At 52.7% G+C, this 137,673-nt stretch overlaps 3 protein-coding genes across 5 annotated transcripts; all 3 read right to left on the bottom strand.

Annotated features, from left to right (window-relative positions):
• Positions 1 to 19,132: 19,132 nt before the first annotated feature.
• On the bottom strand, positions 19,133 to 64,903 carry ASAH2 (N-acylsphingosine amidohydrolase 2). The gene is made up of 20 exons (XM_078865648.1): positions 64,795 to 64,903; positions 62,955 to 63,034; positions 61,528 to 61,674; positions 60,169 to 60,345; positions 59,751 to 59,878; positions 57,055 to 57,132; positions 45,596 to 45,716; positions 44,715 to 44,840; positions 43,432 to 43,518; positions 41,476 to 41,580; positions 40,921 to 41,002; positions 37,960 to 38,075; positions 37,530 to 37,624; positions 37,259 to 37,298; positions 36,499 to 36,597; positions 34,974 to 35,069; positions 32,002 to 32,154; positions 31,498 to 31,557; positions 28,382 to 28,470; positions 19,133 to 19,486 (listed from the first exon to the last, which is right to left on the bottom strand). The coding sequence occupies exons 1-20, from the start codon at positions 64,901 to 64,903 to the stop codon at positions 19,303 to 19,305; spliced, it is 2,172 nt and encodes a 723-aa protein (XP_078721774.1). The 3' UTR covers positions 19,133 to 19,302.
• An 8,264-nt stretch (positions 64,904 to 73,167) lies between these two features.
• On the bottom strand, positions 73,168 to 81,141 carry LOC144937979 (heme-binding protein 2-like). Its single transcript, XM_078865649.1, has 6 exons — positions 80,981 to 81,141; positions 80,780 to 80,855; positions 78,293 to 78,413; positions 74,973 to 75,112; positions 74,137 to 74,300; positions 73,168 to 73,813 (listed from the first exon to the last, which is right to left on the bottom strand). The coding sequence occupies exons 1-6, from the start codon at positions 81,031 to 81,033 to the stop codon at positions 73,741 to 73,743; spliced, it is 627 nt and encodes a 208-aa protein (XP_078721775.1). The 5' UTR covers positions 81,034 to 81,141; the 3' UTR covers positions 73,168 to 73,740.
• A 17,112-nt stretch (positions 81,142 to 98,253) lies between these two features.
• Positions 98,254 to 126,576, bottom strand: LOC144937976 (disabled homolog 2-interacting protein-like). 3 transcript variants are annotated; one of them, XM_078865643.1, is made up of 11 exons: positions 126,455 to 126,576; positions 122,311 to 122,414; positions 119,281 to 119,353; positions 117,178 to 117,735; positions 116,239 to 116,377; positions 113,760 to 113,904; positions 110,243 to 110,479; positions 108,874 to 109,072; positions 103,544 to 104,254; positions 101,383 to 101,798; positions 98,254 to 100,579 (listed from the first exon to the last, which is right to left on the bottom strand). In XM_078865643.1, the coding sequence occupies exons 1-11, from the start codon at positions 126,515 to 126,517 to the stop codon at positions 100,486 to 100,488; spliced, it is 2,739 nt and encodes a 912-aa protein (XP_078721769.1). In that variant the 5' UTR covers positions 126,518 to 126,576; the 3' UTR covers positions 98,254 to 100,485. The 3 variants fall into 3 exon arrangements, with proteins under 3 accessions (XP_078721769.1, XP_078721770.1, XP_078721771.1); XM_078865644.1 differs by lacking the exon at positions 126,455 to 126,576 and adding an exon at positions 123,794 to 123,953 and having other exon boundaries at positions 98,255 to 100,579; XM_078865645.1 differs by lacking the exons at positions 122,311 to 122,414; positions 126,455 to 126,576 and adding an exon at positions 119,659 to 119,796 and having other exon boundaries at positions 98,255 to 100,579.
• Between the last annotated feature and the right edge of the window lie 11,097 nt (positions 126,577 to 137,673).

Here is a 137,673-nt window from a genome sequence, read left to right as displayed (position 1 = left end):
GTCCGCCGATTCGAGGCTGCCTTCCACGCTCTCGAGTGGACAGACGAAGAGGCCCTACGAGCGCTGCCATCTGTTCTGGGCAAAGAAGCACTCTCCTCTTACACCTCCCTTCCCTCGCACAGCAAGTCCACGCTACAGGCGGCCTACGAGGCTTTGGGGGAGATCTATTGCCCGGCGGAAGGAGCCTTTAAACGGTTCCAGGATCGCCAGCGAGGGGCTAAAGAATCCCCTTTAGCCTACAGGGGGGCGCTGCTCGTGTTGGCGAGGAGAGCTTTCCCTCGCCTGGCTGAAGAAGCGCTCGAGGACCTCGTGGTCGAGCACCTCATCGCCTACGCTTGCCGCGCCGGCGTTGTAATGCCCGTAGTGACGCCGGAAGAACGCACCTCGCTGTGGGCTGCCCGGACCATCCAAGCCCACGAGCAGGTCATGGGCCGGGCGCCACCCGTGGGCCCGGTGGCTGGCGCGGCGGGGGGGAACAGCCGAGCCGTTGCCGCGGCGCTACTTGGTCCAGCGACACTAACCGCCGAACCTGCACCGTCACCACAGGCTGCCGGTGGGGCATCTGGGGACGGACCGCCGACGTCTGAGACGGAGCCATCGCTGCGGGAGGTGTACGCGGCGATCCGGGGACTGGCGGAGCAGAGGGACCAGCCGCCGCGTCGCTGGCAGCCGCCTCTACAACATCGCGCCGAGCCCCCCCGACGCAACGCCCCGTAGGTCTGCCACCGTTGTGGTCGCGAGGGGCATGTGGCGAGGGGGTGCCGCACGGAGCCGGAGGCCGCCAACGTCACCTGGAACCTGCCGGGGCCGAACGCCGACAGGAGCCAGGCGAGTGACGCCGTCCCACCCGGCCTCTCGGGCGGGCCGGGTAATTACAATTCCGACGCCGCGAACTCACCGGGAGTCTCCTCGGGGTGGGCGCCGGTGGTGTCGTTTCCCGGTCCCCGCTGTTCTGGTCGGGGGAAGGGGATAGCGCCGGGGCCTGTGGTCGCATCGCGACCCGGAGTGGCGTCGCGAACGGACGTGACGTTGCGTCCGGAAGTGACGTCGCGGTCGGAAGTGGTGTCGCGGATCGCGCCGGGAATTGCGCCGGGGCCGTGGACCGCGCCTGGAATCGCGCCGGGGCCAGGGACCGCGTCGGGGATCGCGCCGAGGCCGGGGACCGCGCCGGGAGTCGCGCCGACGCCGGGAGGGACGTCGCGGACGGAGGTGACGTCGCGGGCGGAGGTGACGTCGCGGGCGGAAGTGACGTCGCGGCCGGCAGCGACGTCGATGCCGGGCGTGACGTCGCGCGCGGGCGGGGTTTCGCGGGCGGGCGTGACGTCGCGGGCGGGCGTGGTTTCGCGGGCGGGCGTGGGTTCGCGGGCGGGCGTGACGTCGCGGGTGGGCGTGGTTTCGCGGGCGGGCGTGGGTTCGCGGGCGGGCGTGACGTCACCGGCGGGCGTGACGTCGCCGGCGGGCGTGACGTCACCAGTTACCTGCAACGCCGGCGAGTTGCCAGGGGCAACGGCCCGGGGGCGGAGGCAGCCCACACGATTGACATTGCGCCCTGGAGCAATTCCACGACCCGCCTCACCACCGCTTTGCGACAGAGCGAGACGGAACCAGGGGGACCACGCCCCCGTGACAAAGGAAAGGGAGGGGCTCACGGGAAGGCCCACCCCCCAGTCCCCACCGCCCCCTACAATGGGGGGGCCCCCCCACACCACAAGGGGGGCCCATCCTACGTCACCTAGGGGGGGCAATTTGCACTACATAGAGAGCCCAGCCCGCAACCCAGGGGTAAGCCCACACTATGTAACAAGGGCGCGTTCACCCTGCTGTGACGCACTCCAAAGGGAGGAACCCCATCTTCAGTCCATCCACACCCATCCCCCATCATTTCACCATGCACCACAGGATAACGAGACGCCGCCTGGTCAGTGGCCGGACTCAGCCACACAATGGAGGAAGCTGGCAAGGCGGGTGGTAGCGGCCACGTCAGGAACCTCGGTCCTGGTCGGTGAAATCGCGGGAGTGTCGGCACGTATCTTGGTCGATACGGGAGCATCAGCCACGATCATCTCGAGCACCATGCATGAGATGCTGCCGGATAAAATCCGACCTTTAGTCCCCGTCAAGACAACGTTCATTGCAGCAAATGGAGGCAGCATGGGCTTCCTGGGCCAGGTTGAAGCCCCGATACAGATTGGGCAGCTTTCGGTAGCAGGACCCATCCTTGTCTCCGCAACGTTGCCCGTACCCTGCCTGTTGGGGACGGACTTTCTGAGGCGGATGCCAATGAAAATCGATCTGGCCAATGGGCGGGTGGAAGTCCAGGGAACGCATCTCCATTTCCTAAAGGCGGAGGGGGCCAGCCGGGGTGTACCCTACGTGCAGGCTCTGGTCAGTAAGTCTGTCTCCATTCCCCCGGCAGCCCAGATGCTGGTTCCGCTGCAATATCGGTCCCCCCTCGTGACAGCCCGACCAGACTCACCCATCCTGGTGTCTCCGGCGTCAGCGGCCATGGATCGTCATGCGCTGGTGGGGGCCGAAACTATTGTACAGAGGAACCAGCATCTGTTCATTCAGGTGCTGAACACCTCCGATAGAACAGCGACGGTGCAGGAGGGAACAGTTCTGGCCCACGTTAGTCCCTTGTCACTAGGAGCCCCAGGGACAGAGCCCGAGCTTGTAGGCAGCATCAGCCAGTCCGAGGACAGAGGGGCCAAATCGTGGATGGACCAGCTGGCGGGGCCTGAGCCAGGATTGCCGCCCGACCAGAAACAGCAGCTGCACTCGTTATTGCAGGAGTTCTCGGACGTGTTCAGCCGGGGACCGTTCGACCTAGGGCGCACAAATCTGTCACAGCACCACATCAACACGGGAGATGCCGCACCCCTGCGCCAAAACACATATAGAATGAGCCCAATGGAAAAAGGGCACATTCAACAAGCGGTGCAGGAGATGCTGCGGGCCGACATAATTTCTCCATCCTCGAGTCCCTGGGGGGCACCGGTGGTCCTAGTCAAGAAGTCAGATGGGTCACTGAGATTCTGTGTGGACTTCCGACGCCTCAATGCCGTCACGCTGGCCGACGCATATCCCCTACCACGTATCGACGACTCATTGGATGCACTGGCGGGAGCAAAATTTTTCAGTACGCTGGATTTGTTGTCCGGGTTCTGGCAGGTCCCACTAGACGCGGACTCCCGGCCTAAAACAGCATTCCGGACACCACAGGGCCTGTTCGAGTTCAACTGCCTGCCTATGGGCCTCCAGACGGCGCCGGCAACGTTCCAACGCATAATGGAGTTGGCCTTGGCAGGCCTCCAATGGGAAACGTGCCTCATCTACCTGGACGACGTCATTGTTTTCAGCCGATCATTCGAGGAACACATTGACCGATTGCGTCAGGTGTTCCTGCGGTTCCGGAACGCGAACTTGAAGCTCAAGCCGTCGAAGTGCCACCTTATGCAGTCGTCGGTACGCTACTTGGGCCACGTCGTCAGTGAGTCGGGAGTGGCTACAGACCCGGAAAAGACGGCCTGCGTGAGGGCCTGGGCTGTTCCCACAACGGTTCCGGAGGTACGCCGGTTTGTGGGTTTCGTTTCTTACTACCGCCGGTTTGTGCCCAACTTCGCAACCATTGCCAAGCCCTTGCACGTGTTGACGGCGAAGAACCAGAGGTTTTATTGGGGCCCTCTGGAGGAAGAGGCATTCCAGCAGCTGCGCTCACGTCTGACAGATGCACCACCATTGGCCTTTCCGGATTTTGGCCTCCCCTTTATCCTGGACACGGACGCCAGCGATGTGGGCATCGGCAGTGTTTTGTCGCAAGTCCAGCAGGGTCGGGAGGTGGTTATCGCCTATGGTAGTCGCGTGCTTTCATCAGCGGAGCAGCGCTACTGCGTCACACGTAGGGAACTCCTGGCAGTCGTTCACTTTGTGCAGCAATTCCGACCCTACCTGTATGGTCGCAAATTTACGGTCCGCACTGACCACGCGGCCTTGCAGTATTCGCTCCGCATCGACCAGCCTTCGGGCCAGCTGGCCAGATGGATAGAACGCCTGCAGGAGTACAGGTACCAAGTAGTGCACCGCAAAGGGACCAGACATGCCAACGCAGACGCATTGTCCCGACTGGTGCCCCAGGGCCCTTGTGCATGCACCACAGGCGGGGCACGCTGCAAGGAGGCGAGGCCGGAGGGGACGGTCATCGCTCCTGTACGCACGGCGGAGGGCGCACAGGGTGAGGTCCAGCTGACCGACCACGACCTGGGGCTGACCTTGGACGATTGGAGACGGCTACAGCTGGAGGAAGCCCCACTGCGAACACTACGCGCCTCAGCAGAGGCAGGGGGGGAGGAGTTCATCGTATGGGAGGATCTCCTCATGCGATGGGACCCGACAGGGCGCCGGCGATGCCTGGTAGTTCCGGAGTCGCTGCGTCAACAATTGGTTATGGACGTACACGGCCGCCAGCTGCTGCACCTGGCAGGGCGGAAGACACTGCACACATTACAGGGTCGGTACTTTTGGCCAGGTATGACCGCTGACGTGCATCGATGGGTCGCTACCTGCGTCGAATGTGCGCGGCGAAAGCCGCCACCCCGGGTAAGCCGGGCGCCCCTACAGCCCATCACGGTGACCAGGGTCAACGAATTGGTTGCGTTGGACATCTTGGGACCGCTGCCGGTCACGCCACGGGGAAATAAATACCTGTTGGTCGGAGTCGAGTACTGCACGAGGTGGCCGATGGCGTGGGCCCTCCCGGACCAAACGGCACAGACCATCGCCGATGCCTTCGTGGGAGGCTATGTCCTTGATAAGGGGGCACCGGAGCGGTTGCTCACGGATCAGGGCAGGAATTTCTCCTCACAGCTATTGAAGGACGTCTGCTCTATCCTGGGCACTAAAAAGGTCCGAACATCTCCATATCATCCCCAGACCGATGGGATGGTAGAGCGGCTTAACCGCACCATAGCGGCCATGCTGTCCCAAGTGGTGGACGAAAACCATTCCGACTGGGACCTCCACATTCCATCGGTCTTAGCGGCGTACAGGGTGGCCCCACACGCGGCGACGGGGTTCTCGCCGTTTTTCCTGATGTACGGACGGGATCCCGTTCCGCCTATTGAGGTGCAGCTGACGGACATTCCGGCAAGAGCCGACGCATGGCCGAAGGCACTAAAGACCTCCCTCATTTATTTGAGAGAGGCCCGCCAAGCAGCGGAGGCCGCATCGGCCGCGAGCCAAGAGAGTAATGTACGGATACGGGAGAGGACAGTGACAGCCAAGCCCTTTAAAGTCGGGGACCAGGCATGGCTACACTGTCCTCAGGTGCCGGTTGGCCTCTCACCAAAGCTGCACCGACCCTGGAAAGGGCCGGTCGAGGTCATCAAAGCACTCCGACCGCAGTGCGTCCAGGTCCAACTGGGTAAGCGACGATGGTTTGTACACCCCACCCGCCTTAAGCCATACATCTCTCCACCGTCATCTTCACCAACATCACCACCAACATCACTGCCAACATCATCATCATCCCTACCCAGGCCAAGGTCGCCGACCACCACGCGCCGACCGGCAGGGGGTTCGGTGCCCTGTGTTCCCTTGTCACCTACAGCACCCCATGTGAGGCCTGACGGAGCGGCGGCACGAGCGGGGGCCGGAGAGACAGCGGCGCCAGGCAAGGCGACACCGGCACCACCGAACCAGGGACCGCGACGAGAGGGCCTTCGAAGGAGGGGGCCGCCACGGTCATCTGCTGCCTGTGGATGTCCGGGCTGTTACGGGATGCTGGCTGGAGACCTGGGCAGGCCGCGCAATTGATTTGTTGTGTTATATTGCATTGTATGGTTGTGGGGGGGGGTAAGGGCTGTCGTCACTGTCAGTGGTGGGAGGCATGGGGAGACTTAAATGGTCCATGGGGGAGGCAGAACCGAGGACGGTTATTTTTTCTCCGGGGGGGGGGGGTGATGTAGGGGTGTCAGGGGAAGGATTCCCACCAATAGATGGGTTAGGGGGAGGGGTGATCGAGGTGATATAAGGAGAGAACGGGCGGGAAAGGGGGGCCTTTGGCGGGAACGGGATTGGGACGGCTGGCGACAGGTGTGAATGGAAGGAAAGGAATAAAGGACGAGACCCCTGCAATCTCGTGTCGGCTCCTCTCTACACACCCATCTCAGGCCTATATAAAACCTTGTCTCAGCAGATTTCTCTCCCTCTCACCTGAAGACGATCGCTTGTGTTGCGATCGAAACGTCGTGATGTATTATTTCTTATTCACGTGACTTGACAGAAAGACCCAAGAGAATGAATTCCTGCAGTCACGAAAGCTTCAGATCGAGATGTAATATTGGGACTATAATACATCACTGTCGTCTGCGCTCGTTCAACAAAGGAGCAGTAGCGAAACGACGCGAACTTTCTCCCGGGAGCCCTCGCGTCCGTTGGCCAGCAGATCTCGACGTTCCCACCGTCCCCACATTGCTGCCGCCGTGCGCAAGACTCGGATTGCGTCAAGGGCTGTGCCAGGAGCCCCCTGCAGACGACGAGACTCCAGCGGCTGGCCACAGGCAAGCCACCACAACAACTCCCCTCTTCTCGCCACCGCCTCGGTGTGGTTTTCTCGGCGTTCTCTCTCCCGTCGCGCTCTGTGCTGTCTCCCACAAATCGCAGTCCTCCTGCCACCTACGGCTGCGATTTCAAGTGGAACATTTCCAACCAAAAGTGGAAAATGTGATTCTCATGTTGTTGTGTTCACGTTTCGTCAAACGCGTGGGTTTACTTATGCTAGGAATGGGTCGCCCCCTCCCCCGTCCCCCATATATAATTATGTGTACGTGAATATTACGCTTTAATTCAATTATTGTGTGGTTTCCAGTCGGAATCGAAGCTCCTACGGCTGGTCCCAGCTCATTCAGAGTAGAGATAAGTCAGCAGACATGAACATGCCTCCGAATTCACATCGTCGTCTCTCTGTACAAGGAGTGCGAGTGTGGCTTGCTCCTCCCTCCTGCCACACGGCGCATTGCACTGCCGATGAGTCGGCACTCAACGGGCCGTGTGGCCGTGTGGCAGGAGGGAGGTGCAAGCCACACTCGCGTGTTTACATCCGAGAAAAGTGCGTCACCACAAAGCGAACTCTGCTGACATAATGCATTCCCAGTTGGCCGTGGGATTAATGGGATCTGTCATAAAATACCTGAATTTTGTCTTCTAGCGTGCAGAGACAAACATGAGAAGGACGCCAATTATCTACCGATTTATTTAGTGAACTTAAATTCTCAACATTGACGCGCATGTGTATTCGATGCTAACACTCATCGTGGAAGCTGTGATTATATTTAATATACTGGCTTGGCCATTGCGCCACGGCGTGACATCACCTATCAACAGCCGCCAGGCCGCCTGCGACACTGTCGGATTACGCACGTGGTGTGTGTGAGAGTGTGAGAGTGAGTGAGGAGCGAAGTTGTACGGCGTGAATCAGTTGCACATTGCCAGCTCTGGACACGTGGATATGCAACGTGGATACAAACGAAAAACATGGAACAAGAGTCGAAATGCGTGCAAGGAAGCGTGGCGAGTTGGCTGCTTGGAATGACTCGTGGTGTGTGTGGCTCAGCGTGCAGGACGGCTGCTGCATGGGGCTGGCGGGCAGCAGATCTGGGCGTCTCGCGAGAGAAGTGAAAGGCATCGATGGGATGTTTGTAAATCCCATGTCCTTCCAGGGTGTTGACTGTGTGGAAACGGGTGTTCCCAGACGGGCTGGGCGACGGTTATAAATAATATTAACTCTAATTCTCAACTTAACACCTACGTTTCCCTATCCGATATTAGTGTAATAAAGGTCGTGGAAGCGACTTCTGGAATCCGGTCTTTATTTGTCTTTAGTTAACAACACTCCCATCTTACTCCTTCACGCTGCTGACAGACAGCGTGAGAGGGAGAGAGAGACACGCACGGCCATGTGGCAGCCTGGACCCCGCTCCAGCGTGGCCTCACCCTCCGTTCGTTCCAGATCTGATCACGTGTTGTTCGTCTCCACCCCTTTTAATACCCGGGTCACGTGGTACCTTCCACCATTCCTGGTTAACCTCTATGGAATCTTCTAGACTCCATCGTACGCTCCCGGGACCACGCCCCTGACTCGTCCCCCCATGGGCTGTGGCTAAAGCCAGCAGGACCAATCCTCTACTTACAGATGTCACCTTCCCATTACGTCAGGGCCACGCCAATAGACTTCCCCCCATTGGCTATGGGCCAGGACCGGCAGAGCCAATCATCGTAACGAGGTGTGCTCCATCAGCAACCCGGATATATTCTCACATTACATCACCCCCCACCCCCCCCCCGGTGTAAAAAGTCAGCCGTCTCGGCTGGGAAAAGAGTGACAGCCCGAATCCCTTTGAATAACATCTTAGGGCATCCATGATGCATTAACAAGGTAGGGGGAGTAGGCGCCAACGCGCCGAGGAATTAAAACATTAAAACAACCGACATACATTAGGGCACCCCTGTAGCGCAGTAATACCAGGGTGACAGACCGCAAGGAAAACAGCATTAGCGAAATGGGAGAGACTTTGACCGCGTACGCGACGCCGGACCTTCTCCTCCCCTCGCGCGTGGTTGCCTCGCCGACTGTTCAGCAGGAGGTGGTTGCAGTGGAGAAGAAGAATAATTTTTGGTTTCCGTTGTGTCTGGGACAGGCCCCGTTGGAGGTGGAATGTCCGGGGTCTCGTCGTCCTTCAAAACCTGTGCGTCTTCGGGGAGTAGAACACAGCCCCGCTGGGGATCAATCGGCTCAATCGGCGAGGCAAGTGGCACATTCGGCACGCCAGACCCCAGCAGGTCAACAAGTGGGGATGAAGGTCCAGCACACGGGTCAACATAGGGCTTGAGCCGCGACGAATGGACATACCAACGACGTTGGCCTTACTGGATGTGAACACTCTGGGGATTCCGAATGTCCACCAGCCTCACTGGCCCCTGCCAAGGATTGTGCAGTTTATGGGACGTACCCACTGGCACCTGAGGGCAATGGAGCCATGCCATATCGCCCACCAACCAAGGCCAAATGAGATTTCGGTTTCACGATCAGTTCCCGCAGTGGAGCCAAAGAGGCATCAGCCTCTTGCTCACGTAGCCACACCGAGTGCGGCAAATGCAGCGTATTGTCGGCGCCAACGGGTACATCCTGGCCTTCATCGTTTGACACTGCCCCCATGACCGGACAGGGCGGGGTAGGCAGCGCCGCGCAGCGGTGCGTACCCGTCAGACAGGCGCAGGGAGGAGTTGCGGGCAACCTAGAGAGAGCGTCCGCATTGCCATGGCGAGTACCCTTGCGGTACGTGATGCCACCATTCGCTCGACCCCGTTATTCCGCTGCGACAAAACGGCGCCTATGCCGATATCACTAGCATCCGTGTCTAGGATGAACGGCTGGGAAAAGTCTGGGTAGTCGAGCGTCGGTGCGGTGGCCAAATTATCCCAAAGAGATTGAAAAGAGCGCTCCTCTTCCGGGCCCCATTTAAACCTCTGATTTTTCCCCATCAGAACATGCAGCGGCTTAGCCAGCGTCACGAAGTTCTTAACAAAATGGCGATAGTAGGATGCGAACCCTATAAACCGCCGTATGTCACCCACCGAAGTGGGCGTGGGCCACTCTCGGACACACGCCGTTTTCTAAGGGTCCGTGGACACACCATCAGAGCTGACGATGTGTCCCAAGTAGCGGACGGACCGTTGCAAAAGGTGGCACTTCTTTGGTTAAAATTTTAGGTCAGCCGAGCGCATCCTCTGAAAGACAGTCTCCAGTCGTTGGAGGTGTTCTTCGAACGTGCGGCTAAATACGATATCGTCCAAATATATGAGGAACGTTTCCCACTGCAGCCCCGCTAGCACCAGTTCCATCAGGCGTTGGAACGTCGCCGGTGCTGCATTCAAGCCCATAGGTAGGCAGTTAAACTCAAAGAGGCCTTGTGGCGTGCGGAACGCCGTTTTTGGTTTGGACGCGTCATCGAGGGGAAGCTGCCAAAACCCAGACGACAGGTCGAGGTTAGAGAAGAAATTTGCCCCTGACAAAGCGTCCAACGAGTCATCCATCCGTGGCAAGGGGTATGCGTCCGCCACGGATATATTATTCAATCGGCGGAAGTCCACACAAAACCTCGTTCCACCATCCTTTTTCTTAACCAGCACCACCGGCGCGCCCCAAGGACTGTTGGACGGCGAAATTATATCGGCCGCCAACATGTCGTCTACCGCGCCACGCACGTGTTCCCTTTCTGCAGGGCTCATGCGATGCGGGTGCATACAAATCGGTCCCGCCGCACCGGTGTCGATATGGTGCGACAAGAGCGAGGTATGGCCCAGATACAAATAGTTTTTACTGAAAACGTCAGCGTACTCCGATAATAATGAATGCAAGGCGCTCTGCTGCGTGGCCGATAAAGATGTATTTTCCCCGCACAAATCTGCGATCCATCGATTGGCTGTACGATCGAATCGTGGCCCGCCAGCGGCCATTTTTGTGGGTGGTTCACCCTCAAAGCTGGTGAAATCGGTAGTGGCGTGAGCCAATACCGATCCAGCCGGGACGACGACCCGGTCCGGGCCCCCATTTAACACTTGTATAAACGGGGCCTGACCAGGCCGAAAGATAGTTTGAGCCGCCGCTAGGGAAAAGAATTTTGCCACAGAATTCGACGGGGACAACAGCACACCCGTCGCACCGTCCGCAGCTTCCAATCACTTTCGGTAACGCAGCGGAATAAGCATTTGCGAGCCTGATGGTACTTCTACCATGGCAGCAACAATCGCGTTAACAGCGTTACCTGGGGGCGAACGGTCCAGCAGGTACAGCAGCACCGACATTCTACGGCCCCCTGGCATTTCCAAGCAACCTTGGTCGACGAGTATTTTCACTGGCATGTGGCGCAGGAAATCGGTGCCCAATAGGCATGGGACGGCCAGTGAACGTGAGATCAAAACTGGTCCCTCCGTGGTGATATTCCCTAGAGCAATGCGCACATCTACTCGCCCCAAAATACCCATGCTACCCCCATTTGCAGCAACGTACGCGTCGTTAGCCGGTCGGATCCGTGACGTAGGAATGGACAGGAGATTAAAAATAACATCGGAAATGATGGTAGCAGACGCGCCAGTGTCCACCAAAATACGAACATCGATCCCATCAATGGTACCCCGTACCGTCGAGGACCCCGACGCGGCTGCTACCACCCTACGGGCCAATTTTTTCCATTGTGTAGCAGAGTGCGGCATCGACACAGGTGTACCACAATTCCCGTCTGGAGTGCAAACATGTGTGCGAGTGGATGGGTGATGTGACAAGACCTGCCAGGTGTCCGATATGTGCCGACTTGCCCGAGGGTGCCGTGGATCCGCGTCCGGTGGAGGAGATGGAAGCCGGCCTGACGGGATATGAGAAGGTTGAAGTCGGCAGCGGCAATCCCAGGCGAAATGGCCTCGTCAGCCACACTTAAAACACGTGGGCGCCGTCGCCCGGCGGTCGCTCGTCCCGGTCCCTGCTCGTGGTCGTCCGGCCCCATCACGCTGCTCGTGCGGCCGGCGTTTCAGGACCCAGCGAGGAACAGCAGCCATCGTCGTCGCTGGATTCATTGGAGCCGTGGACAACCCGACGTGGAGACCACCCCAACGGTGGACCATCTATTTCAGGGTCCCCCGTCCATGCCGCCATCTGATCCCAGCGTTTAAGGTTGAACTTGGCGTCCAAGCAGCGCGCCGCCCATCGAGACGTAAGCAGGTCGTGGCCGCACACCGGCAACGAGATGTTTAGTTCCTAGGCCAGCTCAATCATTCTGGAAAGGATGAGAGGATCCAGGAGATCGGCTGACGAATCGGGGTAGGCGGCCATGGCAAGCGCTAACAGCGCCCCTCGGTAAGCCAAGGGCGATTCCTCTGCTCCTCGACGACGTTGCATAAATTTTCTGGTAGCCGCCGTCGGCGGTTCATAGAACTCCGCCATTTCCGTGAAAGCGTCACGCAGCATCTTCTTCTTGCTCGCCGGGATGGATCGGAAGACCGCCAAGGAGACATCATCCAACAGCGTGGGCAGACCCCCAGCGCCTCCGTCTCCGTCCATCGCACCGACCGAAAGGCTGACTCGAACCGCCACGTGAATGCACTCCAATCGCCCCCGGTGACAAATTCCTTGATTTGAGGAGGGTGATGTCCGCGGCGAATGTCCGAAGCCTCGAGCGTCTCCAATCCCGCTCCCCGCGTATTTCGGGGCTCCATCAAGAGTCTCACACACACAGCCAGAGACTCACACACACAGCCAGAGACTCACACACACACATAGAGACTCACACACACACAGAGACTCACACACACAGCCAGAGACTCACACACACAGCCAGAGACTCACACACACACAGCCAGAGACTCACACACACACAGTCTCACACACACACACACACAGTCTCACACACACAGGGACTCAAACACACAACCAGAGACTCACACACAGCCAGAGACTCACACACACACAGTCTCACACACACAGTCAGAGACTCACACACACACAGCCAGAGACTCACACACACAGCCAGAGACTCACACACACAGTCAGAGACTCACACACACACACAGAGACCACACACACAGAGACTCAAACACAGCCAGAGACTTACACACACACACAGAGACTCACACACACAGCCAGAGACTCACACACACACAGAGACTCACACGCACACAGCCAGAGACTTACACACACACACAGAGACCACACACACAGAGACTCACACACACAGCCAGAAACTCACACACACAGTCACACACACACAGCCAGAGACTCACACACACAGCCAGAGTCACACACACACACAGAGACTCACACACACACAGCCAGAGACTCACACACACAGCCAGAGACTCACACACACACACAGAGACTCACACACACAGCCAGAGACTCACACACACAGCCAGAGACTCACACACACAGACTCACACACACACAGAGAGACTCCACACACAGAGACTCACACACACAGCCAGAGACTCACACACACACAGTCACACACACACAGCCAGAGACTCACACACACAGCCAGAGTCACACACACACACAGAGACTCACACACACACAGCCAGAGACTCACACACACAGCCAGAGACTCACACACACACAGAGACTCACACACACACAGCCAGAGACTCCCACACACAGCCATAGACTCACACACACAGAGTCTCACACACACAGCCAGAGACTCACACACACAGCCAGAGACTCACACACACAACCAGAGACTCACACACACACACAGTCACACACACACAGCCAGAGACTCACACACACAGCCAGAGTCACACACACACACACAGAGACTCACACACACGCAGCCATAGACTCACACACAGCCAGAGACTCACACACACACAGAGAGACTCACACACAGCCAGAGACTCACACACACAGCCAGAGACTCACACACACACAGAGTCTCTCACACACAGCCAGAGACTCACACACAGCCAGAGACTCACAAACAACCAGAGACTCACACACACAGCCAGAGACTCACACACACAGCGAGAGACTCACACACACACAGCCAGAGACTCACACACACAGCCAGAGACTCACACACACACAGCCAGAGACTCACACACACACCCAGAGTCTCACACACACAGCCAGAGACTCACACACACACAGAGGCTCACACACACACAGTCACACACACACAGCCAGAGACTCACACACACAGCCAGAGACTCACACACACAGCCAGAGACTCACACACACACAGCCAGACTCACACACACACAGTCTCACACACACACACACAGTCTCACACACACAGGGACTCACACACACAACCAGAGACTCACACACAGCCAGAGACTCACACACACACAGTCTCACACACACAGCCAGAGACTCACACACACACAGCCAGAGACTCACACACACAGCCAGAGACTCACACACACAGTCAGAGACTCACACACACACACAGAGACCACACACATAGAGACTCAAACACAGCCAGAGACTTACACACACACACAGAGACTCACACACACAGCCAGAGACTCACACACACAGCCAGAGTCACACACACACACACACAGAGACTCACACACACACAGCCAGAGACTCACACACACAGCCAGAGACTCACACACACACACAGAGACTCACACGCACACAGCCAGAGACTTACACACACACAGAGACCACACACACAGAGACTCACACACACAGCCAGAAACTCACACACACAGTCACACACACACAGCCAGAGACTCACACACACAGCCAGAGTCACACACACACACACAGAGACTCACACACACACAGCCAGAGACTCACACACACAGCCAGAGACTCACACACACACACAGAGACTCACACACACAGCCAGAGACTCACACACACAGCCAGAGACTCACACACACAGACTCACACACACACACAGAGACTCACACACACACAGCCAGAGACTCACACACACACACAGAGACCCCACACACAGAGACTCACACACACAGCCAGAGACTCACACACACACAGTCACACACACACAGCCAGAGACTCACACACACAGCCAGAGTCACACACACAAACACACAGAGACTCACACACACACAGCCAGAGACTCACACACACACAGCCAAAGACTCACACACACAGCCAGAGACTCACACACACAGCCAGAGACTCACACACACACACAGACTCACACACACAGCCAGAGACTCACACACACACAGCCAGATACTCACACATACAGCCAGAGACTCACACACACACACAGAGACTCACACACACACAGCCAGAGACTCACACACACACAGCCAAAGACTCACACACACAGCCAGAGACTCACACACACAGCCAGAGACTCACACACACACACAGACTCACACACACAGCCAGAGACTCACACACACACAGCCAGCGACTCACACATACAGCCAGAGACTCACACACACACACAGAGACTCACACACACACAGCCAGAGACTCACACACACAGCCAGAGACTCACACACACACAGCCAGAGACTCACACACACAGCCAGAGACTCACACACACAGCCAGAGACTCACACACACACAGAGACTCACACACACACAGTCACACACACACAGCCAGAGACTCACACACACAGCCAGAGACTCACACACACAGCCATAGACTCACACACACAGCCAGAGACTCACACACACAGCCAGAGACCGACACACACACAGCCAGAGACTCACACACAGACAGAGACTCACACACACAGCCAAAGACTCACATACACACAGAGACTCACACACACAGCCAGAGACTCACACACAGCCAGAGACTCACACACACAGCCAGAGACTCACACACACATACAGAGACTCGCACACACAGCCAGAGTCACACACACACACACAGAGACTCACACACACAGAGACTCACACACACAGCCAGAGACTCACACACACAGCCAGAGACTCACACACACAGACTCACACACACACACACAGAGACTCACACACACACACACATAGTCTCACACACACAGCCAGAGACTCACACACACAGCCAGAGACTCACACACGCAGCCAGAGACTCACACACACACAGCCAGAGACTCACACACACACACAGACTCACACACACACACAGAGACTCACACACACACAGCCAGAGACTCACACACACAGCCAGAGACTCACACACACACACACAGAGACTCACACACACAGCCAGAGACTCACACACACGCAGCCAGAGACTCACACATAACCAGAGACTCACACACACAGCCAGAGACTCACACACAGCCAGAGACTCACACACACACAGAGACTCACACACACAGCCAGAGACTCACACACACACAGAGACTCACACACACAGCCAGAGACTCACACACACACACAGACTCACACACACAGCCAGAGACTCACACACACACAGCCAGAGACTCACACATACAGCCAGAGACTCACACACACACACAGAGACTCACACACACACAGCCAGAGACTCACACACACAGCCAGAGACTCACACACACACAGCCAGAGACTCACACACACAGCCAGAGACTCACACACACAGCCAGAGACTCACACACACACAGAGACTCACACACACACAGTCACACACACACAGCCAGAGACTCACACACACAGCCAGAGACTCACACACACAGCCAGAGACTCACACACACAGCCAGAGACTCACACACACAGCCAGAGACCGACACACACACAGCCAGAGACTCACACACAGACAGAGACTCACACACACAGCCAAAGACTCACATACACACAGAGACTCACACACACAGCCAGAGACTCACACACAGCCAGAGACTCACACACACAGCCAGAGACTCACACACACATACAGAGACTCACACACACAGCCAGAGTCACACACACACACACACAGAGACTCACACACACAGAGACTCACACACACAGCCAGAGACTCACACACACAGCCAGAGACTCACACACACAGACTCACACACACACACACAGAGACTCACACACACACACATAGTCTCACACACACAGCCAGAGACTCACACACACAGCCAGAGACTCACACACGCAGCCAGAGACTCACACACACACAGCCAGAGACTCACACACACACACAGACTCACACACACACACAGAGACTCACACACACACAGCCAGAGACTCACACACACAGCCAGAGACTCACACACACACACACACAGAGACTCACACACACAGCCAGAGACTCACACACACGCAGCCAGAGACTCACACATAACCAGAGACTCACACACACAGCCAGAGACTCACACACAGCCAGAGACTCACACACACACAGAGACTCACACACACAGCCAGAGACTCACACACACACAGAGACTCACACACACAACCAGAGACTCACACACACAGCCAGAGACGCACACACACAGCCAGAGACTCACACACACAGCCAGATACTCACACACAGCCAGAGACTCACACACACAGCCAGAGACTCACACACACACAGCCAGAGACTCACACACACAGCCAGAGACTCACACACACAGCCAGAGACTCACACACACAGACTCACACACACACACAGAGACTCACACACACACAGCCAGAGACTCACACACACACACAGAGACCCCACACACAGAGACTCACACACACAGCCAGAGACTCACACACACACAGTCACACACACACAGCCAGAGACTCACACATACAGCCAGAGACTCACACACACACACACAGAGACTCACACACACACAGCCAGAGACTCACACACACAGCCAGAGACTCACACACACACAGCCAGAGACTCACACACACAGCCAGAGACTCACACACACAGCCAGAGACTCACACACACACAGTCACACACACACAGTCACACACACACAGCCAGAGACTCACACACACAGCCAGAGACTCACACACACAGCCAGAGACTCACACACACACAGCCAGAGACTCACACACACAGCCAGAGACTCACACACACTGCCTGGGGTTCACGTATCAAAGCTTTAATTCCTTTTCAAAACTGTTCAAGTGCGTTCCCAGTATCGTAATCGTAAATCCAGTGCGTACTTGGTAACGCATTATAAACGACTCAAATCAGGTAGACGGATCATTGCATTTGCGTGAGATTCATCGCGAGCCATGCTCGTTATGAAAACGGATGCAGAAAATAGGAGCGTGAAGAAGAGTCGCATCTTTCACTCTTTCGGTTGGTGGAGCATTGACGGGGCCCAGTGGTTGCAGAGGTTCACGGTTCGGGTCGAGCGGCCGCCCTGGTTATCACTGCAAGTGTTATTAAATGGAATAATAATGTGTCGTCTCCTTCAGAGTCTACGTTAAAACACCCGAAGTCACTCGCAAGAGTAGGCCATTGTGTGCCGGCGTCACGCTCCAGATTTGCCAGATTCTAAAATTACAGCACACAATAATTGCTCAATTGGTATTATCATGGGACCATTTTTGGCAGTATCTAAGTATGACAAATAATAAGAATAGGTTTTACCCTTTCTGGCCATAAAACCGGTGTTAAGATGTTCAAACACCAAATAGATACACTTTTGGGTCTGCCCCGTGACCTCTTGTCAGCGGGCGTTCGACACTTCATGTGGCCTTAACGTGCACATAGCCTGGCACAAGCGCCGTGGTGATGTCACCGCCATTTAGTGGCGAATGGCGGTTGTTGTGATACAGTACAGTAATTCCTCGGTTAACGAATCCTATGGGACCGACACTCCTTTAGAGCGAAGTCGCCCATGGAGGCGCCCCCTATTTTTGCAACAACAAACATTTTCGGAAAAAAACAACTTGAGAAATGATGCAAATCGATTCAAAAAGAGTTGTTAACGCTGTGTGTGTGTGTCCTGTAAACGCGATCGAGTGGGTTTTGTTGACTTCATTGGCAGCAAGTGGTCAGCCAGTGAGGAGCGTCTCCACAAGTCTCACTCGGCACGACCAGCGGGCTCCTGGTGTCAGTAAAACGTTGACCGTGTGGGGTTTTTACAATGATGAAGTTATTTTACTACCCCCCCCCCCCCCATTGATGTCATCCAACCGACGTCCATCTCGTGTTAGTCACCTTTGACTGGGCAAGAAGTGCAGCTTAAATCCATCTCTTTGGAAACGAAAATGCAGATCATAAGGAGGAGGGTAGAGCCGGGAGAGACGAAAGTGGAGTGGTGCGTTCATTGGGGTGAGCGCAGTCCACGTTCAAGACCACTTTAAACCAGCAGACCGCCTCAGGGCTACGATGCAGCAATGGATGCCTCTTGTATCCCGCCCCTCTCAAGTCCTGGAATGCCCCCCCCCCAACATGCCTCCCGTGTGAAATCGCCCTTAGGCAACGCAGTTTCTGAAAACGAGGTGACGTCATGGAATGCGTCTCCTGAGTTAACCGAGGTATTTTACTCCATTCCACTTCAGATTTGTTTATTGTAATCATTCAGCTGAATGTGAATATTTACAAAAATCTGGGACTTGGCTGAGTTTGAAGTTAAAGCGAATATCTCGCGCACCCCTAATTAGAACCAAATCTCTCATTAAATTAATCTATACAATGACTACTTTGTGCGGCACCCACTACACAGCTTATACGTTTGCAGAGATTATATATTTTTTTTTATTGGAATGGAGCTTGTTGTGTAAGTTCTCTGCTTCAACTCCATTTGAACGTTTTAAACAATCACAGGACAAGTTTGTCCCTGTTATCCTTGCGCGTAATTGCAACAACAAAACAACTCAAGTGACACCGACTCTTACTCGAGACAGGATTTCATTCTCGAGGCGTTCATTCAAACGACATCAAAGAGCGGCGAGGTTCCGCTGTAGGGCTGCACGCTGAAGTCGGTGCCGTTCTTCCGCTTCTTGCAGTGGCCAAAGTGGCGCACGCGGTACTTTCCGGCCTCCGCCGTGGCCGGGATGGCCCAAGACACGGTCGCGTTGCTCCGCCCGAAAACGCCCTTGTCCCAAATGAACCTGCAAAAGAGACGACACAACGCAGCACGAGCGCGACTCGCTGCGACACTGCGGGTCCGGTGTGCGGGGAAATACAGCTTGGGATGACGCCTTGACGCGGGTCGGACTTCGCGTTGGACCCGGACGGTTGTCCCGAGAATTGGTGTCTGCCTCGTTTTTTGGAGCCAGCAAACTGCTTCGTGCCGAGGTGTGGTACTTTTTGCGTTGAAACTTTTATCACGGGATAATGCACGGTGCTCATGACAGGCCCAGGCTGACTGAATGATGTGTCTGGGTTCGGTCGTCAATGAGAAAGGTGGCCTCCCAAAGGACAGCCTCTCTCTTTCGACGTTTCTGATCGCGTGAAATGAACACGTACGCAACATAAAGCAACATAGAGCATCGTCATTAGCCATGGTCATTAGGCATGGTCAATCCACTTCTGAATGAAGCCCCCCCCCCCCCTTTCATGATCCTCCATATGAATTCAATTTCTCTTCCTTGGTTGTTGCTCCGTTATTATTATTGACTATCGCCCATCGTCCTTTCGAGCTTTGACACGTCTGGCCCAAGCCAGACTTAATCATTTGAATTCAGTCATTCGCCTGCATGTGTTCTCGACTCCCCGTGTTCCCTTCTCTGCCTCTCAAGTGTCATTCCAAGCACGCGTCAGTCCATACGACTTTGCGTGATTGTCAGGTTTTGTTCTGCAGTTTTTCGACAGGGTCGGAGGCTTCTGAACTATTCAGTTCTTGTCTATTGTCTGAAAAAAAACCCCACACCGTCACAAATGTTTGCACGAGGAACTCCAGCGCTTGCAGAGCAGAGCACCTTCCTCTGTCGGGCACCACGCTGTGTTACTGCGTTACTGTGGCACTGTGTTACTGTGGCACTGTGTTACTGTGGTACTGTGTTACTGTGGCACTGTGTTACTGTGGCACTGTGTTACTGTGGTACTGTGTTACTGTGGCACTGTGTTACTGTGGCACTGTGTTACTGTGGTACTGTGTTACTGTGGCACTGTGTTACTGTGGCACTGTGTTACTGTGGTACTGTGTTACTGTGGTACTGTGTTACTGTGGCACTGTGTTACTGTGGTACTGTGTTACTGTGGCACTGTGTTACTGTGGCACTGTGTTACTGTGGCACTGTGTTACTGTGGCACTGTGTTACTGTGGTACTGTGTTACTGTGGCACTGTGTTACTGTGTTACTGTGGCACTGTGTTACTGGTGTCGATTCACATCTGCAGAAAGAGCCTGGCATATGGCCGTGGTGTCGCAATAACAGTGGTCGTAACCTTTCGTTCGGAAACAACTTCGTCTCTCGTCCTAAGGAATCCCCCCCCAGTCTCCACTCTGATGGAAGTGAACGTGGAGAAATGAGCAGCCGTGGTTTGTACAGGGATTTCATCTCAAGCCTAAATTGATCTTTCGGCGAGATCTTGCCAACAAAACTCAACATTTTATGATATAACACTTTTGGCCAATGATGGGCGCAACGATCTTCTTATAAGAATAGATTTGACCTTTTCCTGCAATAAAACAATTGTGTTAAGATGTTAAAACACCAAACATAAACCTTTTGCAAGGAATCATGTCTGCAGTAACCACACGTACTCGCATACATTACCATGCCATCACAAGTATGTGTGGTTAAATGGGGACAGGATTCCTTGCAAAAGGTTTATGTTTTCTACTGGCAAGGGAGTCCCATTAGATCTTCTTATCACGTTGGAAACATTTAGCAAAGAGTCTTGGGTTCTTTGTGTACTCACACTGGAATGCGTTGATACGTTGAATGTAGAAACTCTTGAGCTATGCCTACTTGCAGCATTCATGAGAAGCATATTCCGAAGTGGAAAAAAAGACGACTTGTTTATCGGGGCGGTGACACAACCCAGCAGAATGGCATTGCCCGCTTATTACATAGCGTTGCAGTTCGAATCCGGCAGGCTGTCCTGGTTATTACTGCAGTGTGTTAAACCGTAAAGTGCACGACGTCTCTTTCACAGCGTACGTTTAAGTTCCCGCGACGTCTTTCGAAATGAGCAAGTCATTGTGTGCCGGCACCATGGGCCACATTTGGCCGCCCTGATTAACGCTGCGGTGTGTGGTAATTCTGGGGCGTGTATTAATTCTGGGGCGTGTATTAATTCTGGGGCCTGTATTGATTCTGGGGCCTGTATTAACCAAAAACTACTGCGCTCACAGTGGATGTTAAAATTCCCGAGACGTCATTCGCAAGAGAGAGCATAATGTGTGTTATGATCCAAATGTTTTAAATTGGAAAAGTTACTCACAAGTCACCCAATTGAGATCACGCACAGCAACACTGTCCCCAACTGCGAAACTGCTGTCGACTGAAGAACAGCAGCACCTTCCCTCGTGATGGCCCTGCGCGATCAGAGTGATCGCGCGAATGCTCCACGTACTCAATGATTGCTGTCAGACACCAGGAGGTGTAAATCGCGTCGTTAAGCCACCTTTTCTCAGAATGACGACGGCTTGCGTTCATGCAGTGTGGACAATGGCGGCTGGTTGCTCAAATTATTCTGGAACAATTATTGCCATCACCCCACTCAATGATTGAATTTACTTCACACTCTAATTTCCCGTTCCCTGACTCGTGATAACGTGCACTGCACATTTCTGCTCTGTCTAGACATACCACTTGGTTTCCATCTTACCTGCCCAGACCCTCCACGACCTTGTAGCCACTTACAAAGCTCATCTCACTCTCTCACGTTCGCTCTCCCACCTGGTCCGCTCGAGAGAACGGTGCTCTATCTCCCAATGCTCGACGGGAAAAAAAAAAACGCAATTTAACACTTGTAGGCATTCGCGACCAAAAGTATGATTCGTAATAGATTTCTGGGTCATATCGCGTTAAGGAAAGTGTGTGTCGTAAACCCTCCTCTAACAACAGCCTCACGAGATGTCTGCCAGCTATCTGACGATGCGCCACCGGTGACGCTCGCCAGCATCACCGCTGGTGCTGCTCAAGCGGTCACAAATCGGTCACGTTTCTTCACGCGATAACTTTATTAATTGGCCACGTCGGGTGGAGGAGGGTGTACGACACACATTCTACGAGCACGATCTTATCCGAAAAATCGATCATTAATCGCCGCGTGGTGAGAAGTAGCCAATTAAAATCCCATGTTTACCAGCGATCGGGAACTGCCTTGCTGCCGATCCGATGTTCAAGTCTACCCCTCTGTTTATATCTAACTGCCATAGCTCTTCCTAATTTCACCCGAGTTTCTAAAATTTCTGATCGCGTGAAATGAACACGTACGCAACATAAAGCATCGTCATTAGCCATGGTCATTAGCCATGGTCAATCCACTTCTGAATGAAGCCCCCCCCCCTTTCATGATCCTCCATATGAATTCAATTTCTCTTCCTTGGTTGTTGCTCCGTTATTATTATTGACTATCGCCCATCGTCCTTTCGAGCTGTGACACGTCTGGCCCAAGCCAGACTTAATCATTTGAATGCAGTCATTCGCCTGCATGTGTTCTCGACTCCCCGTGTTCCCTTCTCTGCCTCTCAAGTGTCATTCCAAGCACGCGTCAGTCCATACGACTTTGCGTGATTGTCAGGTTTTGTTCTGCAGTTTTTCGACAGGGTCGGAGGCTTCTGAACTATTCAGTTCTTGTCTATTGTCTGAAAAAAAAACCCCACACCGTCACAAATGTTTGCACGAGGAACTCCAGCGCTTGCAGAGCGGAGCACCTTCCTCTGTCGGGCACCACGCTGTGTTACTGCGTTACTGTGGCACTGTGTTACTGTGGCACTGTGTTACTGTGGTACTGTGTTACTGTGGCACTGTGTTACTGTGGCACTGTGTTACTGTGGTACTGTGTTACTGTGGCACTGTGTTACTGTGGCACTGTGTTACTGTGGTACTGTGTTACTGTGGCACTGTGTTACTGGTGTCGATTCACATCTGCAGAAAGAGCCTGGCATATGGCCGTGGTGTCCCAATAACAGTGGTCGTAACCTTTCGTTCGGAAACAACTTCGTCTCTCGTCCTAAGGAATCCCCCCCCAGTCTCCACTCTGATGGAAGTGAACGTGGAGAAATGAGCAGCCGTGGTTTGTACAGGGATTTCATCTCAAGCCTAAATTGATCTTTCGGCGAGATCTTGCCAACAAAAGTCAACATTTTATGATATAACACTTTTGGCCAATGATGGGCGCAACGATCTTCTTATAAGAATAGATTTGACCTTTTCCTGCAATAAAACAATTGTGTTAAGATGTTAAAACACCAAACATAAACCTTTTGCAAGGAATCATGTCTGCAGTAACCACACGTACTCGCATACATTACCATGCCATCACAAGTATGTGTGGTTAAATGGGGACAGGATTCCTTGCAAAAGGTTTATGTTTTCTACTGGCAAGGGAGTCCCATAAGATCTTCTTATCACGTTGGAAACATTTAGCAAAGAGTCTTGGGTTCTCTGTGTACTCACACTGGAATGCGTTGATACGTTGAATGTAGAAACTCTTGAGCTATGCCTACTTGCAGCATTCATGAGAAGCATATTCCGAAGTGGAAAAAAAGACGACTTGTTTATCGGGGCGGTGACACAACCCAGCAGAATGGCATTGCCCGCTTATTACATAGCGTTGCAGTTCGAATCCGGCAGGCTGTCCTGGTTATTACTGCAGTGTGTTAAACCGTAAAGTGCACGACGTCTCTTTCACAGCGTACGTTTAAGTTCCCGCGACGTCTTTCGAAATGAGCAAGTCATTGTGTGCCGGCACCATGGGCCACATTTGGCCGCCCTGATTAACGCTGCGGTGTGTGGTAATTCTGGGGCGTGTATTAATTCTGGGGCGTGTATTAATTCTGGGGCCTGTATTGATTCTGGGGCCTGTATTAACCAAAAACTACTGCGCTCACAGTGGATGTTAAAATTCCCGAGACGTCATTCGCAAGAGAGAGCATAATGTGTGTTATGATCCAAATGTTTTAAATTGGAAAAGTTACTCACAAGTCACCCAATTGAGATCACGCACAGCAACACTGTCCCCAACTGCGAAACTGCTGTCGACTGAAGAACAGCAGCACCTTCCCTCGTGATGGCCCTGCGCGATCAGAGTGATCGCGCGAATGCTCCACGTACTCAATGATTGCTGTCAGACACCAGGAGGTGTAAATCGCGTCGTTAAGCCACCTTTTCTCAGAATGACGACGGCTTGCGTTCATGCAGTGTGGACAATGGCGGCTGGTTGCTCAAATTATTCTGGAACAATTATTGCCATCACCCCACTCAATGATTGCATTTACTTCACACTCTAATTTCCCGTTCCCTGACTCGTGATAACGTGCACTGCACATTTCTGCTCTGTCTAGACCAGGGGTCTGCAACCTTTAAGACATAAAGAGCCACTTGGACCCGTTTCCGAAGGAAAAAATAAACTGGGAGCCGCAAAACCATTGCAACATTTAAAACAAATATAACACTGCATATATTGTTTCTTACCTTATTGCTATATACAGGATCGTGCAGTCAGCTGTCAATCTGAATAAAAAAAGGACTTTTTCACTTAACAATGTAAAATATATTTTTGCAAATTAATAGCTAAATTACCTGGTTAATGGGATTTTTGCTCCTGAACCTCAGTGCACAGTGTCTGCACATCAGGGCTGTAAGAGGTCACCTTCATTTTCACACAGGCTTGCAAGCTGTCATCTGTGAGGCGTGATCGATGTTTGTTTTTAATATAGTTCATGTTGGAGAAGACCTGCTCACATACATATGTGGAGCCGAAGATCGACAGGACTCCAAATGCATACTTTTTCATGTTTATATAAGTGTTGGGGATGGCATTCCATGTTTCGAATACAAGTTTGTCCTGTTTGGGAAGGTTTTCAATATCACTCCATTTATGATTCTGAGCCAGAATGGCCTTCTGACGGGCAACATCCTCAAGAGTAGCGGTCAAGCATTTGAACTTGGACACCCATATATCTTTGTCAGCTATATCGGCCAGTTCCATCTCAAGATCAGGTTGACTTACACCTGCAAATGCAGTCATATTCAATAGGGATGGATCGATCGCCAGGGGAGTGACAGGGAAGGATAATGTCGTTTTTTCCTCTCTGAACTCACAGAATCGTTTCCCAAACGAACTTTGCATTGTGGTGATTGCAGACTTGAAATATTCCAAATTTATCGTATCATGACTTTGTTTGAACTCTCTCAAAGAGGGAAAGTGAGACAGTGTACCTCTCTGTAAATCTTTGACAAACACTGTCAACTTGTGCTCGAATGCCAAAACCTCCTCCAGCATGTGCAGGGCTGTGCCTCCTTTCCCCTGAAGGGTTGTATTTAGCGTGTTTAGATGTGCTGTCATGTCTACCATAAAATGTAATTTTTCCAGCCACTCTGGCTGTTCCAGCTCAGCAAAGGTGAGCTCTTTGCTGCCCAGGAAGGTTTTTACTTCTTCCAAACATGTGACAAAGCAACGGCAACGTTATTGCCTGTCACCGGGCGGGCAGTGTGGAGCGGAGCGGCGACCTGTCAGCAGCGGCAACGCCACAGCAGGTGTCACAGTGCGCCTCCTCCCCTCGCTAGCATCCGCCCCGGAGCCGCGGTCAAGGTTCAAAAGAGCCGCATGCGGCTCCGGAGCCGCAGGTTGCCGACCCCTGGTCTAGACATACCACTTGGTTTCCATCTTACCTGCCCAGACCCTCCACGACCTTGTAGCCACTTACAAAGCTCATCTCACTCTCTCACGTTCGCTCTCCCACCTGGTCCGCTCGAGAGAACGGTGCTCTATCTCCCAATGCTCGATGGGAAAAAAAACCCCGCAATTTAACACTTGTAGGCATTCGCGACCAAAAGTATGATTCGTAATAGATTTCTGGGTCATATCGCGTTAAGGAAAGTGTGTGTCGTAAACCCTCCTCTAACAACAGCCTCACGAGATGTCTGCCAGCTATCTGACGATGCGCCACCGGTGACGCTCGCCAGCATCACCGCTGGTGCTGCTCAAGCGGTCACAAATCGGTCACGTTTCTTCACGCGATAACTTTATTAATTGGCCACGTCGGGTGGAGGAGGGTGTACGACACACATTCTACGAGCACGATCTTACCCGGAAAATCGATCATTAATCGCCGCGTGGTGAGAAGTAGCCAATTAAAATCCCATGTTTACCAGCGATCGGGAACTGCCTTGCTGCCGATCCGATGTTCAAGTCTACCCCTCTGTTTATGTCTAACTGCCATAGCTCTTCCTAATTTCACCCGAGTTTCTAAAATTTACTATTTCATGTGCTCGTAAAGCACTGCGTATTCTTGACGTTTCGTGCTCATATCGTAAACATCTTTTGTATGTCACGGTGGTGACATGCAAGGGGGCTCCATTTAGAGATGGCACTCAGTTTAAAATCCTCTACGTGACTTCCACCAATCTCAACACACTGGTTACATCTGTTAAATACTCTTGTGTAAGGTATGAAGCCATCGTTTGCACAATGTTCACTCGGCTGTTGGGAAGTGAGCGGGGGATTAGACCTCAACAATTGGGTATCTATGAAAGAATCACCCTGGTAACCTTTGCAGTATTACTGTACATATTTAATTATACTTTTGGGAGGATATGGAACAATGAAGCGCAGCTGGAGTGGTGATCAACGCACTCCTTCTGTGGTGCGTAGAGGCGGCGGCCCGCGTGGCGTGCAGGAGCTCTGCTCCTTGAGGGAGGTCTCTGCGCTCGGTGTGTTTGACCAAGATAAGGACACCGCATGCGGAAGTTGGGTTTTTCATGCACACCATTTGAATAGCAGGGCTGTGATTAATTCATTCATTGCATGGATGCATAGAGGTGCGGCCTGCGTGATAATGCGAGGCGAAGTCTCCGTCAGAGAGGAACGAGCGCGTAGCAGCTGGCAGCCGCTGGTGCAAGCCGCTACGGGGACTGCGTGAGCAGTGAATATGGTTTCAATGGAGTGGCACCCATCAGAGATTCGCTTCTAAGTGATTTAGCCAATCGATTGCTCTGTCTTAAGAGTTGGTGAATTGCAGATAAACCTACTAACTCGGTCACTTGGCCACTCACTCATTCAGTCACTCCCTCATTCAATCACTCACCCACCCACACGCTCACTCCCTCACCCACCCACTCACACACGCACGTACTCACTCACTCATCAACTCACTCACTCACCCACACACTCACTCCCTCACCCACCCACTCACACACTCACGCACTCACTCATTCAGTCACTTACTCATCAACTCACTCACCCACCCACGCACCCACCCACTCACCCACCCACTGCCTTCACATGTATATTTGTGGCAGTGCGAAGTTCGATGGTCCATGGCATGCTGTTCGTAGCGGCTGCCGCACACAGGAGAGAGTCTCTCATTCTCCACTTGTGCATTAGGAATCCGTGTAAGTGAAAAATAAACGAGTTTAAAAGCGTTGTTGGTGCATGTAGCGGAGGTGTTCGAGCTCCCTGTGGACTGAAGGAACATCGCTTCTAAACTTGCACACATCTCGACTCCGCCGGATGACAATCCATGTCACACGGCCGCCAATAAGAACAATAGCAGCAGCAGCAGCTGATACAATTGTCCTCTCTATGAGAGCAACCAGTGATAATCAGTTGTTGAGGTCATTAAAGAGCTCAACAACTGGCTGATAGATAGCAGCTACAAAGTGCTGTTGAACCGCAGCTATGCAAAAGCAATTTCACGTTCATGGATTTAAGGTGAATGGAATAACATGAAAACTGTAGTCAACCACATCTCTCCAGCACCGGCACGAGCACAGTGGTTGGAGTGGCTACGCGACACGTTGGCTTGGCCAGGGCACGTGGGGACGTCCCCCCAGTCCCCTCGCTCGTGTCCCCCTGCAGGAGAGGCGACAGATCGTGGCGTCTCACCTGGTCTCCCACGATGCGTCCGTGTGAATCACGCGCCAGGTCCCGGCTTGCGGGTCGCGCATCTCCACCGTGAGGAAGGTCCCACCTCGCTGAGCGGACGCAGGCACACAGAGAGACAGAGAGCGACACACATACACAGAGACACAGGCACACAGACACCGACACACAGACACACAGACACAACGACACAAGCAGAGAGACAAGCATACAGGCATGGGCGCACACAGAGAGAAAGAGACGTGGGCACACAGACAGACACAATACAGAGACACAGGCACACATACACATAGACGCAGGCACAAAGAAACACCATCTCGTATCATCAAACATGCTACCATGGAAACCTTGGTAGCCCCGATGACGCTATAGACATTGTACGGCGGCAATGCACAGTGAAACGCACTACACTGAAGTGGACAAATCGTATATATTTTCATATAAACTGTTATGGATACCCGAGGTCTCTCTTGCAAAGGAGACTAATCCTGATCTCTTGAGTTCCCGCTTGCTTAGACAAACAACAAGAACTCGTCTTTCTCGAACTGCAAATTCACGATGAAATGTCCACCCGAGCTGATAGGAGTGGTAACCGAGGGCTCGGAGTGTGCAATGCGTAGGAGCGGCGATGGCACACGAGCCCAGCGACGGCCCCTGTGGTGTCGCGAGGCAGGGAGGCATTGCCACCACCGCAGTGTCGCGAGCCGATAGGTGCAACGACATCTTAACGATGGGCGGCGTTCTGAAATGTTCTCACACGAGGTGTGCCAATAAGTAGTTACAATGGCTGTCTCTTACTAATTGCATCGGCATGTACACTAAGTTTCACTTTACTCTGCGGTAAGACTAATTGTTTCTGGATTATGAGATTTAGATGTTTTTCCTCCCTGTAGTTTAAAGCGAGAGTTTGGGGGTGCGTCTTACATCTGGGTGTCTATGTGTCACGATATTTCAGCCTCAAATAATTTGAGTACCCGGTGCGGTGTGCAAGCATCACCACGAGGGAGGAAAAAAGCGGCCGGGCGTGGTGCTGACCACCCAGCCCCTCGTGTGCCGTGTGGGCCTTCATAGGTGCTGCTCGCTAACAGCACTTGCCCCAACAATCTGTTAAGGCTATCGGGGGAATCTTCACTTATACGATGTATTGACAAGAGGCTCATGTTGTTGGTGCATCTTGAGTGTCTCGTGATCCGCAGGATATGGTGGCACGCTGGCTTCCCGGCATTGCCACACATGGCACCGTCTCGCTATGGCCCCGTGGCAGGAGCGCGAACCAATCGCGTGCGGTGGGCACGACCACACCAAAGTCGACTCTACGTTCCTACGATACTGCATATTACAAACACTTTAGTGCAAAAATGACCCACTTAGCATTTACTTGCAAATAGTTAACCTAACCGAGTACAGCAACATATACATCCACATACCACTGATGGAGCCCGAAGCCGCGGCTGTAGGAGTAAGATAAGAGTGCCGAAGAGGAACCTTTGGTTTACATTGCCCACGCATTTAACAGAAGAGTCGAGATTGGCAGTCGGTCACATTTCCCAATCGCATTCACAGTGCTGCGCACAGCTTGTAGAAGTGTAGAGGTTGCCTCGTCCCCTGACCACTAGGAAGTGGCCGAGGCCGGATCCACGCGGGACTTGCGGATTCCCACTTCTCACAAAATCGAGCTTGACTACGGCACATGACGGGTGCCAGCCCACTGGTGCACGACGACTTAGATTATTCCTCCAAGGTCCTCTGGGAATTAAATTCATTGAACAGGGGTTGCCGGTCCCTCTCTCCGCACCAGCGCCCAGACGTGAGCCCCATTTGCCACAGCGGTGGATGTCTATCGGCACGCGGCTGTCCTGGCCTGCACCAGTCAGAGGTCAGGAGGTCACAACCAAACTCTGCATCGACCTCTGCTGTGTGGCCGAGATTTGAGGTCACAGATTTCAGGGCTTTGAAGACGAAGTGAGAATAACGTTTCAATAAACGTAGCAATGGGAGGTTGTCAGCCTCCTATACAAGGCTACGATTTTGTCACGGAGGTCGCCAGGGTCACACAAAGCGTGAATTTGAGTGAAATCTGTGGAATCCTGGAAGCGGCTATAGGAACAGCGAGATCAGGTGGTTCCGTAAGTTCCCGTGAGGAACTCGGTACGTGACGGATGGCTCGTCCTGCGCTGGCTCCCGTGCCCTGGCGGACACGTGGTGGTTACGGGGGTGGGAGGGACGTGGCGCCGTCAACAGGCAGACCGGTGCCCACGTGGCTCTTCCATCGAAATTGATTCCAAAACAACTTACAGTGGCTTCACTTGTCCACTTGGTTTCGGCAAAATAACTTTCAAATGGTTATGTTAACCGGTTTTTAAATACAAAAATAACTTAAACTCTATCTATTAGAAGGTAAACGAATGAATTTGTCGGCGGGGCACCGTCCACCTTCCTCCGTGACTTTTCCGTAAAATCACAAAAACAAAAAATTGTCCTCCACCCGCACCGCATCTGTGAATTTTACAACAAATGACTAAGACAAAATCCTCGTCCCACGCCCCACGTGCGCACGAAGTGATTGCCCAAGCGTGTGGGCCCACGCGAGGCGTGAAGCGAGCGCTGCTGCTGCTGCTGCCCCCTGCTGGAGCCGTGGCCAGGGTGAGGAGGGAGGTGAGGAGTCCAGGCTGTCGACGCTACCTTCATGCTCGCCCCGAGGGGCATGCACATGATGATGATGAACCCCTGCAGTCGGACACGCTAGCCAATGCGAAGCCGCGTTCTCCAAGGCGACTGCAGAGTTTGGCTGTGAACCCTTCGTGTGTGGAATGAAGGGACGAGGCATGGAGGTGGACAGTGGCGCTGATTGACGGCGCTTCGTGCGCGCACCGATAAGCGCTGGACGAGTTCGCGGTGGCATCCTGGGAATGCGCAGGCAGGTGAAGCTCCTTGCCCCCAAGTTCAACTTTATCCCTCCATTGGAAGTGGCGCATACGATAATGTAATACAATATACTCTTAATTTTCTTCATTTAAAGTCCTTTTGCATTGATAATTATTGCTGGGAGTGGCTTTTACATTTTACATTCTCACCTGATTAAAATCATCCGTATTAAAATATCAACATCATGTACTTGCCATGAATTCCACAGAGTTCCTTGGATTGCCACTGACGAAAGTGATGGAATAGGCGTCTCCCTGGAGTGCACATCAGCAACAACACGCGGAACGGCAAACACGTGTCACAGTCACTCGTCACAATTTACACAAACAACCAGTTCCATTCTCTTGCGCAGTAGCTGCTGGTATATATATGGATATATAATTGTTTAGGGTAATACTGAGTTAATACTGCGGCGCGCTACAAGTTGCAATCATTATTACAGTCACGCCGGCAATAGGCGTGTATGTATGTTGAACTTCTTTCGCACCGTACGTAGCCAACCGTGCTAATCGGAGGTGCGAGGGAAGGACAAGAAACTGAACACTTAAACCAGTTTTAAAGTAATACATTTTCAATCTATGTTTAAAAGTGCAAAGCTCCAGTGGCATCCTAATAAAACAGCCGTGTCGGCACCGCAAGCGTTGCTCTGCCCCGCCAGGAGCGAGTGCGCCGTGCTGCGCACGGCGGCCGCCACGCACCTTGCTGTAGGCCGGCTGCGTGGCCGTCAGCACGTCACCAAAGCTCATCCCGTCCGGGGCCCTGTCGGCCGGAGTGTCCGCCAGGTTCGACGAGAGTTGGGACTCGTTGAAGAGCGGCGGACTGGGACCTTGTGGCAGGTCGTGCGCCGAGCCCTGCAAACGAAGGGCGAAGTCACGGGCCGCGAGTTCAACCCAATGCGGCGCTAGTAGCAATGTGGGAGTTTACTTCGTCCTGAAATGTTGTTATGATTGTCGTTGCTAAATTGTTGTCGTGTTCTTTCATTGCTTCTTCATGTAGCCCGGGTTACCCTTTGCATCTGCAGTTCACATCTTCAACACCGACACCCAGCTTCGTGTCACTGCCATTCGCCTCTTGGCCTGTCCTCCTCACTCCCCCAGAACAATACATTTTAATTTCCTCTCAACCTCGGAGAATGAAGTTCTCACCTTGCTCTTCACGCCAAAACCTCCTTTTGGTGACCGTGTCGATGGCTTGCCTGCCTGCCTTTGCCCTCCACATTGTGGGGAATTTCACGGCAAAAGTGATGGCCCACATATTCCACCTTTCCATTCTCGAGACATCCAACTCCTCCCTCTGAATGGCACTCGGCTCTCGTGCGCCCTAGTCGTAAACTTGGTGCGACAGATGACCCCGACAATTAGCGCCCTATCTCAATCCTCTCCCCCCTCTCATTGGGATCTTTGAGAAGAGCTCAATATAAAACATAAAATCTCAATCTGGCTTTGATTTAAAAAAAGACATCACAGCCCCTGTAGTCCTCGATACTCTTGACTTTGTCTTCAACAGTCTCGAATCTCGTCATCATTACGCCTCCCTATTCCCCGACTTGTCAAGAATATTTGACACCGTGGATCTAATTGCCATGTTACAAAGTCTGACATGGGTACATTCTTTGGATCGTGCAATCAAATGGATGTACAACTACTTATCTGATAATTTAAAATTTGTCTCCGTCCAATAATAATACATCATCTGAAAGGACCCGCCACTACTAAGGGAGTTCATCGGGGCTCTGTTCTTGTCCCTATCCTGTGTCCTCTGTACATCAGCAACCTACGCATCTCCAGTCTGCTGATAACACATCCCTGATGGCCTTTGGAAATTCCCTGGAGGAGTTACAACAGCATCGACAACAAAACTTTTATTATGTTCAACTTTAACTAAATGTCCTAAAACTGTTTGTCAATGTTCTTCTTGGTTCTTTCGGTAAAGTCACATAGAATGGAAATAATAAAATAATAAAAATAAAACATAATACAAGAATAATATGTTATTATATATTTTTATTTTATTTTTTTATGTTTTATTTTTGTTATTTTATTATTTCCATTCTACGTGACTTTACCGAAAGAACCAAGAAGATCAATCCCTGCAGTCACGAAAGCTTTAAATCTAAATGTTTGTCAATGCTAAAAAGACCAAAGTTACGATATTCTACGGCTGACACAAACCTGTCTCGCCACCTGTGCATATTATGGCTCTGGACTCGCACCGTATTGAGCAGGTTGATATCTTTACATATCGAGGCATTATCCCGGAATCAGAACTCTCTTTCAATACCTACATTGACCACGTGGCCAACAAGATAAAAAAAAAAATAATGGATTTAAACTAAAACTACATTTGCGTAAGGAAGCCAGGCTGTATCACATGTCTCAATGGGATTAGTTAATCTCCTGGTTAAATAAAGGTTAGGACTACGTCCTATATTCGTCAAATCACAAAATAGAGGAGGCACTATGCCTCGTTCTCACATCTGTGTCTCTACACACACGACAAAAGTGTTTCTTTTACAAATCTCATCAGCCACACGGACTTCTGGGAGCACGTAATTTCAGCAGCATTGGTTCAACGCGAGCAACCCTCTGGATCGGTTTTGACATTCAGTCTCTCATCAGCAGAGTCAGGCTTGCTTGAACCAGTGGTGTTAAAGAGCTGGGAATTGATTTGGGCTAAACCTTTGCAGCTTCGGCGGTTTCACTGCCGACGTCGGAAGTCACCAAAGTGAAGAGACAACATTTTGGTTACGTGAACATCGGTCGGATGTCGAGAGAGTGTGGCAGTGGGGGGAGCCCAGATGGTTTGTGAAGACAAAACAAATGGGGCCTCGTTTGCAGCTGACGCGCGAGACAATGTGGAGTCTCTTTGAAGGAGGAGGAGAAGGGGCTTGTGCCCAAGCCCGTGATGTTTCACTTTGCTCTTTTGAGTGCACATTCCACTCGACCACGTGCGTGCGACTTGCAGAGGGCATCAACATCAACGCCACGTGACTCCCAGATGGCCCACAGCTGAGCCGAGCTGCTTAGTGCTCGAGTGGGAGCAGCTGGGGAGTAGCAGCAGCTGCTGCGTGGTGGGGGCTGCGAGGTGGCCAGGAGATGTAGACACAGCCACGGATTCTTGAATCCGTCTATGCGGAGCTTTGAGTGCCGCCCCCTCCTGGGCGTGCTGGGTTTCCTCCGGGTTCTCCGGTTTCTTCCGACACGGAGGCAAAGTCCCACGACTGGAATTGGCCGCACATCCCAATGTCGCAGTGCCCTCCTGACACAGAGGCTTGAGACTCGGCAAGGCTTCCCAAGGTGAAAATGCATGATTATTATTATTATAATTTCAAAGTGCCTGTAACACATGAAGGCGATGATTCATAATATATTGTTGGGTGAGATCACGAAAGTAAAATGTGCTGCACACCATCCTCCACGGTTGTCCACGTGACAATTGTATTCGCTTGCTGCGTCAGGCGGGGCAGGGTGTATGGCACACATCTTACAAACACGATCTGACCCAAACATCGATTAAGAATCGTAGTCGCTCCCTGGCAGCTTCGGTGACCAAGCCACAACGAAGCGTCACAGCACCACGGGGGGGGGGGGGGTGATGGCATCACGTCCCGGAGAGGCACGAACACACGCGGCCACTCACGAGCGCGAGGCGCATGCGGCGACGTGCTCACATTGGCGATGGCGCGAGCCAGGCCGCCGTAGAGCTGCAGGTACGCTGCGAGGGTGTGCGGCCCGTAGATGGTCGAGGCGCCTTCGTACCGTTGAATCTGACGACGCAAAACACAATCGCGACGCGGTTTGCAAAAGTGCAAAGGTCACGCAATAAAGCATCTCTCGTGTGTGCGTGGCGCGCCGGCGGACCTAACAGAATGAGTCAAGTTACATTATGAGGTCGCACTCATTACACAAAGTGCTTGCCATGAGTGAACCACAATATTTTGCTGATCTCGTAAGGTAGCATAAGCCATCGTGCAAACTCGGGTCATCCTCGCAGCGGCTTTTGGTTAATTGCCAAACAAAGACGGTCACTGCATCTCTCATTTTCATCTGTGCTTCTGCGGCCGTCTGGAACGCTCTTCCTCCCGATATCAGGAAGCCACTGGAGTTGTGCACTTTTAAATCTAACTTGAAAACTCACTTCTTTAGAACTGCTTTTTGTGTTTAGTTTGTCGTCCTTCCGCCGAATCTCCGATTAGCACGGTCGGCTACGTACGGTGTGAAGGAAGTTCAACATACATACATAAAGTGTATCAAGTCTTGTCGAATTTGCGTGGTTACATAGTGAGCACTACTGTGAAACACGTTCATGCAATAAACATTCGTGATCGTGAGTTCAAAGTGCAAATTCGTTTTGTAATTTAAGGGAATGAACTTGGCTCCAGGAGACAACAGGACGTTGTCCCTCCTGGAGCGATCTCATGGGGCCTCCAATGCCCCATGAGAGGGTGCGCGGTGCGTGTCTCAACACATGCGACATTGAACTCTCGCACGGCTGTGGGAATCGCGATGTCAACTGGACAAAGACAAAGATCCCCGTATAGCCCCAACAGACTGTTGGGGCAAGTGTCTTAGGGAGCACCTATGAAGGCCGGCATGGCACATAACGGGGTGGGTGCCCAACACCGCGCCCGGCCGTCTTTGTCTCCCCAGTGGCGATGTTACGCATCGCACCAGGTACTCATTTGAGACTGAGTCAACCTAGGGCAGGCCCATGACCAGTTCAGATAATCGTCACTGGTGTTGGCCGTGAGCGGGAATCGAACTCGTGTCGCCGGGTTTGTAGTGCAGCGTAGCGCTAAACAATCATGTCAGCTTGATAATACAATGTACAACGTGCCAGTTGCAAATAAGGATTTCCCTTTATTGAGCACTTAAACCCCACAGCAACTCAAAGCCCCTTACATCTCATCTCAAACGTTGCAATGTCCTGCTGCAGTCTAGCCAAGGGGACCCCCCCCCAACGGCAGCTGTCCCTACACGGTGCAAGGTTTAAGCAGTACCGGCTTGCCAAATGGCCAGTCGCCAGTCAGTAGGGGACGGTGTTATGCACGTACGTATGTTGAACTTCTTTCGCACAGTATGTTAACAACCGTGCAAATGTATTTGTTCGTCCTCCTATTGAGAAACTTGTGAGTATCTGACGCAGTCTCGGAATTGGAGCCGTAGAGGAGGAGGATTCGAGACGGCAGCGCTGACCTGGTACTCCTCGAAGGTGGTCACATAGTGGGTGTACACGTTGCTGAGCCCCGATATCACCACGTCCGCCGACTGGAAGAATTCATTCCTCTGCAATTCCTACGGAAGAGTAATCGGGAGTCGTGATACACGCAACTCGACTGTACTGCACAAACTACACAAGGGGCATTTTGTAGCAGTCGTTTGTGTGACTCTTAAGTGGACAATCACAATCGCGGAGATCGCTACCGTTCACATTGCAAAGAGCGAATTTTGATACAACACATAAGCCTTCAAAGACAAATTAGCTGAGTTATCCCATCTTCCTTACAACAAATAACGACGCGAGATCGAGCTTAGATATCGGGTCAGGAACGTGATAACGTTCCGAATGAACTTCAGTCGCGATTGATTTGCCGCACTGCACCAACATGTGGCGAGTCAAGCCACGCGATGGGTTTACTCGGACGGGTTTGGTATTGTTTTGGTTTTTACTCCGGAGTAGAGAAGAAGCGTTACAAACAAACATGGTCCCTGTTCTCCCAGGAGCCAGGCAACTTGCAGATCGTCTCCTTTCCCCAAGCTCTCGTGGCAACAATCTCGCTCAATCCAAGACATGTTAATGACGCTCATCTACTACAACTTCAATGGCGCTGTTTGTTGCCGGCCCGGGCTTATGCCCAGCAACAGTTAAAGCAACAGTTGTCAGACACCGCGTGGCCGGCCACCCCGGCGATATCCACACGTGTGGTGGGCGTCCTGACGCCGAGGCGTTTCTCACCTTTTTCACAGCTTCTCTCAGCCTCCTCCCCGACATCGTCCTGCTCATCGTCACAACAACATCGAGAAACGCGACCGTCAATTTGACCTTGCCATCATCACCGTCGCCGTCGGCGTCGTGCCGATTCGAACGCACGGTTGCAACAGATGTTTATTTCAGAGCTCGTCGTCTGCACGTGACATTTTTTTAAGGTGAAATATTGCGAGCGGTGTCGTCGTCGTGTTTGGTTTGCGGCGAGGAGAGTGGCGGCGCTGGGTAAAGGGGCTCGTACGTGAACTCTCCAGGCACGGCCAGGACGGCAAAGTCCCCAAACGTCACCATTTGGACGTCGACGATCTCAGGATGCCACGGGAGAGGGCGAGTCATCTGCTCGACACAAGAACACATCGCTCGCTGCACCGACGCACGCTGCACGGACGCACTCGTGGTGTTTGTTACGTGGTTCTTACTTTGTATTGTTATAGATGTACACATCCCATCAGCCATACGGCCTTCTGGTAGTGGCATACTTTGAGCAGGACTCACTCCCAGAAGGCCGCGTGGCCGATAGGATGTGTAAAAAAAATGTGTTTCTTTATGCAGAAACATAGATATGTGTAGGAACAGATATGTGGAGGCATACATTGTTTGCTTCGTTCATTGGTCAAACCCCACGACCGTGGAAGCAGCGCATTCCCACGAACAGCAAAGTCGCGACTCACATCTCCGGTGTCCAAGAGGATGGGTTTGGGAGCCTGGCATTCCGTGGTCTCGTTGGATGGAGGGCCGGAGAGAAAGTCCCGAATGGCGTCCCAGAATGCGTTTCCCTCCGTGGTGCCTGCAGAGGGCAAGGGTCAGTGCGCGCCACGAGGCGGATGCCACGAATCTATCTCCCTGCCGAGCCGTTTTCACTAAACCAAGGGGTTAACAAGAAAGGAATGGGTGGCACAATTAGCATTGACCAAACTAACTCACTACCTGACAATCGTCAAAAATCGTTATTATGAGGCAATCATTGACATAAATAATTGGTCACACCAACTTGATCTCCCTGGGCTGTGGTCAGTGACCTGGTTTGCTCTTGGTAGATTCTGACGGAGCACCTGGTGATATCTTACAACACTGGAGCACACCGCAACATCGGAGCCCGGGATGATTTGTTCCGATTATAAGAGCAGCACTACTCTTGTGAGTATGGATTACCAACTGGATCATAATAATGACGACAATATTTGTTTATTTATGCTGGAAGCCACTCCGATTAGTATTTTCAGGAGGATCTTAAATTGTATGTGTTTTATATTAAGATGTGTTCACACAATGAATGAGTGAAGTGGAACACCCAGAGAAAGCCCAGAGTCTGAGGGGCTAACATTCTATTTTTTCCAGATGGAACAGATGATACAGTAAACCCTCTATCCGCGAGCGGTACTTTCTGGAAAACGCTCGCAAATGTAGAAACCTCGTTCCAATGGGAAAAACATGGGGTTACGTTCCTGGTACAGTACACGTGCACATGGGGGGAAGTGGTAAACATGATCATTTTGACGACGATTTAGGTGGTGGTGATGAAGTCAGGAGGATGACTCCTCGGGACGATTCAGGTGTTTGATAACAACGCCGCACAGCTCGTTATCAGTTTAGCAACACTTTCCCTGATTGCATTTTGCATTATTTTTAATGGACCTCACAATCGACTCGTTTCTATCAAAATGTATAAACGACTGGACTGTAAGTACGTATCAAGTAAAAGTGCACACTGGCGAGTTCAGAGCGAGATGAGTGCGAGACTTGAGGACGAAGCGGGCAGCCGAGGGGGCGTGCCCAATCTTGGCGGCAGACCGTTTCAAATGTAGTAACAAGATCCTGCACCTCCTCGGTGTGGGTGGTGTGTAGGCACTACGCACAACTCGCCAATACTGGAGTCCGGTGGGTAGCGAACAGAGAATTGGGACACATCTAGCAACTCGCGAATCCGCCTCCTCCTGGCGAGTCAGGCTACGGCTCCCTGATGCCCATGGGAAAGGAGTTTCACAGCATTTGTGCGGTGATTCACCAACCCTCGCTGGCTCCAAAGAGCTGCATGACCGGCCACATGCACAGCTACCACCGCCAGGCTCTGCAGGTAAGGTGAACTGAAAGAACTTTCAACATTTTAACACCAGCACAGGCCGTAAACACGAAGCTCGCGCATTGCTCATTCAAAAGGCAAGTGCACACGACCCCTTTTTTTTACTGCGCAACCGAGCCAGCCAGGGCTGTGCCGAGCCAGCCCAGGGCTGTGCCGAGGCAGCCCAGGGCTGTGCCGAGCCAGCCCAGGGCTGTGCCGAGCCAGCCCAGGGCTGTGCCGAGCCAGCCCAGGGCTGTGCCGAGCCAGCCCAGGGCTGTGCCGAGCCAGCCCAGGGTGTATTTCCACTGCACAGGCGGAGCCGCCCTGTGGAAGTCCCACGCAACCAACGAGTGATGATGTCTTGCATTGCACACCCAAATTCACCGACCGACGCAACACACGATGAAAGCGACGAAGCCCGCCGCTGGCCCTGAGACAGATTTGCACGTCTCATGAGGCCAGCGTATCACGCCATTTGTTCTGTATCATAGTTTGGAAGCCAGGCGAAAGCCACCCCACTATGGCGTGGCTCGAATGTGCCAATGGGAAGAGGGTAAGAGAGGTGCAGCTCACGTGTATGAGAGACACAGAGCCAGGAAGGCGCCTGGAGACAGTGGTGGAGGTGACGCAACGTGGATGTGAAGAGGTCGAAATGCCGCCGCAGTGCACACGGCGATCATCGTTGGGCAGGGAGGAGTGGAGTGGTGGGACTGTTGTTCGTGTTAACACGGTTGTTGAGCACAGGCCCAAAATGTCAAGCGGCCAGGAACAAACAGTAGTCTCAAAGTTATATATATTTTTTGAAAGTTAACACAGTTCTGGAAATGAGCAGGGTTATTTCTATAAGCTGTTGTTGGGTTCCGGCCAGAACTCCATTTTCTTGCAATTATTGGAAAGAGTCATCGAAGATATTGGTAAAATACCCTCATAGAAGGACACTCTGGAAACAGCCTCCAGAGTTGAGGCTTCCACCGGTACGACATTATACGCTTGAAGATTTGATAAATGGATGTATGTAAATTTAACTTCTTTCACACTGTGCGTAGCCAACCGTGCTAATCGGAGGTGCAGGGGAAGGACAACAAACTAAACACTAAAACAATTTTAAAGAATTGTATTTTCAATCCAGATTTAAATATGCTTTGAGGAACCCATTGTCCATGTTGTGATTAGACCGCTGTGTTACTGCTCCCCCTCTGCCGTAAGCCGACATTTCCCCTCTCTAATCCATCTGGTGCCATGGTCTCCACTCTCCTCTAATTGCCTGATGTCGTTGCATCCCTTCCCAGTCATCACACATCCCGTCTCTTTAACATTTAATGTTAGTTAATGTAATTCTCCCTATATGTATCGAATTAGTATGACATCATTGCTAAACGTAGTCTTGGAGCTGTTAAATTTGAACCGGTGTTCAATGATTTTCTGCTGTATTCTAAATGACGTGATGCGAACCAGCTCGCCCAAGAAAAATAGGTCACGTTCGTGACGTGTGTCTCACTGGGCCTGTGTTTCATCTGACTAAATAATGCAGTCTGCCGTTGCTGCTGCTGCTGCTACAGGAGGAGGCGTTTACCCTGCATGATGTTCAGTGACCCCGGGCCGTCGGTGGTGCCGGCTGCAAAGCTGTATCCCAGGGCCGGTTTGCACGTCTTAGCCTGGAGAACGAACAGCGACAACAACAAGAAGAACAACACCACTCGCAGTGCCACTCGTAGCGCTGCCTTGCAGTGCAATGCCCAGTGTAGACTGGTACGATACGTTCAATCAGATCAACAGAACACGTGGTAGTCGCAGCATTCTTATAGCACAAGGCTGTCACGAGCTCACACTGTGTTTCACGCAGGGGTGTCGTCTGCCTTCACGCGCGACAATACAGGGACATGTTGCTCTATGGGTTCACCCAGTCACGCTGGCACGCGGTCGCCTACTCTGCTGCTAATGACATCAGGGGATTTGTTTACGTCTGTCCGTGACGCAGGCAGTGCATATTTCACGGTTAACACACGTGCAGTATTCACCAGGGTGGCCTGCCAGAAGGGAACCGTGAACCTCTGCAACGAGTGGCGAGGGCGCTACCGCGGGGCCGCGTCGCCGCTCCGCGAAGCAGTCTTTTAGACGGATGTCTTACTGTGTGAGTGGAGTTGAACCGAACAACAACATCGGTCATGTTCACCCACTGCTGGGCAGAATTCACCGGACCGGTCAGCGTCCTCCCCTCTTCCGAGAACAGCTCCTGCAAAAGGGAAAAGGGCACCTCGATTTGTCATGCCCCGGCGCAAAGAAGCACAGATAGCACTGGCAAACTCAAGACCGGAACAAGTTATATCATAGTTACATCACAAGTTATATCATAGTGTTGGGCAGAGGGAATCAACCGGCATCCCATTTTAGTCAGGTTCCAAAGTTGACAATGGTGAAACTCTAATGAGTGGTGGCCCTGATTCGTATAGAGGTTTTGCTCGTCATTCCTACCTTCGATTCGTGAAATAATGGTCGCTTGTGTAGGAAATATGCTCAAATCTGTACTTACCAATTCATTGGCGCAATTCCACCGTTGGAGGCAAGGCTCAAAGTGGGTGTGGTTATGGCAGGGGTCAGGGCAGTGTGCCACGGCAGAGCCGCCAGGTAATGTGAGGAGCATTCCATCACTAGTGGAAAGTTTCCCCAACGGTCGAGTCAATGAATGTTTGTGTCTGAGGCCTCTGGAGGGAGCACGGAGTGGGTGTGTGGTGACCCACTCCGCAAGGTGCATGCAGCAACGTTGAGCAGCATATTACAACACACACTGTGGAGGATTCTCCACTTTCCTCAGCAAGTTTAGAGCGTCTCTGGGCTCCGGGAATGCTGACTTGGAATTCTTTATCTCCGACAGAGATGAAGGTGAGAATGAAGATTTTGCCAAAGATAGTAATTATTTTTTATGGCAATGCGAATCATATTGCCAACGATGATGGTGATGACCCCAATAGCTGCATGAATCTGGCCTGTGCAGTACGCAGATGTTGCAGGTTTGTTGGCGGCCTGCGTCTAACAATATAACGCATCGAAGACTTGAATACGGACGACCATGGTGGCTCCAATCCTGACCCTGACTCCTATATATTTGGAGTTTGCATGTTCTCCCTGGTGGATTATGAATTGTTCTCTGGATCCTCTAGTTTGTCCTTCCACATTTAGAAACATCTGTTCAGATTATTTGGCTGCTCCAAGAAATTCCACACATGTCACGATGATAGAAGCCACTTCTATGAGCTATTATGTGTGGCCAGGTCAATTCTTAAAAATAGCTAATAGTTTGCTGGGCTTTACCTGTTAAATAAAATAATTTAGTTTTAAAAGACTTCAGTTTTTGTATCGTGAGAGTATGTGTGAACATACATAGAGGAATACCAGACCACGCACATGTTAATTTATAGGCAAGTGTGCCACTCTTTGTCACACGTCCTTGGGCGAGCCTGATTGTGAGTGGTGCAATAACCCCGGTGAGGGCTGTGAGCAGTGGCGCTTGCTCCGTGACCCGGTTGCCGAATTCCCTTGAGTGCGAGGGAATGGGCTGGCATTCCTGGCTGGGTTGGAGTTCAAGTGCAGGCTAACCTCTTGCAGTCATGACTCAAGGGGGTGTTTCATTACAAATTATGATGATCATCATTAAAGTAGGAGTGCTATGATGGCAATATGACAATGCTGCTGAGTCGTATGGTTATTACTACTCCGTTTGTTTACCCAAGAAAGCCTAAATGAGTTCCAAGACTCTTTTTCAGGAGGGTCCTGCCAAGTTTTCACAACAGCGGTTGCTGCTGTGTGTAATCTCAATTGAGTAATTTGCAAGTAATCTCTGAACATTGGGATGTTTGACCAATATCAGTTACATTTTGCGGTTTTTTGCTTTGGAGGCAAACTGGAGAACCCAGAGGAAACCCAGACAGCACATGGGGGAGAACACAGAAACTCCCCACAGAAAGATGCTCAAGTGGGGCACGAGTGTCGCCGCTGCGCCACCACCTCCCTGCTGCCACCGTCATGGTAAGAGTGTTAAGATGACAATATGACAATGTCCATGTTGATAATGATGAAGCCGACTTACCTTGGCCTTTGAGTAAATGTTTTCCCCAATGCGTTTTGTACTTTCGAATATATCGTCTCCAGGTCCCATGCTGATGCACGTCTTTGACTGTGACAAACAAAGACGCTCGCTGCTTCAACAAATCACCCTCCGGGCACGATGCACACCTTGTTCACCACGAGAGGGCGATGGTACCCAGAATGCCCCAGTCTGCTCCGTAACCCCGAGGGATCGCCACCGCTAAGGGCTGTGTCTCATGTCCCCCTGGTCCCACAGTTTGGGAACTGCTCCTCTGGCTTCAATAACCATTCCTGACATTATTATTATTATTTAGTCTCACTGAGTCTCAAGATTCTTTTTTCCGGAGGGTCCTGCGAAGTTTTTACAGGAGGTGGTGGTGATTGCTGTGCCTCGTCCCGATTGAGTAACTTGCGGATAACTTTTAAAATGAGAAAAATGTGGAGCATTGTGCTCTCTCTTGCGAATGACGTCACGGGAATTTTAACATCCTCTGTGACGGAAATATTTCTTGTTGTTAATACACACCTCGGCGTTAATTATGGCAGCCACAGGATTTGAACCGTGAACCTCTACAACAAGCAGTGAACGCACTGTCACTGGGCCATGGCACCACCCGGAGGCCGTGGCATCCGCCACACGCATCTGTATTCAAAGCCTAGAAGACTCTGTGCTTCGTGGCTTTGTTGAATTCCAGCTTTGTGACCCACATGGTCACGCAGACGCCTGCCTCTACACCTGTCTAACTACGGTATTGCCGAAACATAATACTGGGAAAGCTAAACATTAAAACTGCAGTGTCCAGTTTCAATCGGTAAAACAGCAGGGATAGCACAAGATGCCCAGTCCACGCACAATCGGCCTCGTGTATTCAAAGACTGGGGGACGTTTGCGCAGTGCTGTGATGGACTGAACACTGGACTTGCAAAACAGAGGTCACCGGTTCGATTCCATCTCCTTGTGTGGCAGTTAACACAATGGCGGAAGTTTCTTAAATCCTCCCCGCCTCTGTTCACCCGCCAGTATCAATGGGAACACCACAATAATTTGATTGGCAGGTCTTGTGTGGTGGGGTTAAGTGTGGGTACTCCGACCTCTGCCAAGACTGGCGTGGAACAGTAGGCCAAATACCCTCGACAGCAGCTCTCTAGCGCTCCCTCTAGTGGAGGCCCTTCCACCAGCAGCGGCGTGAGCAAGCAATTGCAGGGCTGCGCCTCTACCTTTGTTAAGCATCACAGCTGTTTACTGCGACGTGGAGCAATTCTGTGGCGAGGCAAGACACGTACCCCTCCGACATCACAGTAGCTGTTTACGTTGGCACAGGAAACCCCCGTCTGGCTGCAGTGTGGGCCCTTGGTGTTGGGTGAGGAATCTCCCAAATTCGATGAAGAAAACAGCGCCACAAACGGTCCCTGCGGGCGACAGGTGGACGCCGTGGACGACGGGTTAGCGCAGTCGCTTTCACCAGGCGCACGGAGGGTCACCGAGCGGTCCGAGACTCTACTTATCGATGCGAACAGGACAAACACTTGGATGTGGTGAGGCTACCAGACGTCCCCTTTTGGCCAGGACAATGTACTAGTTTCAGAAATCACAAAATAACTCTTAACACATTCGTCAATAACGCCGCGACTTTAAAAGAAAAAATATGCAATCGGTGCTGCCTTCCAGCTATCGCCCTTCCACGTAGCACATAGAGAGGGCAGAGAGATCGAGTGGATACGAAGAGTTGGGAGACTTTACACCCATGGCGCCTCATGAGGATTGAATCTGAAACATGTTTTGCTGATGACCAGTTTTCAAATTGGCGTATGAATAATGATCTATTAAGTAGCTAGTGAGTAAGAGGAAAACCCTTCAAAAATAATCAACATTTCCTCGATGTCTCCCGGCCAGGGCTCCGCTGCCTCCCTCTCCTCTGTGGCGGCTGCCGTAGCCGCTGCTGCGTGTGGCAGGGGCTGGGGTATGGGCAGTGGGAGTGCAGTGCTTCTATAGACGAGTGGTCAGAAGGAAAAGCTCAACACAAGGCCGTAGCCATGGAGTCAACATTGGGACGGACCAAATTCGTTTTCAAATCTAATGCACACTCGTCCATTCAACAATCACCGGTGTAGTATCCGTGTACACACATGTCCGCAAGTGAATTGTTATATATGCTGGCACTCACCTCCCCAGGCAGGAAACCAGGGTTCATCTCCTGCTCGAACAGGTAGGCGGCATAGCCCATGTTGTCGCTACTGATGAGTTTATTCGTGAGGTTCATGCTCACAGCGTGGACCGCAAACCAGCTGTAGGACACACATAGGACACACACACACACACCTATTAAGGCCAGCACGGCACGCAAGGTTGGTGGCCAACACCACGCCAGGCCACCTTTGTCTCCCCAGTGCTGATGTTTGCACAACACACCAGCTACTCGTTTATGTCCGAGTCGACTGCTCTATCACTCTCCTGGTTGCCTCCGTGCTGAGGCAGATTTGCCCGTTTGGGTTTATAAACTGAAACTATGAGCTTCTTTATTTTGTAGTACCAGGTAAGGCCCACTGAGCTATGTAGTTATTTTTCAGACGCGACCTGGCCACAAGTGATAGCTCAACGAAGTGGCTTATCACGTAGAAATGTAGAGCAGCCAAAAACTATAAACGCGTGATGTTGATTCTAAATAGTTTAGGTACAGTTGACTTTGGGACTGAATAGCAGAGGTAACGTTGGAGTGATATGATGTAGTTATTGAGGTTATGACGATAGTGTTTAATGTTATATACAGTACAGTGCCACACCGTCGCTTTACCAACAACAGTGTCGCTCAGTACAAGTTGGTGTTGTTGTGGAGAATATGGGCAGCAAACTAAGTCAGCAGGTGCTACCTCCCCCTTCCCATGTTGTCTTGCCTCACGGCAGATGGGGAGCGTACGTTCACAGGAAGTTCCTGTTTTTTGATGCTAATGTTGGTCACGTGACCAGGAAGTGACGATGTTAGATTTCCACTGTACCACGCGGGCGTCAGCCATTACACAGATAAGTCAAGATGGCGGCACGCATCGCATCTCAGTGAGACCACAGCCGCACTTGTCCATTGTGGGAGCTTAAGAAGCATTATCTGTAAGTTGTTTATATTCCTATAATATTGGAAATGCTGTTGTAATGTTGGAATGACCGTTATAGCAATGTAAATGCCTTTATGGTGCCGTTAAGTTGTTGTAGTAAATACGAGGCCTAGTTAGTAACGAAGCCTGTGACGTTCCTTATTGTGGATGTTACTTATGATTTAGTAGGTCGAGTCAGACTTGTGCCTATGTTGCGATCCTGAGAGTGATGACGAAGTATCTCATCCACAGTTTAGTGTTAAGTGTAATGCTGTGCATTTGGGGTGCAGTGGGATGAATACACTATGTGCCTGTATGCAACGCACCAGCTTGTGCCTTTGTCTAGTTGTTCAGGGGTAATGTGGGGGCCTGGTCCTTCCAGGATCTATTGTTATCTGAGACAATGTTTTGATGCTGTGGTGTTCATTGTGTGGGTGTTTCCGAATTATAACAGATGCTGTATCTGTGTTTTCTCACCAGTTTTATCTGTTACAATCAATAAATGACGATCGGAGTTGGACGGTCATCCTGGCTCCGAGGGTTTATTGAACACATGGTTATCTACTCGACTAGCGGTGCAACGCAGCGCACAGCGAGGCCGAGATAGTAAAAATATATTCTTCTTAAAGCTCCCAAGAAGCTCTGCAGCCAGCTCTGCAGCCAGCCCTGCGGCCAGCTCTGCGGCCAGCCCTGCGGTCAACTCTGCGGCCAGCCCTGCGGCCAGCTCTGCGGCCAGCTCTGCAGCCAGCCCTGCAGCCAGCTCTGCAGTCAGCTTTGCAGTCAGCCCTGCAGCCAGCCCTGCAGCCAGCCCTGCAGCCAGCCCTGCAGCCAGCCCTGCAGCCAGCCCTGCAGCCAGCCCTGCAGCCAGCTCTGCAGCCAGCTCTGCAGTCAGCTCTGCAGTCAGCCCTGCAGCCAGCCCTGCAGCCAGCCCTGCAGCCAGGCCTGCAGCCAGCTCTGCAGCCAGCCCTGCAGCCAGCCCTGCAGCCAGCTCTGCAGTCAGCTCTGCAGTCAGCTCTGCAGCCAGCCCTGCAGCCAGCCCTGCAGCCAGCTCTGCAGCCAGCTCTGCAGTCAGCTCTGCAGTCAGCCCTGCAGCCAGCCCTGCAGCCAGCCCTGCAGCCAGCCCTGCAGCCAGCTCTGCAGCCAGCCCTGCAGCCAGCTCTGCAACCAGCTCTGCAGCCAGCCCTGCAGCCAGCCCTGCAGTCAGCCTGCAACAAGCAAGGAGCTCTGCAACGAGTCTACATTAAAATCGTGCTGCAAGCATCGCAGCATGGAAAGCCACAGTTCAGCAGGGAGAGATGCTGAAGAAGGTGAACCAAGCAATCCAGGATCTCCCATCCTGCCTCAAGAGGACCAAGGGAGTTCAAGGCCCCAGAGGGAGGTCAGGTTGATGCAACGGGCCTTGGAAAGCTATGAGGCTGAGAAACAGGACCTGGATGTCAGGATACAACGGGCATGGAACCGGGTTGAAGCAGATTTATCTGAAGCTTCAAATGCCTCAGACACAGTGGCCTCAATTCGGCGGGCCATCCAGCGAGTGAATGTGAGCAGCTCAAGCTACAAGCTCCTGGCAAATAGATACATCTCCCTCCTGATGAAGGTGAAAACAGATGAGGGCATTGAGGGAGTGCGCAGACAAGAGCACTTCCTTGAACTGCTCGATGATAATGTGCAGGCAGTGATACAAGATGCAATGGACCGTGTGGAGGGCTTAAGAGAGACACGATCTCAGCACTCTGTCTCATCCAGGTCCACCACAAGATCTAAAGCCTCAGCGCACTCACAGACATCATCTACTAGTATGGCAGCAGCTCAGGCACGCGCAGCAGCAGAAGCAGCAAGCGCCCGTATTGCCTACATGGCTGAAGAGGAAGCCATGCTAATTGAAAAGGCTCGCATACAAGAAGAAGCAAGCATAGCAGAGAGTACATTAGTGGCTACAGTGGCTACCACCACAACGAAGAAAATTGAGCTGGATGCTAAGTTAAGCACCCTACAACTCAAAAAAAAAGCAGCTGCTGCAAGGGCCCAGGCAGAGGTGCTCGAGGCAGCAGCCAACATGGATAAGGAAGAGAATTGGAGTGAGTTTGGCACTCAGATACCTGTCAAGGACCGTGATCAACTCACCAGGAAAAATATTTTGGACTGGTCTGAACAATGCATCAATGCTCCTCCACCAAACGATACTGAACAAAGGGTGGACGTTCAGGCATCGCCATCTCCACTCCGAATGAACATGAATGCTGTCTACAGGAATGGTGGAAATGCATATCCCGCCCTGGCAGTTAGTCGCCAACTCAGCGTCGCGCACGTGGGGTCAGACGTGGATGCACCAAGTCAGACCCACATTCCAGACAGTCACATAAGGGGATCCAACCAACGTGATCGAAATCCTTTGGGCCCACAGTCCAACGCCATTGCAAATGACGGCATGCTAGGCAATACAGCCAATAATGCCGCCTCACAAGTGCCAGTATGGACACACCCTGGATCAGCAGGACTAGGAGACTTTGCTAGGTACCTGGCTCACCGCGAACTAATCAACACAGGACTCGTTATGTTTGATGACCACTCTGAGAACTATCGAGCCTGGAGATCTACCTTCAGGAATGCAATCCGAAATGCAGACATCTCTGCAAGTGAAGAACTCGACCTGTTGGTGAAATGGTTAGGAAATGAATCTGCAGAGTACGCTAAGAGGATCCGGTCAGCAAACATTGACGACCCCGCCTCAAGCCTGCATGCGGTGTGGGAGAGGCTCGAGGAGTGCTATGGTAGCCCAGAAACCATTGAGAAGGCTCTCTTCAAGAAGTTGCAGAACTTTCCAAAAATCTCTGGTCGAGACAATAAAAGGTTACGGGAGCTTGGAGATCTTTTGATGGAGCTTGAATCAGCCCAGGCTGATCCCTACTTACCAGGTCTCATTTTCTTGAATACCTACCATGGCGTGAACCCCATCGTAGAGAAATTGCCATTTGACGTGCAGGAAAAATGGAGAACAGCGGGTTCAAGATACAAGTCAGTTGCATTCCCCCCATTCTCTTTTTTCTCAAAGTTTATCCGAAACCTGGCTAAGACTAGAAATGACCCGAGTTTCATGTTTGGCACCACGGGGATTTCCAGTCCAGATCTCCCAAAAATGGAAAGAACGATGGCGAAACGAGGAACAGCGAGAGTGCCAATTTCCGTACACAAGACTGAGGTCTCTCCTGCGACATTCGCAAACTCCGTCCAGGCAACCACCACAAAGAAAAAGATAGAGGATCCAGAGAAGCAATGCCCATTGCATGATAAACCTCACTCCCTCGAGAAATGCCGTGAGTTCAGGAGGAAGCCATTGGAAGAGCGGAAGAACATGCTGAAAAAATTTGGAGTGTGCTTCAAATGCTGTGCTTCTACTAACCACCTTGCAAGGAATTGCAAGGCAGATATCAAGTGCGAGGAATGTGGCAGCGACAAACATGCAACTGCTCTGCACACATTTTACTCGAAACCCAGTAGCACTAAGGCTTCCGATCCCGAAGCAGAGCACGGCGGGGAGCAAGGCGAGACCGCCGCACTCACTTCGTCAATCACAACCAAATGCACAGAAGTCTGTGGAGAAGGCTTCAAAGGAAGATCTTGCTCAAAGATATGCCTCGTCCGAGTCTATCCCAATGGACATCCTGAAAGGGCAGTAAGGATGTACGCCATAATGGACGACCAGAGCAACAGGTCTTTGGCAAGGTCAGAGTTCTTTGATCAGCTAAGTGTAGGTGGGAATTCCTTTCCATACACGCTCAGAACATGCTCAGGACTGATGGAGACAGCGGGAAGAAGAGCGAGCGGCCTCATGGTGGAAACCATAGATAGCACCATGAAGCTAGCCCTTCATACGGTGACAGAGTGCAACGAGATACCGGACGACAGGAGTGAGATTCCCACGCCCGAAGTTGCACGTCACCACCCACACCTGAAACCCATAGCAGAGTTCATCCCGCCATTGGATTCCGCGGCACAGATTTTACTTCTGCTCGGCAGGGACATGCTGAGAGTCCACAAGCTTCGTAACCAACGCAATGGACCTCACGATGCTCCCTACGCCCAGAGACTCGATCTAGGATGGGTCATCGTGGGTGACGTTTGTCTCGATGGGACCCACAAACCAGACCACATTAGCACATTCAGAACGAGTGTGCTCACGAATGGACGCACGTCGCTCTTCAAACCGTGCCCCAACCACTTCACGCTGAAAGAGGAACTCGGCGAGAGAAGTCAAGGCTGTACCGTGCAGACTTACGAAGAAACCACCATGACTTCGCTTGTGCATCTACCGTCTTCGTTGGAGTTTGTTCCTCCACGTTTCTCCAAGCCAGTCCTGACTGACGGGAAGAAGACTAAGGTGAAGCCGCTGCTCGTCGCTCTGCTGGTGGTCGTGGCGGTGGTCGCTGTGACCGTGGCCTCTCCGTTCCTCGACTCGGAGCTATCGTCCGAGTGGGAATTCTGGAAAGAGTTCCACGGCAAGGCCCCACAACCGGAACATACCATCTCAAGGCTCGAGCTGTGTGGAGCCATTCTTGCTACAGAGGTGGCGGAACTGATCTTAGACGAATTTGACGTCAAACTGGATGCGGTCAAGTTCTACACGGACAGTAAGGTCGTACTAGGCTACATAAACAACCAAACCAGTAGGTTCTACACCTACATCAGCAACCGGGTGGAGCGCATCAGGAGATCGACGCAGCCGGAGCAATGGAATTACGTTCCAACTGACCAGAATCCAGCAGATCTCGCAACTAGGTCCGTCCTTGCATCTCTGCTGAATCAAACCATCTGGCTGACGGGTCCAGCGTTCCTGTTACGACGTGACGTTGGCCCATGTACTACCAAGGAGACCTTTGGACTCTTAGAGCCCGAGTCCGACAAGGAGATTCGTCCTCTAGTGACAACTTTCGTAACAAATGTGCGACCAAGAAGTCCACTGAGTCCACACCATTTTGAACATTTCTCGAAATGGACGACGCTCGTGCGAGCGATAGCACATTTAACGCATATCGCAGACTGCTTCCATCGCCCGATGAGAGGCACCACTGGTAGCTGCAATGGATGGCATTACTGCACAGTGCCACGCACTGAAGACGAGCTTTCCAGAGCAAGGAAATCAATCTTCCGCTGTGTGCAACAGGCAGTTTATGCAAGTGAGATCAAGGCCATTAACAAGGGAGAAGACCTTCCTAGGGTCAGCACCCTCAGGAAGCTAAACCCCGGGATGGACAAAGACGACTTGCTCAGGATCGGTGGTCGGCTAGGGAATGCAAAATTAGATGAGAATGAACGAAACCCCCTCATAATCCCAAGCCAGAGCCACATCGCAATCTTACTCGTGCGCCACTACCACGAGAAGGTCAAGCACCAAGGTTGGCACTTCACAGAAGGAGCAATCCGATCTGCAGGGCTGTGGATCGTTGGAGCAAAGAGGTGCATCGCCAGCACAATCCACAAGTGTATCCGGTGTCGCAAGCTACGTGGAAAACAGGAAGAACAGAAAATGGCAGACCTCCCAGCCGATCGACTCAGTGTGGAACTTCCCTTCACCTCTGTAGGGATTGACGTATTCGGACCGTGGACAGTCATCTCCCGCCGCACCAGAGGAGGGCTCGCGAACAGCAAACGTTGGGCAGTGCTGTTCACCTGTATGAGTACACGAGCAGTGCACATCGAAGTCATCGAGTCCATGGACTCTTCGAGCTTTATAAATGCACTCCGGAGATTCTTCGCCATCAGAGGGCCAGCCAAGCAACTCCGTTCTGATTGTGGAACCAATTTCATAGGAGCATGTAAAGAGCTTAAGATCAATACGGAGAATGTCGAAGATGATTCTGTCAGGAAATACCTTGGTGACCAAGGCTGCACATGGATCTTCAATCCTCCCCACTCTTCGCACATGGGTGGAGCCTGGGAACGCATGATCGGGATTGCTCGACGCATTCTCGACTCCAAGCTATGTGATGTCGGGTCCACTCGGCTCTCTCACGAGGTCTTGACCACTCTCATGGCCGAGGTCTCAGCCATAATTAACTCAAGACCCCTGATCCCCGTCTCAACCGACCCGGAGTCACCATTCATCTTGACTCCTGCTACACTTCTTACCCAGAAGACAGATGTGCTCACAGCACCTACCGAGGAGGCCAGCACTGCAGACCTCTACAGACGTCAATGGAGACAAGTGCAGAGCTTCGCGAACACGTTCTGGCGTCGCTGGAAAAACGAGTACCTTACGACACTCCAAGTGCGCAACAAGTGGCAGTCTAATAGACCAGACATCCAAGAAGGCGACCTCGTCCTACTGAAGGACAACCAAACCAAACGGAATGAGTGGCCAATGGGCCGCATCCTCAAGTCGATTCCAAGTGCCGATGGAAAAGTTCGAAAGGTCGAGGTTATGATTGCGAAGCAAGGTGTTGCAAGAACTTTCATCAGGCCCATAGTCGAGATAGTACTACTTCTCTCTCGCAAAGATATGGACAAATAAGTCGACCCGTTGAAGTTGTTATACACTTGTTTATGAGATAGGAAATAAATGGTGGTATCTCCTAGATACCAGACGGGGAGTGTATTGCCTCACGGCAGATGGGGAGCGTACGTTCACAGGAAGTTCCTGTTTTTTGATGCTAATGTTGGTCACGTGACCAGGAAGTGACGATGTTAGATTTCCACTGTACCACGCGGGCGTCAGCCATTACACAGATAAGTCAAGATGGCGGCACGCATCACATCTCAGTGAGACCACAGCCGCACTTGTCCATTGTGGGAGCTTAAGAAGCATTATCTGTAAGTTGTTTATATTCCTATAATATTGGAAATGCTGTTGTAATGTTGGAATGACCGTTATAGCAATGTAAATGCCTTTATGGTGCAGTTAAGTTGTTGTAGTAAATACGAGGCCTAGTTAGTAACGAAACCTGTGACTTTCCTTATTGTGGATGTTACTTGTGATTTAGTAGGTCGAGTCAGACTTGTGCCTATGTTGCGATCCTGAGAGTGATGACGAAGTATCTCATCCACAGTTTAGTGTTAAGTGTAATGCTGTACATTTGGGGTGCAGTGGGATAAATACACTATGTGCCTGTATGCAACGCACCAGCTTGTGCCTTTGTCTAGTTGTTCAGGGGTAATGTGGGGGCCTGGTCCTTCCAGGATCTATTGTTATCTGAGACAATGTTCTGATGCTGTGGTGTTCATTGTGTGGGTGTTTCCGAATTATAACAGATGCTGTATCTGTGTTTTCTCACCAGTTTTACCTGTTACAATCAATAAATGACGATCGGAGTTGGACGGTCATCCTGGCTCCGAGGGTTTATTGAACACATGGTTATCTACTCGACTAGCGGTGCAACGCAGCGCACAGCGAGGCCGAGATACATGTTGTCCCGTGACAAACATTGCACGTGTTTAGTTTACACCTCCCACTGGCTCTGCACGGCCTTGTGGGAGCTGCGACGTCACCTCGCCCATGCCTTGGTGACGGCAATCGTCGAGCGCGAGGTGACCTGAAACACCCCTCCAGCAGCCAAGCGTCACCTCGAACACCCTCTCGCTTGCTAATAATGATACTCCAGCTCTGCCCATTGGCATCGTGTCTTGGCGTCGGCAGATTTCTCCGTTTGGGGCTCTTGCAGCGAGCAGCGCCATTACCTTTGAAGCGGAGGCTTCAAAGGCGACTCACTCCGTGCTTCCCGCTCACCGTGCTTCCCGCTCACCGTGCTTCACGCTCACCGTGCTTCCCACTCACCGTGCTTCACGCTCACCGTGCTTCACACTCACCGTGCTTCCCGCTCACCGTGCTTCCCGCTCACCGTGCTTCCCGCTCACCGTGCTTCACGCTCACCGTGCTTCCCACTCACCGTGCTTCACGCTCACCGTGCTTCACGCTCACCGTGCTTCCCGCTCACCGTGCTTCCCACTCACCGTGCTTCACGCTCACCGTGCTTCACACTCACCGTGCTTCCCGCTCACCGTGCTTCCCACTCACCGTGCTTCACGCTCACCGTGCTTCCCACTCACCGTGCTTCACGCTCACCGTGCTTCACACTCACCGTGCTTCCCGCTCACCGTGCTTCCCACTCACCGTGCTTCACGCTCACCGTGCTTCCCACTCACCGTGCTTCACGCTCACCGTGCTTCACGCTCACCGTGCTTCCCGCTCACCGTGCTTCACACTCACCGTGCTTCCCACTCACCGTGCTTCACACTCACCGTGCTTCACACTCACCGTGCTTCACACTCACCGTGCTTCACACTCACCGTGCTTCCCACTCACCGTGCTTCACACTCACCGTGCTTCCCACTCACCGTGCTTCACACTCACCGTGCTTCACACTCACCGTGCTTCACACTCACCGTGCTTCACACTCACCGTGCTTCACACTCACCGTGCTTCCCGCTCACCGTGCTTCACACTCACCGTGCTTCCCGCTCACCGTGCTTCCCGCTCACCGTGCTTCCCGCTCACCGTGCTTCCCGCTCACCGTGCTTCCCGCTCACCGTGCTTCACGCTCACCGTGCTTCCCGCTCACCGTGCTTCCCGCTCACCGTGCTTCACACTCACCGTGCTTCACGCTCACCGTGCTTCCCGCTCACCGTGCTTCACGCTCACCGTGCTTCCCGCTCACCGTGCTTCCCGCTCACCGTGCTTCACGCTCACCGTGCTTCACGCTCACCGTGCTTCACGCTCACCGTGCTTCCCGCTCACCGTGCTTCCCGCTCACCGTGCTTCACACTCACCGTGCTTCCCGCTCACCGTGCTTCCCGCTCACCGTGCTTCCCGCTCACCGTGCTTCACGCTCACCGTGCTTCCCGCTCACCGTGCTTCCCGCTCACCGTGCTTCACGCTCACCGTGCTTCCCGCTCACCGTGCTTCCCGCTCACCGTGCTTCCCACTCACCGTGCTTCCCACTCACCGTGCTTCCCGCTCACCGTGCTTCCCGCTCACCGTGCTTCCCACTCACCGTGCTTCCCGCTCACCGTGCTTCACGCTCACCGTGCTTCCCGCTCACCGTGCTTCCCGCTCACCGTGCTTCCCACTCACCGTGCTTCCCGCTCACCGTGCTTCACGCTCACCGTGCTTCCCGCTCACCGTGCTTCCCGCTCACCGTGCTTCCCGCTCACCGTGCTTCCCGCTCACCGTGCTTCACACTCACCGTGCTTCACGCTCACCGTGCTTCCCACTCACCGTGCTTCCCGCTCACCGTGCTTCCCGCTCACCGTGCTTCCCGCTCACCGTGCTTCCCGCTCACCGTGCTTCACACTCACCGTGCTTCACGCTCACCGTGCTTCACGCTCACCGTGCTTCACGCTCACCGTGCTTCACGCTCACCGTGCTTCACGCTCACCGTGCTTCACGCTCACCGTGCTTCACGCTCACCGTGCTTCCCACTCACCGTGCTTCACGCTCACCGTGCTTCACGCTCACCGTGCTTCACGCTCACCGTGCTTCACGCTCACCGTGCTTCACGCTCACCGTGCTTCACGCTCACCGTGCTTCACGCTCACCGTGCTTCACGCTCACCGTGCTTCACACTCACCGTGCTTCACGCTCACCGTGCTTCCCGCTCACCGTGCTTCACACTCACCGTGCTTCACTCTCACCGTGCTTCACGCTCACCGTGCTTCACACTCATTGTCGAAAACCAACCCCGAACCCTCCAAACCGTCTCTCTTATGTAGCCCGTCTGCCGCCCTTTTTCTAACACTCATTCCCTTCTCGGGCTTACCGCTCCACTGCTAATCCTGCTGGGGGCCAATCCGGTCGGAGTGTCCTCCCCTCAATAATCGGATTGGGTGGCGTACACGGCAGCGCCCCCGTGACCCTTAACCCACGGCCCCGTGACCCTTAACCCGCACCCCCGTGACCCTTAACCCGCGCCCCCGTGACCATTAACCCACGCCCCCGTGACCCCTAACCCGCGGCCCGTGGTTGTGTGGCGTTTGTGTGTGAGGATGTCCCGAACATCCTCTACACCTTGTATAACAGACTGGCCCAAATTGAAGTGCCCCTGTTGAAGTGCCTTTAATAGGCCTCCTCAATACTGGGGCTACACCATCCATACACCCGACAAGGAGGTTTCGCTGGCTGTCAATAGACCCACTACTTTATTTACAGAGCTGTATAAGACCAATTCAGAAAAACAATGTTTCTTTTTGTTCTGCAGTCTTTGTTCAACCAATCAGGGATGGATGTGGGAGTCTTGATAGGTGGACACATCTTCTGGCTTCATGGTTGACTGATGATCCGGACAAAGTGTGGGGCTACCGGAGTAGTGGGTGAGGCTGGCAGAGTGGTGAGCGGGGCCTATAGGCACAAGGTGGGGACCGACATCCAGACAGTGCCAGGAGGCCACTCTCACTGTGAGCGGTGGGGGTAGTGACTGGGTGGGCGTGGCTATGTGAAAGTGGGCGGGGCTGGAGGAGTGAGGAGCTGCCACCCGTGAGTGCGCCCTGGTTGAGCCTCCCAAGCATGCTGAGTGAGGAGGAGGAGGCCTGTAAGGGATGTGGGCCTCACGTCACCACTCCGATGGGTGCGCCCTCCTGGTCCACGAGCTTCAGGAGCAATATGTCCTCATCGGTGTTGGTTTTGTACCTGCAGAAATAGAACACCGCTCAATATTATGCGTTTCCCGTGATCATTTCTGGATGTTGACCACACAACACAATTGGATTTATACAGCGACGACGATGAGAATGGGAGCTCTTTGCTATATTACCATGGCAAGTGGGGACTCAGAACACATCATCTTTCTGTAACCAAATGTTGTTGTAGTTTTAAACTGTGTTTAACACGTAGACTTTTGCGTAAATATAAATATGTCGTTAAACCCGCCACCACCCGACACAGTCAACTAGTAAGGTTTGTCACTTAAGAACACACGCCTATTAGTTACTACTTGTTGTGGATTTGCTCTCCAACACACCGGTGTGCTGAACTCGTAGCGAATTGGGACGTTTTGCTTACGTGACAAACCTTACTAATTGGCTGTGTCGGGTGGTGGCGGGTTTAACAACACATTTATATTTACGCGCTCTAACTAAAGAAAACAATCTCTATTATGGAGTTTAACACTCGACCACGGATTGCAGGATGCAAAGTGGTAATGTGCCGGTAAGCAATCGTACGCCACGCCGCCACTTCTCACGACACCAAACACCCTTATACCAGCACCTTTGAGAACGGCTCCTATTCTTACACTGCGATGTCTCCACAGAGGGAAAAGGCCGATGTGGGCTGGATGATGAAATGGGATCAAAGTGGCACTTTCATATTTTGACTACTGTTGTTTTCCACTCATGTATGCATTTATTATCATCTTATTGTACAATGATCTCAGGTACCTTTAAAGTTGCTGTGTTTAGAATAAAGTTATAAACCTTTCTAAACCTACATTTGCATTTCTATTATAATTTGTAATTCGTTTAATAACCTATTATTAAGCGATATATTTCATTATAGTTCCGTGCAGCACTTGAGATGCGATTTTATCACCAAAGGTGCTAAATAAAAATAGATATAGAGATTGATTAAGCTTCCTGTCGCTTCCAGACTTGTACAAACATTGGGCCACAGTGCAACCACCAAGAGAGTTGTTTTCTCCCTCGCCTGGTACGCAGGAGGTCGTGGGTTCCATCCCACCCCTTGACGCCTGCTGCTGTATATTTGGAGTTTGAATATTCTCCCCGTGGCCGCGTGGATTTTTCTCCGGGTCCTCCGGTTTTTCCCTCCACGTTTAGAAACATTCGCGTTTAGATTATTTGGCTGGTATAAATTTCCACGAGATAAGCGACTTCATTGAGCTAATCTTAATTTTAGAACTTTCGTGACTGCAGGAATTATTATTTGTTTCTTTCGGTTAAGTCACGTCTAAAGATAAAATAATAAATTAAATTAAATAATAGAATACGACGTTTCGATTGCAACACAAGCAATCATCATCAGGTATAATGAAATAGCGACATAAAATCTAACCAGAAAACTATAGACAGACATATTAACATATTAGCAGACAGATATCTGTTACCTGTGTTGCTCTCGCTATGTATCTTGGTGATATCTGTCTGCTAATATGTCTGTCTATAGTTTTCTGGTTAGATTTCATTGAGCTATCGTGTGTAACCAGATCGCTTATGAAAAAGAGCAAAAATCTCAGTGGGCTTCACCTGGTCAAATAAAAAAAAGTTTACTTTGAGGCCTGACACAGGAGTGGGGGTGCTGGCTCATATTGGGGCCGAAAGCAAAATTAATTCTTGGGGCCCCCCATTTGCAATGATATATAAGGTGTAAATAAATGTGTAGTAAATGGAGAGAGATGTAAACTAGAGACAGAGATGACGTGAGCTGGAAAAAGGGAGATGCAGATAGAGATGTACACGGGATGTAGGATAGAGATCCATTTGCATCGATGAGTTACAAAAAGAGAAGAGCAGGACATTGGCAATGCCGATGCCCGGCTGCGTTGCGATTGAAGTGAAATTTCCTCCTGCGCAGGGACGAACACAGCGTGAAAAATAATCGGAAAAGGACCTTGGCCCTCTAAAGACCACAAGATAAAGACAGAAGCTGCTACGCGCCCTCAGCGCCGTTCCATAATGTGCCCGGATCGCTTCAGGGATCATAGGCGACGGAGCTGAGCCATCGTTCGGTGTCATCAGCACGCAACGCTCCAGGGAGTTGGCGCTGTCCAATTTGAACGTACCCAGACGAAGCCAAGTGTCACAGCAGCCTGGCACATCTGCGTCTCCGTGTCCTCCGTCATTGTTGTTGCTGTTAACGAATTGCCTCGTGACGTTTTTATTTCGGTATATGGACGTATTGGTGGTACACCGGTGCAGCATAACACACCGGTCCTCATAAGACAGCCTCTAAGCAACATTTGAAACGACATTCCTCTTCCGACTGCTTCGCCATCACGAGAAGTGATGTTGACGCATCACCACTACCACCACACCCCGCAAGATGTTCTGCCCGGGGTTGCGAATCGCGGTTTGTGCACCGCTCAACAAGTTCATATTCTGTCCGGTTTTATGGACTCTGACGATCGTAACGGCTACTCGTGTAACGTGTCGGCACCCTGTGTGGCAGGAAAATGCATCCATTGCGTAATGTGAAGTGGGGCTTGTTTACGGCGCGAAGAACGTTCCCCGCGAGGCACTGCAGTTCAAAGGTTTCCTTCGCGTGGTCGCGAGCGGAGCGTGGAGCGACGTTACCTGCTTCTCTCCGCTGCTGGATTGTTCAGGTAGGAGAAGGGGCTGCGGTTGGCGTTGCTTTCTTTCACCTCCCCTCGGCTGAGAAAGAGGTTGCCAGGCTTCATGTTTCCATGGGCAATGTCAATACTCTGGAAAACAGATGCACTTTGAATAAACAAAAAATTACCGTACCGGTAGATTCAAGTATTCCACGCCATTCCTGCAATTCCTGGGTTCCCTGTCATTCGCGGCAGCAATTCTTCCAACATTTTGTCTGTGATCGGTCACAATCTGCTGCTCTGGCGAAATGTTTCCGTTTCACGCATGGCTCACGCGAGTTCCGATCAGCCCGTGTGAGCCGAGTTCGCATCCGAGCAGGGTTGTGTGCCGGAAGAGGAGATTCGCGCGGAATCGTGCGGATGTGCTGTGCAAGGCTTACGTGAACGATGCCTGAAGTGATGGCTTCAAAGCAGGGCTTGATGAATCCTTGAGAAGCAATCACGAAGAGAGAGTACTGGAAGTATCCTCCGGGGCCCGAGTGAGTGTGGGTCCCACTCAGAACCACGTTCGACTCATTGTACTGTGATCCGTATTTATCCTTTAGCCGCATTAACACCTGAAAAAAGATCATTGCAACACGAACACTGTAACTCAACGGCACTGCACAACTGTCGTAGTATCCTTTATTTAACAGAAGTGCCCTTTATTTAACCGAGCAGGAGATATACAGGCCCATCGAGATACACAAATAAAATAATTCAAAAATATAACCATTTTTTTTCAATCCTCTGCTGGATTAGGGCCACACCGTGTCGGTTACAGGGGTTGTTTGAACATACTTCACCACGGTGGGCATCGTTCATTGGGGAAGGGTGGGGCCAGGACCGGTCCAGATATTACTCGCCACTGATGTCAGCCGTGGTTGGAAATGAAACTCGGGTGGTCAGTGTCGCTTCGTGTCGACGTTAGTGCACTGCTAAAGCAACTGCTGTGAAATGCCTCTGAACCTCGGCTCATGTTGCCCGTGGAATCCGGTTAACGCACGATTCCACACGCCATCTGCGGATCAGTTGCACGGCAGACAAAAGTTTATATTTCCAGGGACACCACGGGCGATAGCGGGAGAGACTGCCGACCATCGGTAGCGGCTGCAGATAAGATGGAGATGCAGTGTCAGGGGGAGAATGCATCTTGGCGATAACGCCAGAAAAACGAACCAGGGGCTCCCATCCCGTCTCCTCGTCAGTGGGTCGCAAAGTGAGATAGGAGAATGGTTTCAAATGTGATGTGGGTGATGCTTGTTTATCCAGGAGAGACCCACTGAATCTCGGGACACTTTATTCGCAGGAGGGTCCTGCCAATTGTTTTTTTGTTTGCAGTAGAGGGTGATACTGCCGTGTGGAATCCCAATGGAGTAGTTTGCAGGAAGTGTTTCGGCCTTGGAGTGTTTGGCCAATACGAGCTGGACTGGGGACGATTTGTTTATCTATGGCAGGGGTCGGCAACCAAAATAACAAGAAGAGCCATTTCTTTCCAATTCGGTACAAAATTCAGTATTTCAAGAGCCGCAATGCATCTATGTACATACGTACATATCGTCAAGAAGCAGCCCGTAAAGAGCCGCATGCGGCTCCGGAGCCGTAGGTTGCCGACCCCTGATCTATGGGTTGGAAAGCGGTGACGGATAGCACACTGGACCTGCGTTTGGTGGGGGCACATTGTGGGTACTCCCTGCTCATCCAAGATGCTTGGCCAGTGTGGAAGAGTAGGCCAAGTCCCCCCAGAGAAAGTGACTCACCTCAAGCCTGACCTTTTGCGAGATCATGCCAACATCAACGCTGACGAACACGACGCGGTTGCCGCTGAAGTCGGCCGTGATGAAGGCGCGGCTGTAGAGGCGCGTGTGGATCCCCTTGGCGACCTGCGACGGGCTGGCGTAGCCCATCTGGTGCACAACGCGTTCACAGCCCCCTCACCGTGGGCGCGGCCTCAGCGACGCCGCTGCCGCGTGCACTCTGCTCCGTCAGCAAGGGCCCTCTCCGCTCCTCTGAAGCCGGCTGCTGGTGCGCTGCTTTTGCGATGGGCATTCATTCTCATCGAATACAGATTGGGACTAAAATAGCGAGTCAAGTGTGTGCGAGTCGGTGTGGGAAGCGGTGTGTGGGTGTGAGTGGGTGGGTGAGTCGGTGTGTGAGTTTGGGTGTGAGTGGGTGTGTGAGTTTGTGTGTGAGTGGGTGGGTGAGTCGGTGTGCGAGTTTGTGTGTGAGTGGGTGTGTGAGTTTGGGGCTGTCCATAAATGACGTCACGCGATTTTGGACGATTTTTGACCCCCCCCCCCTCGTCACACGGCGTCACAAAAAGTCAGACCCCCCCTCAAATATGACGTCACAAAGCGCTGCCCCCCCCCCCCCAAACCACATTTCCATTTAAAAAATAAAACATGCTTCAAATCGCTTTAAACTACTGTATTGTAATTGTAGTGCGTATTTAATGTGGCGCTGCACTCTGATGTTGTAGGAGTGCTGTTATAACAATTACATATTTATTTAAAGTTGCGCATTTTGATGTGACGTCACATTTCTCCCCCCCCCCCCTCGTCACACATCGTCACAAATGTCTGACCCCCCCCCTCCCTAGGTGCGTGACGTCATTTATGGACGGCCCCTTTGTCTGTAAGTGGGTGTGTGAGTGGGTGTGTGAGTGTGTGAGTTTGTGTGTGAGTCGGTGAGTGGGTATGTGAAGCGGTGTGTGAATTTGTGTGTGAGTGGGTGTGTGACTTGGAGTGTGAGTTCGTGTGTGAAGCGGTGAGTGGCTGTGTGAGGCGGTGTGTGAAGCGGTGTGTGAGTGAGTGGGTGTGTGAGTTTGTGTGTGAGTGGGTCGGTGAGTCGGTGTGTGAGTGAGTGAGTGAGTCGGTGTGTGAGTGGGCGTGTGAGTGGGTGTGTGAATGTGTGTGTGAGTGGGTGTGTGAATGGGTGTGTGAGTTTATGTGAGTGGGTGTGTGAGCGGGTGTGTGAGTTTGTGTGAGTCGGTGTGTGAGTAGGTGTGTGAGTTTGTGTGCGAGTGGGTGTGTGAGTCGGTGTCATTGTGACGTCACCGCCACTTAGTGGCGAATGGCGGTTGTTGTTGTTGTGAGTTGGTGTGTGAAGCGGTGAGTCGGTGTGTGAGTTGGAGTGTGAAGCGGTGTGTGAGTGGGTGTGTGAAGCCAATGCATTTGGCCTTTGGTACCATTGCCACTTCAGCAGCAGGGCCTGTGCAGTCCGCTCGTCCAACACCAATCATATAGTTGGTCTGCCGACTCTCTGTCTCTGAAATTCGGTAACAGAATACGTTTGTACATACAGTACAATGATAATACTAATAATGGCTTACTGACCAAGGAATTAGCAACACTTTTTCAGGAGGGCACTGCATTGTATGCTTGTATATTAAGGTGTTCTCAGCCAGTTGATGAGTGGGAGTGAACAGGAGCACCCGGATTTAACTCATTCATGCGAGGGGGCAACACTCTATTCCATACAGGTGGAACAGCATGTGCCATGTACGTCAGCATCTTGTGTACAGCAGGACCTCGTGTACACCAGTATATCGTTCATCTGTACAAGAACACCGCCATTACATAATCAAGGCTCACAAATCCATCTCTACGACGACTCAACCTCTCCAATCTCTCCGAGTGACTCGTGTAGGTTCATCCAAATCCCAGCCGGCGAATGCCTCTCTGGACCCCTCTCTGGACCCCTCTCTGAATTCCTCTCTGGATTCCTCTCTGGACCCCTCTCGCTACAACCCCTGCGGTGTTGAAATTATCACCGAAACTATATTCGAGTTTTTTTCTCCATACGAGATCCACCATACGCTCGGCCGTGAGTGCAGTCCCAAGAACATCCTCGGGCTCCAACATCCACACTGACGAGAGAAGGCGTCGGGTATTTGTTCTCCATATCTCACTTAGCGGGGCCACGGCTCAGCGGCAACGGGTTCGTCGCCTGCTGCAGAGGCTCGTGGTTCGAATCCGGCGGTCCACCACGGTAAATACTGCGTGCGTGTGTACACGAACCACGGTGAAACTACGCGCCGTCTTCTTCTCCGTGGACGTGTTTAAGATCTCTTGACGTCATTCGCAAGGGTAGGCCATTGTGTGCTGGCATGATGGTCCAAATAAAAAAATTAACCCGCATTTGGAACGTGCATTGTAATCATCGCCCCCTCCTTCAAACACATCATAGGAGTGGCGAGATTCATTGAGACTGGCATTACAACGTTTGATTTTTCTTTAAGTTAATATTTTAGCTCATGATCATTATTTATATTATTCTTCTTCCTGTGGGGGGTCACCTCAAACCCGTAGTTTATAAAATTTGACCAAGAACCCCTGAATGAATTGAGACGAAACATAATTGTTGAATGTTCAAAGATTATACCGGTAATCTTTAAATAAAAAGTTCTACATTTATTTCAAAAGAGCATTCATGAAAGCATTGTTAATGGAAGTCAGTTTGAACATTTGTGAACAGAAATGACATCACCCTTTGGGTTTCGGTAAAGTAAATATAATGTCTTGTTCCCTGGGGCCACCCTGTATATTGAGGATTTTAAAACTAAAAATTACACACTCACGTAGCCAAATAAAACGCGATAAATCTTTACGCGTATATTTGTCAATAACATATATATTTTCTATTTACGATGTCATTCTATTTGTTATATTTGTATACTTATTTATATTCCGGATTTATTTATATTTGTTCATTACATACCAGGATTTCACGCGCAAAACCCCTTGAGATGGAGCGTCTGGATTGGTTTACAACTGTGGTCAAGCCCCTTGACACGTACATCGTAGCAAACATGTCCTGACGCGTACACAGATTAAAATATCACGCTAAGTGTCCCACTGGAACGATTCGTTACATTTTACCAAACTGCATTTAGACAAGGTTAAGCAAGTATGTGTCTGTTTGGTGTTTGAACACCTTACCACCTGTGTTACTGCCAGAAATGGCATTTTAGCAGACTTTGCACATGCGTTTCAATTTACAGATGTGTGTGCAGCGCTTTATATTACCTGGTTGAGTTTCAGTTGTCTTCAACCACAGCAGCACTGACAGCGACACCGCGACCACCGTCATCAACGTCAGAATCACCGACAAAATCGGCACTAGGCCCTTGCCCATCTTTAACAAAATCCGAAGGCGAGCGTGGCCGCGTGGACGCTGCTACGGGGTTTTGTGCAGGTCACCGCACTGCATTCGCGCCGGCGGATTTCACCTTCGTTCTCCGTAAGCGTCGAGTCTGAGGTGGGGGTAAAGGTTAGCTTCCCACTCAGATAACGATATCTGTGTTCAGGTGTGGACCCGATAAGGTTTTTTTGTAATTGCATACTGTATGAGCGTGTATTTAAGAGTAGAATCACGGAATGCTGTCTGCAGTTCGTGCCCCACAGATCAGAGTTTTACAGCTTGTTTTTCAGCATGGGTACGGCAGCACAATTTGATCCTCCAAGATCTGTGGCCTGCGGTGAAGAGTGCCACGCACGCAATGGTGATGTCGCAAACCCATTATTTAAAACACCTTCACGATGAAACAAATGTAAGCAGAACTCCATTCTGCTTTTGCAAAAAACGTATTTGTCTGAAGACTAAATCTTACTTTCTATGAATGAAAATTCAGATTCAATCTTTAAAAAAATGTAGTTACAAAGTTAAATTAAATCTGATGTTTCGTTTTGTATTACGCTTAAGTTATATCCTCGGGATTCCTGTGTTGTACGAGTGTGGTTGATCGTGAGGCTATGGTTGGGCTTTAGGGGCTGTCACCTCCAAAAGGCGTAATTGGAGAAACTCCCAAAGGTCCCAAAACCAAGCAGCCATCTTTGAACACAGTCACAGCTTGCTTTTATAGAGATGTATTCTCAATGCAACGAGATAACGCAAGTCACAAAAAACCAAGGTCAACATGAATGGCGGTAACACAATTTGGTCAGGTTATATCTCTATCAACAAACAGCGCTAATGGCAAACGATGAAAGTCCAAGACCTCCACTGCTCAATGACGGCAGAAAGAGTGTTGTGAACCTAAGGTCACAGGTCCACAGGTCTCAGACGTAAGATCCAAGCGGGGGCCCGCCAAAGGCCGCAAGGTCAAAGGTCTCAGACTCGCAGGTCTTGGCACTCGCAGGTCTTGGCACAGGCCGAGCGACGTGCAGAGGTCACCAACTCGCAGGACTCGAAGGTCTCGGGCAGGGGCCCAGTCAAGTTGTGCAGCTCACAGAGCGCAAAAGTCTCCTGGGGCAGCCACCAGGCAGAGGTGGCAGCCACCAGGCAGAGGCGGCAGCCACCAGGCAGAGGCGGCAGCCACCAGGCAGAGGCGGCAGCCACCAGGCAGAGGCGGCAGCCACCAGGCAGAGGCGGCAGCCACCAGGCAGAGGCGGCAGCCACCAGGCAGAGGCGGCAGCCACCAGGCAGAGGCGGCAGCCACCAGGCAGAGGCGGCAGCCACCAGGCAGAGGCGGCAGCCACCAGGCAGAGGCGGCAGCCACCAGGCAGAGGGGGCAGCCACCAGGCAGAGGTGGCAGCCACCAGGCAGAGGTGGCAGCCACCAGGCAGAGGGGGCAGCCACCAGGCAGAGGTGGCAGCCACCATGCAGAGGTGGCAGCCACCAGGCAGAGGTGGCAGCCACCAGGCAGAGGGGGCAGCCAACAGGCAGAGGTGGCAGCCAACAGGCAGAGGTGGCAGCCACCAGGCAGAGGGGGCAGCCAACAGGCAGAGGTGGCAGCCACCAGGCAGAGGCGGCAGCCACCAGGCAGAGGCGGCAGCCACCAGGCAGAGGTGGCAGCCACCAGGCAGAGGCGGCAGCCACCGAGCAGAGGCGGCAGCCACCGAGCAGAGGCGGCAGCCACCGAGCAGAGGCGGCAGCCACCAGGCAGAGGTGGCAGCCACCAGGCAGAGGTGGCAGCCACCAGGCAGAGGTGGCAGCCACCAGGCAGAGGGGGCAGCCAACAGGCAGAGGGGGCAGCCAACAGGCAGAGGTGGCAGCCACCAGGCAGAGGTGGCAGCCACCAGGCAGAGGGGGCAGCCATCGAGCAGAGGTGGCAGCCACCAGGCAGAGGTGGCAGCCACCAGGCAGAGGTGGCAGCCACCGAGCAGAGGTGGCAGCCACCAGGCAGAGGGGGCAAGGTTGCAACGCCGAGTTGCACGAGGAAAGCTCCCCAACCCCCCCCCCCCCCAAGCAATCTGCTCCTGACACGGTACCGGGATCGCCTGTGCAGGCAGTCATCGACTTACGAGCACAATTAGTTCCCGAGGCCCGTTCGTAACATAACAATGTATTGTATGTAAGTGTCCATAGGTCAGTGTTGTGAAATGTGGCACGGTAAAACAAAGAAAAAAAACATTGTACATTTGCATGTTATGCTGTAATAAGTACTGTATAGTAATTAAAAGAAAGTAACAAAAATGTCAACAAATGTTTTCACTTACCTTGAGTCCTGATGCTAGCTTGCTTGTCAGAAGGGGCGCAATGAGTCACCACAATTGGACACACACGGGGCACGAGTGCACGCACACAACAATAACGGTGCTTGTGCCAGGCTAGGTGCACTTTAAGGCTACGTGAAGTGTGAAACGCCCGCTGGCAGGAGGTCACGGGACAGACCCAGATGCCATGGGTTGACTGACTGAGATAACTGGCAAATGCAACACCTGTGCCCCCTGGTGTGAAAACTTGCTGTGCTTTAGCCGCCCGGCGCTCCGCTGTTTGTTGTGAGCCAGTCATTGGCAAGCCCACTCAGCGCCATATCCTCTCGTACCACATCACTCCATCTCTTCTCTAGCCCGTGCCGCGCCCGTTTAGCCCCCTCGATCCGGCCGAACAAAAGCTGTTTGGGCATGCGGTGGCTGGGCATGCGGGCTACATGACCCAGCCAACGCAGCCTTGCCTGCCGGAGGAGTTCACCGATGGGACTTTGTCCAGATCTCTCAAGGATTTGTGAGCTCCTCACACAATCCAGCCTGGTTAAACTCAGGATGGATCGTAGACAGGCCAGCCTGAATGTTTCTAATCGGCGAAGATGTTCCATTAAGGGGGTCCACGTTTCGCAAGCATGGAGAAGGGAGTCCATGACTGTGGCTGAGAAGACCCGAAGCTCCGTGTGGAGCGATAAACCATGTAGCTTCCACACAGCATGACGCAGCAGATGAAAATATATTGCTGCTCTACTGATTCGGAGTGAGACCTCTGCTGTCAAACCGGAGCGAGTCATAAGCACACTGCGCAAGTAAGGAAACCTCTCCACTCTCTCCACAACTACTCCGCCAATGGGGATTTGAGGGGTGGAGTGTTTGATGATACAAAATACCCAGGCAGGCGCTTAGTTGTGGAGGGGCTGATGGCACGGCTCTACCTCTTAGTGGTAAGCTCCAGGTCAAGCAGTAGCGCCTCCCAACTCCTCCTCTGAGTGAGCAGCAATCACCAGATCATTAACATAATTAACATGGTTGATCAATAGGGAGCCATCCCTCGACCGCACCCGGAAATCGATCAGCCTCCCATTTTATCTGCAACAGATGCAGATTCCTCCACGCACAAAGACAATGTACAAATATCCCCGTATAGCCTTTACCATAATGTTGGGGCAAGTGCTGTTAGCGAGCACCTATGAATCCCGGTGCGGCACACGAGGAGGTGGGTGGCCAACACCACGCCCGGCCGACTTTGTCTCCCCAGTGGCGATGTTTATACACCGCACCAGGTACTAATTTGAGGCTGAGTCGACCTAGGGGAGGCCCATGACCCATTAAGATAATTGTCACTGGTGTTGGTTGTCAGCGGGATTTAAACTCGGGTTGCCGGGTTGGTAGTGCAGCGCGCTAACCACTACACCATCGCTCCCCACACACAAACACGCTTTGCCACGCGTGTGCACACACACTCAGTCACACACACGTGTGCACGTGCACACACACTGTCACACACACACGTGTGCGCGTGCACACACACTCACTTTCACACACGCGTGTGCGCGTGCACACACATTCACTGTCACACACACACGTGTGCGCGTGCACACACACTGTCACACACACACGTGTGCGCGTGCACACACACTCACTTTCACACACGCGTGTGCGCGTGCACACACATTCACTGTCACACACACGCGTGTGCGCGTACACACACACTCACTGTCACACACGCGTGTGCGCACACACACACTCACTGTCACACACACACGTGTGCGCGTGCACACACACTCACTGTCACACACACGCGTGTGCGCGTGCACACACACTCACTGTCACACACGCGTGTGCGCACACACACACTCACTGTCATACACACACGTGTGCGCGTGCACACACACTCACTTTCACACACGCGTGTGCGCGTGCACACACTCACTTTCACACACGCGTGTGCGCATGCACACACACTCACTGTCACACACGCGTGTGCGCGTGCACACACACTCACTGTCACACACGCGTGTGCGCGTGCACACACACTCACTGTCACACACACGTGTGCGCGCACACACACACTCACTGTCACACACGCGTGTGCGCGTGCACACACACTCACTGTCACACACACGCGTGCGCGCACACACACACTCACTGTCACACACGCGTGTGCGCGTGCACACACACTCACTGTCACACACACGTGTGCGCGCACACACACACTCACTGTCACACACGCGTGTGCGCGTGCACACACACTCACTGTCACACACGCGTGTGCGCGTGCACACACACTCACTGTCACACACGCGTGTGCGCGTGCACACACACTCACTGTCACACACACGTGTGCGCGCACACACACACTCACTGTCACACACGCGTGTGCGCGTGCACACACACTCACTGTCACACACACGCGTGCGCGTGCACACACACTCACTGTCACACACGCGTGTGCGCGTGCACACACACTCACTGTCACACACACGTGTGCGCGCACACACACACTCACTGTCACACACGCGTGTGCGCGCACACACACACTCACTGTCACACACACGTGTGCGCGCACACACAACAACAACAACAACCGCCATTCGCCACTAAGTGGCGGTGACGTCACCACGACGCTTGTGCCAGGCCATGTGCACCCTGAGGCCACGTGAAGTGTCGAACGCCCGCTGGCAGGAGGTCACGGGGCAGACCCAGGTGCCACGGGTCGACTGACCGAGATGACCGAGATGACTGAGATGACTGGCTGATGCACCACCTGTGCCCCCTACTGTGCCAACTTGCTGTGCTTTAGCCACCCGGCGCTCCGCTCGTTGTTGTGAGCGTCGCTCCTCCGCCCTCCGTTGTTGTTGGAGGGCGACTGCCTCCAACTGCCCAGTAGCGTCCTTCACGAGCCTCCTCCACTGAGGCCGATCTTGACACCGCTGGTACCAGTCATCGGCAAGTCCACTCAGCTCCACGTCCTCCTGTACCACATCACTCCATCTCTTCTCTAGCCCGTGCCGCGCCCGTTTAGCCCCCTCGATCCGGCCGAACAGAAGCTGTTTAGGCATGCGGTGGCTGGGCATGCGGGCTACATGACCCAGCCAACGCAGCCTTGCCTGCCGGAGGAGCTCACTGATGGGACTTTGCCCAGATCTTTCAAGGACTTGTGAGCTCCTCACACAATCCAGCCTGGTTAAACCCAGGATGGATCGTAGGCAGGCCAGCCTAAATGTTTCCAACCGGCGAAGATGCTCCACTAGGGGGGTCCACGTTTCGCAAGCGTAGAGAAGGGAGGGAATGACCGTGGCCGAGAAGACCTGAAGCTTCGTGCGGAGCGACAGACCAGGTAGCTTCCACACAGCGTTACGCAACCGATGAAAAGATATTGCCGCTCGACTGATTCGGAGTGAGACCTCTGCTGATAAACTGGAGCCGGTCATGAGCACACTGCCCAGGTATGGGAAACTCTCTACTCTCTCCACAACTGCCCCATCACCGATTGGGAGTTGTGGGGGTGGAGTGCCCGATGGTACAAAATACCCAGGCAGGTGCTTAGTTTTGGTGGGGCTGATGGTAAGGCCCCACCTCTTAGTGGCACACTCCAGTCTCAGCAGCAGCGTCTCCAACTCCTCTTCTGAATGAGCAGCTATTACCAAATCATCGGCATACATAACGTGGTTGACCAATAGGGAGCCATCCCTTGATCGCACCCGGGCGTCGATCAGCCTCCCATTATATCTGTACCAAATGGTAATTCCCCCGGTACAGCTATTGAAGGCTTCACGAACTACGCAGTCGAAATAGATGTTAAATAATGTGGGAGCCAGAGGACATCCCTGTCGCACCCCAAGGTGTACAGGGAAAGGCTCCGACTCCCGGCCACGTAGTTTTACCCGGGCCCGCTCACCATCATGAAGGTCCTTAATGATCGTGAGCAGAGGGTCAGGGACTCCGAAAGCACGAAGAACAACCCAAAGCCCAGTCCTACTGATGGTATCATAGGCCTTGACCAGGTCAATAAAGCAGAGATGTAGGTCTTTTTGGAATTCCCTACACCTCTGCTGTAGCAGACGGACAGAAAATATGGCATCTGTGCAGGACCGCCCTTTCCTGAAACCGCATTGGGGCTCCGCAAGCCTCTCCTCAGCATGCCTAGCAAGGCGATGTTGAATAATCCTTGCCAGGACCTTACCCGGCACACTGAGGAGTGAGATGCCCCTGTAGTTGTTACAGTCGGTACGGTCCCCCTTCTTAAAGAGGGGGACCACCAGGGCATCCTTCCAGTCCTGCGGAACCCGTCCAGTGGTCCAGACTGTTGTTATGATGTCATATAGAGCAGTCTGTGCACAAACGCCACCCTCCCTCAGCATTTCGCCTGGGAGATCATCTCTGCCCGGTGCCTTCCCTGGTCTCAGACTCCGGATCGCCCTCAGTACTTCACTCACTGTCACACACGCGTGTGCGCGTGCACACACACTCACTGTCACACACACGCGTGTGCGCGTGCACACACTCACTGTCACACACACGTGTGCGCGTGCACACACTCACTGTCACACACACACGTGTGCGCGCACACTCACTTTCACACACACTCACTGTCACACACACGTGTGCGTGCACACACGCGCCCAAACACTCCCAGCGTGAGGCCGACTCGTTACATCTCACGGAGGATCTCTCCGCTGAACAGAATAGTTCCGCGGTTCAGTTTGCAAGTGCGAGTTCGTGTTTTAAGTCGATGTTAAATATACATACTTCGTGGAAACTGGTTCATAAGTGCGGGTGTACGTAATTCGGGTGCGCGTAAGTCGAGGACTGCATGTAAATGACACTTTAACACTGCACCGACAAACGCAACACTAAAACACTGAATTGCAAATGTAGGCTAAAGCACTATGACTTAACTATATAACACTAAGGTAGAGTGCCATGCCTCTGTCTTGTTAAACTCTGGACCTTAGCACTGTATTAAACGACGTGGTATCCACTGTAGGTGATCAGGTAGAGTTACTCCGGGATTGAATGTGGCGGCTCAGCCAAGTGGCCGGTAAAAGTGAAAACCAGTCAAACATGGTCCAACAAATAAACGTCGAGGGTCAGGGTTTAATCGTCGCTTTCATTCAGATGTGTATATCACTGTTCGTACAATTTTTCTATTAGAACAGAGCTTACTACTGTCAGGGCAGTACCTCTAACTGTTAATAGCTTGGCTGTGAGCTGCCAAACACAAGGCAATGCCCATGAACATGAACCCTGCCTCTGTATCTGACAGGCAGTGCTGCAAATATAAACATGCGCACATTTGCGTCTGCACCATTCGCAGAACCAGGGATCAATTTCCCCGTAAATATTTCCCGGATTGCTGCTCGACTGGCGTGGAGAAGGCATTGTCGGCGTAAGCCACAACCACTTGAGCACGAGGCGCACCAACACATACTATCAGAGTACTGTACCCTTTTCTATTCCAATGGTCCTATGAGGACAAAATACATTGTGGTGTGTGTGGCTTGGTGCCAAAATAATTCCAGAACAGCGTTGTGGACTGCTCTGGCTAAAATGAATCACTGCTCACACACTCAAGGCTATCCCATCGACACAGAGTGTTTTGCGGAGTCTGTGGTAGTTCCATCACCGTGGGCATTGCCGCTCTGCGGTTCTTCCCAAGTCGTGTTCGTCAGGTCGCTCGTCCCTCAATCCGCTTGTCCTGGCGAGGGTCGCGGCGGCAGCTTTATCGAGTAGGACGCTCCACACCTCCCTTTGCCAAGTTATTTGCGACTAAATGGAAACTAGTCACGCTTGCATTACTTGCTGCACTGAGTGACTTTACGAACGTTCTGGTGGCGATCGCCATAATCAGTCTCGGGTGTTGTTGGCCAGTGCTCTGCTTCTAGTTCTGGGTTTCTGATACATTACCCACAACGCAGAGCGCTGGCGTGTTGGCCGTGCATTATGAACACAATGAAACAAAAACATCCATCGGTTTATAGTTGCTGTTTTAATAGAGTACAAATGTTTAATCACGTTTTCCATAGCCACTTGAACAAAGTCCACTACACCACACAACACATATATGTTGGGTGTACTATACTGCAGTTACAACATGTGACATCACGATCCCGATAGATTTAAAATGCATGCAACTGATTATTGGAATTATTGTGAGTGAAAATATTAAAAGTGACATAACTAAAAGTGTACCATGAACATCCACGTGCTTGTTGTGTGAGATCGGTGAGCCATGTAACTTATCACAGCCCTTAGTTTAGTGGTCCCCAACGTGGCGGTGGGTGGTGGTGATGGTAGTGAGTGTTGGCGTGTGGTGATGCGGCGTGGGTGGTGGTGATGGTAGTGGATGATGATGGTGGTGGTGGTGGTGGTAATGGATGATGGTGGTGGTGGTAGTGGGTGATGGTGGTAGTAGGTGGTGATGCGGCGTGGGTGGTGGTGGGTGGTGGTGGTGGTGGGCTCGGTGGACCTGCACAGCCGTGGGGCGTTGGTTGTGCTGCTGGGTCAGGTGTGAGCCGCAGGGAAGGGCCCTCACACTCCGGATCAAGCCTCACAGTTGGGGTTCTCCGTCGCCATGTACCACACTTCATTGTGACGATTCAGCATTTTTGTCGGTCTGCAAAGAGAACCATTCGATTTCACGGTGGTGTCGAGCATATCGCACCACTGACACATGCTGTAAGCAGACTGCAATGATGATGGCACTGTAACAGCGAGCGTGCATTGCCTTGTTGCTGCTGCAAATCGAACACGCTTCATATCGGCACTTCCACATTGACATTTCAGCCACTGGTCATAATCATTCACGTAAATGTTACTTTAGAACACTTTCATGAGTACAGGGACACCACGTTGTGGCTGTTAATTTATGTGTGGATCCGTGCGGTAAGCGTCCACCATGGTAAGCGTGCACCATGGCAGTGGGGCGAGATCTCTCACCTATTATATGAGGCCATGTAGTGGAAGCTATTGTCGAAGTTCTTTTTCTTATCTTTGAGGTCACTGGAGAGGAGGCCAGAGTACATCTTGGAGGTGACTGTGAAAATCCAGCCTCCAAACGACTTCACATACACGGTCATGGCCGGCATGCGCACAAAGTACACCTAAGACAGACACGGCCAGGAGACGACAGACTCGTTAGCGGCGCTCCGCTCGCGTCCTCTCGGTAAAGTCTCCCCGAGTCTCAGGACGTGTGTTCGGGGAGGGTCCTGCAAAGTTGTAAAAGTCGGGGGCCACCACGCAGCTCTGTGTATTCCCAATTGGATAATCAGTAGGTCAACATGTTCAGCCACAGCACCACTTGGAGGTTTATAAAGACTCTGTGTGTGTGCGTGCGTGTTTGTGTGCGCGTGTTTGTGTGCGTGTCTGTGTGTGTGTATTTGTATGGACCGGTAGTGTAGCGGTTAGCGCGCCGCGCTACAAACCCGGCAAACCGAGTTCGATTCACGCTCACAGCCAACACCAGTGACGATTATCTGAACCGGTCCTGGGCCTCCCCTAGGTCGACTCAGCCTAAAATGAGTACCTGGCGCGGTGTGTAAACATCGCCACTGGGGAGACAAAGGCGGCCGGGCGTGGTGCTGGCCACCCACCCCCTCGTGTGCCGTGCCGGCCTTCATAGGTGCTCGCAAACAGCACTTTCCCTAACAGTCTATTACAGGCTATACGGGGGATCTTTGTCTTTGTATGGACCTGCATCGAGTTGCTGGATCATTGCAATTTCTCAACAATGGCTGGCGCCCCCGTGTGCACGTGTCGGGACGTGCGGCTCCTACCTCGGGGTTGAAAGGTGACGGCGGGTTCTCGGCCACAGCGGCAGGCAGCATGAAGTGCACCGTGTATTTGGTCTTCTGCCAGAATTTGCCGCCGTGGGGAACTTTAATCAGCACCGGAGTCGTCATGTTGATCTGTTGCACTGATGAGGGAAGACCGTGGCAGACAAAGCAGCTGTGTCACATTTCATCACTCAAACCGTGACATGACATACACCGTTTGCGGAAAAATCTTGACTTTAAGCTTTCGTGGCTGCAGGAATTCATATTCTTTGGGTCTTTCGGTAAAGTCACGCAGATAAGTTCAAAGAAAATGTAAAAAAAAAACTACCATCATCCTGATGATGACGATCGCTTGAGTTGTGATGGAAACGTGGTCGTTTTCTGTTTGTTATTTTTTGCTATTTTCTTTTAACCTATCTACGTGACTTTACCGAAAGACCCAAAGACTATGAATTTGCGGAAAGAAAAGCAAATGTGAATGATGTCGATGCAGAGCAGCGACTGCAGTTTGACTTCGAGGCGGTTGAGGCCGACGACTGCGTCCGGAGCGAGCGGAGTAGCGCCGCCTCGCTGCCGTGCCAATGCGGTGTGAATGCCGTGTGAATGCCGTGTGAATGCCGTGCCAATGCCGTGTGAATGCCGTGGCAATGCCGTGCCAATGCCGTGTGAATGCCGTGCCAATGCCGTGTGAATGCCGTAGCAATGCCGTGCCAATGCCGTGTGAATGCCGTGCCAATGCCGTGTGAATGCCGTGCCAATGCCGTGCCAATGCCGTGTGAATGTCGTGCCAATGCCGTGTGAATGCCGTGCCAATGCCGTGCCAATGCCGTGTGAATGCCGTGCCAATGCCGTGTGAATGCCGTGCCAATGCCGTGCCAATGCCGTGTGAATGCCGTGCCAATGCCGTGTGAATGCCGTGCCAATGCCGTGTGAATGCCGTGCCAATGCCGTGTGAATGCCGTGGCAATGCCGTGTGAATGCCGTGCCAATGCCGTGTGAATGCCGTGCCAATGCCGTGTGAATGCCGTGCCAATGCCGTGTGAATGCCGTGCCAATGCCGTGTGAATGCCGTGCCAATGCCGTGTGAATGCCGTGCCAATGCCGTGTGAATGCCGTGCCAATGCCGTGCCAATGCCGTGTGAATGCCGTGCCAATGCCGTGTGAATGCCGTGCCAATGCCGTGTGAATGCCGTGGCAATGCCGTGCCAATGCCGTGTGAATGCCGTGCCAATGCCGTGCCAATGCCGTGACAATGCCGTGTGAATGCCGTGCCAATGCCGTGCCAATGCCGTGCCAATGCCGTGTGAATGCCGTGGCAATGCCGTGTGAATGCCGTGCCAATGCCGTGTGAATGTCGTGCCAATGCCGTGTGAATGCCGTGCCAATGCCGTGTGAATGCCGTGCCAATGCCGTGCCAATGCCGTGACAATGCCGTGTGAATGCCGTGCCAATGCCGTGCCAATGCCGTGCCAATGCCGTGTGAATGCCGTGCCAATGCCGTGTGAATGTCGTGCCAATGCCGTGTGAATGTCGTGCCAATGCCGTGTGAATGCCGTGCCAATGCCGTGTGAATGTCGTGCCAATGCCGAGTGAATGTCGTGCCAATGCCGTGTGAATGCCGTGCCAATGCCGTGCCAATGCCGTGTGAATGCCGTGCCAATGCCGTGTGAATGTCGTGCCAATGCCGTGCGAATGTCGTGCCAATGCCGTGTGAATGCCGTGCCAATGCCGTGCCAATGCCGTGACAATGCCGTGTGAATGCCGTGCCAATGCCGTGCCAATGCCGTGCCAATGCCGTGTGAATGCCGTGGCAATGCCGTGTGAATGCCGTGCCAATGCCGTGTGAATGCCGTGCCAATGCCGTGCCAATGCCGTGTGAATGCCGTGCCAATGCCGTGTGAATGCTGTGCCAATGCCGTGTGAATGCCGTGGCAATGCCGTGCCAATGCCGTGTGAATGCCGTGCCAATGCCGTGCCAATGCCGTGACAATGCCGTGTGAATGCCGTGCCAATGCCGTGCCAATGCCGTGCCAATGCCGTGTGAATGCCGTGCCAATGCCGTGTGAATGCCGTGCCAATGCCGTGTGAATGCCGTGGCAATGCCGTGCCAATGCCGTGTGAATGCCGTGCCAATGCCGTGCCAATGCCGTGACAATGCCGTGTGAATGCCGTGCCAATGCCGTGCCAATGCCGTGTGAATGCCGTGCGAATGCCGTGGCAATGCCGTGCCAATGCCGTGTGAATGCCGTGGCAATGCCGTGCCAATGCCGTGCCAATGCCGTGTGAATGCCGTGCCAATGCCGTGTGAATGTCGTGCCAATGCCGTGTGAATGCCGTGTCAATGCCGTGTGAATTCCGTGCCAATGCCGTGCGAATGCCGTGGCAATGCCGTGCCAATGCCGCCCGCTTCGCGTTTGTGACTCGGGCGTTGGGTCGTCGTTAGATGCTGGGTGGTGACCACAGTCGGGCACCGGTGGAGTTTCAAATTGCACAATTGTCCTTCTCACTGCGCATGGCTTCCTAACGTGTTTTAAAAATGCTTTGAAGGGCATTTTGCAACAAATTGCTTTGGTAAAACTAGGTACGGTACTGCGCATTTAATTGTGGGGTTGAGTTTAGGTTTTTTTTTTATCGCGGTGTGTAATCGTATAATTTGAAGGTCTTTTCAAGCTCCAAATCATGGGTTTGTTACTGGGCTACTGTACAGACAGAAGTTGCCGCGATGTGTTGATAGTTTGTACTGTAAGTACCGCAAAGCTTGACATCAATAACTTAGTAAAGTACAATTACAAGGTGACGGGAAACTGATGTGATAATACTCATGTCGTGAGGACGTGTAGTATTTTGTATGTGTGTGCTTCGATGTGCATCCAGCACAAATACCGACGACTTTAAGTTCTTCAACTGTAATTTACTCGACAGGAGCCAGCACTGAGTGTTCTAACCATCGCGATGTTACAATGAGAATAATACAAACATTGGCTGTTATTTACACAGTACATCATTCACTGGTGAAACAAATTCTAAAAACTGATGACATCGTATAAATGCCATCAATTACTCCAAAAAAACATTTCACAAAGCACTACTTTAATGGGTGGTAGCTACTTATGTATCTTGCCTATTACTTTCCCGAGATTTGAAGCAATTAATTTCGCATTTATTGTGAGAAGATGAAAAAAAATTGTTCCAAATGTTATCGACCAGCTACGATGAATTACCGCCATGAATCGAATCGTGACAAATTCTATCGCGGCGATGCGAGCGGCAACCCGGAGGCCCTTGCAGGAGGCAGAATGCCCCCCTCCCCCTCCACTCACTGGCATCATTGTCCCCCGTGATGTACTTCAAGAGCTTGCGGAATCCGGTCATGGAAGCGTGCTCGTACACCAGCGTCTCCACGTCCGTTGCCACCCAGACCGACTTCTCGTACCGCCGAAGCTGCAACGAGGCAAGGTACAGGACGGCGGCGGTGATCGGCGCCACGCACCGCCGGGTGGTTGCGGTGTGCAGGCCCCTGGCTCACATCCTGCCCCCCCCCCCCAAATGTCTGTGCAGTTAACCTCCAGCGTGTTAACACGCACACGCATGCACACGCGCACACACGCACACACACGCACGCACGCACACGCGCGCACACGCGCACACACGCACACACGCACACACACGCACGCACACGCGCACACACGCACACACACGCACACACGCACACGCACGCACACGCGCACACACGCACACACACACGCACACACACGCACGCACACACACACACACACGCACACACACGCACGCACACACACGCACGCACACACGCGCACACGCACACACGCACACACGCACGCACACACACGCGCACACACACACGCGCACACGCACACACACACACGCGCACACACACACGCGCACACGCACACACGGGGATTAACGCTTCTCGTGATGTCCTTTTTTACATTGAATTAATACCTTAGTAGTATATTCCTTTCTGTTTATATTGGCGTCAATTGTAAATGTTGATGAGCAAAACGTGCGTGATAGCAGATTGTTGGCAAGATCGCCAAGTGTTAGGTCTGACTGTCGCTAACCCAACCCCGAACCCCTAAACCCATAACCAGAATCCCTAAACCCCAAAGCATTAACTCTAAACCCTGACCATAACCGTGATCCACAACGCTAACTTATGAACCCAAACCCTAAACCGTAACATTTAAACCATAACGCCCAAGCTTAATCCAACCCGTGACCCTAACCCCTAACATCTACCCGACTCATAACCCCTTAACCCTTCACGAAAACCACATCAGCAGCATCCAGCCACAGTTTAAAAAGCGCAAGGCAAGCTCGATGGATTGGATAAAAATGTGGTCTAGGGATGGTTACAAAAGTATATTCAGGGAGAGTATTCGCTTTAACATACACGGAGAGCAGTGGATCTTCTTCTCCTTCAGCTGGGGTGCGAGACGTGGTCAGATTGTTTTGGAAGGTAAATAATCGAAACGTGTAGCCCCGAAGTTTACTCTGGAAGGGGCCAGAGGGCATTACGGTTGGACACCCCTGACGCAGAGAGGAACGCAGCGCATCGCTTTGAGCAAAACAAGAGCGGTTTTGTAATGTGTCCGGAATATTTGTGAAACACATACGAGTGGCAAATTAATGTCACGTGCTGCTGCGTGGGGGCAGGAATGAAGTGGCGCTTTCACAATGCTCCCCAGCCCAGAATGCGGGAGGGATTACCGTACGGCAACAATGTTACGACACATTGCCGAAAACCCTGCGCTTAATTTTATTTTAATATCCATTTAATACGCAAGAGATTGATGGGCAGCCTGCCAAACAAAGAGATAAAAGCCACGTGTGTGGTGGCTGGGTGTAGCTAACACTCCACCACAAGCGCAGGACGTCGTGCTCTGCCCTCTAATATAATGATCAATCACTGCGGTGGTAAAGCTCTCGGTACAAGTCCGTGGTGATGCTGCAGCCGCTGCGCCGACGAGCTGCACGTGCTCAATGAGCTTAACAACTTCAACACGTCCGTCAACTACAGCGTGTGGCCTTCGGGGTGAGCGCGTGTGAGACGCAGCGTTGCGAGCGACGGCCCGACTCCACAGCACGTGAACACGGAGGCCGAGAAGGATGGCAAGGATGGCATGGACGGTGAGAGGTAGAGGCTGCACTGGCACCGCGAGACCCCGCACCTCCGATGAACACGGTTGGCAACGTACGGTGCGAAAGAAGCTCAACATACATCCGGGCCTTATTATAATGAGTACGTTTTTAAATAATTCCTGATGAACGTTTTATTTTTTATATGCATGTAATAGTTAGCGATTGCGTAACAAACCCTTCAATAATCAGAAGTGTAATCACTGCTAAAAAAACACATTTGCGTTCAAACTTAAATGATAAATGTTGCTGGCACAATTGCGCCGTGGGTAGTGACCCCGTTTGCAGTGAGCGCGACTCGCACAGTGAGCCGGGGCCAACGCACATAGTCGCCACCAAACGAACACCAACAACAACACCATCAACACCAACAACAACACCACCAACACCACCACCAACAACACCAACAACAACACCACCAACAACAACACCACCAACAACACCAACAACACCAACAGCTGCTGCTGCTGCTGGCCGTGGCGCTGCACGAGGCCACGCTGTTGTGCTCCTCGTGCGCGTCGTCAATGACGCAGCTTGCGACGACGGTGATCGACATTTGCAATGCAGAGCTACATGTGCACATTACCATTTAGCGTAACCACAGCTCGATACCCGCACGGTCAGCGGTGACGACGTGGCGCATTTACCTCGTACTTGTCAGATTCGCAGAGGACCTTGAACTTGAAGCATTCCGTGGTCTCGGTGCAGAACTCCGGTATCGCCCTGCCACCACAACGACAACACAAATCCGGGTGAAATCGCATCACGTGCCGCTGTTATTAACAATGCCGCGCTGTGTTTGCGTGCGTGCGTGTGGTGATCGCAGGTGCTTGTTGTTGTTTATTTACTCCTGGGCAAAAGCAGCAGCGGTCAGCACCGCGATAATGACCGGATAAAGCATCTCCGCTCGCTTTTGTTTTCTTCTTCCCGCTGAAACGATCAACTCTCTCAAGAGCACGGGGAAATCAGTCTCGACTCGCCTGCCTCTGGGATGCTAAGGCGACGATATTTATAGACGCGGACGCGCTCCAAAACGGCGGAGACCTCCTCCTCCCCCCCTCCTCCTCCACGCACAGAATCCAATCGAGGGGTGGGGGGGGCACCGGGGCAGCCCCCCCAGTCAACAGCCCCCAGCCACGTGCCAGCACTCTCTAGGGTGGCCAGTGGCGTGATGCTCTCAGTGATGCGCTCCAGATGTGGTGGTGCTGGGTGCTTCTGGAAGGGGGGGGATGTCCGCCAGCGCCAGCCGGGGTTGTTTTTCAACGCAGGGCTCGTTGCAAAATGGATTTCAAACCATGTGTGTGGCTTTAGTGCCACGGTTCTTTACAAAAATAACAACAACAAGCCTTGTGAATGGGGATTTAAGGAACTCGCTGCATAGTCGTGCAACTGTGGTCCGTCTGCATTTTATTAAATAGATATTTGATTCTGTAATTGTGTTACACAAAAAATTACATTCGAATTGTTTTCCCTTAATTCTACTCAAAATGCGCTGCGTCCACCGTGGCAATGCTCTGCGTGGCGTGAGTTTATATACCACCATCACCATCATCACCACCATCACCATCATCACCACCATCACCACCATCACCATCACCACCATCACCATCACCACCATCACCATCATCACCATCACCACCATCACCACCATCACCACCATCACCATCACCACCATCACCATCACCACCATCACCACCATCACCACCATCACCATCACCACCACCATCACCACCATCACCACCACCACCATCACCACCATCACCATCACCACCATCACCACCATCACCATCACCACCATCATCACCATCACCACCATCACCATCACCACCATCACCATCACCACCATCACCACCATCACCACCATCACCACCACCACCATCACCATCACCACCATCACCACCATCACCACCACCACCACCATCACCATCACCACCATCACCACCATCACCACCACCACCATCACCACCATCACCATCATCACCATCACCACCATCACCATCACCACCATCACCACCACCATCACCACCATCACCATCACCACCATCACCACCATCACCACCACCACCACCATCACCATCACCACCATCACCACCACCATCACCCACCATCACCATCACCACCATCACCACCATCACCATCACCACCACCATCACCACCATCACCACCATCACCATCACCACCATCACCATCACCACCATCACCACCATCACCACCATCACCATCACCACCATCACCACCACCATCACCATCACCACCATCACCATCACCACCATCACCATCACCACCACCATCACCACCATCACCATCACCACCATTACCATCACCATCATCACCATCACCACCACCACCACCACCATCACCATCACCACCATCACCATCACCACCATTACCATCACCATCATCACCATCACCACCATCACCATCACCACCATCACCATCACCACCATCACCATCACCATCACCACCATCACCACCATCACCATCACCACCACCATCACCATCACCACCATCACCATCACCACCACCATCACCCACCATCACCACCATCACCACCACCATCACCATCACCACCATCACCATCACCACCATCACCATCACCACCACCACCACCATCACCACCATCACCACCACCATCACCATCACCACCATCACCACCACCATCACCCACCATCACCACCATCACCACCATCACGATCACCACCATCACGATCACCATCACCACCATCACGATCACCACCATCACCATCACCACCATCACCATCATCACCATCACCATCACCACCATCACGATCACCATCACAATCACCATCACGATCACCATCACGATCACCACCATCACCACCATCACGATCACCACCATCACGATCACCATCACCACCATCACGATCACCCCCATCACCATCACCACCATCACCATCATCACCATCACCATCACGATCACCATCACAATCACCATCACGATCACCACCATCACGATCACCACCATCACGATCACCATCACAATCACCATCACGATCACCATCACGATCACCATCACGATCACCATCACGATCACCATCACGATCACAAGCAGCACCACCGGCGGCACCACGTGAGTGTGTGATGGCATCATGATGAGACAAGTTTGCTCTGCTTGCATGAGACTGTGGGCTCATGAGGCCAGGGCAACTTTGATGGACACGGTTTGTTATCCACAGTAAACTCAAGGTAACACATTTATTCACCCCTAACCTTTTAAACACACGGAGTTTATTTTGGGTGCCAAGAGAATGAATGTACACGCCGTACTATATCACCCCTGCGAAACACCCCTTCGCCACTTGGTGCAGAGGTTCGCGGTTCAACCTCAGCAGGCCGCCCTCGTTAATAGCGGTGCGCATTAACCTTACAAATACTACGCGCCGTCTGCTTCACAGTGGAAGTTAAATGTCCCACGACGTCATTCGAAGTATCACTCGCGGTGTTGTTACATTGAGACACGCGCACGGCAATCGCTGCGACAAAGGCGAGCATGGCCCTTGTGACGCGAGGTCTCGAGGCCTTGCGAGGCGAACCACGTGTCATGTACTCGAGTCCAGTGAGAACGGCCCGGTGCAATTTCGCGTTGAGGGTCACTCGAGATGAGAAAAAGTCCACAAAATGCAGCGGATGTCTCAGCAGTGAGACTGTTGCAGGCAAACCGATCCGTCAACACTAGGTCGAGTCTGTATCTTCACATTTTCTAAAAAAAAATAACCGATGCCAAGTGAAAAGCGGGCCCTCTGAACTCTGACCTCCGGTCACGAAACTCATATGGAAGCTGAGGAATGTGCAGGAGGCTTCGAACCCCCATATCGGGCTTTTTGAGATGTGCTCTGTTTCCGAGAACCAACAAGCCTGAAGGATGCGATGGGTGCAGGTTCAAGAGGTCCCGCGAGGTCGTGCGTGGTGGGGGCTGGAATTTAGAGGTGGTGGGCGCGGGGGGGCTGCCACTGCGGTGCTTTATGCAACAGGGGGCTCTGTGCGTGGAGCACAGAGAGCTTCCTGTGTGCGTGCGGCTGTTTGCGCGGGCGTGCGGTTCACCACCAACCACCACCACCAACCACCATCACCACCACCAACCACCACCACCAACCACCACCAACCACCACCACCAACCACCACCACCACCACCAACCACCACCACCACCAACCACCACCAACCACCACCGCCACCAACCACCACCACCAACCACCACAAACCACCACCACCACCAACCACCAACCACCACCACCAACCACCACCAACCACCACCACCAACCACCATCACCAACCACCACCACCAACCACCACCACCAACCACCACCAACCACCACTACCAACCACCACCACCAACCACCACCAACCACCACCACCAACCACCACCACCACCAACCACCAACACCACCAATCACCACCAACCACCACCCACCACCACCAACCACCACCACCAACCACCACCACCAACCACCACCAACCACCACCACCAACCACCACCACCAACCACCACCAACAACCACCACCAACCACCACCACCAACCACCACCAACCACCACCACCAACCACCACCACCAACCACCACCAACCACCAACCACCACCAACCACCACCACCAACCACTAACCACCACCACCAACCACCACCAACCACCACCAACCACCACCACCAACCACCACCACCAACCACCACCACCCACCACCACCAACCACCACCAACCACCACCACCAACCACCACCAACCACCACCACCAACCACCACCAACCACCACCAACCACCACCACCAACCACCACCAACCACCACCACCACCAACCACCACCAACTACCACCACCAACCACCACCACCACCAACCACCACCAACCACCACCACCAACCACCAACCACCACCAACGACCACCACCAACCACCACCAACGACCACCACCAACCACCACCAACCACCACCACCACCAACCACCACCAACCACCACCACCAACCACCACCAACCACCACCAACCACCACCACCAACCACCACCAACCACCACCACCAAACACCACCACCACCAACTACCACCAACCACCACCAACCACCACCACCAACCACCACCAACCACCACCACCAACCACCACCAACCACCACCACCAACCACCACCACCACCACCAACCACCACCACCAACCACCACCACCAACCACCACCAACCACCACCACCAACCACCACCACCACCAAACACCACCAACAACCACCACCAACCACCACCAACCACCACCAACCACCACCACCAACCACCACCACCAACCACCACCAACAACCACCACCAACCACCACCACCAACCACCACCACCACCAACCACCACCAACCACCACCACCAACCACCACCACCAACCACCACCAACCACCACCACCAACCACCACCAACCACCACCACCAACCACCACCAACCACCACCACCAACCACCACCAACCACCACCACCAACCACCACCACCACCAACCACCAACCACCACCAACCACCGCCCACCACCACCAACCACCACCAACCACCACCACCACCAACCACCACCACCACCAACCACCACCACCACCAACCACCACCACCAACCACCACCAACCACCACCACCAACACCAACCACCACCAACCACCAACAACCACCACCAACCACCACCACCAACCACCACCAACCACCACCACCAACCACCAACAACCACCACCAACCACCACCAACCACCACCACCAACCACCACCACCCACCACCACCAACCACCACCAACCACCACCACCAACCACCACCAACCACCACCACCACCAACCACCACCAACCACCACCAACCACCACCAACCACCACCACCAACTACCACCACCAACCGCCACCACCAACCGCCACCACGAACCACCACCACCAACCACCACCAACCACCACCACCAACCACCACCACCAACCACCACCAACCACCACCACCAACCACCACCACGCGCTTCTGCTGGGACCCTGGGGAGACTCCGTGAACCGGGGTGCCGTGTCGAGGTCCCACCGAATTGATCTCCGTGCAGATGATTCCCTCATTGATATCAGATAATGAACAAGACACATGGACACACAAATACATCGACGTCACGCAAGACGATGTTTTACACGTCACATGAGCTAAGTCATTTAAGGCTGAGTCTACCTAGGAGCATCGTGCAGCTGATGATTCCCTCAACGTCACCTGAACATCCTGCCCACGTGTGATCCCCATTCCGGCAGATTTGGTGGCGGGCCCATCGGTACGTTTAGCCACTGGAATGCGTCGGTAAATTAATAGTGCGCGTGCGAGTTATGAAAGTGGTGGAAGGTTTGTTTACGAATGATTTGTAAACGTTCCGGGAATTCCACCCACGCACGCCGCCAGGGTGGCCTTCCCGCAAGCCACGAGCACGCTGCAGGTCTGCGAGTTTGACACATTGAGGAATTAAATAAACATGTTTTTGTCTGCAAGCATACATCGTACTTTATCTTACACAGTCCTACATATGCCACAAGGCTATATCTGGAAAAAAACTAAAACTGGCACAATACTGCATCCGACACAAAACTGGATCTGACACGATGCGACATTTGACACAATTCTACAACTGGCACAACACTGCATCTGACACGACGCTACATCTGACAGGTCTTCGCACTTATCCTCATCTCGAGGCCACGGGTCCGAAGCGCGTGGACAACTCCCGTCACGTGCTACCAAGCCGCCAGCGGGTTGCAACACAAGACGTCTGTTCTGGCCCGGAGCTCGCGATTGGTCAGCAGTTCCAGTCCAGCACTCGGAGGCCTCTGGCCTGGCACGGCGGAGCAGACCCTGCCCGCGATTCTGATCGCCCAAGAAAATCGCCTCTACAATCCCGACTCGGGTACCTTTTTTTTTGTGAACTTTACACGTTATATCCTCCCTCCCCCCTTTTCCTTCCAGATTCCCTCTAGGTGTCATCCCATAGCTAAACGAACACTATAACAACTTCTAGATTTGAAGCTTTCGTGACTGCATGGATTCATATTCTTAGGTTGTTTCGGTAAAGTCACCGTAGGTAGTAGTCGCTTGCGCCCATCCTTTTGGCCCCGCCCCTCTCCCCCTCCCGATGCGTTGTACGTGGCACTCCGTGCCGTCTTTGAGCCCCGCCCCCCTCCCTCCCGATACGTTCCATTCATTGGCTACCACATTCTGATGAGCCCCCCCCTCTCCTCCCCCCTCAACTTGCTTTTAAGGGATTACATCTTGAATCATTGCCTCACTTGATGCAGCTAATCTGGCTGTGACGGTCCCACCTGATGACGGAGACTTGTGTTGCCTCCGAAACGTCGTGATCTTTATTTTATTTTAATTTTATTAATTTTGATGTTTTACCTACGTGACTTTACCGAAAAAACTATAACAACTGGCATTGGCCAAACATTGCAGTGCTTTAAAACAGAAACAATGTACCTGCACATTTTTCAATTATAGGATGACACACAGAGCAGCGGCCCACTACTCGCGGAAACTTGGCAGGAGCCTCTTAAAAAGACGATTCTTGAGATTCGGCGAGGCGTTCCTGGGTAAAACAATGGTAGTCGTAATAAGAATGAATTGTGCACTCAAGTCTCCTACAGCCGGAGAGCATCAAGACAGGGCAACGCGTCCACGGGGCTACGCAGCGCAAGGCGTCTCTAGGGCTGTTTCCCTTTCCGAACACATTGCTTCGCATCGCCTCCCTGCACAGCGACAGGGACAAACACTGCACTTTGTAAACGTGTACAACTTCCACCGTACTCGACGTTGTTGCAGCGTTAACAGCAATCAGCTGATGACTGAGTGCAGACGTGAACACAGAGGGGTGCATCAAAGTGCTCGATAACATGTCGACACATCAACATTGCCACGTGAGACGCTTAGGTAACAGCGCTCGGCCAAACCTTGCCCTCAACCAAGGGATGAATAAGACCTTTGACGGGCAAGCGTGCATGAAACACTCATTCTGTTGCCGTGCATGATTAATTAGTAAAAATGTACGTGCTCTTTAAAAGTGGGGTGGCTTGCGTAAAGAAAATAAAACACATAGTAAGGAAGCCATCCACTTTTATTGAGCACATCAAATTTGATTAATTCCGGAGTCAAAATCATTAATTTTATACGTTTCAGTGCAAATAAAAGTGTGTGCATTCAAAATCCATTTTTTTTCCACCTGATGTCGAGGTGTAGTCTCTTTTGGGCTCCCAATTGGTGGTAAATAAACTTTCCTTCAGAGCCCTAAAAGGAGAGAAAGGGAACGCCTGCCCACCAAGAGCAGTTGCTACCATGACCAAACGGTAGTGGCAAAGATGCCCTGTATAGCCTGACCAGACTGCTCACGCAAGTGCTGTTAGCGAGCACCTATAAGTGGGTGGCCAACACCACGCCCGGCCGCCTTTGTCTCCCTAGTGGCGATGTTTACACACCACACCAGGTACTCATTTGAGGCTGAGTAAGCCATGTCCGGTTCAAATAATCGTCACTGGTGTTGGCCGTGAGCGGGAATCGAACTCGGGTGGCCAGGTTCGTAGCGCAAGCGAGCTAACGAGTGCACCACTACCGCACGACCCACATCAACTCACCGTTTGTAGGGCCGGCCTGGCATTTGTTTGCCCACGACGTGCACCTCTTCCGCCCTCACTGTGCTGACGGAATCATCCCTAAGGTCGCACATCAGCGGCCGTGCTCTGTCTGGCAGAGGTTGACAGAGCGCCTCCTTGAGCCCAGCCGATGCACTCATCCCAGTAGCGGAACTTAGCGTGGAGCAGGCTGGGGGTGCCTTGCCCCCCACCTCCCCTGGTGGCCGAAGCGGTGAGTTCGGGGCCCCCGTGACAACCACCGTGAGATGTACGAGAAACGAGGAGAGTTTTAGCCTTTCTGGCAATAAAACAGGAGGTGTGAAAATGTTCAAACACCAAATAGAAACCTTTGGCAAGGAATAAAGTCTGCATTAACCGCACGTACTTGTGGTGAGCATGTGTAATGTAGTAACTCGGCGGGAGACGACTTCACGGGTAACACACTCTTTATTTTATCAAACTCGTTCACAGGTGACTAACACCTACTTTGTATCTCGGGTGACAAACACCCACTTAGTATCTAGGGTGACAAACACCCACTTAGTATCTAGGGTGACAAACACCCACTTAGTATCTCGGGTGACAAACACCCACTTGGCTACTTGGCGACTAACGCCCACTGAGCTACTCGGATGACCAACATCCACTTAGTATCTCGGGTGACAAACACCCACTTAGCTACTCGGCGACTAACGCCACTGAGCTACTCGGATGACCAACATCCACTTAGCTACTCGGCGACTAACGCCACTGAGCTACTCGGGACACTCCCTGCCCGGGGTATCCGTCTCGACTGTGGGTCCCCAGCCCGACCCACGGGGGCGTCGGACCCCGGGTCCCACAGCCTCGCCTCCGAGCCACACAGGGCCCCGGTCCCCACAAGGACGGCGGGACTAGGGGTCTCGGGGCACTAGGTCTTCAGCTCCGTCCTCGGGTCTTCAACTGGGTAACTCTCCCCGAGTGCTCTCGCGCGTCCCCCTTTATACCCCACCTGCGGACGTCGCTGCGAGCACCCACTTATTCGACCAATCGCCGGGCGCTGGCTACGATCCTCTTTTCCCACATCTCATCGTGCCTTACCACCCACGCCGCGCCGCCCCGTCATCTGTCACTCCCGGCGCGCGCGTCCACACCACGCCCACAACGCGTGCCCAACCCCGCACCCCGCGCCGCCCCGTGATCCATCACTGTCACAGTCGGCGCACGTCAATACCACCACTACATCACCCCTTACCACATAGCTCGCAGCCGACCCGGCTGCTATAAAAATATACAAACCCCCCTGTGTGCCCCGTAACACAACACAACAACAAGAACAACAACTAACTTAACAACACAACACGACGCGAACACTACCATCCGCAACCCTCAACCAATGCCACCGCGACAATAGAACAATATATACAAACCGGCGAGTGACAATAGCAATGTGTATGCAAAAAGGAAAATAAATGGAAATTTTTTTTTTTTTCTTTCGACTCGTGCAGTGTCCCCTTCTTCTTCCGAGCGTCCCTACAACGGGACATTACCCCGGCAGAGGGGAACACCGGGCGAGCTCGGTGTAGAGAAAAAAACGTCTTCATGAAAATTGTTGAGACCTAGCCCGAGTCCGCCTTGCCGGTCCGTCGTACGGCACCAGACGCGGTTGAACGTCCGGTGGTGCCGGCGGTTCAGGAAGACATCGGCCAGGCATCGAGGACCCGTGCGTGCCCCGGGGTTCAGGCTCTCGACGGTCAGCAGCCGTCAAGCCCGAGGCACCTGGGGGTGGGTCAGGTGGAGACACGTGAGGATCAGCCTGCGACACCTCCCTCCCCGAGTCGACGGTCACATCACACGCCCGGTCGTCACGGCACAGAACGGGGTCACACGGTGCCGCATAGGGCTTCATTCGGGAGGGGTGCACGTACCAACGGCGTTTCCCCCATTTAATCTGTATACTCTGGGGTCGTGCAACCCGCACAATTTCCACCGGTCCCCTCCAAGGTCTCAACAACTTGGGGGACGTAGCCAACGGTGCATGTGGACAATGCAGCCAGGCCTTATCGCCTGGTTTCCAATCATGCGTATGCACCCTCCGCTCATGCAATTTCTCGTTCGCAATTTGCCGCGACCGCGAATTCAACCTTGCCGCCTCCCGCGCTTCAGTCAATTTGGCGATATTAAATTTGATGTGGTCTGCCAATTTAGATTTTGCACGTGGCTGGGAAATCCCCAGTTGGACGTCCATGGCCGGATCGGCCTCCCGCCCATACATAAGAAAAAATGGGGAAAACCCCGTCGCCGCATGAGGGGCCATTCGATAGGCCGCGAGTACCCCCGGCACCTGTAAGTCCCAATCAACCTGATCGTCGCAGACCTGTTGGCACAACATAGACGTAATCGTCCTGTTCAGACGCTCAACCATCCCGTCAGTCTGCGGGTGGTAGGGGGAAGTACGCACTTTCTTTGTACCCAACAGGTCGCACACCTCGCGCAACAAAACGCTCGAAAAATTCTTTCCTTGATCCGTCAGCAAGCGTTCGGGGGCGCCCTTGTCCAAAACATAACCCTGGACAAAGGCGTCCGCCACCGCCGCAGCCGACTGGTTGGCGAGCGGCCATGCCATAGGCCATCGGGTGAAGTATTCCACGCCAACCAGCAGGAACCTATTTCCCCTTGGTGTAGCCGGAAAGGGCCCCAAGATGTCCAACGCTACCAATTCGTTTATACGCGAAACCTGAATGGATTGCAGCGGTGGATTAGCTGCCAATGGTGGCGGTTTCCTTTTGGCGCACCCTACGCATCCCTTAAGAATATTCACCACGTCGTTACCCATCCCCGGCCAATAATAGTCTCGCTGGATTAGGGCGAGCGTTTTGTGAAAACCCAGATGCATGAGCCGTTCATGAGCTGCCAGAACAACCCTACCCCGCATAGCAACAGGCACAACGAGCACGTGACGCCGGGACATGTTGTCCCACTTCATCAAAAGGCCCTGTCTGCACACCCAGGAACCGACCCGCGCCTCCCCTTCCTCGGGAGCGCCAACTTTCCGACGTAGCGTAAGTAGGGAGCTGTCGGACATCTGGAGGCGGCCCCACTCAATGAGGGGCAACGACAACAGCGAATCCCTCCCCGTGGGGGCGTCCTCTCCCGGGGTGTCAGTGGCGGCGAGCGCAACTCCCGGGGTGCCGGCGACCGGGGGTTTGCACCGCACCGATCCCAACAAACATGTGCAGTCCGTGCACGGAGGCAACCGCGACAAGGCGTCCGCATTTGAGTGTCGCAACCCCTTGCGATAAATCGTCGTGAATTGGTAGTCTTGAAGGACCTCCAACCATCGGGACAATTGGCCCGATGGCTGTGCCACGCGCATAGCGTATTGTAGAGCCGCATGGTCCGTACGGACCGTAAAATGACGGCCGTAAAGATACGGCCTGAATTGCTGTGTAAAAAACACAATGGCTAACAATTCACGACGAGTTACGCAATAGCGTTGTTCGGCGGGGGAAAGAACCCTACTACCGTAGGCGACCACCCGTTCAACCCCCCCGACCACCTGTGAGAGCACCCCCCCGATACCCGTATTGCTGGCGTCCGTGTCAAGCAAAAACGGTTGTGTGAAATCGGGGTAACACAAGGGGGGAGCCTGCACCAAGGCGTCACGGAGGGAGCAGAACGCAGCCTCCTCTTCCGCCCCCCAGTGAAACCTCACACCCTTAGCCGTCAAAGCGTGCAGGGGCTTGGCTATGGTGGCAAATTGCTTGACAAAACGACGGTAATAGGAGGCAAAACCAATGAAACTACGAACCTCCGTGACCGAGGTTGGCGTTGGCCATGAGCTGACGCAATGCGTCTTAGCAGGGTCCGTCGAGATCCCTGAACGACTCACGATATGGCCCAAATACCTGACCGATTCCCGAAGCAGAAAACATTTAGCCGGTTTAAATTTAAGCTTAGCGGAACGCATCCTGAGGAACACCGCTCTCAGTCGCTGGAGGTGCTCCTCGAAAGTCCGACTAAAGACGATGATATCGTCAAGATAAATCAAACAGGTATCCCATTGGAGGCCCGACAAAACCAATTCCATGAGTCTCTGGAACGTGGCGGGAGCGGAATGTAAGCCCATGGGCAAACGGTTGAATTCAAATAGGCCCCCAGGTGTCCGGAAAGCAGTTTTAGGTTTAGACTCGTTATCGAGTGGCAATTGCCAAAATCCAGAAAGCAGATCGAGTGTGGAAAAAAACTGCGCTCCCGCCAAGGCATCCAGCGACTCATCCATCCTGGGGAGCGGATACGCATCCGCCATCGAGATTTTGTTTAAGCGGCGGAAATCGACACAAAACCGCAAGGACCCGTCCTGTTTCTTTACTAGGACAATAGGAGCCCCCCACGGACTAGAAGAGGGCAAAATGATATCGGCCGCCAACATATCATTAACCGCCGATTGCACATGTTCCTTCTCGGCTGGGCTGAGCCGGAAGGGATTCTGACGAATAGGGGCCGCGTCCCCTGTAGCTATGTGGTGGCGCAACAGGTCAGTGCAGCCGATATCGTACTTATGTTTGCTGAACACGTCAGCAAACTCGATTAGCAAACCCCTCAATGCTCCCAATTGCACCCCGGACAAGTTAGCAGAACCGGCACACAGCGAGTCCAACCACTCAGTCCCCTCATCACTTTGAGGATGCGACTTGACAGTGAAATCTGCTTGAGCCACGAGCCGTTCCTCAACGGGTAGCGGCGCGGCGTGAGCCAGCACCGTTCCCTGCGCAATTACGGCCGGCCGCGACCCCGTATTCAGGACCATTACGAACGGCTCACTGTCCCCTCTCACCATGGTTTGAGCAACCGCTAAGTCGAGGCCCTTACTGGCTCTGTTTGACGGCCCCAACAGCACCCCCTGTGCCTCCGCACCCACCTCGAGTGGCTTCCTGAACCGAAGGGGTACTAACATTTGCGATCCCGGGGGCACCCGTACAGTGTGAGTCGCCAGCGCCTGCACCGTCGCACAAACCGTGCGCACTTTGGTAGGGCTCGACAAGAACGCAACCCGCCGACCTGACGGAAGCTCTATGCAGGCCTGATCTATAAGAATTTTGATGGGCATTTTGGACAAAAAGTCCGTACCTAGCAAACAGGGAACGGCCAGCGATGATGATACAAAAATAGGGCCCGCCAATTTAATGTCACCAATGCAAATAGTCGCCCGAATCTGGCCGATGATCCCCAGGGATCCCCCATTCGCCGCATAAAATGGCACGTCTACTGGCAGAAGGGGTCTACTTTGGACGGGAAGAATGTTATAAATAAGGTCCGAGATGATGGTGGCCGACGCACCCGTGTCAACAAGCACCCGGACCTCAACCCCGTCAATGAACCCCGTTACCACGGACGACCCGGCCGACGCAGCCACGATCCTGTGGGCCAATTCGGACCACTCGACTGCTTGCGGGCCGCGTACGGACCCCCCTCGCCGAATTGAACCCCCGGCACCCAGCCGCGAACCCCCCACCGCGAAGCGGCGACCCGAATGTGCCGTGTTTGTGGACCGAACGTGTGAGGTGCCGCGACTTGCCGGGTTTTGTTGGGATGACTTGTGGCCCTGGTCGTCGTCCCGACGTGGTCCTGTGGCGCGCTGACGCGGGGCCCGGCACCCGGCTGCGACGTGACCCCGAAGGCCGCAGTTGTAGCAGACGACGGACGTCGTAGGTTTCGGTTGCTCCAGCTTGCGGGGCGAACGTGTGGGCGAACGACCTCCCGTTCTCCACTCCCCCGGACGCGATGCAGCGAAGGCCTGCTCCTGCACCGCAGCTGGCTGAGGTTCGGCGATCGTGGCGGCCAGTGCCGTGTTCCCCGCCCATTTGCAGACGACCCCCGGCTTGCGTTTGAGGACCTCGTACGCGTGAATGCTCGTGGCGATCGCCAGGGAGCAGATATCCATCTCGTCCGCCACGTTGATGGGGACCCCCAACTCGTGGGCCAACACCAGCAGCTGCTCCGTCACCATGGCGTCCTTCCCCTCCTTATCCATGCGGGGAAAAGCTGCGTCCACCAAGGCGAGTAGTGCCGTGCGGTAGGCTAGCGTCGTTTCTCCAGCCACCTTCCGCCGATCGTAGAACTGGTGGCGACACGTGGAGGGCGGCCCGAACACCTTCGCCATCAGGTGTAGTGCGGCCTGGAGCGTAGAGCGGGACGACCTTGCAGCAGATGTGAAGGCTGCAAGCGCGTCGTCGTCGAGCATCGCTGGCAACGCACGCAGGGCAGTGGTGTCGGACCACCCCGACATCTCCTGATGAGCGAGGAACCTTCGTTGGAAGGCTCCCCAGTCGCCCCCATCCGCCTTGAACGCCGACAGCGCGGGCAATCTTTGCTGGAGGACCCGATCGTCGTCGACGTCGGAGAGATTTTCCCGCGCTCCGCTGGAGTTGTGTAAAATGTCGGCTCGGTTGTCAGGCGCAAAATGGAGGGCTCCGGCGCGCGCTGATGACGTGGGCTGCGCTGCGCGGAGGTGTCCGGCCACGTGGCGTCCGTCTTTCCCGCCAATCGGTGGCGGCCCCCCAAAAACGGCGGCAACTTCCAGACTTTTGGCGCGAAGCGCCTTTTGGCGGGAATCCTCCAATGTCGCTTCCTCCACGACCCCCGCAGCCGTTTTTCCGCTCGCCGGAACGGAGATGTCGGCCAAGACAGCGGCGGCGGCGAGTAGCAACTCCGCCAACCGGGAGTGCGCGTCCTGGAGGCTGGTGTCGGAGGCAAGCGGAGCGTCGGCCATCACCGCGAAGTGCTGCATCGGCGGCAACTCCTCGTCCTCTACTCCCGAGGTCGGTGTCCCCGGTACGCCGTCGTCGTCCCGACCTCGCTCGTGGGTACGGGTAGTCTTCCTTGTGTCCATACTTCTTGAAGACAGGTTTACTTCTGACGCCAGTTGTAATGTAGTAACTCGGCGGGAGACGACTTCACGGGTAACACACTCTTTATTTTATCAAACTCGTTCACAGGTGACTAACACCTACTTTGTATCTCGGGTGACAAACACCCACTTAGTATCTAGGGTGACAAACACCCACTTAGTATCTAGGGTGACAAACACCCACTTAGTATCTCGGGTGACAAACACCCACTTGGCTACTTGGCGACTAACGTCCACTGAGCTACTCGGATGACCAACATCCACTTAGTATCTCGGGTGACAAACACCCACTTAGCTACTCGGCGACTAACGCCACTGAGCTACTCGGATGACCAACATCCACTTAGCTACTCGGCGACTAACGCCACTGAGCTACTCGGGACACTCCCTGCCCGGGGTATCCGTCTCGACTGTGGGTCCCCAGCCCGACCCACGGGGGCGTCGGACCCCGGGTCCCACAGCCTCGCCTCCGAGCCACACAGGGCCCCGGTCCCCACAAGGACGGCGGGACTAGGGGTCTCGGGGCACTAGGTCTTCAGCTCCGTCCTCGGGTCTTCAACTGGGTAACTCTCCCCGAGTGCTCTCGCGCGTCCCCCTTTATACCCCACCTGCGGACGTCGCTGCGAGCACCCACTTATTCGACCAATCGCCGGGCGCTGGCTACGATCCTCTTTTCCCACATCTCATCGTGCCTTACCACCCACGCCGCGCCGCCCCGTCATCTGTCACTCCCGGCGCGCGCGTCCACACCACGCCCACAACGCGTGCCCAACCCCGCACCCCGCGCCGCCCCGTGATCCATCACTGTCACAGTCGGCGCACGTCAATACCACCACTACACATGCAAACAGACATGCTCTGCAAAGGCAATGCTCAATATAGGCATTGCCTTTGAAACTGATGGCCAAAACGCGTTCTCTGGTCTGTAACTGTTGAGACTTGGCCGTACAAACGGGTGTGGCGGAGCCAGGATTTTCAGGTAGGGGGCAACCCCTCCAGCAATGAAAAACGATGGAAGAGTTGTTAGTAAGTAAGGAGTTGTTAGTAAGTAAGGAGTTGTTAGTAAGGACTTGTCCCTTGCTTTTTATTCGATGCGTGTGCGGCGATGGCGCAGCCATTCGATCGAGGGTCAAATTCGAACCGCGTTGTGTGATCGGCATCGCGCTCGCTGAAGGTGTTTCGATCGGATCATTGGAGGGGCACGTGCCCCCCCCCACTGGCTCCGCCAGTGGTAGGCTAATCAGTTGCAAAGACAATGCGTACACGACTTATCAGAGCATGTTGTTCCCTACAAGTACGAATGGTGAATGCACACTTGGTTCCTTGAACGAGGCATCTCTGTTGGTTGCTTGAACATCTTATCACCTCCTGTTTTATTGCCAAAAAGGGTAAAACCTCTTAATATTTATCGTACTTTGATACTGGCGAAAAGGTCCCATGGCACCGTGAGATATGTTTTCAACAACGACATAAAAGCACAACAGACGCATTTCACGATGTGATGAGGCAAGAGGAGCCCCGATGTATAATCGCCTTGGTGTGACCGTGCGAGACAAGTCAACTTGCGGGGCCCCACCTCACCGACTGCGGCACCCCCTGAGCTGACAATGTCGCGACGACGCCACTGACCCAACCACACCGTGACAGGCAATGACGTTTTGAAATCTAACGACGAATTGAAATCTATGCACTGTTCACCACCGACGAGACCGCAGATTTGCACTTGTTTTGTTTTTCTTCGTGAGGACACCTGGTAGTTTCACGCCAAAAAATTCGAACCACAAACGAGTGGAGATGACCCATCATCCCTCGGCAGTTGTCGGAGCCACGCTGGTGATGCAGCCTCACTCGATGTCCCGGCTCAGTACCTGATGAAGCTCAAGGCAGTTTGGGTAAAGCATCATACGTCGGTGTTAAACTCAGGTCATGAAAAGTCGTGATCCACCTCATTGGTCATAGTTGGCGATCAAGACACTGACGCGACAATCTTGTCTGGAGGGTTCAGGAGAGAGAAGTTCGGCATGAGACCACGACCACGTGGCCCGACCCAGAACACCGACGACACGAGTCGCGGCGTGGACGACGGAAACCTTCGCCCCAAGTTCGACGGCAGTCGCGCGGGGCTGCGACGGCACCGCCGAAGACTCCACGCGGCCTGCCACCACCACCACCACCACCAAGCTCTCCCGCACGCCACCACCTCAACCACCACCACCACGACGTCGTCTCCCGCACGCCACCACCTCAACCACAACCACCACCACGACGTCGTCTCCCGCACGCCACCACCTCAACCACCACCAGGACGTCGCCTCCCGCACGCCACCCCCTCAACCACCACCACCGCCACCACGTCTCCCGCACGCCACCCCCTCAACCACCACCACCACCACCACCACGTCTCCCGCACGCCACCCCCTCAACCACCACCACCACGTCTCCCGCACGCCACCCCCTCAACCACCACCACCACCCGTTCCGCTGCCTCCGTCTGCTTTGGCCACGGGACCAGCGACGGCTCGACGCTTCCCCTGGACTTTGATCGCGAAAAACATCGCGATTTAAGAGTGGGAAATCGGCGCTCACACGCGTCCTGGGAAACAAAAAACCACTCAATGCTGTCATTTACCTATAAAGTTTAATTTACATCGTCATTGTTAATAGTATGCACAACATATTTAGGAATGTATCCAATCAATAATGCTTAGATCTCTGATTTTTTAAGCTACTGCAATTAACAAATGGACCGAGGATTAAGTATGTACAAGATCGGACACGTGTTTTGGGAAGGTGACAAGGTGTCTGTTGATTCCACGTCAACCTGAATGACGCACACCATTATCTACCACCGTCGGTGGATCGTATCGATCTGTCCAACCCCCAGATCCACTGGAGTGCGAGGTGGCCAGCCGAAGAGAAGTACAGCACAGCAATCGTATGGATCTATCACCTGTGCGTGTTATTATCCCCCCCGTGTGTGTGTGTGCGGTTTCACTCGGCACTCGGGCTTCCCCCCCAAGTCAAAACCATCACCACGGACAATCACGATAAACACGGACGTGGCCAAACGCCCCAACGGAGGACCATCTGGAAAAAAGAGTCTTGAGGTCTTTGTGTAGATAGTAAATAAATGATCAGTATTCTACACGCATATCGACCTCATGCATATCGCCGAGTAGCCAACGCTGGGCCGTGGTAGCAATGCTAATTAAGTGGCCTTCTCGAGGTCGTGTGCGCACCAGCCACTTGCGTTGGGTGTCCTGTATGCACATCTAGGACAACCAAAGCCTCTTATCCGCAGTAAAGTGGGGGACCAATATTTTGCGAATCCTATTAGCCTCCACTTATCCACGGGTGAAACAAATTCCGGATAATTGGGTGAATTTTCCCCGCAACTCCTCTTATCCGTGAAACTTTAGTGGATAACAGGGAAATTATCTGCACAGCATGATGGGAAAATCTGTGCATAATTGTGGATAAATAGGAATACGGCCACGGAAAATATGTGTTTATGAGGATAATAGGAATCGTGGGTAATAGGGTCGCGGAAGACAGGAGTTCTGCTGGACTGGACTGTGCACGTATTTTTGATTGCGGATATCTGTGATCAATGCCACACAGGTATGCACGAAACCTAGTTTTTTAAGACTTAGAAACCAATTCTTGCTCTGAAGTAGTCTCACGCACTCATGACAGAAACCACAATGAGGTGAGACAAGTCCGGCTTCCACACGAGTGCATCGGGAACCACAGCGCAGCACGCTCGAGCCTCACGGTTCAGAGTTGTGCGGCCGAGAGCAATCAAGGTGCCGCTCGTGATTGCGCTAACGAGCCCCCGGTTTGGCAAGCCCAGAGGTCGCATTGCTCCGACGATTTCAGTTCCGCAGCGAAAATGTCCACCCGCTTTAAACAAAATGTGACCTTCATCCGTTGACAGCCCCAAGCGAGCCGTCAACATTTGATTTCCCATTCCAGTGGCAGGGGCCAGCCCATCCTTTAAAAAAAAAACGATTGTTGATCGTTCATCTCCGAGGGTTCGTGTTTTGAGTCAATCACTGACTGGGATGTGAATGTGCACACATCCCAGAGCACGAGACGTGCACCGTAGCGGGCGATGCTCCCCATGGCGGGGAAGTGTAGGTGGAGAGATTGCACAGGGACACGCAGATGCAAACACACACACAGATCCCCTGTGTAGCCTTACAGACTGTTGGGGAAAGTGCTGTTTGCAAGCACCTGAAGGCCGGCACGGTACACCAGGGGGTGGGTGGCCAGCACCATGCCCGACCACCTTTGTCTCCCTGGTGGTGATGTTTACACACCACACCAGGTACTCATGTCAGGCTGAGTCGACCTAGGGGAGACCCAGGACCGGTTTAAATAATCGTCACTGGTGTTAGCCGTGAGCGGGAATCGAACTCGGGTCGCTGGGTTCATAGCCCAGCACGCTAACCACTACACTACCGCTTCCCACACGCATGCGCACATACACACACACACGCGCACACACACATGCACACACGCACGCGCACACACACACATGCACACACGCACGCACACGCGCACACACACGCGCTTGTCAGCGTAACCCCTCCGGGGCACACGCACATTACAATTCCTGCGTCCAGGTTCTATTTTTATTCCTTTGGATTATTGTCTCCCTCTAGGAACATTTTATGTTCTTCACATGGAGAAACAAAAGTGGAATTACCTTGTCCGTAAGCCGCATAAATAATTACACAAGGATTAGGGCGAGGGTTATGGTTGCATAATTTGAGTCTGTTATGTTTTCGTAACGCGTTACGTAAGGAGGAGAGCAAGTAGCAGTGGGGAGCGGGGTGTCTAGTGTTGTTGTGGGCAGCAGCTGCTGCAGAGCGGCTATGAGTGTGCGGCCTCTTCCGGTGTCTCTGCTCTCAGCTGGGCCAGCAGCTCTTCGCAACTGTTCCGCATCTCCTCAGCAGCAGACACCAGCCTAGTGTGCACACCACATCCATAGCAACGGTGGTCAGGTGGCAGCACGGGATAGAGAGGCGGCCGGGACGCCGCGCCGGCACTTCCCACGGCGCCGGACGCGCGGACCGGCGCTATTCAGAACGGCTCCCTTTCCTACGCCGCGGTGTCTTCGCAGAGGGGAGAAACGGCAGTGAGCGCCGGCTGCTGCAGGACCGATGGGTTTCATTCGCGGCACTTCTACGTTTAGAATTCGGCCACGAGAATGTATTGAAAGTGTACACACTCACATTACGTCATTTTGTGCATTATTCACTCTTCTTGGTTCTTTCGGTAAAGTCACGTAGAAGGGAAATAATAAAATTAAAAAAAGAAAACATTATAAATAATTCTCACGACGTTTCGGCCACAAGGCAAGCAGCTGTCCTCAAGTGAAGAACAGGTCTGTATTATGTTTTATTTTTATTATTTTATTATTTCCCTTCTACGTGACTTTACCAAAAGAACCAAGAAGATGAATCCCTGCAGTCACGAAAGCTTTAAATCGAAACTTTATTCACTCGTTAGAAAAATGTTCTGCTCGACGTTTAATCTGAGTGGCAGTCAACGAGAAGGCCCTGCACGGGGCGGTCGAAGGTTCCTGTGATGACGGCAATCGGCGATCACTACGCACGGGGAAACCAGTTGGGCGTAGCAATTGTAGACGCGTGCGGACTTCCTCACGAATACAGCAGCAAGCGCTACCTTGCGCTTGCTGCTGTACGCGCGTAACAAACCACCGCGCAGCTCACGATCGATCTCCGGTGTCGAATCGGCGCGACTCACCCGTCCAGCGTTATGGGCTCCTGAGAATGCGGCGACCAGATGGCGTGCTTCACTCCGTCCTCGTCCCGGGCATCTGGCCGAGCCCCTTCGTCCGCTGCGCCAGCGGCCCCGGCGCCCGGATTCCCCTCACGCCGCCGTGCCCTCCGCGCTTCGTCCTCGCGCGCTCGAGGGAGCCGGCAAGGAGCGGCCGCCGTGCCGCCCTGCGGCCCCGCTCGGTCGCCCTCCCCGTAGCCGGTCGCTCGGTCGGTGGTGGTGGGTGGCGGAGCAGCATCGCTCTCCCTGCGTGCGCCCCCGAGCGTGACGTCCTGGCCCCGCTCCTGCTCCTCCGGAGCCGCCTCCCCCGCGTGAGCGTCGCCTGCAGGAGGAGCTCCCGGCTTGCTCCAGTTTTCGGCTGCTGTCCCCCCCGTTAATATCATCTAGGAGGTAAAAGCATTTGAAAATGACGGGGGTTTTAACTGTATTGGTTTATACATCAGGAGGAAAACGTACCATCAGTCTAAATAATAATGATACATTAATCATAATTTTCACTTGTAACACACCGCACAGTATTCGCTCGCTCTCAAAGAGAGAGAACGACTCAGAGGCGCGAGGAAGCACAGACAAGCAGGAGGCAGCCACGCGATGAGCTAGAACCAACAGTTACCCAAGTTCTGTGCACCTCTGTATATTAAGGTGTCATCGGCTAATTAATAAGTGTTAACATGTGGAAGGAGGCCAAACCATCCCCAAAAAGGCCACGCGTGTGAGGGGGAAACACTCGATTCCATACAGACGGACCAGGTGGAGTCTACATTTGCTGTACCGCCGTCTCCTGGCAAGCCACGGAATGGCTCCTCCTCGATCCCCACAGCAAGGGAGTTTCACAACATATGTGCGAACTCTCGGCGTTTGTAGCTACCACTGGCCAACAAAAAATGGAATCTACTGCCCAAGCTTCAGCAGTGTGTAGAGCGAGACAGAAATAAACATTGAGAGGAGCATCGTCCACAAACGGAAGCAGCGTGTACTTTGATGCGGTTCAGAAACGGAGACAATCTTCGGCTGCTTCGTTACAAGACCGTGATGGTTCGACTGAGCACTGACGGACCGAGCCTGTGAACCAAGCCAATTGAATCTACAAAGAATGCAGCCGTGGGTAGGGCTAACGGACTTGGGCCCCTCGAACCTATTGACCAGCCGGCGCTCTTCACACACGACGGCCTCTGCAAGCCGGACTCGGCGAGGATCACGCCTCAGCAGAGCGCGGGGATGGACTCACGCGGTAGTTTCCACATGACCTAACTAAAACCATTAAACTATTAATCATTCTTAAATTATTATTTTTATTTTACCAGGTAAGACCCACTGAGCTGTGTAGCTATTTTTTCAGAAGCGACCTGGCCACAAATGACAGCTCAATGGAGTGGCTTACCATCACGTGGAAATGTATAGCAGCCAAATACTCTAAACGCACGTTGATTCTAAATGTGGAGGGAAAAAAGGGAGAACCCGTAGAAAAATCGACGTGACCACGGGGAGAACGTGCAATCTCCAAAAATACAGGCGTCAGGGTCGGAATCAAGCCACTACCTCCTGTATACTAGGTGAGGGAGTCAACATCTCACCACCAAAACTTTTGCATTTGTGTGAAACATAGAAGTATATTTTACTGAGAGAGATAGTAGATGTATCCGGCACAAACCGAAATAACACGTTGGATTAAACATCTTGATTTAAAGCTTTCGTGACTGCAGGAATCCATACTCTTTGGTTCTTTCGGTAAAGTCACGTAGGTAGAAATAAAATAAAACAAATCACGACGTTTCGATCGCAACACAAGCAATCGTCATCAGGTGGGACAATTACAGCAAGACAAAACTGATAAAGTAGTTTTACCTCTTGCTGTAGTTGTCCCACCTGATGACGATTGCTTGTGTTGCGATCGAAACGTCGTGGTTTATTTTATTTCTAACTACGTGACTTTACTGAAAGAACCAAAGAGTATGGGTTAAACATATTTCTTATCACATTTACAATCATGGCAATGCGATTGAGTCACATCTCAAGTTACAAGGATTTCCCCATTTTTGTCTGAGCTCACATACGCTCTCGCTGGTTAGACGATTACGCCCTAACCGCCAACATCACAAAAAAACGACAACGGACATGAAACACTCACCGCGTGCTGACCGCTCACTTTATCTTTGGCAGTGCTGAAAACGAGCTGCGTTCTGTACTGTAAGACGTATTGCCTCTCTCTCTCAACGGACGGCGCTCCCGTGGCCGGCACCTCGCCGGGGAGCCGCGGCGCCGGCTCCGAGCGAAGGCTCGAGGCGGAATCTTCCGCCGGCACCGCCGCCACCGGCACCGCCGCGCTGGACGGGCGCGGCGCCGGCCGCGTGCTCGCGGGAGGGGAGCGAGGGGGGTCCCGTCCGTGATCCGTCGTGCCATTGGGTTCCCCAGAGGCTGGGCTCACCCACAGGCTATCGTACAGTGGGTTTCGGAAGAAGAGTGACGGCCGCGCGGTTTTATCTGCCGCAAGGCTTTGTGGCTCTCTGTCGCTCGGTGCCCTTCTCTCTGGAGGCGTCTCTGCGAGCTGGTGAGGAGCGTTTACAAATCGCAAGGCCGGCTGTTGACACGTTAGGTGCCCGTGGTCCAGTGAGGGAGTGGTTTGAAGTTGTTCACGTGGCGCGTCACTGTGGGCGACAGAACCCCCTTCTGCTCCGTCTTCATCTGTGACGCTTCCTGCCGTGGCTGTGGAGGGAGGGTGGCACAGAGCAGACACCTGGGACGCGCCGCCAGAGCCGCCCGCGGCTGAGACTGCGGAGTTCAGATTGCGGCTGATGTCTTCCAGGATTTTGGCAAGCTGGCCCAGCGTGTCGTGCTCATCCTACAAGACAAAGGGTAACATGAAAGTGCCGTCGCAGGAGACAGATATCAGGGACGTACACAATAGGTAACGTTTCAGGCAATGGCCCATTTAAGACCACAGTATTATTGATGAATGCGTTGAGTTTTTGTTGTCTGTGCTTGCGCACCACTGCCAACACAGCAGCTGCATCACCAGATATTTCATCATCGAAATCGTAATTTCCCGGATTTTTGATGGGCTGATTGCACGGCCATATAAAAGCGACGGTGAAGAGTAATGCAGGTAACCCAGCCAAGAACCGATCCTCACAGTGGTCGGTCACATCACGTAGATTCTGTAAGATCGCAGATGGCGAAACGAATCTTAACTTGTATAAACAGCCAGAAAGCACCTGACCCTTATGTGTGTCACGTGGTGGTGGGTGCTGCACGCTGAGCGCTGGGGGCCTCGTGTGTCACGTGGTGGTGGGTGCTGCACGGTGGGCGCTGGGGGTCTCGTGTGTCACGTGGTGGTGGGTGCTGCACGCTGAGCGCTGGGGGCCTCGTGTGTCACGTGGTGGTGGGTGCTGCACGGTGAGCGCTGGGGGCCTCGTGTGTCACGTGGTGGTGGGTGCTGCACGGTGGGCGCTGGGGGTCTCGTGTGCCCCGAGGTGGTGGGTGCTGCACACTGAGCGCTGGGGGCCTCGTGTGTCACGTGGTGGTGGGTGCTGCACGGTGGGCGCTGGGGGCCTCGTGTGTCACGTGGTGGTGGGTGCTGCACACTGAGTGCTGGGGGTCTCGTGTGTCACGTGGTGGTGGGTGCTGCACGCTGAGCGCTGGGGGCCTCGTGTGTCACGTGGTGGTGGGTGCTGCACGCTGAGCGCTGGGGGTCTCGTGTGTCACGTGGTGGTGGGTGCTGCACGCTGAGCGCTGGGGGTCTCGTGTGTCACGTGGTGGTGGGTGCTGCACGGTGGGTGCTGGGGGCCTCGTGTGTCACGTGGTGGTGGGTGCTGCACGCTGAGCGTTGGGGGCCTCGTGTGTCACGTGGTGGTGGGTGCTGCACGCTGAGCGCTGGGGGTCTCGTGTGTCACGTGGTGGTGGGTGCTGCACGGTGGGCGCTGGGGGCCTCGTGTGTCACGTAGTGGTGGGTGCTGCACGGTGGGTGCTGGGGGCCTTGTGTGTCACGTGGTGGTGGGTGCTGCACACTGAGCGCTGGGGGTATCGTGTGTCACGTGGTGGTGGGTGCTGCACGCTGAGCGCTGGGGGCCTCGTGTGTCACGTGGTGGTGGGTGCTGCACGGTGGGTGCTGGGGGCCTCGTGTGTCACGTGGTGGTGGGTGCTGCACGCTGAGCGCTGGGGGCCTCGTGTGTCACGTGGTGGTGGGTGCTGCACACTGAGCGCTGGGGGTATTGTGTGTCACGTGGTGGTGGGTGGTGCACATTGAGCGCTGGGGGCCTCGTGTGTCACGTGGTGGTGGGTGCTGCACAGTGGGCGCTGGGGGCCTCGTGTGTCACGTGGTGGTGGGTGCTGCACGCTGAGCGCTGGGGGTCTCGTGTGTCACGTGGTGGTGGGTGCTGCACGGTGGGCGCTGGGGGCCTCGTGTGTCACGTAGTGGTGGGTGCTGCACGGTGGGTGCTGGGGGCCTTGTGTGTCACGTGGTGGTGGGTGCTGCACACTGAGCGCTGGGGGTATCGTGTGTCACGTGGTGGTGGGTGCTGCACACTGAGCGCTGGGGGCCTCGTGTGTCACGTGGTGGTGGGTGCTGCACGGTGGGCGCTGGGGGCCTCGTGTGTCACGTGGTGGTGGGTGCTGCACACTGAGCGCTGGGGGCCTCGTGTGTCACGTGGTGGTGGGTGCTGCACACTGAGCGCTGGGGGCCTCGTGTGTCACGTGGTGGTGGGTGCTGCACGGTGGGTGCTGGGGGCCTCGTGTGTCACGTGGTGGTGGGTGCTGCACACTGAGCGCTGGGGGTATCGTGTGTCACGTGGTGGTGGGTGCTGCACGCTGAGCGCTGGGGGCCTCGTGTGTCACGTGGTGGTGGGTGCTGCACGGTGGGCGCTGGGGGCCTCGTGTGTCACGTAGTGGTGGGTGCTGCACGGTGGGCGCTGGGGGCCTCGTGTGTCACGTGGTGGTGGGTGCTGCACGCTGAGCGCTGGGGGCCTCGTGTGTCACGTGGTGGTGGGTGCTGCACGCTGAGCGCTGGGGGCCTCGTGTGTCACGTGGTGGTGGGTGCTGCACACTGAGCGCTGGGGGTATTGTGTGTCACGTGGTGGTGGGTGCTGCACGCTGAGCGCTGGGGGCCTCGTGTGTCACGTGGTGGTGGGTGCTGCACGGTGGGCGCTGGGGGCCTCGTGTGTCACGTGGTGGTGGGTGCTGCACGCTGAGCGCTGGGGGTCTCGTGTGTCACGTGGTGGTGGGTGCTGCACGGTGGGCGCTGGGGGCCTCGTGTGTCATGTGGTGGTGGGTGCTGCACGCTGAGCGCTGGGGGTCTCGTGTGTCACGTGGTGGTGGGTGCTGCACGGTGGGCGCTGGGGGCCTCGTGTGTCACGTGGTGGTGGGTGCTGCACGGTGGGCGCTGGGGGCCTCGTGTGTCACGTGGTGGTGGGTGCTGCACACTGAGCGCTGGGGGTCTCGTGTGTCACGTGGTGGTGGGTGCTGCACGGTGGGCGCTGGGGGCCTCGTGTGTCACGTGGTGGTGGGTGCTGCACACTGAGCGCTGGGGGTCTCGTGTGTCACGTGGTGGTGGGTGCTGCACGCTGAGCGCTGGGGGCCTCATGTGTCACGTGGTGGTGGGTGCTGCACAGTGGGCGCTAGGGGCCTCGTGTGTCACGTGGTGGCGGGTGCTGCACGGTGGGCGCTAGGGGTCTCGTGTGTCACGTGGTGGTGGGTGCTGCACAGTGGGCGCTAGGGGCCTCGTGTGTCACGTGGTGGTGGGTGTTGCACGGTGGGCGCTAGGGGCCTCGTGTGTCACGTGGTGGTGGGTGTTGCACGGTGGGCGCTAGGGGTCTCGTGTGTCACGTGGTGGTGGGTGCTGCACACTGAGCGCTGGGGGCCTCGTGTGTCACGTGGTGGCGGGTGCTGCACGCTGAGCGCTGGGGGTCTCGTGTGTCACGTGGTGGTGGGTGCTGCACGCTGAGCGCTGGGGGCCTCGTGTGTCACGTGGTGGTGGGTGCTGCACGCTGGGCGCTGGGGGTCTCGTGTGTCACGTGGTGGTGGGTGCTGCACGCTGAGCGCTGGGGGCTTCGTGTGTCACGTGGTGGTGGGTGCTGCACGGTGGGTGCTGGGGGCCTCGTGTGTCACGTGGTGGTGGGTGCTGCACGCTGGGCGCTGGGGGTCTCTTGTGTCACGTGGTGGTGGGTGCTGCACGCTGAGCGCTGGGGGCTTCGTGTGTCACGTGGTGGTGGGTGCTGCACGGTGGGTGCTGGGGGCCTCGTGTGTCACGTGGTGGTGGGTGCTGCACACTGAGCGCTGGGGGTCTCGTGTGTCACGTGGTGGTGGGTGCTGCACGCTGAGCGCTGGGGGCTTCGTGTGTCACGTGGTGGTGGGTGCTGCACGGTGGGTGCTGGGGGCCTCGTGTGTCACGTGGTGGTGGGTGCTGCACACTGAGCGCTGGGGGTATCGTGTGTCACGTGGTGGTGGGTGCTGCACGCTGAGCGCTGGGGGCCTCGTGTGTCACGTGGTGGTGGGTGCTGCACGGTGGGCGCTGGGGGCCTCGTGTGTCACGTGGTGGTGGGTGCTGCACGGTGGGCGCTGGGGGCCTCGTGTGTCACGTGGTGGTGGGTGCTGCACACTGAGCGCTGGGGGTCTCGTGTGTCACGTGGTGGTGGGTGCTGCACAGTGGGCGCTAGGGGCCTCGTGTGTCACGTGGTGGCGGGTGCTGCACGGAGGGCGCTAGGGGTCTCGTGTGTCACGTGGTGGTGGGTGCTGCACGGTGGGCGCTAGGGGCCTCGTGTGTCACGTGGTGGTGGGTGTTGCACGGTGGGCGCTGGGGGCCTCGTGTGTCACGTGGTGGCGGGTGCTGCACGCTGAGCGCTGGGGGTCTCGTGTGTCACGTGGTGGTGGGTGCTGCACGCTGAGCACTGGGGGCCTCGTGTGTCACGTGGTGGTGGGTGCTGCACGCTGGGCACTGGGGGTCTCGTGTGTCACGTGGTGGTGGGTGCTGCACGCTGGGCGCTGGGGGTCTCGTGTGTCACGTGGTGGTGGGTGCTGCACGCTGAGCGCTGGGGGTCTCGTGTGTCACGTGGTGGTGGGTGCTGCACGCTGGGCGCTGGGGGCCTCGTGTGCTGCGTGCTGGGTGCAGCGTCTCTTCCCGCGAGACGCTAGGTCGCCCGCTCGAGCACTGAGCTGCCGAGCCCCACTCCATTGTGTGCCGTGCCGACCTTTATAAGTGCTCGCTAACGGCGCTTGCCTCGAAAGTCTGTTAAGTGTGTGTGTTGTTGTTGTTGTTGTGTGAGCGTTTTGTTGCACACTTCACGTGGCGCCCGAGTACACCTGGCCTGGCACAAGTGCCGTGGTGACATCACCCGTAACTTTTTAGTTTTTATAGTTCATAGTTTACTTCGTGATGAATGCCTGCTCTTGTTGTTGTCGTGACATGCGGCACACGGCGGCAGGACATGGTGTGGATCGGTGCGGTGCGTGCCGCTCCATGTCGCGTACCTGCTTGGGCAGGGTGGTGTCGCTGAGCAGGGAGTGCAAGCTGCAGAGCTCCTGGGCCGGGTCCACGATGCCCTGCGGGGCGAGGGCGCTCGGATTGCCGCTCTCCTGGGACGTCTCCTCCAGGAACTGTTTCATGGGGCTCCACTCTCGTTCCAGGAAGTCGTTCATGAACGTCATGTAGTCCTCTTTGGTCCCGAACCTGCATGCCAACGTACGACGCCACAACGTTTATCCTGGCTAAATGTTATTTTTGCAATAAAAACTCATTCGAATGGGCGAATGACGCCCCCCCGGTTCTCATAAATGAATGGCCGACCCCCGTCGAAAACCAAGACCGATGGGACAAGCTTTGTTGGCTTGAATATAAAAAAAATATCACCGAATAAAACAGGGGTCACGTAACTTATCAATCCTGAGAGCCAGCAATGTTGGCATATTCTAAGAACAGCTCGGGTTAAAATAACCACACGTGGCCTGAACACCTCCAGCACTGTGGAGGCAGTTAGGGTTGGTGGATCACACACGTGTTGTGACAGTCCCTTCCTGTAGGCGTCGAGGAAGAGACATACTCGAGTGCGGAGCAATCTCCACCGGCTCCAACTCCCTTCCCATGGGCATCGAGGAGGAGCTGTAACCTGGCTCGCCGGGAGAAGGCAGTAAAGGGGGAGTGTGGACTAATCTCCATGTGTTCCAACATCATGTGTGGACTGCACAGCAAAATGTGGACTCCACCTGTTCCGTCTGCATGGGATTGAGTGTTTCGCCCTCGCACGCGTGGGTTTTTTTCCAGGGGGCTCTGCTTTCCTCCCACATTGTAAAGACTCATTGATTGGCCAATAACACCTTCCTATATCAAAAATCGCAGAACTTGGGCAACTGTTGGTGCCTTCCTACGTGTCAGTGGCTCCTCCTCATGGCTCCGAGTCAACTTCTATCTCTACGTGATGCGTTGAAAATTGACATTATTCACGACAGTTTGAACATGTAATTGGCTTTCGCAACCAAGATCCATAATAGAGTTTGTTTTGGGTTAGATCACGTAAATATAAACGTGTCGTTAAACCTGGCTGCTGAGGCTGGTTGTTGTTATCACCAGCGAAACGTCACGGTGCTCAAACTGTCAATGTTGCGGGTTCACTCTCCAACACACAACCAGTGTGCTGAACCAGTAACGAATTGGCACGTTTTGTTTACGTGACAAACCTTACTAATTGGCTGTGTCGAGTGGTGGCGGGTAAACGACACATTTATATTTACGTGATATAACCCGAAAAAAAAGCTATACTATGGTTATTATTTGCCCTCATTGTGAACGCTGCTGATCCACGCCGCGAGAAGCCTCTGCTCCCGCGTTGCGTGGCCACGCCACCTGGAGAAGTTGGCGAGGTTCTGGACGACCTTGGCGATGAGCGTGAGGGTGCGCGCCGTGCGCTCGTCGGGGTACTCCTGGCTCAGCCCGAAGAGGCTGGGGGACATGATGGCCGGGCACAAGAAGCGCAGGAAGAGCGACGCGCTGATGAGCCGCTCGCTGATCTCCGCTCGGCCCCGCGCCTCGCACAGCCTCCTCCACGACGAGAAGACGTCCCGCAGCTCGGCGGGGAACACGCTGCACCGCGCGCACAGAGACAAAGGTCCCCCGTAGAGCCTTCACAGTTTGTCGGGGCGAGTGCTGTTAGCGAGCTGCACCTATGAAGGCCAGGACGGCACACGAGGGGGTGGCTGGCCAGTACCACGCCCGACCGCCTTTGTCTCCCCAGTGGCGATGTTTTTCCGCACCGCACTGGGTACTTATTTGAGGCTGAGTCGACCGAGGGGAGGCCCAGGACCGGTTCAGATAATCGTGAGCGGGAATCAAACTCGGGTTGCCGGATTCATAGCGCAGCGCGCTAACCACTGCACCACCGCTCCCCACTACACACGCTACACGCACACACAAGGCGAGAGTGTGAGCGAACACCACACGGTGCACATCTGAAAACTGGTTCTGATTAGGCCTTAGACAGGTGCCTGGTGCAGGGCGTAAACATCAGCACTGGGGAGACAAAGGTGGCTGGCAGTGATGCTGCTCACACCACCCCGGCTTCGATATGTGCCGCCAAACAGCATGTGCCTCCACGGTCCATAAAGCCAAGTGAGGAAGCTTTGTATTTAAGTAACAGAACTGAACTTTTATAGGATATAAGAAGCAGAACCAGAATATGTATTTATACTGGAGGAATCCGATGAGCTATCAAGCTTTTTCACAGATGTTCAGTCGGGGCGGGTAAGAACATTACAACAACAAACAATACATAAATGTGATATTAGTGCAAGGTACAATAAAGGTAAACAAATCACCCAAACACATACAGATGAAACTAAACCAACCCCTTCAGACCTTTAAATCCAGGAGCATGTGGCAAATGTTTGGCGTTACGTGAATGGAGGTTTTCCGATTTGAAAATACGGAATAAAATGTGGAAAATCAACATCGTTGGAGAAGTTGCTATTTTTCTTATTACCCTGGCGCTTGTTTACCCAGGAAAGCCTCATCGAGTCTCATGACTATTTTAGGAGAACCATGCCAAGTTTTCAAGGTGCGGGCCAAAATGTTCCTAAGCGTGAAACCCATTTGAGTAATTTTCAGGAAATTGTTCATCATTGGGCCAATACCAGTTACACTGTGGGGGGGGGGGGGGGGGGGTTAGCTGTGGGAGGAAACTGGAGAAACCCGGAGAAAACCCAAAGTTTGGAATTGAACCCAGGACCATTTTCCCATGAGGCATAAGTGTTACCACGGTGCCGCCCTACGGCCCCATAAACAGGGATGAGCAGTACATTGTGCTCGAGGGTGGGCAAGGTTACCGAGACCGTTATTTCTGAGCAAAACTCTTGAGTAGAATCTCTCGCGTGTATATCTCCCTCAATGTTTACGCGGAGTAAACGTGCACGCCACGCTCAATACAAACACTCGGACTTGGCCTGTCAACGTGCGTGGTGTGTTAGGATGCTTCCTCCACGTTGCTGCCAAAAGGTAGTGGGGCTACAACATCGGAGGTGCTTGAAAACCTGGCAACAGGATTTCACAAGTGAGCGTGGAAACTGGCAGGGCTATGAGACGCAGGAAAAAACACATTTGAAGTGAAATCTGGACAACGTATCCATCACAAGACACGGCGCGGACGTGCCATTTATCACTGGCGACGGCGACCGCCGCCAGACTCTCTCAGCTGTGTTTTGTCTCTGTCGTTGATGCGAAATGGAGATGGGGGTTTTCGTGGCCAGTCTCCGCACACTGTGGACAAAACATACGGCGCAAACCGTGGCTTTTAAAGCAGCGCCCACCCCACTGGCGACGGGAGCGAGTGCGCTCACAGAGGTGGGCAGGAGAGCTCTGAGGGTGCGTGCAGCGTGTGCCGAATGAGACAGAGGATGCCAGCGGTGTTCTCCTGCAGGAGATTAATATAATACAGTTGATCATCGATTATCCTGCTTCCAACATTATCCGGCGATCGGCACCGTGTGTGTGGCAAAAAATGTAGCTATGCTTGATTTCAGTGTTAAATATCATATACACTACATACTACTTAAACAATTAAATTACTGCACTATATACATTACCCCATGCAGTCTTTGAGATTGGAGTGGTCAATATGGTACAGTGAACACAGTTACTTGTTAAAGTAGGATATTTATTTTGTCTATGTGTATGTTTATTTATGCCAATTTCACATAGTGAACGAATTTAAAACACTAAAAACATACAACACCTAAAACATGTCATATAAGAATGTGCAATAATAAGCTATTTTAAATAATGATTCGTGATCATCTGGCATTTTTGAAAATCTGGTGCCCCCTTCCCCCGACGCCGCTAGATAAGTTGATAATCTCCTGTAACAACGACAACAACAATAATAATGAGAGTGATTTTGTTTTCGACAGAGCGCCCTCCTTTATTGCCGGGGCATCTCAAGAGTGCCTTGAACGAGACGAGCGTTGCAAGGAGCTCACCTCGACGCACGGCAAGGGCGCTCTCAGCGACAGCTGTCCCAGTGCGGCACAAAGAGACCCAGCGCACGGGGTGGGGGGGGGGGGGCCTGCCAGCGGGCATCAGTCTGCCGGCAGGTCGTGGGCGAGCAGCGACTTTGGGGTGGATCAGGGTTGGCGACTGGCGGTGCGACGTGAACAGGAGGTGGCTGGTGCATGGTGCAGAGGGTTCTGTGACGGGGTATTGGTGGCCGCTAGCGATGGCCGGTGCGGGGGCCCCGTGACAGTGTTCAATGTGGACGGTGGGCGGGAAGCAGGCGAGGGGGTCGTCGGTGTTTGTGGTCAGGGGAAGTGGGCGTGTGGTGGTGTCGGTGCGTGGTGGGGCGGGAGTACACGTGAGTGCTGTTGCCATGGTAGCGTGTGTGGTAGTGTAGGAGTTCTGGGTGCTGTTGCCATGGTAGCGTGTGTGGTAGTGTAGGAGTTCTGGGTGCTGTTGCCATGGTAGCATGTGCGGCGGTGTAGGAGTTCTGGGTGGTGTTGCCATGGTAGCGTGTGTGGCGGTGTAGGAGTCCTGGGTGCTGTTGCCATGGTAGCGTGTGTGGCGGTGTAGGAGTTCTGGTTGGTGTTGTCATGGTAGCGTGTGTGGTAGTGTAGGAGTTCTGGGTGGTGTTGCCATGGTAGCATGTGTGGTAGTGTAGGAATTCTGGGTGGTGTTGCCATGGTAGCATGTGTGGCGGTGTAGGAGTTCTGGGTACTGTTGCCATGGTAATGTGTAGTGGGATGGCAGTACTGCGAATAGTTGGAAAGTTTGGAACGTGGATAGAGAGTCTTTCTCCCCTGGGCCTGACGGCGGCGGCGGCGGTGGTGGTGGCGGTGAGGGCAGTGGACGCTGGTAGCAGTCAGACGGCTGCACTCACCCCATGGAGGCCATGATGCTCTTCGTGGCCTCACTGCACAGCTGCACCAGGGCTTTCTGGTTGTGCTGCAGCTCCGACTGAGTGCATTTACTGGGGTCCACTTCACATTTAGTCCGTCTGCTGATGATGCCTTGCAGAAAAGCCCCTGCAATAAACACAAACGCACAGTTGAGGGGACAACATTCAATATCTTGTCGCTAAACAAGTCACGGCTACAAATCTCTCAGATTATCATTTTTTATATTCATTTACAATCTTGCGCATTTAAAAGAACAATGAGTCAGCACCCGCTGTGGGGTAATGCAAGAGCTGTCTTTCCCCCCCATCGTTGTGTTCGGGGCCATCTCCATCAGGGCTCCACTAAATTTTTCTCTTTGTCTCCACCACTCCTCACGAGAGCTATGGGCACCCCGGAGAGCACAGAATGCACATTGCAATGTCGTTGTGTGGAGAAGTTTCACATTTGTATCGTGACACCAGATTAGAAACGCGGTCACTGAGAAAAACAAAAGTGTGAAAATATGCCAGGCTGTAAAACCTCGAACACGAAAGCGCGAGGTAGCATGGGCGCGTTGCGCGCCAGTGTTTGGTGCGATAATTCACGAAGAAATGTGAATTTGGAAGATAAAACTGCTATTTTCATGCACATACAAAGACAAAGACTGCCTGTATAGCCGATAACGGACTGTTGGGGCAAGTGCTGTTAGTGAGCACTTATGAAGGTCGGCACGGCACATGGTGGGGGTGGGTGGCCAGCACCACACTCAGCCGCCTTTGTCTCCCTAGTGGTGATGTTTACAGAGTGCACCAGGTATTCATTTGAGGCTGAGTCGGCCTCGAGGAGTCCCAGGCCCAGTTCAGATAATCGTCACTGGTGTTGGCCATGAGCGGGAATTGGACTCGAGTCACCAGGATTGTAGCACAGCCCGCTAACCGCTACACTATCACACAACTCTACAAACACACACCTACACATACACACAATACAAAGTTCCCCCATATAGCCATAACAGACTGTTGGGGCAAGTGTTGTTAGTGAGCAGCTATGAAGGTCGGCACGACATATGGTGGGGGTGGGTGGCCAACACCATGCCTGGTCGCCTTTGTCTCCCCACAGTGCTGATGCTGACACAGCACACCAGGTACTAATATTAGGTTGAGTCGACTTAGGAGAGGCCCAGCACTAGTTCAACTATTCACCCGCTGTTATTGGTTGCGAGTGAGATTCGAACTCGGGTCACCGGGTTCACAGTGCAATCCACTACCCCACTGCGCCACCGCTCCCCACAGTGCGTATCGTAAACAAAGGCACACGCATATTAACTGTATCGTGCACATTCACCAAGCTGCCCCGTGGCCTGGCTGCCGATGTGGCGGTGACGGCACGCGTACGGAGCCGGGCTTAATTTCTCACTCACTACAGATCTCGATGCTGCTCAGCTGGCCAGCTGTAGGCAATACCTGCGCGACATAAGGCACTGCCACTAGAGTACAAGGCATGCCTATCCGTAATAGTCACAACCCCCGGACGGTTCCAGCCGACGCGACGCACGGACACGAAGAGGTTGGCCAGGAGCAGGGCATGTTCGCGCATGGTGGCGGGGTTTGAGTGTCGAGGAAACAGGGCTGAGATTCAGGTCCCGGTACATATGTTATGGGAGAGGTACAAATAAGAACAGCACCGAAACACAAAATGTGTTTTTATTCTATTGACGTAACATTAACTCCAGCCATTCTCCACCCACCACTGCATGAAGGCCTCCCCATGCCATGTTGGTCGTGTTTTTATAGATTTACCATACTTCACCACTCTGTTCCTTGTAGGCCGATTAAGAGGCGGGGATGGGGGGGGAGGAAGGCAGCAGCGGTTCTCATCGGTGCCGGATTAACCCATAGGCCCTCATATATCGTAGGCCCTGCACATTGAAGTAACAGCTGAGGGACGGCAGCACGGCCATCTGAAAAATGTTGCCTTAATATTATGATGCCATCATTCGAGACATTTCCACAGTTAAAGCTGGGAATTGTTTCGTCTGTTTGAAGAAATAAGTGTAGCGAGTGATATATGTTTGATGAATCTGTTTGAAGAATAAATAAGTGTAGCGAGTGATATACAGTTGATGAATTTACCTTGAGTCGAATACATTTGTTTTACTTTTACATGGGTAATAAATGTTTGACTTCATAATTATTTTTTAAAATATGGAATACAAACGTCGGCCCTTCCCTCCTATTAGCCATCGGCCCCTCATAGTCTTAATCGGGCCCTGGTCCTGACGTAACTCGCCGATGATGTAAACCACGGGCGGGAATGGAACACAGCATACCAGGTTCAAAGTAGAGCACACTGACCGCCACACTACCGCTCCACGCAATATTAACATTCCGCCATATCGAATTTTGGAAGAGCTTAGAACCTAAATTGAAGGACTTAGGATTCAACCAGTAGCAAACGGGGCATGGCAACAGTGGGGCTGACCCAGCACTTGGTGAAGGTACGGCTGGCCGACGAGGCGCAGGAACTGCTCCACGGACTTGCTGGCCAGGGTGTTCTGTCTGAAGAGGACGTCCGGGTCACAGCGCTGCACCTCCTCCATCACCAGCTCTGTCAAGAAACCCTGTGCAAGAGGAACGCAGCGGCGCAACCGCGATCCGTTTATGGGTAAACTCCGGAAAACACCCACGACTAAAACCACATTTATATTTCCGATGTACGAGGGGGTCAGTTATTTATGTGGGATGCTGCCGTGGTTGCCGCCTGTCTGGGTTTGAGCCACTCCGAGTGGCAGGACTTCATTTGTACGTGTAGTGTGTAGTTAACTATACGGTATTGATAAACCCAGGCTGACTGAGAAATAGGTCCGAGTTTGGTCAAAAGTGTAGAAGGTGGCCAACCTTTGTCTAAAGTTCAAATGCAGAACTTTAAACACCATCCGTAATTTTCTGTACGTTTCAAAGAGTACACTAGCTCGACGTTTGTGTATATTCCAGGCGAATAGAAAACGTGTTCAATTTAAAGTCTGGCAGACGTCGTACTTCTGTAATGAACTTAAACCTGTGGACGACGAGAAACCCCATCACTACAGAGCCACAAGTGCCGGCCGGAAAACAAACGGATTGAACTGTTGGTCCGTCGGTTGGTTAATTCACGACAACTTTTTCATCTTTTGGTCTCAAGAAACAAAATGGCCACACTGCAGTTATTTTGCGTTGGTGGTCTGTACAAAGCTGACCTCTTTTTACACATACATTGCTGCGCATCTCTGCGTGTCACGACATCTACAGTACTCCTATAATTGTCGCTCATTGTCGGTCTGCCAGAGTGACTCTGCATGATTTCTGTGGCTCGTTATAGAGTGACTCTGTCTCCGGCAGCTGCTTGGCCGCTCGGCCAGGGTGCGTGGCGACGCCTGGGTACCGTGACCCTGCCGGCGGTGTGCAGGAAGCGCACGAGCGCCCGCGCCAGCTCCTCCTTGCTCTTGACGCCGAGCGCCGGCTCAAGCAGCAGGCAGAGCGGCAGGCAGCTGGCGCTCAGGAACTCGGCGAACTCCTTGTAGCACTCCATGGGCAGGATGCTGAGCTGCTGGTGCCGCCACTTGATGCGCACTGTGGGCACCGCGCCCTTGCCCTTGCCGAGGTTGGGGGTGCTGAAGGTGTACCACTGCTCCACGAACTGGTGCCACTTTGTTCCGCTGCCCAGGGGTATGGACACCAGCCCCATGTAACTGCTCTTTCCCTTCCTGTGCTTGTCCTTGCCCTTGTACAGGGAAACCAAGACCTGCTTCACAGCGGAGAGGTCGCTGAATTCGAAGTTCTCGCCCCAGAAGACATCGGGCATCGTGCGCTTGCTGGAAGTTTGCGCACACGGCTGGTCGGCTGAGAACGAGATTTTACAGAAATATTCTCCGGTCCCAGGTAGGTCTCTTGCCTCAAGAATCCATAGTTTAAAATCATTTTTAATCCTCCTGGAATTGTTCTGTGTGAAACATACCAAAAAGTGGCATTAATAAAAATAAACATGTCACAGCTAAGCTAGAGGTTTATAAGTGCACAGCATAAAAAATATACAAACCATGAGCCGATGTGGAAACTTGCTTACCATCATACAGCACTGTAATGTCATTGTATGCACACCAGCAAATGCACCACATGCCAAATCGAGGGTTTAATTATTTATATAAAACTAAAACCATGCACTTGTTCATTGCCTTCTGGATACAATAAGTGTACACAACCCACACTGTAGAAGAAGAGGTGGTGACGTTTTTGGAGTTGGCGCAGAGTTTCAGAAGACTGAAATCCAAGTATACTGGAGATGCAGTAATGCACAGCGATTGTTCATCAGAATATTCTGATCCTTGAATACCACGAATGCCACTGCTGGTAAGCGTGTTTATATCGCACACATCGTCTATTTCGCGGTGTGGTGCCGCTGACCTCAGTGCAGCAGGCTTTCTGCAGGCTGCTCAGATGTTTCCCAGTACAGACGGTCCCCGAATTATGAACGCCCGACTTACGAACATCTGCACTCACGAACGAGCTTCCGCAAGATATTTATTTTTAAACCATCCGATTTGCGAGCCGAACTGCGGAACTATTTACATTGTTACACGCAAATGTACAATATTTCTTCTTATTTGTGAGTTTTAACGATGCTTCCCTTTTTCGTTGAACCTTAAACACATTTTATAACCCTGACCGTTTGTGCATTTAAACAGTGCATTGTGGTGTTTCGAGTTACGAACCGCTCTACTACGTAACGGTGGACGAAACATGTCCGTAAGTCGGGGACTGCCCGTATTGGCAATGAACACTGAGGTGCTGTGAGTGAGTGTTCCATGTGTACCGCTAAACCAGTGTACTCTGCGCTCCGTCGACGGAGCAGGAAGAGGTACATCTACACGAACGAACCCTCACGAAACCCTCTCGCCGTGGCCAGCAGAACTTGACGTTGGCGTTTAGCTCGTGTACATGTTGCTGCCATTCGCAGGGGTAGAATGGAATCTGCAAATTTCTACCTTCGCTGAAGAACTCCAGAGACTTCTATGGCGGTACTTAATATCAACATATATTTTGTGTTGAATTTAGAGTATTTATAACATATCGCTTCCATACTCTTAAACAGTAATTCATATATATCGTGTAGTACAGTACCTTGAGTGGGTTTTACATGGAATGCATGTGTTTCTATTGTAAATCACGTTATTGTTTCTTCACGCAACCGTCAGTCGACAAGTTTGGAGCTCACACATTGAGACCAGTGCCGTAAATTCCACATCACAAATCAGGTCATTGCGATACATCGATCATTTCACTCAAGGCCCGTTACAGATTGTACAGTGATTATCAAGTTACATAGAGATGGTCTCTTCGCATCTTGGGTGACATTATTTTTAAGATGGTTCCAGTGAAAATGTTTTAAAAAATTGTTGTAACTACTGAAATGTAGTATGATGCAATAGTTGAATGAACAATCACAAGGGACGAGTGTTTATTTGGTGCTTAGTTTGAGATTCCATACCTTGTCTTTACTGCTGTCATGATCCAGATCAGGGTTGTTATGCACGTTTGGCAGATAATCATAGGAACTGCTTCTGTAAAACAGAATCGTGTATTACAAGAAAGTCAAAGGTTGTCATGCAGCATCCTAAACCAACAGAATAGAATAAACGTCACACACACACACGCGATGCAGTCCGCTTCGACAGCGACAAAAAATTAATGTAATTATTTTTTTTACAAAAGGAAGCAAACTAGTTTGATACAAGATGAAACTATTATAGCAGCAGCAGCAGTAGCAGGAACAGAGTGACCCTGAACAGAGTACATGGTAGAGGCAGGCGAGTGGTAGAGTCAGCAGTGGACACTTGTTGTCTCTTACTCCCCTAACCTTACTCACCCCGGGAAGGGGAACATCCCCTTATGGAGGGCCAAACAGGACTCTGAGATACCATCGAGATGCAGTCACACATTGACACACATCCTAACGTTATGTAGTAACACTGCAGAAAACATATTAAATATGTACGTATGTCGAACTACTTTCGCACCGCACGTAGCCAACCGTGCTAATCGGAGGTGCGGGATCACTTCTGCCGCGCTCATGCGGCGCAGCGCCCGCCCTACGCTCACTAATAGAGCCGACATATCTGGGTGAGAGCTCCAAAGTACACACGCGATTAGGTTGCTCATAATGACGGACGAACATCGCCCGTGAGCTTGTTTTGAAGAGAAAGGCCTCGTGGCCACGGGCCAGATGAAATAAAAGTCACGGGTCGCTTCTGACCCACAGGCCATGAATTCCCCCAGCGCTGAGATAGAAAGGACATTGAGTCAAAGGGTCAGGCAGATGCAGACCACATTTGTGTGGGCCACAAGTAGGGATGGGACACTGAGAGACAAACAGAGATACAGTTGATCATCGTTAATCCGGCGCACGATTATCCGGCTGCTTCCAACATTATCTGGTGGTCCCGGGCCGATCCGGCGAAACCGCAAAACCACTCCAAAGGCTGTAACCAGTCCGGCGATCGGCACCATGTGTGTGACAAAAAAAGTGGCTATGCTTGATTTCAGTGTTAAATATCATATACACTACATTATACACTACACACAACTTAAACAATGAAAATACTGCACGTATATACATCACCCCATGCAGAGTCTTCTAGATTGAAATGTTATGGTACAGTAAATACGGTAACTTTTTAAAGTAGGATGTTTATTTTTGTCTATTTGTATGCTTATTTATGCTGTCACATAGTAAACACGTAAAAAAAGACACATAGAAAAATGTGCAAATATAAGATATTTAAAATAATGATGATTTGTGATTATCCAGCGTTTTTGAAAATCCGTGGCCCCCTTCCCCCTGAAACCACCGGATAAATCGATGATCGACTGTCGAACACTCCATGTTTCTCATGAAAACATCAATGTGTGCTAAGAGATTGAAATGAAAACATCGGGTGTTTTCGGATGTATTTATTTCATACACTAATTATATCCATAAAAGGAGTCATAATGGCTTGGTTTATTTTGGCCACAGGTCATAACCCCATTGGGCAATGAACTTTCATTTTCAATGAGGACCTTATCACAATCATAGAAACCTGGTAACACAAAAAAAATGAAGAAAACAATGCTGATTGCCAAATAAATTATGTAATCATAACTTCGCAAACCCAATATAAATGATAGCTTTAATGAAAAGTGATTCAAAATAACTCCTCATTAACTCATCAGCCCTGCACAGAATCAATCCATATTGCATCGTCACATTGAAGAAAGCCACAAAAATCATGCACCTACTAATTAAAAAAGCAATCTGCTTAATTCACACATCTCTTCCTCCACATAAACCATACAGGCATTTTTTACACATCCCATAGACCACACAGTCTTGCGGGAGTGCATAGTTTCATCATCATTGTCTCAAAGCAAGAAAGCTCTGAATCGGTTGACATTCATTGCCTTATCAGCAGAGTCAGGAATCCTTGAACCAATTCTGGTGATCAACAAGATGTTGATAGGCAATTACCCATCGTCTGGGTATGGGTCCTAGTGTGACATAAAACGAAATAATACACAACACAAATGAATCATCAGCGTCGTTGTGATGGCTGATGGGATGTGTACAAGTACTTTTTAATTTCCCATGTGGAGGAACAGATACGGGATGTGGAGGCGGTGGCAGATTGCTTGGTTATTTATTTTGTTACTTATATTATCTTCACAGCAACATCATGAGCAACGTTGTGGAAAAATATCAGTCAACAGATGCAGCCAAAATGCCTCCTGCACATACATGTACAACGTGGTTCCAAAATAAACACCACCTAAAAAAAGACCCAAACATCATCGCAACTCCTCCTGGCTTTGAGATTCCTCCTCCTCGTCGCAGGCAATGGTGGAATCATCAACCGCATGAGAACACCAAGAGGCCGATGGGCCCATCTCCTTCGTGAATGGAAATTTTACAAGCCACAGGCGTGTGGGTTTGCATGGCCACAATCAAACTACGGACCATATAGGAAACCCATAGAGACTCATAGATACATAGAGAAACAGAGAAATGGTATCCATAGAGACTCATAGAGATACATTGAAGACCAGCCACAGGAGCGTGATTGTGGACATGCAACCCAAACTATGGATGGTTTAGTATGCTTCATTGCTATACAAAATAATGTAATAGTCTATGGGCAATGAAAGTCTGTGGGCCATAGAGTAAATCACTGTAGTCTGTATTCAAAGGCGCCATTTAGACCCGAGTGGCCTACAGAATTGCTCGCTCACATTAACAACGGACTGCATGGTTACAGTGGAGCGCAAATTGTAACTCACATGTCCAGGTGCCAAGAACATAACTACCCGAACTCTCTCCTTGAAGCCCTCTCATCGAGGCGAGCAGATCTCGACATTGGCATTTAGCTGCTGAACATATTGCTGGCATAATACGCAAGAGCAGAATTTAATGGCTTCATATTTAGTCACTGACATGCGCTGTATGAGTGTTCACATCTCATGCCCCACACACCACGTCACTGACCTTGGCTTGTGTTTGAACCAGTCGTACACGTTGGAGCAAATCATGAACTTGGAGAGTGCTTTCAGGGTCCCAGATGAATCTTTCCTGTCTTGTTCCAGCATAACCTGCATGCAACAAGCCAAGTGTAACCAGGAGAGCGCCCAAGAGTGACCGCCGTGGTCACCAAAAGTACATCAGCAAAGCTAAATTAAGTAACGTTTCGTAGTGAAACAAATAGAAATCAGACCACAAAACAACCGCGCCACCTAAGAAATCGAACATCTTGCACAAACACAAATCAATGTTCAATAATATAAGTTCCATTTGGTGCAGGTTGGCTCGGGCAGATTCTTTTTAGACCGATTATAGTACATTTACAACATTAAACTACAGAAAGATTAAACAGATTTCGGGTGAATTTTATACTTGGGCTTCCACGATCGTGTTGGCACAATACTGATGCTTTACACACAACAAAGACAATCAAAATGAGAATCTCAGTTGTCACGCTGAGATGATGATGATACTGGATGTAATCTCCAGCGAAACGTCCAATAAAACTCTCAAAATGCTGCTTGCCTCTCAACTTTCCTCCGGTTTTTTTCCTGATAAACCAAATTAATCTATTTAAATAATTGCCCACGTGGTTCTGTCGGGTGGTGGAGGGGTGTAAGTTAGGAAATCGTTATTATACATGCACGATAACCTACCCCAAAATAAACTAATTGTGAATCAGCTGTGGAGTGAATGTGGGTCACTCTACAAGATTCTGCCCGCTCTGGTTGAGTTGGCAACCTGATCAAACACAATTTGAATCTTGCACTCGAATGTAAACAGACGAGGATGGCACATGAGGAGTCATCACACATCCCAGAAGGGTGGGGGAGGAGGCACATGGGAAGGAGGGCATCGTCGCCGGTATGTAATTAAGGCTCTCAGTATTGAACAAGACTGGAGGAGTTCAGGAGTTAAAGAATGTTCATGAGGAGGACACAACAACGCTTTGTGAGAGGGGAGGCGGTGACTTGTTGACACAATATGTTACGTGCTGCGGCGCAAAACCATAACCCAACAACAAAGTCCTCAACACAATCATAGATCCATAACAGAGCTTTTTGGGGTTATTTATTTACGCGATCTAACCCAAAAACCCTCTATTATGGATATTGGTCGCGAAAGCCTTACGTGTTAAACTAACAATCCTAGATGTTAACACTGTGGCTTTAAAATAGAAGTCTATGACAGGTGACGTTTCGGGCAACGGCCCTTCTACACAGCACACGGAGAGGCCAGAACAAGGACCATTGGCCGAAACGTCGCCGATGAAGTATCGTCTCTTTCAGGCGACGCATGCGGAGGAGCGGTGGGGGTCTGTGCCGCCAGAGTTCCTCTCCCGCTCGCCAACACCGCCCGAGGCGCCTCAAGCGAGTTGCCTCAAACATCACTAACAGCCCAGCGGCCTCGGGGAGACAAAGACGTCCGGGCCGGGGGGCGAGCCACCTACCCATCCACCCCCATCGCGTGCCACACATCGGTTGCTGCTGCTCCACGTCTGACAGCACTTGCCCCAGCAGTGTGTCGCAGGCTACACGGGGGACCTTTGCCTTAACGCGGGCTGCTGCTGCCGCTGAAGACGCCGCGGGGCGCTGTGCCGCCTCCTCCTCGCCTAGCGACTCCCCCCCCCGCACCTCCCCATACCCCCCCCCGCACCCTCCCCCTGTACCGCACCACCCCCCGCACCCCCCCGCACCTCCCCATACCCCCCCCGCACCACCCGCACCCTCCCCCTGTACCGCACCACCCCCCGCACCCCCCCCCCCCGCGGCTCCCACAGGGGGTGGGGGGCTCGTGACGTCATCACCCGAGGCGGACGGGTCATTGCACAACAACGACGGGGGGGGCGAGCGGGGGGGGGGGGCGAGCGGGGGGGGGGGGGCGAGCGGGGGGGGGGGGCGAGCGGGGGAGGGGGCGAGCGGGGGGGGGGGGGCGAGCGGGGGGGGGGGGCGAGCGGGGGGGGGGGGGCGAGCGGGGGGGGGGGGGCGAGCGGGGGGGGGGGCGAGCGGGGGGGGGGCGAGCGGGGGGGGGGCGAGCGGGGGGGGGGGCGAGCGGGGGGGGGGGGCGAGCGGGGGGGGGCGAGCGGGGGGAGTCGCGGAACGAACTCGGGACGCATCTTCTTTGTTGGTTCTTTCAGTAAAGTCACGGAGATAGGAAATAACAAAGTTAAATAATAAAATATTTTTATTCAAAATAAAATAATGGTTTTACTTGTATTATTGGTATTACTTTTATTTTATTATTTTCTATTTACGTGACTTTACCGAAAGAACCAAAGACGATTAATTCCCACAGCCGCCGTGGCGGCCCCGCGCGCATGCGCAGTGGCGACTCTCGTCCCCGCCTCTCTTGGCCACGTCACACTTTGTTATTGTTGTGTTGTTATTGTTCTTGTGTTATTGTTTTGATTTAAAGCTTTCGTGACTGCAGGGATTCATCTTCTTGGTTCTTTCGGTAAAGTCACGTCGAAGGGAAGTAATAAAATAATAAAAATAAAACATAATAAAATTATTCTCACGACGTTTCGGCCACAACGCAAGCAGCCGTCCCCAGGTCCGCCTCGACGGACCTGGTTTTCACCTGAGGACGGCTGCTTGCGTTGTGGCCGAAACGTCGTGAGAATAATTTTATTATGTTTTATTTTTATGATTGTATTACTTCCCTTCTACGTGACTTTACCGAAAGAACCAAGAAGATGTGTTATTGTTGTTGTGCTGCTTGTTTTGCACTTTTGTTTCACGCTCGTTTGGCAACGCCCAGCAGCGCCAGCTCTTCTGTCGCGTGGAACTTTGCCGAAGGTTGCTCGCGGTTTAGGGATGTGGTACAGTGGCTCGTGTTTAACTCCACACTTATTGTTATTTTAATAGTTGTATTAAACGGTATTTATTTAATGCAGTCATTTGTAATTAATAATATCGCTTGTTAATCAAAACGCGTTGGGCGTTAATTGCGCGTGAAGGAAGTTGTGAGGTAAAGACGTGACGCGTTGTTTACGCGGTGCCGCTCTCGGCGTGGCCGAGCGGCCTGGAGAGGCCTCCTCTGTGTGGGAGACCTCCACGGGCCTGGGGCGGTGGTGGTGTGGTGGTGGTGTGGTTGTTGTGGTGTGGTTGTTGTTGTGGTGGTGGTGTGGTTGTTGTGGTGTGGTGGTTGTTGTGGTGGTGGTGTGGTGGTTGTTGTGGTGGTGTGGTGGTGGTGTGGTTGTTGTGGTGTGGTGGTTGTGGTGATGTGGTTGTTGTGGTGTGGTTGTGGTGGTAGTGTGGTTGGTGTGGTGGTGTGGTGATTGTTGTGGTGGTGGTTGTTGTGGTGGTGTAGTTGTGGTGGTTGTGGTGTGGTTGTAGTGATTGATGTGGCGGTGTGGTTGTTGTGGTGGTGGTGTGGTTGTTGTTGTGATTGTTGTGGTGGTGTGGTTGTAGTGATTGTTGTGGTGGTGGTGTTGGCGTTCGAGGTGTTCCTGGTGTTGTTGGTTGTGGGGAGCGGTGGTGCAGCGGTTAGCGCGTTGCGTTACGAAGCCGGCCACCCGAGTTCGATTCCCGCTCACGACCACCAACACCAGTGACGATTATCTGATCCGGTCCTGGGCCTCTCCTAGGTTGACTCAGCCTCAAATGAGCACCGAGTGCGGTGTGCAATCAACGCCACGAGGGAGACAAAGGCGGCCGAGTGTGGTGCTAACCACCGACCCCCTCGTGTGCCAGCCTTCATTGGTGCTCGCTAACAGCACTTGGCCTCAACAGTCCGAGGCTGTATGGGGGATCTTAATCTATGGGGAGCGGTGGCGCAGTGGTTAGTGCCCTACACTCTGAACCCGGCGACCCCAGATTGATTCCCGCTCGGGGTCAATGCCAGCGATGATGATTATCTGAACCGATCCTGGGCTTCCCCAGGTCGACTCGGCCTCAAAGTACCCGCTGCGATGTGGAAACATCGCCACTAAGGAGACAAAGGCGGTGGGGCATGGTGCTGGCCACCCACCCTCTCGTGTGCCGTGACGCCCCTCAGGTGATCGCTAACGGCACTTGCCCCAACAATCTGTTAGGGCAACACGGGGGGGTCTTTCGTTGGTGGTGGTACTGTGAAACGATGTTCTTGTTACCCCACAGATGTTACACACCGCGATGTTTGGCACAGATGTGGCGGCCATCTCGGACACCATCTTGTTGAGACTTTTCTGCATGGCGGTGTCTGGGTCCTGGTCCTGCACTCAGCCGCAGACAGCCAGCAACACACACGGCACAGGTGATCACCACTCAGCCACAGACAGCAACACACACGGCACAGGTGATCACCACTCAGCCACAGACAGCATCACACACGGCACAGGTGATCACCACTCAGCCACAGACAGCAACACACACGGCACAGGTGATCACCACTCAGCCACAGACAGCATCACACACGGCACAGGTGATCACCACTCAGCCACAGACAGCAACACACACGGCACAGGTGATCACCACTCAGCCACAGACAGCAACACACACGGCACAGGTGATCACCACTCAGCCACAGACAGCAACACACACGGCACAGGTGATCACCACTCAGCCACAGACAGCATCACACACGGCACAGGTGATCACCACTCAGCCACAGACAGCAACACACACGGCACAGGTGATCACCACTCAGCCGCAGACAGCCAGCAACACACACGGCACAGGTGATCACCACTCAGCCACAGACAGCAACACACACGGCACAGGTGATCACCACTCAGCCACAGACAGCATCACACACGGCACAGGTGATCACATCTCAGCCACAGACAGCAACACACGGCCCAGGTGATCACCACTCAGCCGCAGACAGCATCACACACGGCACAGGTGATCACCACTCAGCCACAGACAGCAACACACGGCACAGGTGATCACCACTCAGCCACAGACAGCAACACACACGGCACAGGTGATCACCACTCAGCCACAGACAGCAACACACACGGCACAGGTGATCACCACTCAGCAGCAGACAGCAACACACGGCACAGGTGATCACCACTCAGCCACAGACAGCATCACACACGGCACAGGTGATCACCACTCAGCCACAGACAGCAACACACGGCACAGGTGATCACCACTCACTCAGCCGCAGACAGCATCACACACGGCACAGGTGATCACCACTCAGCCACAGACAGCAACACACGGCACAGGTGATCACCACTCAGCCACAGACAGCAACACACACGGCACAGGTGATCACCACTCAGCCACAGACAGCAACACACACAGCACAGGTGATCACCACTCAGCCGCAGACAGCATCACACACGGCACAGGTGATCACCACTCAGCCACAGACAGCAACACACGGCACAGGTGATCACCACTCAGCCACAGACAGCAACACACACGGCACAGGTGATCACCACTCAGCAGCAGACAGCAACACACACAGCACAGGTGATCACTACTCAGCAGCAGACGGCCAGCATCACTTGTAGCACAGGTGATCATCAGCAGATGAGAGACACAATCTCAAGATTCATATTTGTTTTGTTTAACCAGGCGAGAACTCGAGAAACACAGATGAATCGCATTTGTAAGAGTTACCTGGCTCAGAAGCAATGAAATAAAAAAAACCATGAGCAGCAATGAAGCAAAGAGCAATCAGGCCCATAAAACAACCATGTATAAATTATAACAAAAACAACTGTGATTCAGAAAAAGTTTATCAAGAAACTGTGCACAAACATAAATAATGTTAAGTAAGATATTCAACTTTGTAAGCACATCACTTTACAGTATGTTTGAGAAAACAGGCATTTTTCCAGAACAAAGCTCCAGCTTTTACACATTTGCTAAAGATGTTTTGATTATGATAACGCATCTAAAGAATAACGTTTAAATCGGTATATGCTGCGTGTCGGGAAATATCGGTCAGAAACTTGAAACTTTTAATAACTAAAAAGTGCGCTCAGGAGCAAGAATACATGCTTGCTTGGAATTACACTGAGAGGAAGAGGAGCACATGGAGCAGTGAGCAAACACAAACTAGAGGCGACATATTGACGACTGAATAAAAGCAAGTGGACTTGGGCAGGGCGCGTCGCTTGCAGGGTTCATAGCTGATGGCCGGGGCTGGGGATGGAATGGCAGCCAAAGGATGGAAACGTGCGAGAGATCAACTACAGCGGAAATGGAACAACGAGATCAGTTTACGTGCGGGAGTGAGGTGGGTTCGTGGCATCGCAGGACCAACATGGGGAGGCCCCTGTACAGCAGTAGATAGGCCATTGATAGTGATGAGAATGTAGCCTTTGGATAACCACACGGACATCATTTACCCGATACAACTACACGGTGCCGTCCTCGCCCCCCACATGCAGCGACTGCGATGCGTGCGCCGCCTCGGCTGCAGATAAGGAGTTTAGTGGAGGTCGGCGATCATGCGTGGGTGGTAATGTGGATAACGGGAGCAGAAGATAGGACGAGTTTCCTTGTCGAGTCAAACTAACCGATGTTTGTGTGTCGTCTCTCTGTCTCTCGGTTGCTCTGTGTATATCTTTGTCTCCCTCTGTCTCCCTCATCCACTGCCTCCCTCAGTCGCAATCAAGAGTACGGCACCCGGTGAAGGAGACAACTTCATCTCTCTACCCCGGTCCCATTCCTGACTCCCCTCCACACAACAACATCCACAGGGAATTGCCCTGTACTCTCCTCCACACCGCAAGGTCCACGGGGGAGTGCCTTGCATTCCCCTGCACACAACACAAACACGGTGAAGTGCCCCGTACTCACCTACCCAGAACAAGTTACACGGGGAAACGCCCTAGATTCTCCTACTCACTATCAGCGACATGGCAGAGCACCCCGTACTCTCCTACTCACTACAAGATACACAGGGGAAACGTCCTGTTCTCTCCTACTCACTGCAAGATATACGGGAGCGTGCACCTGTACTCTCCTCCACCGCCTCGTCCCGTGTGCACTCCCAGGAGGAATGGCGCTAACCCGGTGTGAATTCGATGTAACCGTCCTGACCGGACGCGCGATGTGAGTGACTCACGCCGCCGCCTCGCACCCCGCGCCACCAGCCCAGCACCGTCTCCACGCCACGCTCGGTACCTAAGCCGATACCGCCTGGCCTTGCTGGGGTTCACGTCGTTAAATTACTTACGAGCACACCACTCAAATAGCCCGACTCTTGCACTCTCCAAACGAGGGCTCCGATCGTTGTGAACTCACCTCGAGTCTCCCTAGCCTGGCTCTCCGCACTAAAAGGTGACCGCCTGGTCCTCACCGTCACTTTCGGACGAAAACTGCACGCCGCGTCACAAAGGAGCATGTACCGCCTCGTCGGTGTGCGTCCACTCCCCACGCGGCTCGGTCCACGCTATCTCGCCGCCGTTTGCTTCCCCCTGCCCCTGGTATTGTGTCTTGTCCCTGTTTGTCGATCTGCCCTTTAGTCCACGAGCACAGCCAAGATATTTCACTTGTCGATACCACCTGAGCAAGGTGGCATCACTTCAGTGGTTCCAATCTCGATGTGGCCAACAACAAAATCACGTGATAACAACTTCAGGTTGAGTAGGTTTATAAATAATCCAATTCATATTAATCCTTGTAAATAAATCGGAGCGACCGGGAGTTTTGCGACCTTACGTAGAACTAGTTTATGTTCTGGCCCATGGACTTTCTATCGGTCCCTGTGGCTCTCTCCCTGCTGCTCCCTCTCGTCGTCGTCGCGCTCGCCACGTGCTCCTGTTGAGTGTGGCTGTTGCAGCTCCAGTCCACTGCGCTACCCTTTTCCCTCCCTGCCCTACCAAGGGTCACGTGATTGCAGTGTTCAAAATATTTGGCGTCGCGTATTTATATATTGCTGCCATTTTGTCGAATAATAAAGACATCTTTCTATTCTGCCAAATGCAAAGTAGATATCCGTGCAGCCCGAATACCAGGGCACGTGTCACACGCACACTGGAGACATTTAATCAGTGGAATTTTACCAAAGGACATTCCATGAGATTCACATTACCAGTCCACTCGCGTTAATGAAATGGTAATGAGCAATGTCCTAGCCATGGTGGAACGGGTCTTGTGTTTCGTGTGTTTCGCGTGTTTGCATGCGAGATGCCCAAGAGTGGCAGTACAGCAAATGGGTTCGTTCACTTTGAGAGTTATCCCCTCATGGGAAACCGTGCGTGACACTGCTGAATACGTCTTGAGACTCGGTGAGGCTTTCATAATTTTGATTTTAATGCCATATTTGTTTTAATTCATAAAGTCTCGAGACTCGTATTCAGGACGGTTGTCAGGTTTTTGTCGCAGTAGGGGCGATGTTAACTAGAGCTTAACTTTATTTTACCAGGTAAGGCCCACTGAGCTATGTAGCTCTCAGAAGCGACCTGGCCACAAATAACGAAGTGGCTTATCATGTGGAACGTTATTGCAGCCAAATACTCTGAACGCATGATTATAAATGTGGAGGGAGAAACTGGAGGACCTGGAGAAAAATCCACACGACCACGTGGAGAATATGCAAACTTAAAATATACAGACGTCAGTCAGGACTGAACCCATGACCTGCATAGCAGGCGAGGTATTTAACATCTCGCCTATGGTGTGTGCAATCCCAATTGCGTGATTTGAAGGAAAAAATATCAAAGTTGCCAAATTGGGACCATAACTCTGGCACAATGGCCTTACTCTTTGCGAATTACATCACAGGATCTTTAACGTCCACTGTGAACGAGGCAGGTGGCATTTCGTATGTATTTCTATGGTAAATATGCCCGCACTGATAACCAGGGCAGCTGCTAGATTAGAACCAGCAACTGCCCTGGTTCACAATATCTCTACAGTGGACATGTATCTACACTGTATGGAGTGTTTTTCTGTTTGCCCTCAGGTAACAACACCACATCTGCAGTGCATCTAACTTGGATACAAAACAATGGACGAAACATTGCCAAGAGCGCACGGTCACAGCAAAGTGTTCGAGCGCCTTGTCGTGTGTGGGTGTTGCGACTGTTAATGATTTGGCTTATTCCTTTTAAAGTTTTATTTGCAGTTTCTCTGCGACACATTAGCACCTGTGTTCATAAACCAGCGAAGATATGACGTTGACATGATCAGCAAGCCGGCCTCTAGAAGGCGATAAGTCCACAAGTAAACTGGTGAGACCGAAAACACCACATTCTGCCGGTGAGGAAAACGAAAAATACAAAGATATATTTACGAAACGTGCCGGGGGCGACTGGTGGTTGTAATTATCCCATCCGAAGGACTGCAAGGCAGGAGTTGGCATTGTACTTGGCCAAAAAAGAGACTGGGTGCAGGGAGCGTGCGTGGACCTTGTGCCCGGGCAGCTCGTTCAGGGTCAGCCCACTGCGAACGTGTTAAAAAGTCCCATTTAGGAGAGGCGTTACTCTATGTATCTGACAAATAACGACAAGTCCCTCTCGTCGAAGCCGTGCTCACAAGCACGTGCGTGCCGGGCGCACAACAAACAATCAACCCATAACTTGACGCGGCTTTCCAGGGTGGCGCTGTTGGAATTCCCCACGGCGACGCGAGTCGATGTCAACTCCACATGCGCCGAGCTTACCGACAACACCGGCGTGGCCCGACCTTCATGTCCCAAAGGAAGAGGCTCCTGTTGCGCACGCGTCTCGCGGCGACCACTCTGCGCGTTCACCGCATTGCCCGTTCAGCGTTTGCCTTCGACTGGAGGTCTGGAGGTCTCCCTTCGCTCGACTGTCCCCAGCGGCAGCAGCGGCAGCAGCTCGCCACGGACCCACTGTGCTTTACACACAAACCTTTGTCCTCGTGTCGTACAGCAATGTTTACACAGCAACTTCTCACCTTAAGTTACAGAACTGTACACCTCTTGTGTTTAATAATTCACCTGGTCTGGCCAGGCTCCAGGGCGCCTCAGACAGGGTTCGATGTCCGCGTTATCCAGCTGGGGGGTTCTCGCGTGCGAGCGGGTCGATGGTGTCAGTTTAACACGGAGGAGGCTTTCGCGACCAATATCCATAATGGAGGTTTTTTTTTATTAGATCGTGTAAATAGATAACTGTGTCGTTAAACCTGCCACCACCCGACACAGCCAATTAGTAAGGTTTGTCACATAACAGAACGTGCCAATTCGTTACTAGTACAGCACACAAATGTGGCTGTCGCCTGATGAAGCTGTTGTAATTACTGGCGAAACGTCGTACTCACATTGTAAATGTTGCGGCTTTGCACTCCAACACACCGGTGATGCTGTACTAGTATACTACACTACACACTAGTGCTGTACTAGTGACGAATTGGCATGTTCTGTTTACGTGACAACCCTGACTAGTTGGCTGTGTCGGGTGGTGGCGGGTTTAACGACATACATTTACGCGATCCAACCCAAAAAACCTTTATTATTGCCGGTGTCGGTTACCAGTGACTGCACAAGAATCGCAATGAAGGACACCTTGACACGCGCACACGCACACACAACCTCGCCTGCACATCCAAATCCGCACGCTCGCATCAACTCACTGGCACGCGGCCCGAGTCCCCGTGGCTGAATGTCTGTGCACTGCTATGCGATGCCGGCGGGCCGAGTTCGATTCCTGGCGACGGGAAACATCTCTGACGCCGGTGCCGAGGCTCCGAGGTAAACGCACGGGTTGGTGGACCAGCAAGAGATGGAGGTGGGGCTTGGTGGATCAGCAAGGGATGGGCGTTGGAGTTGGTGCGGATTGGCTGTGGGGTGGGACTCGACTCATTTTTTCCTGGCCAACGGGCCCAACAAACGTTAGAAAATGTTTGAAGGGATAACTTTTGTGGAATACTCATTTATTATAATCAACTTTCGGCAGAATCGCACAAAAGAACGGATGCAAAAACCATGAATCGCGCCCCGAATCACTGACGGCGATGCCGCCAGGAGGGCGCGGTGACGAGACTCGGAAACAATCCTCGAACGAGGATGTCTCCTGTGCGAGAAGTGACCCTGGGAAAAAAACCACGCAGGTGGGCAGAGACACGCAACTAAATGATTAAAAACAAGGGTTTACCCTTTCTGGAAATAAAACGGGAGATTTTAAGATGTTTAAACGCCAAATAGATAGCTCTTTTCAAGGCATCAAGTCTTTTTTTCAAGGCAAAATATGCAAACGCGCTCTGATAATATAGCAAGGTCGTAGCCACGGAGTCAACATTGGGGGGGGGGGGACATCCCCCCCCAATATATATTATAATTACGGCCTTGTAATATAAGCATTATCTTCGAAACTGCTTGGCCTACACCAGGCATCTATTTGGTGTGTGGACATCCTAACACCTGTTTTATTTCCAGAAAGGATAAAACATAATTTTTGTTATCATTTTGGATGCTTGCAAAGGGGTCCGTCCCATGGAGACACGAAACGAAAGTCTGTTGAGGTTAGAAATGTGACGACAGTCACCTGCTGGACTGACCACGTCGCTGTCTAGCGCAATGAAACTTCTAAATAACGATAGAGTGGACAATACGCCTCCTCGCATCCAAAATCTGTCCCTCGGCATACAAAAATATGTAAAAGCACGTTTAACACAACTCATCAGCCACCACAATGACGTTCATTACGAGCTTGTGCTATGCGTTATCAAGTTGTGCGTCAACTCGAGTGGGACCCTTATCTCACGGAGAGGGTCAATAAACCCTTCGACTATCTGGGCCGTCCACTTCCCCAGTGGACAATAAAAAAACCCCTGGCGTCATTCGCAAGAGTAAACCATTGTGTGCCGGCCTCGGGGGGGGGGGGGGGTGCAAAGGTGCCACACTTCGAAAATGACGCCACAAATTACTCAATTTAAATTATGCACAACAACTGCCAGTCGCCACTCATTAATAATGTCACCATGGCACTTGTGCCAGGCTATTTGCACGTTAAGGCCACGAAGTGTCGAAAGCCCGCTGGAAGGTCACAGGACATACTCAGCGAGTGCATGGCCTGTATCATACGTTATAAAGGGGCCCTAAATAAAAAAACACAAATATTAAAACAAATGTTTAACTTGCATAGTAAAGTAATTGTATGTTTTCATTTGCTATACAGCCAGATAATACGACAAATCGCTAACCTTAAACACCCAGTCGTTCATAAAAGTTGAAGGCGGTATAGAACTATAGTAATAGAGCAAGTGCAGAATCACTGAACCGGAATTGATAGCTTGAAAGCATTTAGCGCGTGGCCATTGAAAGTGCGGGACCAGAAGCATATGTAGCTACTTTTGCTACTCGGAAAATCCGGCACTGCCCAGGTGCCATGGGTTGACCGAGATGACTGCCCAATGCACCGTGCGTGCCCTCTACTGTGCACACTCTCTCATCGCTCCCTACTGGCAGCAGACTCATGCCCCAGGTCACTCGCAAATCAAACTATCGTCGGCTCTTGACTTCTCACCTGGTTCAAATAAACTTAAACGCATATGTTTGGTGCACGTCGAGATTCATTCCAGTGTGGCCAAAAACGATTGTGCGTGGCAAAATGTTTATCAGCTAAATGCCAATGTCTGTCGAGGTCTGCTCGCAATGCGCGGGCTTGAAGAGAGAGAGATAATGGTAGGTTTTTACCCTTTTAACTGGTACAAAACTGACACCTTTATTCAAGGCATCATGTTTGCAATGACCACAACACAAGCAGTCAATAAAGCAAACAAAAAGAAGCAACTCTGATAAGGATAATAATATGCACTGTCCTTGAAGTTGATTGGCCCACACCCGAGACGGCTTTCTTTAGAGCCTAGTCCCCATTGGTGTAGGGCCAGATGACACCAGAAGGCGTACAACTCAAAAACAGTGCAATATCAGAGTATTGAGAGTTCGGGGTAAACATTTACACTATGAGATCTCTTTGCCACTGGTAAAAGAGATATCATAGTGTAAATGTTTACCCCGAACTCTCAATACTCTGATATTGCACTGTTTTTGAGTTGTACGCCTTCTGGTGTCATCTGGCCCTACACCAATGGGGACTAGGCTCTAAAGAAAGCCGTCTCGGGTGTGGGCCAATCAACTTCAAGGACAGTGCATATTATTATCCTTATCAGAGTTGCTTCTTTTTTTGTTTGTTTTATTGACTGCTTGTGTTGTGGTCATTGCAAACATGATGCCTTGAATAAAGGTGTCAGTTTTGTACCAGTTAAAAGGGTAAAAACCTACCATTATATTTTGCCACTGGTAAAAGAGATCTCATAGTGTAAATGTTTACCCCGAACTCTCAATACTCTGATATTGCACTGTTTTTGAGTTGTACGCCTTCTGGTGTCATCTGGCCCTACACCAATGGGGACTAGGCTCTAAAGAAAGCCGTCTCGGGTGTGGGCCAATCAACTTCAAGGACAGTGCATATTATTATCCTTATCAGAGTTGCTTCTTTTTGTTTGCTTTATTGACTGCTTGTGTTGTGGTCATTGCAAACATGATGCCTTGAATAAAGGTGTCAGTTTTGTACCAGTTAAAAGGGTAAAAACCTACCATTATATTTTGCCACTGGTAAAAGAGATCTCATAGTGTAAATGTTTACCCCGAACTCTCAATACTCTGATATTGCACTGTTTTTGAGTTGTACGCCTTCTGGTGTCATCTGGCCCTACACCAATGGGGACTAGGCTCTAAAGAAAGCCGTCTCGGGTGTGGGCCAATCAACTTCAAGGACAGTGCATATTATTATCCTTATCAGAGTTGCTTCTTTTTGTTTGCTTTATTGACTGCTTGTGTTGTGGTCATTGCAAACATGATGCCTTGAATAAAGGTGTCAGTTTTGTACCAGTTAAAAGGGTAAAAACCTACCATTATATTTTGCCACTGGTAAAAGAGATCTCATAGTGTGAGAGAGAGAGAGTTTGTGTTGTTTTGCTGTTCAAGGAGTGCAGACCACGGTGGATTGCTTTGATGGTCCATAGTTTGGGTTGCTTGTGTTGCGTGGCCGCAATCGCACTGCTGCGGCTTGTCTTCAATGTTCCATTACTGAATGAGAAATAGATTAAAGTCCTGCGTCTCACTGAATACTGGAAGTGTTTATTATCGCATGGAAACACTTTGTATGCATGCGAGCACATGGGCACTCCGAGACTTCAAATGAAAAAACAAACTTCATACACCACTGAAGGCTGTTTTATGGTTCGAAGGTAAACATTTCATGATGTCAAGTATAGTACAAAAAAATACGAAGTACAAAAACCGTTTGAACAGCTGACATTTGCAATGTTATGATGATTTATCTCATTTGTCCAGGAACGTGCTACCGAGTCTCGTAACCAGAGTTCGAATCCCGCTCACGGCCAACACCCGTGACGATTATCTGAACTGGTCCTGGGCCACTTCCCCTAGGTCGACTCAGCGTCAAATGAGTAGCTGGTGCGGTGCGTAAACATCGCCACTGGGGAAACAAAGGCAGTCGGGCGTGGTGCTGGCCACCCATCCAATCGTGTGCCGTGCCGGCCTTCATTAGATGCTCGCGAACAGCACTTGCCCCAATTCTGTTAAGGCTACACGGGGGATCTTTGTATTTGGTTACTATAATCCAAACCGAGTAATTGGCGGGGAATTTCGCTAATTTAAAAGTTTGGACCATGACGCCATGTCAGGATGGATGAGACTTTTTTTTTACTTCTTTAAACAATATACAATCAATCAAATTGTGTCAGGGTGTGATCATGAACCTTGGTCACTCCACAGTAAAGAAATGGCTTAGCCGATATGCACAGCATTACACCATTTCAAATGAGTTTAGACTTTTCACAAATTATTATGCACTCGGAGCATTGGGCCGTCCATTCACAAAAAGATAAAATAATTAAAGGTTAGTCGTACAAACATGGTGTGGAAACACTTGTTTTCATTGTACGTTCAATGTGTAGTGGTGATACGCGCTGGGGTAGCGATCAGGTGCCAGCGCGTCGTGATTGGATGTGTGTGTGGTGACGCGCGCTGACGGTGAGGGATCAGGGGTCAGCGCGGGATCGTGGGTTGTGTGGTGCTGATTGGCTGGGTGCCGGTGACGCGCTGGTGTGGGAGTGATCGGGTGGCAGCGCGGCGTGATTGGTTGGTGAGTGGAAACACGCGCTGGGGGAAAGAGGATCATAGAGATAGCGCGTTGTGATTGGTTCACTAAGGAGCGATGCTCACATCGAGGTCCGCATCCGCTCTGTCTCCCGGGAGGAGGGACTATATAAGGTGATGCGCACAGGCGCACGGGGAGGGTGTAACCAGCGAAGACTGAAGACGGAGAGGAAGGGATAGGGCCCTGCGGTACCTAGTCCCGCAGTCCTGAGGACCGGGACTCTGTGTAACCCAGAGGCGGAGTGTAGGGTGAGCATGCAGTGTCAGCATGCAGAGTGTGTAGCCAGAGGC

Source organism: Lampetra fluviatilis, chromosome 20 (assembly GCF_964198595.1).
Source record: "Lampetra fluviatilis chromosome 20, kcLamFluv1.1, whole genome shotgun sequence".
In the NCBI taxonomy this organism is placed as follows: Eukaryota; Metazoa; Chordata; class Hyperoartia; order Petromyzontiformes; family Petromyzontidae; genus Lampetra; species Lampetra fluviatilis.
The sequence above is the reverse complement of the archived record's forward strand: the minus strand, read 5'-3'. Positions and strand labels throughout refer to the sequence as shown.

What these genes read in the sequence shown, in the direction of transcription:
- LOC144937976 (XM_078865643.1), bottom strand. Translation starts at nt 126,517, where the DNA reads ATGCAGAAAAGTCTCAACAAGATGGTGTCCGAGATGGCCGCCACATCT. An exon ending in AGCATCATGGCCTCCATGGG is followed by an intron (nt 110,480 to 113,759) that starts GTGAGTGCAGCC and finishes CGCGCGGTGCAG; the next exon opens with CGTGTTCCCCGCCGAGCTGC. An exon ending in AACCTCGCCAACTTCTCCAG is followed by an intron (nt 109,073 to 110,242) that starts GTGGCGTGGCCA and finishes GTTGGCATGCAG; the next exon opens with GTTCGGGACCAAAGAGGACT.
- LOC144937979 (XM_078865649.1), bottom strand. Translation starts at nt 81,033, where the DNA reads ATGCTTTATCCGGTCATTATCGCGGTGCTGACCGCTGCTGCTTTTGCC. An exon ending in GCTGCTGCTTTTGCCCAGGA is followed by an intron (nt 80,856 to 80,980) that starts GTAAATAAACAA and finishes TTGTGGTGGCAG; the next exon opens with GGCGATACCGGAGTTCTGCA. An exon ending in CGTCACCTTTCAACCCCGAG is followed by an intron (nt 74,301 to 74,972) that starts GTAGGAGCCGCA and finishes TGTCTGTCTTAG; the next exon opens with GTGTACTTTGTGCGCATGCC.
- ASAH2 (XM_078865648.1), bottom strand. Translation starts at nt 64,903, where the DNA reads ATGGGCAAGGGCCTAGTGCCGATTTTGTCGGTGATTCTGACGTTGATG. An exon ending in ACATTTACTCAAAGGCCAAG is followed by an intron (nt 41,581 to 43,431) that starts GTAAGTCGGCTT and finishes TCCCTTTTGCAG; the next exon opens with GAGCTGTTCTCGGAAGAGGG. An exon ending in TGGCTCGCGCCATCGCCAAT is followed by an intron (nt 32,155 to 34,973) that starts GTGAGCACGTCG and finishes CTTCGTTTGCAG; the next exon opens with GGCTCGGCGCACGACCTGCC.